The sequence below is a fragment of the Cygnus olor genome, chromosome 16 (genome assembly GCF_009769625.2).
Source record: "Cygnus olor isolate bCygOlo1 chromosome 16, bCygOlo1.pri.v2, whole genome shotgun sequence".
Classification (NCBI taxonomy): domain Eukaryota; kingdom Metazoa; phylum Chordata; class Aves; order Anseriformes; family Anatidae; genus Cygnus; species Cygnus olor.
The window spans coordinates 9,506,282-9,634,873 of NC_049184.1; the positions used below are offsets into that span (position 1 = coordinate 9,506,282).

Here is a 128,592-nt window from a genome sequence, read left to right on the forward strand (position 1 = left end):
GCCTCTGGCTGAAGGACCTGGGAGCACGTCTCTTTTCAGCAAAACGTAGTATCTATGAGGGGAAGGTTCCAGGCTGAGAGGTGGTGATTTTCAGCCACTCTGGTTAAAATTTAAATCTTCCATGCCTAAGAACAGACATTTAAAAGTTGCATTTCAAAATTTATCCCCTTAGTAATAAGCCTAAAGCTATACAGAAAATCAGTGGTGAGTTAGGAAATAGCTCAAATCATGAGTCTGCTACTTTGAAATTTCTCATAATGGCTATGCAGCTGTTCAGGATATATTTTGATTTAAATGAAGCTTGACATTTACATCATAGAAATATTTGTTTTGTGCACAGAACGAGAAAAGCTGAAACCTTCCAATCTTTTGTGGACCAACAATTTGGAATTATTTATGAGAAAAAAATGTAATATTTCATTTTCATCCTTTCAATTAAAGCAGATTGAAAACAAAGCTGTCTGACTCAATTCAGTGAAAATAAATATTCTGGTTTGGGTTAAAATAGCCCTGAAATAAAACCTTTCATTTATTCTATTCCTTTTTGTTTGTCATTGGTATTTTTTTTCCTCTAGTAGAAATAGTCAAAAAAAAAAAAAAAAAAAAAAACAATGTTTTCAGTGTTCTTTTTTTTTTTTTTTTTTTTCTACAGAAATCAAATTATTAGTTAAAATATTGTCACTAAAAGTATTTAACATCTCTAGCACAGTCCATCTACGGTTAATGATTCTCCGTAGAGTTCTGGGGTATAAAAAATAGTGTTTTGCAGTTATCTGCTGCCTGGTGACATCAGTGTGGAAGAGAACCAACTCAGAAGACCTGTACCCTGCCACCACCAGGCTTATCAATAGCCTTTTTCCTGCTTTGGCTACACTGGTCTTTTTAATTAAAAAATATATGTGGTATTTGAACAATACATTATTTGCTTGACTTGGGGAATTCTGGACCTGCACTCAAATGTCAGGGAGTTGATATTAGTGTTTGAGTTTCATCTTCTGTTGCATATGTTAAGTCCCATTATGGCTCCCTTTAGACAGAAGCATGCTTTAGATATATTCTTCATGTACTATTTTTACAAAGAAACTATTTTCCATTGTTCCCACAGATAAAAACTCCTGGCATAGTTTCATCTCCTCTAAAATGAGCTGCTAATGCTGGATTTAAATTCTTTCCTGCTGTGAGTTGCCAGGCAACTGCCACACAAATTCACCTGCAAGCAGCTGGTTTTGTCCATTGTCCCCTTCCCAGGCATGGAAGTAAAAACTCCATCCAGACATCTTGGCTTTGCTGGGTGGGTTAGGCCAGCTGAATGCATGCAGAATGGGGCTAGGAAGTATGTCAGCCTGTCCACCTAGTGCCTCAGTTTCCATGCTTGGAGAAGCAGTTAGCTTATTCCAGCGAGAAACAAAGCTGGAGCCAGCTGACACTTGTGCTTCTGTCTCCTGCGTCGGAAACACTAAGCATTTTACCTTTAATGTCTTAAGTGTGAATGCAGTTGGAGAAAAGTGCCATTTAGCCTGTAATTTCTTGCCTTTTTTTTTTTTTTTTTTATAAGAGGAAAGTGAAAGTAGTGTGAATCTTCTGAGAATATTCACCAGTACAGTAGTCTAGCTCAATTTGATGATGTTCTGAGTTTAGTTGTGTGGTTTTTTTTAAGCTCACCAAGGGAGAAGAAGGCCATTGGCATTATTAGCAAATATTTGTGGTAGGCTGGGCTTTTTCCTTCACATGTCTCCAGACATTTGTTCTAGCCTTCTGGTTTTGAAGGCAGTTTTTTTTTTTTTTTTTTTTTTTTTTTTTATGGCATTTTTATTTTATTTTATTTTATTTTAATTATTTCATTTTTTATACAGCAAAGATGTGGAGAAGGTTAAAAGTACACCCACTTTTTATGGTGCCTAATCAGTCACAAGTGCTGGGAGATTGCATGTGGATGAGCCTCGTTACTCCACCAAAGCGGTGCAGGGGTCAGTTTTCCTGCATCTGATGCTTGGCACGTTTGTTGCAGTGTATGGTCAAACTTGTAGTGTTCTGGCAGTCCCTCCTGAGAAGCTGCTGAGTGAGACTGAGCTGTCTGGAGCAGCTCCTGGGGACACTTACCTGTGCGTGTGGTTAAGATCTCCTTTTTGAGATCTCTACCAGAGATGGCTGGTGACTTGGTTTAAGTTTCCCTAATCTGCCCCTGGGTGATCACAGTGTTAATTCAAAGCTGGTTTTTAAAGGTTATTTCTTTAGAAAAAAACGTCTGAGCTGCTGTAGTTCATGATCTGGGTCATACCCTGGTTGTTTAAATCCCTGTTGAATATTGGGTGCACTCACTCCAGTAGAGAGTTCAGCCCAGTTTTTCTGTTGTGAATTCTGCTCTTCCTCAGTGCCAATGTATATTAGTGCAGGACCAAGCTAGGAGAATGCTACTTTTACACGGCGTTGACAGTTTCATCTGCTTGCAGGTCACTTCATTGTCCTCGTGTCCTATACAGTACAGGCATTTGAAAATATTCATTGTGCGTCCAGTTATTTCATTACATATTTGGCTCTGAGGTACAACAAAAAAGTAGAAGAATGGCTCATGGTTAGACTGCCTGGCAGAGGAAGAGGAAATGTTACTGTGCAAAAATGTGATGTCATCCTGGTAAAATATGGATCTGTTAATAGATGTAACCTCCATTTCAGATGATTGGTATTTCCTCTTTCTTCATCTGTATGGGAAACATTAGGAACTCAATAATATTTACAAAACATTGAAATCCATAGCCAGTGCAATAAATTTTACCTCTGCATTGACCTTACAAATACTATGATGCTAACAATCGATCTTGCAGATGCCACACAGTGGGCAGAATCCCCGTACCAGAAACTTTCTCAAAATTATAGTGCTTTCATTAATGATGCAAGGCTGCATGTGAGATCACACTGTCAATAAACACCATTACTTATGATGACAATCACCATATTTCACAAGTCTGGGGACTCTGAGGATGCCTTCTTGCTGCCAACCCAGTGCATCCAAGTCAGAGTGCACCTGCCTTGCCCTATTCTCCCCAGCCTTGTGTCCCGTGAGGGGGGTGTACAGGTGCTGCTGCATCTCCCACTGCTGCCATGGCACAGGAGCTGACAGCAGCCCTGTTGCTAATTGCTGAGAGGCTGTCTACGTGTCAGAAGTCTCTAATGGCTAAAAAGATAATTACTAACTTGGAAAAGAACACACTTGCTTCCATCTACTGCAGGAAGATCTTCAAATACCCTCAGAGAATGTACGACAACGACAATGCCAAAAATGACATCACTTCAATATTTGGAGAAAATAGGATGGTTTGGGCTTTATGAACATTTTGCTTTAAAGAGCAGAGCCTTGTGGAGCCATGACCAAGTCCAAGGCCCACATCGTGCACAACCAGTCCTGTATGAGACACAAAAAAGGCATCAAGAAACTCATAGCTATGAGTCTCTCAACAATGACAGAATGCCAAATATCATAGACTCATACAGTGGTTTGGATTGGTAGAGACCTTAAAGATCATCTAATTCCAACCCCCCTGCCATGGGCTCCTGCCCTGCAGGGCCAGGCCCAGGCCGCCTACAGCTGCTGTGCCAACACACTGGGCCTAGGCCGCAGCCATGCTCAACCTACGTCGCAGTCATACTGAGCTAGGCCCAGAAGTTGAAAGAAAACTAAGCAGAGGGTTAGTTCAAGAAGAGGAAGAACAGCTAAAAAAAACAAACAAACAAACAAAAAAAAACAAATAATAAAACAAGGTAAGAAAGCTGCTTAAAAAAAGGCTAGTGAAAAAAAAATAATAAATAAATCAAAGTGCCAGAACAAACAAAGCCAAGTGTAAATAAGCCTCAGCCTGTCACCTCTAACGGCACTTCCACAGTAAAATGACATCACTTAGTTCAAGTTTTGGAGGAAATACTGTGGTTTAGGCTTTACATTTTGCTTTTACATTTTGTTTTAATGAGAAAAAATAGCTTCTGTTTGTATCGTAAGATGGCGAAACAATGAGATATGATGATTCCAATGATTCCAATGAATACTCAGCCTGAGGACTTTAGTTGCTAAAATAATGTAAATACTGAACATCAATAAATAATATGTTTCATATTCCCACCAGTATATTAATTATATAATTAGTTTAAATGTGCAGATCTGGAATAATACTAAAAGCTATTTAAATGGGACTTCTGGCTTCAAACCTAAATTTTATTTTTATAATTTGTTCTTGTATTTATTCTTAATCATAATATACATGTTGATCAGTTAAGATTCACAGCAGTTCTCTTGGCCAATGGCTATTGTGCTGCAGTTTCACAGTCAGTTTATTATGAAGAAGGAGATATTAAAATGGATGAATTATATTATCCAAGGGCTTCTATTGGCAAACATTTACTGTAAAGCTCCAAACTTTCTGTAGTGCCTGTGTATCAACCTGTTTTCAAGATCTAGCCCTACACTGCATTGATTCTACTCTAAATCAAAATCTCATTCTGTAGTGCATAATCACAGCTAATTATGTGAATTTGTTTAAAGAATCATAAGGCATAAATTTAGTCAGGCATGCTATGCCATTGCTTGCTGTTTAGATTCTTAACAAGTCATGTTTTTAGTTTATTTACTTTTTAAAACTTGTTAGTGTTGAAAAAACTGATGGTATTTTTCTCCACTGAATAAACTTTTTTTTTTTCCCTGACACAAATGAAAAATTCAAACAAATTTTGCAAAAAAAAAATTATTTTAAAGCACGTTTGGTAGCATTTATCATACCACTTTCAGTTCTTTCATTTCCTCATGTCTAAAATACTTTCTTAAGCTTTTGATTGTTTGTATTAAATTCTCTCTTAAAAAGCATAACAATTTATAGGAAATTTTATGTTGTATTTTGCTGGTTTTGGTGTAGCAGTGTAGCATGTCTTTTAACGTGTTTTAATATGTATAGAGCTCCCTTAAAAAAAAAATTTAAAAAAAAATTAAATGCTTGTCTCTAATCCCTATAAATCAGCCCAGATATGCATGCTGATCCTTTTTTTTTTTTTTTTTTAAACTAAGAGCTGATTAAACTAAAGCTGTTCCTAATTCTTAATTATTCTTGTTTTATCTTATTGTTTTGTAACAAAATGGCTATCCTTCTAATGCATAGAAATTCTACAAATGATGAAATTCTGCCCTTTCTCTTTAAGAGTAAAAATCTTCAGGAAAAGAGTTACCAAATCAACTAATGAGTATATTGTTTCATTGCATCATCACTCCAAGAATCATCTTTTTTATTATTATTTCTTAGTAGTATCCATTCTTTGTTACAAAGGCCTGTGTATGTAGTTGTACATGGCTTTATTAAGTAAAGTTTTTGCTAAATTATACTTAGCTTTTTATTACAGGCAGTTTCATATTATTCATGGTTGCCTATGAATTCTTGCTGCTAAAGTATAGAATTTGCTGTACAAAAGGTTATTAAATGCTTATCCTTCCACAAACTGAGCAGGATAAACAAATAAAACAAACAAGAGAAAAAAAGGAAAACAAAAAAAAATACAAATCAGATTTAGTCAGAGAGAGCGTTGCTTCTGCAAAGCACTTAAGTCTGTGCCTACCTTTAAGTATTTGGTGTTGGTGAACTCAACAAGAACCTGATATACAGGTAAGGATGTGAGGATGTGCTTTGCTGAGTCGAGGCCTTAACTTTCCATGGAAGAGAGTCTGCCTCATCTTCAGGAGAGTCAGATCTAAAAGAATTAATTTAAAAAACTATATTTTTTTCAAAGCTAATGTTCACTTTTGCTTTCAAACAGAACCAAGAAATAATTTATAAAAAAAATGTTTCCCCGACAGATCAGGAGATTTGACCGTTATGTACTCTACATGATATGGAGTAACATTAAAACTAAAGGATAAAACTTTTAAAAGTTTTTCATAGATGAGTATCTTAACTTTTGTCTGCTCTAAATTACCCTTCTTAAGCTTTAAAATTCCTCACCCCTTGAAAAGGAAGTTCAGTAGGAGCTGAATAGCATTGCAACTTGAGCATTGAAAACACCAAGGTACTGTTTTCTGTGTACTCTGTTTATAAAAAAAAAAAAAAAAAAAAAGAGGAAGGTTTAGGAGATAGAACCTTTTCTTATGAAGTGTATTCATTTTTTTCAGCACAAACTATCTACGACAGAAAAGATTTTAAAGAACTTGGAGTTAAATATATGAAAAACATAACAGGAATTCCATGAAGAAGCCTAGGCAGGGACTTGTAATTACACCAAAAAAGGTCACTGGCAACAATGGTGTGCCTCATTCCAATTAGGTTTTGTTTGTGCTTCTGCTGAATGAATAATTAACACTCTGAACTTGTACATCTACTTAGCATTAAGTCTATGACACACACTTACAAAAGGACTGAAAATCCATGCTAATAAAATGGTTATTACACCCTTGACTTCCGTGTAGTGTAAATAAAAGCTGCAACCTCAGTGGAGTTAATGGTTTAATCCCAGTTAATTTGAGGTTACTGTTTTTTTGGTTTTGGGGGAGGTCTTTTTTTTGGTGCATAACCTTAGAATCACTTCCTATCACTGTTCTCCCAACCATCTTCACCTTTCTTGGTGATGCAATAAAACTAGCTGGCAACTACCTTGCAGCATGAGAAGGGTATTGCAGATGATACCATCACATCAAACAAATTTAAGCCTGTTCCTCTGTTGTTCTTTGAGCTTCGTTGTCACTTTCCGTTCACCAAGTGTACTTTTTTGTTCTTCCTTTGGGGTTTGTTTGGGGAAAAATTCATGAGACACTGTGCAACCTCTCTTATCCTTTTGCTAACTGTACAACTTATTCTAGTTTGTTTAAAACAATGTTTTTTTTTTTTTTTTTTTTTTTTTTTTTTGTTAGCTTTCAATATGAAAAAGAAGTTTTCCTTTTTTCCCATCAAGGATACAAAAAATAATTTCAAGAATCTTCATAAACGTCTCTGTCAGTGAATTGGCAGAGTGGAAATGTTTGGTAGAAAAAAGTTCAATTTTTGGAAAGACTGCAACATGCAAAGAAAGAAACTACTTTATATCCCCATTTCATTTCTAGAGAAGATTCAGACAGACATGAGGTGTTTGTCTCAATTTTTAGCTATGAACTTTAGTAAGTGAAGTAAGTCTAATAATCTAACAATTACTGAATCTAAAGGTGCTTATGTGTAAGTAAGCCACTCTGATGGCCACTGAAGATCTTTGATGAGAAGAAGGTCACTGCAGAGCATTACTGTAAATGTTCCACTCCTGTGCAAAGAAAAAAAAAAAAAAAGGAGATACAAAACCTTTCTTCTTCTTCTTATATGCCCTACTGGAACTGAGCACTGAACTGCAGCATTAGATTTTAATCAGCCAAGGGAAGGAGGAGACTTTCAGACATAGCACCAGAGACATCTTATAAAAATGATCCACAAGGGGAATTGAATGAATATAACTTGCTTTTATATGAGAAAGCATCTCTGTTGTTTGGGGGGAAGGTGGGGGAAGAACAACAACAAACAAAAAAACCCACAACCCACACCTGCATAAACAAATCTTCTCAATAAGATATTTATTCTTCTAGCAATGTGCTGAGATGCTCACACAGAAAAATCAAGTGCTCAATATTTGCAAGATCAAATATATGTCTGTTTACACAAACAGACATATATTGTATATATAAACAGACATATTTTTATATATAAAATAAAATATCTGGGAGAGAAAAGCATACTTTAGTAGTAGTTGATCTGCCTGGTTTGTCAGTGAAGTAAAAAAAAAGGACAGTTAAAATAATTGATTAGTAATTTATTACAGATATATATATATATATTGTATAATTACCTGCAAAATATGTACAAAAGCATTATGTGTTTATATTTCCATGTAAAGGGGGTGATAGTTTGCTTTTGCAACAATGAGAAACACCATTTTCCAATGCCAATTTGTAGCCAGGGCTTCCCAGGTAGGACACAGGAGTGCTTGCGTTCCCAGCACAAAGGCCTGATTGCAATTACCTGACAAATACTGATGTATTTTGTAAATGGATGCAAACACGGGTAGTGCCAGATGGCATCTGTGGCTTCTGTGCTGGAGGGCCTCCTGGACATCTACTGCAGGGGCTGAACACAAAATCGTTCAGGCTGGACGGCACCTCTGGTGGTCTCTAGTCCAGCTTCATGCTCCAAAGGAAACACTGACTTCAAGGCAGGGCTACAGGGCCTTTTACAGTTGGGTTATAAAGGGTCTTCTGATGTTAAAATTGGAATTAGTATCATGGATTTGCACGTGTCTGTGTGCGTAAATGGGGGCTTTTAGAAGGGAGGGTGAAGTACGGCCAGAGGTGTTCAGTTGTTTAAATATCTGTCTAAATATCTGTTCACATCAGGGTTTACTTCAGCATACTTCAAGACATATATGAGTTCCTTGTAACCCATAGCTATCCACTTGCCCTTCCCATCCATTCTCCTTATAAAAAATGCAAAGGTAAAGGTTCTTTAGTCATCTCCAGAAAAAGTGTATTTTTTTTTTCCCCACTCCCAGTACAAAATTAATCTTAAATGAGTTTACCATTGTTGAAACATAATATCCAAGGAAAAGATAAGCATGTTATACTTCTACCATTATAACTCTGAAATGAAAAAAGGGGTACAAGCAGAAAAAGATGGAAGAAGTCTGTTTAATTCTTCACCATCTTTTCACCAGGACATTCTGCAGTGCAACAGGTGTAATAGAAATGTTTTGCTTTTCCAGATATCCACCCAGTCCTGATAACATTGATCATAAACTTACAAACAGCCAAGAAGCAGAAAATAATATACTTTGTCGTTAGCAGATATTTGTCTGTGTTCTGTGTTCAAGAGAAAGAAAAAGGATTTGCTCCTGATGTTTTTTTCACCTCCATTAGAAAATGCTGTGGGCACAAGTAAGGGGTGAGAGGCAAGAGCAATGGGTAAGCTCTGCAAAGGCAAAATGGGGAGGGGGTGCCATAGGCAAACGTGTTTAAATGCACAATTCATCTTTCAGAAGGCTACACATTTAGTGAGTTCATTTTGTCATTCACAAAGGTGCAGCAGGGAGGCACAAAGGTTAGAGACTTTCTCTACCAAAGAGGTATTTATAAGCTTTTAAGTAAAAAGAGAGAAAAATATTTTATTAGAGGGAGGCTGCCAGGAGGGAAATTGATTCACTGGCTCTGTGTGAGAAAGTAAATATGTCCCTTTCACCTTAAATCGGTGCATCAGGCTCTGGAAAGTCCAATTATCTTGACAAAAATGATTTAACAAATAACTGAACAATAGGAGTGGAAGGGAGAAGGCGGAGGGGAGAGGCTCTGGAGGTGGGCAAAGTTACTGCAGGAATTGGGCCTTAGGCAGCAAGTGATGAAAAACTTGGAGGTGGAGCAGAAGATGGTCCTGGAGGACTTTGTACTACTGGAGATTTATTTGGCAGCAGAATCCCTGTGTTTCACATTTAATAATAAGATGTATTGTTACAGTTTCTGGCTTAGAAATGAATTCTAAACCATTTCTGAAGTATAGCTGAAGGCATATCTATACATTTTAAAAAAGAAGCAGCTATTTTTTCTTAAGCTTTATTGAAGTTATAGTCTTGCCAAATTGTTCTTAAACTCCCCAACCTGAGACGGTGATTAATGGGCTGAGAACAAAAGAGGCTGCAAGTATTGTCAATGCTAAGTGTTTCTTTGCTTTTATTTACATTCTCTGGCTTGAAAGCTAGGCATGCTGTTGTCTTAATCAGAGCGGTAATTAAAGTGATATCTAATGATGTCTGCTTAACAAAGTCACCTGAAAGTATTCTGGATGGGCTGAGAACCATAATAGGGCTAGCTTGGGATGATTGGGTTGTGGGGAGGGACTGTGCTGCCCCAGGTGTGGCTGGGAGCAGTGGCTGGTTTGGCTATAACCCTGATGGGGTCTGCGGCCTTTGTTTTGCTGCCTTCATGGCTACATCTCATGAAGGATGTAGTGCTCTGCTGCTGCCACTAGAAAAAGTGAGTGTGAGGGAGGAAGAGGGCACTAATAGTGTTTTCCTTTTTTCTTTCTTTCTTTCTTCATTCCTTCTAGTGGAAGAGGGGTGAGGAAGGTTTTCTAATAGAATTGGTTTAGAAAGTAATAAAAAGAAGTAATAATTATGTTCCTAAACTGGCTGGAACCAAAATATGCAGTAAGCCCTGCAGGCGCTTTCCATCTAGCTCTGTAAAGTTTGTCTTTTCTCTTGATAATGTTCCAAAACAAAATTCCAGCTGTGTGTGTTAAACTCCAAGACTTTCCAGTTCATGGTGGGAATATGTTGCTTGAGCTGTTAAAATTCAGGTGGTTGTTTGCATGGAGTTTCAGTTTGGTTCCCCTTTTCAGATATTCCCAACAACAAAGCTGCCATTTCAGAAATGCAGGTGGCTTCTGGGCTGGTGTGTGCACCCGTAGTTGCCTTGTTTCTTTTTGTATTCTGTTGTGTGGTCTGCTAGGAGAAATTAGTAAAATAGGTGTAATAAACTTTAGGAGAACCCGACTCAGAGATGGGGAAAAATAACTTGGACAAGTTTTACCAAAAGCCACCTCCTTGATAGCAAGTTATTTCCCTGCCTGTATAGGAAGATACATAAAGTAATCCTGATCATAAAAGTACTGTGATCAATCTTAAAAACTCAGTTTGGTTTCCTATCCCTGCTCATTCTGTGAGGAAACTGCTCCTGAATTTGCTACTCTGATGATTAGAAATCTATTTATTCATTGGCCATTTGTAAGCAGTGTAATAAGATATAGAGATGCTGCAATGACCAAAAGTATGTTTTCCTGAGGCCATGGAATTGTAAAAGACAACCTGAAGTACAATTCTCTTTATTTCTAGTGTTTCACTTTTCTATATGGCTACAAAGAAGTAAACTCTCTCCTTATCAAAAGATGGTCTTTTTGACTTTCTATTGAAGCTCTTTAGAAAACTTGACTCTTATCATGCAATATAACATATATTCTAAAACCTGAAAGTTATTGCTAGAAAGAAGGTCTTGCCTTCTTAATTAATTTTTTATGTTAATATAGTTTTCTGGACTTCTACCCAACCTCCATGGACTTCATTATACAATCTAGTTGCAAGCCCATTTTATTGCTCCCCAGCCTCCTGTGCAATTCAAATAACTTAGTCATATTTTACCATATATTAGAATAGCAGAGAATTCCTGCTGTGCTTTTTTTGTAGTTTTGTGATTGTCAACATATAAGTGCCTGAAAATTAACATTTTGCATTTAGCAACATGGACAATCTGCCTATAGAATAAATGCATATTATACACTACGTGTTTATTCCTCAATATCAGCAGGGCACAAATATTAAAATTTCTAGGCTTAGATCATTTTCATGCCAGTTTACCCTTCGCTTGCATTTTAAATAAATCTACTTTTTATGCTTTTGCCTTAAATTTTCATTTTAGTGAGCTATAAACCTCTGCCAAAATCTCCCTGAAGGGTAAGCAGTATGTATACCAATTCAGTCAAACTGAAGAGTTGATGAAAGTCACCAGCAAATCTGGTACACCTCAACTTCTGGAAAAAGTGAAACACTATAAATTTGTAATATGGTCAATCAAATCTAGTTCTGCTATTTTTTATTTAAAAAAAAAAAATGAAACCAAAAACTTCGAGTTATGTCTAGAGGGATTTGCTTTTGATATAAAGGTACAGAATCCCTGAGAACGACATGCCGTTCCTAATAACCAAGTAAGAAATGGGGAGCTTTTTGCCATTAATTTGTTTCTTAGTTTGCACATGCTTAGGCTTACTGATTCTGCTAGATCCAGTCTTTGTTGACTATTTTATGACTGGGAAACCACGGGTACTATCCACAGTGTGCCACTGCACTGGAGGAGAACTCAGAGGACGTGGGTTGAGTTATGGTGCCCACACCATCCTCTGGATGTGTACATCAGAGAGGTAGTGCCCAAAGTAAGAGGCGTTTGGGTGACGTCAATGCCTTACCTTTGTAAAGATGAAATCCTGTCTCTTTTCAGTGTGAATACTCTATTTATAAAATGTACTTCTATGTTATAAGCCTACAGAGGGAATTGTGAGTTAACAGAGCATTTGTCTTGCCCGTATATTTGAACTTATTGTCTACTGTCTTGTATACTTGGCTTTCTGTTCCTGTTCAACTTGAATGAATACATGGAAATTTAACACTTTGTACGTGAAAGTTGCTCTTTGGAGAAGAGACCTTGTAGTGCCTCTGGAAGGTTGCTTTTTTAGGATTCTTCTCCATTTACAGTATCTCTATAAACCGTTAATGGAAACTAATGGTAAACCTCAAAATTTTGGAATAAAAGAAACCTGGAGGACTCTGATGCTCAGCATAATTTACTGGAAAAACTGTCAGAAATATGGGCTGTAAACATGGAAAGCTAATTTTGTTGTTCTTGCGGTGACAGATACAGAATCAAATATTCTTATGTTTTCTTTATATTTTGTTGCCTGTCTGACATGAAACTTGCTTACAAGGGGGAAAAATTCTGGAGGTATACTTATATTGGCATAGTCAGAAATACAGGTACACTGTTCTAGTCCATGTGTTTTTTCATATTTTTTTTTGAAAGCCTGACTGCAGATGTTACTTTTCATGTTTCAAAGTACAGTCTATATGCCTTTCAGCATTTCTGTGCCTTCCTTTAAACTATTCCTTAAACCGACAATTAGTTTTGATTTTTTTTTTCATCCTCTTTCCTAATAGTTTCTTGTGTCTCCCACCAAATTCAATAGATATTTTGTACATTTTTTTTCCCTAAAAACGAAGTTGGAAACCCTGCAGTAGCTGTGTTGCAGGTCACGTCTGGACTGCCTGATGTATGAGTAATCCCAGGTTTGATGGGGGGAAAAGTCCTGCCCAGTGACAAGTGATAGGATTTACTTATTTGACTAATCACATAAGATTCATGAAAGAAATAAAGGGAAAAATGCAATCAAATGTGTTTTATGTTCCCTCAGGTTTATCAAAACATATCTTTGTTTTGAAAGCCTGACTCTTCTTTGCTATTGAAATACTCTCCAGATTTTCTCTTTGCGAATATCTATGCCTATATTTATAAAAGTAAAGAGGGGTGGTATGAGCGTTGTTTTTTTGAATCTGAGAACAAGACAGACTTTTCTCCAGCATGGATTTTGCAGTGCAGTAGGCTTTTACAGAAAGATGACTGGCACTTAATGTGTTAGCTGTGTGCAATCTCTTCCTGTGATATACTTGTGGAGGCGTGCCTTGGAAGTGTATATTTAAATGTTGTGGTTTTTATTTTTTGTATAAATGCCTTACAAAAATCCTTGTCTTGCACTTTTGCTGGGTGTTTATTTCTAAGCAATGTGGTACTGCGCTGCCACGTCAAAGAGGCTTTACCATGTGAAAGCATAACTGTGCCACTGAACTTGTGCTAGCAAAATAAATGTCTCTTCGCTTTATTTTTAGGTATGAGCTTGTGCTTAGAGAGAATGGGGAATAACATTTCTTAGAATGGAAGATACCTTTGTTCTGATTTCTAGGGGATGTTTTGCCAACATTTCTGGCCGTTGACCAAAGAGAATCCTTAGTCTCACAGTCAGCCTGCGCCATAGCAGAGAGAGAAGGACAGAGATTAAAAACATAGCCAGGAAAGAGCTTGAAGAGAGAAAGTAATTTGCTTTGACCTAAGCAATAAATCTACAGGGCAGTAATGACCATCTCTTGACACTCGTTGTGACATTGATCAAGTGCACTGTCCCAAGCTTTTTCCCCTCTGAACCTTGAAGGGCTTCCTGGTTGTCTATGCCACTGTTCAAGGTATGTTGTTAAAGATCAGCTGTAAACAGATGACTAAGAGGCATCTTCTAACTTAATGTGATTGCTTACCATGGTAATTAGGAATGTCATTCTTATTTCTGTGGAGAACACAAAGTTATGTGATTCTTAAAACAAACACACAGAAAACTGAAGGCTCAGCTAACCTCTAAGATCTGATCTGAGCAAATAAACAGGAAGGGACACAGAGGGATTCAATTAATGAAACTCCATCCTTAACTCACCTGTTCAGGACTGGGTTTTACAGCAAATATTGATTGCTGTTTGGAGAACTTAAAGCAAGAGAAGAAAAGCCAGAGAGAGCTGACACTTGACCTACAGAAGTCTTCTGAACTTTTCTTCTCTCTGCCTAGTGGAATGAAGTGATGGTTTCCTCTTGTGAGGAAACTGGGTGGGTTTGTTTTTAAATTCTCAAAGACATTTTAAGGTAAGAGATTATGTGAGAGGGGAAAAAAAAATTATTCAACATGCTGAAACATCAGGTTGCTAATTCTCACTCCCTCAATGTGTGAGCAAGGTAGTTTTCAAGCTTCCAGGGCACAGTTATTTGTTAACGGGTGAAGTATTCAAAAGCATCAGTCAATTGAATTTCTGAATATTTAAAACAAACAAATAAAATTAGCTTTGTAGTTTCAACTTTTACATAATGCCCTCTGGAGCCCTTATTTCTAGAAATGGCCTTTGAGAGTGGAGGGAAATATGGAAGAGCTGGTTTCTGCCTCTTGACGTTACTGCATAGCTCCAGGTCCATCTCCATTCCCTCTCTGGGGGGTGGTGGATTTTTTTTAGCTTCCTCCAGGTTTAGAATATATTTTCTCCTCTTTGTAGGGACTCAGTAATCAGTGTTCAGGCTTACAGTTAGTCTTGATGGGAAGTCAACACCCTGTGCCTAAACTGAGTCCTTTCTCCTGGACTTTTTTTCTTCCTTTTTTAATGTGCTTGAATGAGTTTCTTCTGCAAACTGAGCTTTTTTGCTGGACACCCAGTTTAAACATATAGCAAGGCATGGGAACATTTAACTGTATAAACTCTGTGTAGATTTAGAAGAATTGTTTCTCAGTGGTGCTTTTGGTATTCTAGTCCATCTTTAAAAGATGTTCAGATAAATAGGGTTACTTTTTTTTTTATGTTGGTTGAATGATTTTTCTCCCAGCTCTGACTTGTCCTCTTTCACATCAGTGCTTTGCCAGACCATGTTGTAACCCTGTGCAGATAATGTTTTATCATGAAATGCTGACAGACCCTTCATCCTGGCTGTGCTTGTATCTGCTGCTGCACTCTGAAATGCTGCTGTTATTAAACCTGCAGCAGGAATGCATAATTAGCCTCCAAAACAATCCTGCCCCTGGAATGATATTACCTTCCTGGAAAACATGAAATAGAAAGAACTTGTTCTTCTTTGTAGATTGTCTTTCAGAAAAAAATGGAATCCTAAATTGTTTTACATACACAGGAGCCATAAGCTTTTGACGTTAGCTCTTCTAATGAAATGCTTGAAAGTAGCACTTTATTGGCATTCTGGTGGAAATCAAATTGAGTCTGAATCAAAGAACATGAGTCTAATGCAATTCTTCCTTTCAGGCTTGTCAGACTGAGGCATCAGGAAGCAAAATTAAAGCTTGTCTGCTGGCCCTCAGTGTGCATGGGTATGCAGACAGGATCTCTCCTCAGATGTGTAAAGAGCAACTTGCTTGTGAGGGAGCTAGCAAGTGAAAATCCTTGTTGTGAGGACCAGAGAAGTCAGTTTGCTCTCCTGCTCTGTGCTTCAGAGCCATTCTTTCACGGTCCCTGTAAAGAACCAGCACCATCGGACAGGTTCACAAAGTGCAGGGTGGCTGTACTTCCTAGCAGTAATAAGGGGAAAATGGTCAAAAGTTATATGCATTTGTTATTTAAATGTATTATTTAATGCTATTTTTTGCTTCATGTAACGAGTTGGCATGATGAAAAAAAATGTCCTGAAAGGCTGCGTAGTTTGATTCATAACTAACATCGCCATGATGTAGGGATGTGTGCAGAGGGGGAAGACAATGCAATATGTCTTTGTTTTGTGCTGAAATTAAAATAATGCTGCTGTGAAATGCTTAAAAACTTTCTGAACCTGCTCAAGAGTGGATTTCAAGGAGCTATAATGGGTATATCCTGATAGCCTTCGTAATCATCAATGTAAGACAAATCTGTCCTGAAAAAAGGCTTTGAAATAAAATAACAACAAACTATCCTTCAGAAGCATGTTAATAGCCAGACAGTGCTCTGTAGGCTTGATTACAAGATGCTTTAAGATGCTCATAAAGTTCAAGCAGTAGCTTGTCAAAGTGAATTTTCCTCCATGGGTATTACAGGTAAAAGCTTATTGTTTCTTTATGGAAATGTTATTTTCTTCATCTTCACTAATGTTTTTTGGGGGAGGAAACTTGGTAAACAAACTCTTTACAGAAGAGGAGCTACAGCATGTGGGCTAGGCAGAATGATAATGAATAATTCAGTATGATGGATGAATGAAATGATGGATGGGGAGAGCTAAAATTGTTAGTGATGTTTTACCTGCCATTGCCACATACTTAGATGTCCCCAGTGCTAAGTGGGATAGCAAATGTTGGCAAGCTATGTTTCCTTGATCAGGACTCTACAGGTCTAGAATAAAAGCTACATCGGGTTTTTATTTTTATTTTTCCCTTCACCGTGATGTCTAATCTCTTCCCATTCCCTTGCATTTGACACAAACAAGGACATCTTTCGATTACGGGACATTGGTCTGTGTGTTTGAGCTCTGGCCACTTTTTCAGTACATAACCTCAAACAAAAATGGGTGTACAGCAGTCACAGAAACATCAAATACTTTTTTTTTTTAAGGTGGTAGAAGAGTTGCATCCTGTGAAGGCATTTTCTGGAAACAAGGGATGTCCACCGTCCTCCAAATGTCCCACTGGCTTTCTACTAGGCTGGTAGAACAGGTATGTGTGGAGCATGATTTGCTTATCTGCCTTTTTTTTTTTTTGAGTCATCTGGGTTTTCAAACACATCTGATCTAGTGCACTGGACACTGGAAGATGTCAGAAGTGGTGATCACTATCACCACCTCCATCACTGTCAGCACATCCCCCTTTCTGCTCTAGATTCTTCTTGTATTTTGGGATGGTATCATATGGTGGCTATTCTGCAATATCTAAAGAACTTTCAGAAATGTAAATGAAGTGTCTAACATGCTTAAGTACCAAGAGCATGGTTCAAATTCTGCTAGGGACATATTTTTGTGTTATTAACAGTTGCTGTCACAATAAGGTCACCCTAAAACAGCATCTTTAAACTCACTTAAACTGAGAGCAAGAGAAAAAAGTTATTGATTTTTCACTAACATGGTTTAATGTATTTTGAAAGATACTGGAGGACTTTAGCTAAGATTTCTTCATATTTGCTAGATTTTTACTGAAATATACTTTTTTTTGGTGTATAATTCAGGGAGAGTATTACAATTAGTTAAGAGCTTCCCTATACATCAAACTCAACATTTTCTTAGAACTTTTTATCGTGCAATCTTTTGTACTCTTAGAAGTTTAGCTCTAATCTTCCATGCGTGGAAAAAATACCTATTTAAATCAGTTGATCTCTCAAAGTGATCAGATGTGACTGTAACTTGACTACCTGAGAAACAGTCCTCAGTAGATGGTGGACCTCAATTCTCTGTCTATCAGAAACCTGGGGTTTAACTCAGCTGGCATGGCAGGCTTTGGCTCAAATTTGTGCTTTCCTGTAGTGATAAAATCCCTCCATGAGTCCATGATACCACATTATCATGATGTTCAAAGATGTCTGGTAAACTAAAAAGCATTGTTTTTTTTTTTTCTTTCAATCCTATATACTTGTCCTATTCTCCACCTGTAGGGTAATACTTTGTCTAAAAGAGGTGACTTACAGACCATGGGGAGACATTTTGTTATTTAACATATCTGTGTGGTACTGACTCAGTATATGAATTCCCTTGTTTACTTCTGATATCGCTCAATTGTCTGATCAGTGTTTCCTGTTTGGTCTTCATCAATATGAATTATAGATTTGAGATTTGTTTTTCTTCAGATAGCCTCGAAGCCATTTTATTTTTCTGCCATGTGTCTGTCATGATTGTTCATTTTCACTGTATACACTTCAACAATGTAATTAATAAGGAAACAATATATTTTTATTGTTTGAAGTATAAGGAACTTCAAAACATTTCCAATTTGATGTTAATTCAGATGAAGGGTAGAGAAGGAGAATATGACTAGTTAAAAAGAAAGCATTTGAATATTTGCAGCCTGTTCTTCAAAAAGTAGCATCAATAACACTTTCAGGTTTTGCTCCACAATAAATCATTTTGAAAGGAGCATTATTGAGGAAATTGTGATTAGACATAACAGGAAAAAGCAGAGATTCTCTGTGTAAATATCTGTCTTGTGTTATTTATTTCTCTAGCCCTATTTTTCTGTGATTCATGGCTGCTGTTAATAGGATTTCTGAACATTTAATAGAAGATATTTTTATAGTTCTGCTATCCTTCTGCAATGAGTGGTGTCTAATCTGTGTGTGCTCCCAGTGAGACCATAGAATAAAGCTGTATTCACCATAGCACAGCAAAACAGGCCTTTCTTTGTGAACTTACTGGTACCTTGGCTAGGGGAATTGTTTTATGATAGCTTTTACTTAAGAATACAGAATAAAGTACCTCTTTTTAATTAAATCAATACAAGATTTAACAACAGAATGTAATCTTGGCAGCGTAATTATTGCCAGTGAGAGTGCTAGCTATTAAACAACTAAATATTTTACTTAGTGCAAGCAGTGTGGCTAAGTAAGGTCTGCGTTTCCAGGAAATGCTGGAGCTCACCCCAGGTGCAGCTGCAGTGCTGAAGGTCAAGTGACTTGACATGCTTGGGCAAAGCAGTGATTCCTAAAAACCATTCCCAAAGCTCCTTCATATGGTTTTGGAGAGAAGCTTTCGTGAAGAGAATTCCGGGTTCAGGCCATTTGAGCATTTGACCTGTAGTCAATAAAAGGCTTCCTGAACTTCTTCAGGATAAAGTCAGGCTATCTCCAAGCCTGGAATTGCCATATTATGCTACTATCTTTGAGTTATGGGGAAAAAGAACAGTTTGCATGATGCCCTTGTTGCATTCAGATTACCAAAAATCAGTACTTTGGATATCATTCTGAAGTCATAAAGATTGCAATTAAAAGTGAACAAAATCGTGGATCTTAAGACATTCATAGAGGTCTTAAGAAGCAGAGCAAGCTTACCAATATTGCTTCTGCCTGTTAATAGTATCAGTTGAATGAGTTTAATCTGAAATGTATGCTGGTCAGAAAACACAATACATCTGAGATAGATCTGAAATTAACATGCAAAACTATTTTAAAAAACTCATTCAAACTGGCCTTGTCTGAGTTTTTTTTGCTACGTCTAATTAAAATAGCTGGCCATGTTTGTGTGTTCATTTTTTGTATCCTGAGAAACAAACAAAAATTATAAAAACTGCTGAAAAATCACTCAGCTCAGCAAAAGCATGGGTAGATGAAGGAACCTGTCATAATGTTGTTGTCATTGTCTTAGCCCAAGATATGTTGATGACTGCTTTGTTCTGCTGTCAAACACTTTCTGCAAATACTGCACAGCAAAACGTTGAGAGAAAACAAGCTATGTTCAGATACTCTAATGAAATGTGAATGGAAGATGCAAGCTCCTTGCAGTCTGTTCTGACAGTTAAAATAATAGAAAAGTTTATATCTGCTTTGAAAAACAGTGCATGCTGTGCATTAGATGACTTAAAATTTCTAAGCAGGATGTTGCAGAGGGAACATTGGTGCTTATGATTATCTGAGGCAGGGAAGTACATGCTAACCTCAGTGACATGCCACTCAATTCAAACTGAAGAAACATGTACTAGTTGTAACTCCTTAGTGCTTTTCCCACTGCTCCACCCAGCTCTTGCCCCTATTTCTTTCTGGTAACTACAAGAAATTGCTTGGCAGCACAATTGTGTAATTCTGACGTACTGCTGCTGATCAAAACCACTTGTGTTTTACTAATCAAAGCCACACAACCCATCAAGTAGATTACATTTTACCCATCTGAAATCTTTGGAGGAGTTATGGTGGCAGATATTAAACCTGCTGAGGATTAATTCTACAGCTAATAAAAACAAACAAGAAGAAAACCATCAGCCTGGGGCTCCCATACATCCACATTAATAGACAATGCGAGCTCTTCACGTCTGTGGGAAGATCTCTGTTAATATTAGATGTATGTATAAATGGCTACAGGCCACACTACTAAACTTCCTCTGAAGGGGCTGCATTTCTCTTCTAAAGCACTGGCATCCAGCTGAGCACAGCGTGAAGTAAGAGGAAGGATGGTACTGTGCCAGGCAGGAGAATTAACATTCCTTAACGTATTGCCTGCAGATGATGTGCTAACTTGGCTCTGAGGTTTCATGGTGTGGGATTTTTCCTTTCTTCCCCCCCCCCACTCCTTGTTAACACTGGGAGCTGAGTGCACTAACTTCCTGAGGTACTTTTCTAGAACGAGGTGGGAAAGGACAGAAGTTAGCAAGAAGAGCAGAGAGGGAAGAAGGGATAGATAGGGGGACCATAACCTCAGATCAGGGAGAGGGAGGCTTCTGGAGGTGAAAGCAGGGATGAAAGCAGTTTCCATCATACTCTACTACAACAACAACAACAACAAAAAAAAACATGAGCAATTCATCTGTTTTCTGAGGTCATTTGGGAAAAAGTAACAGACTCAAATGTGTAATGGTGAAACTTTTATTTGCCCAACTTGCATAGACAGAACTCACTGGTTTATAAGTCTTTTGACAGCCACTCAAAGACTGTTAAGAGAAGTAATTTCAGAGTAAATGGTCAGTTATGAGGAGACAGTGTTTAGAGTCCTGCACAATGCAGATAAAACTTTACTGCTGGATAGGAACTATCCTGTTTGCCTGAATGAAGAGCACTGAATGGTTGGTCAGTAGCTCATCAGAAATGCAGTGTTGGCCTCAGGCACTGAGGTAAAACTTGTACCTGCAACTGTCCTGTCAGAAAATGTCTGGATTTTGGAAAGAAACTCCTAGAAAACTGGAAAGGGAAAAAGGAATTAGGGGCTTGTATGTGGTTTCTTTTATTTTAAAAATCTTTTGGCTCATCCAGTTAGGTAAGCAACCTGATGTGGTAATTCCTTGTTACACTGGGAGAGGTGAAAGGAACGAGTGAGCCGTGTCCCAGGGTCGAGGTGGGTGCTCTGCCTGGACAAACATGGTTAGAACAGTGAACAAGCCATGAGCAATGGTCTACCAAGTCCTTCCTGCTGAGCATGAGATGTTGCCCAGGTATACTCCTACCCTTTTGGCTCCATCAGTTCTGTAACTTTGAGGTCTGTTGTTGCCAGGCTGACCTGGTGCTCAGGCATACAGCTTCCTCCAAAGGTTAAAAATGTCATGCTTCATGATCACAGAAAGTTGAGGGGGCTGGAGCAAGCTGTTTTGCTAACCTGCTAACTTGTTTAGATTGCTCAGTGAGCATTTTATGGTAACTTTTGTCAGGTAGTGAGACTGGTAGACTATTCATTCCAAATAGTGCAGCATGACTAACAGCGAAGTTATAGTTTATCTAGATGTATTACAGCCTACAACTGGCTTAATGAAATCTCTCCACAGTAAAGACACATCAAGGCAGCAGGAGTAACATTTCAGGTCATGGATTGTCCAAATAAATGGTGTTCCTTTCAAAACTGTTGAAGTCTAGGGTTGAACGCAGCTTCAGCACTGAAAAAACAATGTGTCCTCAACCAGCATGTGGAACCCCTGTAGTTTGTGATGCTGGACGTGATGCCACCACCATGGGACACATGGCAGGCAGAGCTGACTCACCTCTATGAGAGTTACTATGCTGTGGGCAACGAGAGAGCAAATACTTGAAATTTCTTTTCAGTTTGAGTTGACAGTACAGGCATGAAATTGAAGTGTTATGAGGTTTGCAAATAAGCTACAAGTCATTTCAAGGGGTTACAGATCAGCCAGTAGATTTTACAGAGCTATGAATATTATTCTCTTTAGAGCTGTTTAAAAAGGAAAAAAATCTGTATATTTCATTTGTAAAAATACTTGCAGTAAAGATTTGTGTACTTAAATAATTCTGTTTCATGAGGACATAAACCCTGCGTTCTGTAGAAACCCAAATAAATTTTTATGAACTGCCATGCTCTCATGACCCTTCAGTGGGCAGAGCCATAGGATGTGGGGGAAATGAAACCAACAAACTTCACCAGCAATTAAAGGGGTTTTGTAGAATCATTCTTAAGCCCTTTAAAAATCATAGAGATTTAAATGACTATTATTAGAATTGTGTGAGGATTTTAAAATTTCATTTAGAAGATTTGTTAATATTCCATAGGATTCTCTTCATTCGGTTTGCAGTATATGCTCAGAGCCAAACCAGAGACTTTCCAGAGTTATTTCATGCTGCTTACATTCTGGAAGAGGTTAAATTTTTGAATGTTCTGTAGTTTAGGGGGAAAAAAATAGCCAGTATAAGTACTGTCCTAAAAGCAATAGCATTTGATTTGCAATAAAGTACATTGTATAAAAGTTTTTGTATTACTGGTTTCAAACTCTTAGGTTAGTGAGTATTCAGCTCATCTTTACTGCTCTATAGGGAAAGATAAATTACAATTGAAGTATTTTGATTTCTGGTGTTTGTACAGTCTGAGCATGTATGCTTCGAGTATAGCATTTGTGCTGCATGTTATTAATGTTCTCACAAAAAAAATCAGAGATGAATAAAATTTCCTTTGTTTTTATATTTGCATATTTTTGTCAAATCTTTTTTCTATAGAAGTTCATGATTCAGTGGTCTGGCAGAACTTTTTTTGTCTTTTTAATCTATCCACGAAATAAATTTAACATTCTGATTTGAAGAAAAAAGTTCATACATCTCAGTAACACTTCCACCTTGTGAACAAGGTCTTAGGTTTAAATCTGTCCACAGTTTTAAATGCTATCACATTTTGTTTTAAGGACAGAAAACACATTATCTGAGTTTCCTGTATTCCAGGAAGCTGGGAGTTGTCTACCCACAAACAGATCCTGCAGTAATGGGAGGCAGACTTCATACAGCTGTGAGCTGTGGTGCCTTCCTTTAACTGGTTGTTAGTTCCCCTGTATATGAAGAGAGACAGACATCTCCAGAATACAATTACTCCCATCCAAAAGAACCAGCACAAATCACCCTCTCAATTTGTTTCTCCCTCCATTGACTATAGAGTGTCTTTCTTTTTCAATATATGCTTCCCTCTTAAGTGCTCATAGTAAAATGAATGAATTAATCTTTGTACACCTAAAGTAGATTGTGCAGATAATCATACATCACTGCAAATCTTATTAGAATTATTTACTGTAGTTGCTGCTTTGTGCTTGCTGTGCAAACCACTAAGTTAGCGTCAATAAGTTGCACCAAGGTAGCAAAGTTGCCTTTCTTATTTTAAATCTCCATGTTTAGTCTTTTGGATGTTGGTCCTCTTCTTGTGCTGTTTCTCCACAACATGAATTTCAACCAAATTTCCAAGGATTATTAGACCCTCTTAATGTAATGTTGAGAATCCCAGTTTGCCAACGCTACACCCCATCTCCATGTTTCATTGTTTTAATATGCTCACTTGCTCTCTGACTGTACTTAAGCTGCCTGATTTTGAAGCTTGACATGAGTGTGTATGTTCAGAAAATGACACCACATACAGCAGTGTGAATAGCTGCTGACTTTTCTCAGCTGAATGTTTGCTTTGGTTCCTCAGATTAATTTTCCAAACTCTTTCTGAACTACATATTTTAAGAAAGGCCTAAATGTACTCTAAATCTTCTATGGTATTACTCTATCTACCTTTGTTTGTTCTTGTTACTCATCCCCAGTTAGTAAATTGTCCTCAAATAACATCGATCTTCGCTCAGCCTTAATGCTGCTGTTAGTCAAGGAAAGCTAAAAAGAGTATTTATGAACATGTTCTCTGCAAACACTGTTTTCTGAAACTGCAAGTGACACAAAGAAGTTGTGATCCACTCTGGGGAGATGAACACAGGACTTTGATGAAATACAGAGACTTGCACTTTAATGGATTCCTCAGGAAAGAACACTTCACAATCAGGGTTCTTTTATCCTGCTATGGTGACAGAGGAAATGGGATCATGGGATTTTCAGTATAATACGATACAGCAACTGTTTTATTTCCAAACCTTTAGACTATGCACAAAAGATTCTGAAGGCATTTCACATGCGTTTTGAATATTTTATGAAATCAGGGTGCCACAAACTTTTTGTGAGATACAGTAATTGGCAGGTTACAGTATGAAATGTTTATTGGCCCTGTCTTGAACATGCGTATGTGAAAATTCTGGAGAGAAATGCTCAGAAAGAAAGGAAAAGGTCTCCATGAGATTATTTTTTTTCCCCGTCTCCAGCAAGATTTCATTGAAATCGATCAGGCTTGAAGAAGTCAGGGTTGTGCTCTGCGATCAATAGTGCCCTTATGTGTCATAAATGGTGCCGTGTGTTTATGATGTCTTAACGTGAGATCATGTGTTTGCTTTCCCAAGTTCTCTTTCATGAAATGAAAGCAGCGTCCATACTGAGAAAACAGGCAGACAGGGAAGGTATGTGCTAGCCTGTGTCCACAAGGCATACATGCCTGACCTTTGCTCTAGGATGGGCAGATATACCGGCTGGTCAGAGAAAAAAAAAAAAAAAATTATTATAATATAAAACATAGACTTGCTGCTACTTGTGTTTGTCATCAGCTTGTGCCTTATGCTAAATTAAGAATTAAAACCTTCCCCTCTGCTGGATTGACTACTTTCTATGTTTTCTTTGGACTGACGTATGATTAAAGCTTGTGTCTACATTTTTTTCTCAACATTAGACTTTTAAATATGCATAAATTTTCTTTAAAGGTAGTGAAAAGAATAATATTAAAAGAATAAAAGTCTGCAGTGTTTACAGTATATGTCTCAATCATTCATGAAATGGTTTATACTTCTTTTGTTATTCAGTTAAATTATACTTCCAAAATGAAGCATCCACTGAACAAGCTAAAAAAAAATGGTTGAGATAATGTATAAATTTTTAACTTACATTTTTCCTTTTGTATCAAAGCTGATGTTACATATCTGCAACCTGAATTGTGAGACTTGTTGGATAGTAGATTCCAGGATGCTGTTCCTAAGGAAATTGTTTCACCTAAAGACTTGCTGATATAATCACCTGTCTTTTTTAACTTAGTATATTAACACTGATAACTGCATCTTGCAAAATCAGCTTTTAAAGAATCATCGTTTAAAAAAAAAAAAAGTACCATCTGATTCAGAGGCAGTGCAGAAAGCTTGTTTCTTACAAAACCCTGTGGTGTGTTACTGTGTATGGATGGATGCAATTTCCGATAAATTCTCTTCAATCACTTTTCTTTCAGAAATCATTGTGAAGGCTTCATAAAGATACATTTTTGAAGTAGAGGAGTTGAAAACAGTGCAGCCAAATAATTGAAATCCTCCCTGATCCATTTAAAATCTATTTAAATTGGGAATATTTGAAGGTCATCTAAATCATCAAAGAGCATTGTAGACTTCCAACTGCTTCTTTTCAGTTGACACATATTCTGAATATACCATTAACAAGTAAGAAGTCTAATCCTTGATTTAAACAAATGAAATCTGGAAAAGCAGATCTTTTCCCCCTATGTCCATTATAGTACTTGTTTTTGATTTCTTAAAATCACTTGAGTACTAAAAATTCTTCTGTTTGGATTTTGAAATGAGTAACTGCATATCTAAAATACATCTAAGTTATTCCTGGTTTTGTACTTTATTGTAATAAAAGCCTACTTGCAAAGACTTCATACTTCCAAGACTAGTTGGGTATAAGTTTGGGCTTTCCGTAGGTGAGTGTTCATGATTGCACATTATGCCCATTTTCCACAGACGGGGAAGTGATGGTTGTTATTCTCTTTTTAGAAAATACTTTTTCTATTATTTTATTTTCCCTATGGATTTTTGTATAAATTCTTTGGTATGTTCTCAAATAATGCTGTAGTTCTAAAATGAAGGATGGAGGGGGATGAGGATAATCCCCCTCTGTGGTTAAAAATAGAGCTAAGTTTGTGGTTTGCCATAGAAAGCCTTATCATGGGAGCTTTTCTTTTATTTTTCTTACAATTTTTCCTTAAAGATTCTTGACAGGGTTTCCCAAATATTTTAAATGTTCAGTTGTTAAAGTGATACCAAGGTTAAGTGGAAAAATAAAGGAGCAGTTTGTGTAGCAGGTAGATTACAAAAATAGCTACATAAACGGCTCCTTTAGGATCAATGTGGGACTGATTCAGTTCTTCTGCAGTGGCTGAGCATTTCTTCATTGCCTTGAATCATGAATATATTTTTGTCCGACAAAAAAAAAGTACCCCATCTAAACTTGCGATATTAAAATATTTAGCCATTGAGAATGGCTTTTGTATTTAACCTTTGAAGCATATATATGAAGTATGTTTTTAAAATAAATTGAATGTCTCTTAATTATTTGTGTTCCAGTAACACCAAGTGGGAACAGTCCCTTTCATTTTACATAGCTGGACACAGAAAATGAAAGCGTGGTCTCTTTCAAAACTTTAAAATGTCTTCCATAGTAAAGCAAAAGGACTGAATAAAAGCAGATCCTTTGCACAAATTTGGAGTTTGCTGCTGACTCTCCTGTGCCGGTTTCTTCAGGGAGAGCAGAACAGATAGGCTTTAATCCATTTCCTGAGGATTAGTGCACTAAAGCTAGTTATGAACCTGGAGTAAATTCACTTTCTAGTGGAGATGTTGGCTGCTGAGCTCCTTTCCCTACCATAACTCTGATCTTTTGCTAGTGAGGTGCTGACCTGGCAATTCACCGAGCAGCAGCTCAGCGATGCGCTTTAGTCTTCACACCCTCCCTGGGCTTTCAGGTGCTGCCTTTTGGCAATGTCCGCCAACTACTCCATGTTTGCTCCCCAAATTCTTGCCACAGGCAACCTCACTGAAGTCTAAGAAATATTTTGTTGGTTCTGATGGTTTGAGGGTTAGGTTTCAGTTCTTCAGAATTTTAGAAAAAAATCTAACAGAACAGGTCTTAAATGTGAGATTGTAACTTTTTAAACTCACAGCTCTCGTGAGAGGACAACAACTCTAGGGGGAGCTGGGACATCTGAGAAGAATAAACAAGAAGGTGCAAGTTAATGAGTCTTCAAGGTTAGTGGAGCTGTTTTCTAGTATTAGCAATCTCTATTGTGGTTGCTGAAGGTTTCTGTCCCACAGGGAGGAATTAAGCTGGAGGAAGCTCCTGGAATGTAAATTTTGGGATCCGGAGTTTTGCATGTAAATGTTTCATTACTGTTTGCCCCACCAGGTCATCAGCAGACACTGCTGGGTCAGAATGTATGTCTTTTCCTTCCCTCCTCTTTCTTCATATTTACTCTTATTTCATCCACCCAGACTTACGTTATCAATGTGGCTTGACAAGATAGCTTTCCTCAGCAATCTAAAATGCTAACAGCTTTTCTACTGTGTTATGTCTAAATGAAAATTCATATGAAAACATGATTAAAAAAGGGAGCGCTAAAGAAGTCACAGTTAATTTATACTCTGCAGGCATGGCCGTAACACCTGATGAGATGTTGCTAACTACATTCAAATGACACTGCTGTAGTTTGAAAAGAAATTCATGCACTTTAGCAGCTCTTGACAATGGCTGTTTAACAACCCGACTAATCAGAAGTGGATTACAGCAACAAAACTAATGAACCACTAAAAGTCTTTAATGAATAATGGAGGATTTTTCATTCTCTTATGTTCTTATGTTTATTCATTTAAAAACAGTTTGTGTAAGAATTGAACACATCTGTAAATTTGATACTGGATTTATTTAAATGCTGTATTGGTATGGACATTTAATTTTTAGGTTCTTTAGTCTCAGTTTTCCCATAAACAAGACTAGACCCCAGGTGCAAGTCTCTTCAGTCTGCATTCTGTTTATATGACATATATTTTCTACTTTTGTATATAAAAGAGGTATTTGAAGCTGCGTGTGCATTAGGCTTCAGATTTAGAATACATATAATTGCACCTAAAGCAACAAATTTGAATAAGTAATCAAGCAGGTGTATTTTTTCCATAGGATTTCTGTGCTGTGATTTCTGGGCTTGGGTCTCTAGGGGAAGTTACAATGAACTAAAAAGTTTTTAGTCCTGGTTTCCAAACCACTCTAAATTTAGTGTTAGATACAGGAATATAGTGACGTAAAATGCAAATGCTGGCTGCTTTCTCAATTTCTGACTTCTGTCTTTAACCGCAGTTTGGCAGATGTGACAGCTATATAATTTTTTTCTGCCTTGTGAATCTCCCAGCTAGGAGATCTGTTTGTCCTCATTGGCTGTATGAATTTTCAACTGGGAAAAACATCCTGGATGACACCTCTGCCAACTGTTCTGGCTGTAGCACTGGTATCGGCTCCCTGCCAAGTTGAGCTCCCTCTTTCCCTTTCCCTATGCTCCATTACAAAGCTTTATTATCCTTTTGATTTCCCTGCCTTCATTTCCTTAGGATAGGTAATTTCATAAGTTGGCCTCTGCAATATGAATGAGTACAAATCTAAAAATTACTGAACTCAACCAGGAGTGATTGGAGAAAGTATTCTGGACTTCTTGCTGATGTATGTGTAGTAATAGTATTTCTGGATATTTTCTTTTTGCTCTTCTGGATTTTCTCACTGAACATCTAAAAATGGGTGGAAGTTTAAATCTTAAGGGAAAGAACAGAATGCTACAGACAACCAACCCAAAAGCTGAAATAAGTTTCAATGAACACATGTTATTAATAGATATATAATTAATTTTGCCATCTTCAGGTAGCCAAACTTTTTTTCCAGATTATTTACAAAGGAAATGGATTCCAACAGTAAGGCCAAGCAGTTGGGTTACGAGACTCATGTCTTCAATCAAAGCAATCTTTGTCTGTTATACATACAAAGCAATAATCCAGAGCAGCAATTAGTAAGTAAAACATGTAAAACATTCACACAAATACTGAAACTGCAAGTGGTACAGAGAGGATTAATACAAATAGTTACATTTACATAACTGAGTATTTTAGGTCAGTTTTTTTTCCTTTTGGTGCTAATATCAGTTTGGAAGCTGCTGGGATACAAATTTTAGAAATAACCAATGCAAGTGCATATACGTTTTCAGAATTGACGTGTCAGTGTTAGACTCCAGAGATTTCAGTGTACATTGTGTCAAAAATTTCTATTCAGCAGCAAAGACACAGTCATTTTTAAACATTGAGGATAGAGATTTGAAACACCGTATCAAATAAAAACAAACTCTTTTTGGAGTCAGATTCAATTAGCAAATGACTTTTTGTTCAAGAGACAGTTGCATCAAATTGTCATTGTGTGTGTATTCTTTGCTCTACCTTAGCTCCACAACTGTGCTTGCTGCTATCGATGTTTTGCTGTATACTTTTACATATGATTACTGAGGTAGACTGATTAGTTTTTTCCCTGTTTTTTCCTTTTTTTTTTCCTTGAGCGGGGGCAATCAGATGACTGTACTATTTTGTACATCTTCATTTAAATGTGATCTGTACAGATTTGATCCGTGGAGTCTCTAATTATGATTAAAATAATTAATGTGTTTATTATTTGCTTTTCTATTGCAAAGGGAGCTATTTTTACCTGTACATGTCTGGAATTACATTATAAAAAAGGATCACAGAGAGAAAAAAATCTTAATTACTGCTGGTGAAGCTATGCCAAGTTATACTAGCACAAGTACTTTTGATCATATTTTTCTTACTTTAGAATAAAGCAGCATGCAGTTATGTGTTGTATTTGTTCACGTGTACACAGAGTATTGTCTGAACTGTCTTAAATACTGCAATCTAATCCCAGAAAGAAGCCAGAATCTGACTTAAATATCTGATTCCAGGCAAATATCCATCTGATACGCAGAGCTACCATAAAGATGATAACCACTTAAACCTTCGCAATGAGACTTACATGGAAGTTAATGGTTCGTAGCATTGAAATGCTTTTTTGCACGTGGTTGAATCACCCTGAACAGCTGAAATGCTGATCACATTCCCCGTCTGATGGAAGGACTGTTGCTGACTGTGAAGTTGACTAATAAGCTAGCAGATGTTGATACTGAAAGAATTATTTGATCTAAAGAGCAACACCAATTGGTTTCCCCAGTCTTTTTATTTCTTATGTCATGCTGAGATAAATATGGAGATGATGCCTAAATAATATCTTTCTAATGGAGAACAGATGACTGCATACCTCAAAACAGAAACACGTTATGTAATCCTGCTGGACACTGTTTCTCTGTTTTGTTTAATGTCTTGGTGCCTGAGGCACTCTGCTGGAGTCAAACTTATTCTGCAAAAACCCCAAACAAAACCCATACCTACAAGTTCTTGCACCTCTACTGCAACTCTTCAGTGGATTGTATTATAAGTAGTATAATTTTTCTCTTCACACTCAACTCAGAAACTCTCTCAGACTATCCCCCAAGCTCTGCAGGTTTATGTAACTTTTTCCTGATGGCTGTGAGTGGGCAAGTGTGCTGTTAGAGTTCTGGTTAAACTACATGTATGCCAGGGAAAAATGCCTTATGTAAAGCCCTGTCCCACGAAGCACGTGGACATCCAGTATTTGGAGGAGGCTGTGATCCCTGTGCAGGAATGCTGAAGCATTTCAGAGCTGTGTGGGCACACAAGCACTGATGAGGTTTGCTTCTAGCCTCTGAGGTTTAATGTTGAGCACAACTTCTCAGATCTTCTCCTGGCCTAGATCTAGAGAGGCATCTTTCTTGGGGTATGTGTGTCTCAGTCCCAATTAATCATGACTTCTGATGTCGCATGACAGTTTTGTTCAGGATTTTGTACTGCTTAATGCATTTACCATTTCCAGTGCACCATATTTTTCTGGTCACCTTCTTTCTTGTTCATCTCACTCTTTGAAAGAGAGCTTCTTGGCGTGCCAGACCTCCCCCTTCCTTTGAGCCTTCCCCACTGCTGTCTAATACCTTTTGTTCAGGTTTGCGTTAGTTTGTCTAAGAAGCCAAATATTTTATTTATTCTGAATTTTTCCCCTGGGATTTTTTTTTCTTTTGAACCAAGCGTAACACATTATTTCAAAGGAACTCTAAAAAGATCAGCGGCTGAATAGTGCTGCATATTTTATATGAATTTTAAACAGTGTCCCTGGTCTGCACAGGGAGAATGATTCAATCATTTGTATAACTTAGCTGAAGTATGTCATATCCACATCTAATGGGGACATAACTTGCACGCAACAAAGAGTAAAAGCTGGTTGTATGTCTGGTAGTCTTCTCACATTTATGTTACTGGCAATTCCTACTTTACACTAATGGGCAAGTGTCAAGAGCAGAGTAAATACAGATTCATCTTTGCTTGCTTGGAACTCATTGAAAAATCTGGACAAGCATTTACAATAAGCCACTCCAGGCTTTTCTTCTCAGCGTTACTGAGAACAATTGGCTATGAATAAATGCCCTATTACTAGATAGTGTACTGAGCTGAAATATTAAGTCCTATCAAATCCTTGCCATCTTTTCTAAAATACCTATCAAAATTTTATTTAAATTAGCAAGCTCAGATCAGAGAGGAAAAGAAACTGGTAGTGAAGTAATCATACATGAGAGTGAGAGCCTGGCAATCCACTTCAATGTCCTGTGATGCTTTGGAAAAAGTCAGGGTTCTTTTTATTGGGAATGCTCCATTAGCCATGTATTTGGCGATTAAGTGGACGTGTCTGGTATTTATTCTTTATAAACACACCAAATTGGGTTTAATTTAATGTCTTATTATTTTCTATAAAAGACAAAATATTATAAGAAGTGTCAGCTTTCCATTTCTCCTGCAAAACCTGTACAGTTATGGGAACGTATGTCTTAACTGCTTTGATTTCTCTTTTCCTAATGTCATCAGTGGACTTTGACTTTCTGCAACTGACTTATCTTCAGAGGTGTTATTTCTGTTTTTGTTCTCTATTGTCAATTCATACATAACAGTACCAGATAGCTCTTTTAGTATCCTTCAGTTAGAAGAAAGGAAATATTTATATTTAAAATTTAAAAACCCTTACCTTTTTTTTAAAGGAAATATTTAATTATTTTTTCTTCTGTTATGTGATTGCTGGATACCAGGAGAGGGAAATAGGGAAGGAGAAAGTCAGCTCATGGCACTGATCTGCTATGTAGATCTTTTCTAATCTCAATTTATCTGAACTCTCTAGGTGTAAGTCCAGTGCACTGCTATCTTAAAATATCCAGGACAGCTCTAAATAAGCTAGTTAAAATTTTAGAGAATGTGATCGTTCCAAGATTGCATTTTGTCCAGATTAGATGCAACTTGTCTGGCAGAGCAGACTAATTGCTCAGGTAACAGCTAGCTTATTTCTGGTGCTTTAGCTGAGTTTTGTCCCAGCACGGTGCTGTTGGGACCATGTATTCCTCTTCATCTGTGAAGCAGGGGTAAGAGTTCTTCCCCGTTAGGACCTGTAAGAATAAATGCAGTGAATGCTGTAAGATGCTCTGTTAATATAATAATAGGAAAGATGCTCTGAATAGATTTTAATATGCTTATTGTAATATATAGCCACTTGTTATAAGAGCAATGGTGATAAAATAGCTAATAAAATCCAAACAGCTTCAAATAACTTTTGGACATATTTCCCAGTACACTTAGTTGGTAAGATCTGTGTGCAGATATGCCTGAAACGCTGACTGTGGTGTATATCCACAGCAGCTTGATTGAAATCAATAAATGTGATTTACATTATTATTGTAATTGTTATTGCAGGTTTTCACATCTCACACAAATAATTTAATTAATTGATGACTACAATCTAATCCATTAGTTTTAGCAATGATATTGTTTATTGCCAATTGAAAGCAGAATGGTTATTTTAAAAACAATCCAATATCAGAATCATAAAAAGACGAAAGGATTCATTCTGGCTTATATTTGATCTTTCTTCTTTATTCAATAGAATGCTATATAAATGTTAATGTTGAACAGGTGGAAGTCAAAGCACAAGGACATATGGATGCTGTGTACTGAGCTCTGTTCCTGGAGCTCGAGAGCTGCATCGCAGCCGTGACAGCAAATCTGGCTGCTTGTTAGAGGTGTTGAGACTCTCCGATGACACTTAGTCTTCAGAGAAATAGGTGCCATCTTCTAAGAAGTTGGGCAGAGTCGTCTGCTGATGTCTTGCCTTCCTGATTCTGTTCCACGGGCTTGTGTCTATCTGCCTGTGTCTGTGATTTGCTAGATAAGAGCCCAGCGGGTGACAGAGGACTTGCTTCTGTCACTGGCACCTGGTGCAGTTGTCGATCAGTCTCGGAGAAATGCGTGCACAGTGGCAATAGTAGAGAGTAGCTGTAAGCACATCTCTGTGTGTGCGAGAAGGCTCCTGCATAGATAAGGGGCCTTTTAGAAGAGCATCAGGGTGCGCCGAAAGCCAAAGGTGTAGTCTGTCCTCCAGCCTCCAGGACCCTACTGTCTGCTCCTGGAGGCTCTCTGGTTGTCCCAAGCTCTTTGCCACCTCCAGCTTCTGTTTTCTTAATCTCTGTGAAATCAGACTGATTGCTGATCAAACAAATTAATTTCATAATGGTTCCACCACAGCTTCTTGCATGCAAAATTGGGTGTCACTATATTAATAGGGAACACATTGTGATAACGGTGTAAAAGCATCTGAGAAATAAGAGAATAACTGTAATTTCAATTACTTTGAAATGGCCGTACTTTTTCTAATTAGCTAATTGCAGCCTGAATATAATTAGGAGAAATGATAAAGCTTGAAATGCTTATTGGAAGATCCCCGTTATGGACAGAAATATTCCTGAATAAATTGTATTAGACAGTTGGTCAGAAAGGTGGACCTGACAATGCGATGTTATCTACCCTTCCCATACCAACTGAGATAATTGCAGTAATTGCGCAGTTCATTTTCATACAAAGAGTAGAAACTACTTGAAATCAGTTTAATCTGGAAGAAACAATATGTTCCTCATATAGCAACAAAGCATTTTAGGCAAGCAACATCTATTTCATCAAAAACTTGTAAAGAAAGTGTTTTGATTTAGCTGCCAGATGGATGCAATGAAGAACCCATCATTTGCTAGCCTATAAAGACAGCAGATATTTAAGGGAAAACTAAATCTACATGGGGGTGTGCTGTAAAAATACTATTTCCACATAAGATAATGTTTACAGATCAGCTTAGTTCCAGAGAGAACAAATCCCGATTTTTTTGAATGGAATCAGAGAACATGGAAGGCAGTGACAGGAAGAAACCATGCCGGTATTTAAGCAAGAACCAAAGGATTTTTATTTTTTTTTTGGTACCCCAATGTAATAATCTATACATCAAAAAGTGTTTCACTAGAAAGAAAACAATTTCTGGTGCAAATGAAGAAGAATTACTGTTACAGTGAGAGAGAGAAGCAAAATGAGAACTCCTCCTTCTGTCTGTACCTACCTCTTCCTTCTGCATCTACAGTTTGGCCTTCATCCATATTAACTCTGCCATGCTAGCATTAGTCAACTGCTTTGAAGGAGAGCAGCATGAGGAAACCACTTGGATATAAATATAAGCATACGGCATGTAGTCTTCAAAATTGTTCTAAAAAACAGTGATAATTGTGACAAGTTATTTTACAAGTGAGTGAGAAGACACCGAATTAGTTCAATTCATTGGTTTGAGAAGTATGTCATAGTTTATTTGTAACTGCACCGTATATAAGCTAGTAATTATCCTATGGTATTTCTTACTCTCCCATATGCCTAAGAGCAAGTAGTTTAACATATAATTACATGCAGACAGATCACTGAAAGAATAGAGATTTCTCTTTTTAATGTTTTAAATTGGCACTGTTTATTCTGTATTTCCCATTTTAGATTTTCCTCTGAGAAGTTTTAACTGAAAATACTGCTTAATATTTATGAGGCATTGCTTCTTCCTCTGACAGACGGCTCAGGAGAGTGCGCCACTTTATTGGTTTTGAGAGATGAAATATGGAATAAGCGCTGGTTAATCCTTGAGCTTCCAATCTGACCTCTGCTCAATTGCTAGATGTCAGCAAGTTATAATATATAATATGGCCACATTAGACAAATTCATCAAACAAGCCAAGTTGACTAATAAAAGGACAAGTTCTTTACACAAATCAAATTCTGAACCCATGGAAAGCGTTGAAGACCTTGAGAAGGATTGCACAGTGAAAAAACAGCTTATTTTGATTTCTGCTCGGGGGACAAGTGTAACAGCCTCGTGACTTCAGCAGGAGCTACTTGTAGGAGTTGCTGATGTATGGTGTGTGTATACATCAGTAATATGTCTGTATAATGATGTATTACTGATGTCTGGGAGGGGAAAAGTAGAGCAAGATAACTAGATTTTAGCTATTAATTTTGAAGAACATCTGTCCAGGTATCTACACTGGGAATAATGTGCATTACATCTGTTTGGTGGATCTTCAGAGAACAAAGTGGGGTGACAGTCTTAAAACTGTTGGAGTTTGGACAACATTCAGTTCTGGCACACATGGTTAGAGTTGTTAATTGTTGGTACAAAAGTCTTTTGGAGACTGAAGATCTCCTTGAAACATTAGCTTCAATGGAAAGATAACAGCTTTACCACAATTATTTTGGGAGGAATTCTGTGATTTCTCAGATCGCCAGGTCAGTGCCAGTGACAGCTGGGAGGGTGGCTGGAGGGCTGATGCTGTCGTAAGAGCAAGGGAGTGAACGTGGCCTCTGGAAAACTCTGAAGGGAAACTTTTACTTTTTTCTGGTAAACAGAGTTAGAACCAAGTTTGGAGAGTCAGTTTCTCTGAACTGAAGAAAAAAGGTAATTGGGTAATTCAACTGGTTTCAGGTTTTCTTACTGGCTCAGGTCTTAAACCTTTTAAGTGAAACTGGAACAGCTTGATGGTTTTGCAGGAAACCTAAATGAAACATGTTGATCCAGTCTGACTTAAGCGTGAAATTGTGTCTCTTGAGCATTGTAAATAAAATCTCAGACCCATAGAAAAAGAAGAGAATTCTCATAAGTTAGCACAAAGCAAAAGCAAATTTTGCCTGTTTTAAGATTTGGATAAATGATATTCTAGCTACTTATCCATTTCAAAAAAACAGCCTTCCAGTAATTTGATTTCAAGAAAAGTGCTAAAATTGTATAGGTCTGACAAATTAAGATTGCATTACATGGGTAGTGATGTCTTTGCATTCTGGTTTGTTCAGGTCTCTGCAATCTTTTATATGCACAAAACTCAATCCACAGTCAGTCTCCATTTAGAGAAATTCTGGTATTCCATTTCCTAGCTGCGTTAGCATGAATGGCTGGTGCTCGTACAGACCGTACAAGAACTCACTGTCCTTGGCAATATTAAATGTTTCCTTTTTTTCATATAGATGAACATTTTTTTTCCCAGTGTATTAAATGAAAATAGCCTTATCTTCAAAATTAGGCTTTTCTCTGAAATTTTAAAGTTTTTCTTGAGACTTCTGTGGTTGTCAGCTACCATTTTAAGAAACTTCAGGGGCAGATGACCTAGAGGATTTGCATATTAGTTTGCTACCCTGTTCAAAGTTACTAAAGAGGGACGTAAAATAGGGTAGCTTTGAGGATTATTGAATTGATGGGAGTATCAATTTTCACTTGTTGCACTTCTTACTTCTCTAAGAGCACATTAATATATGTATGGACCTGACATGTTAGAATACTCTTTCTATTATTATTATTATTATTTGAAAGTGATATGAAAATTCTCCAAAAGCTGTGCTTCTTTTACTTCAGAAAATTTTCAGAAGATTTGACTTAGATTTGATATTTAGCCTCTGGATAAAATCTAACTGTAATAATATAAGGGGTATACTTTTAAACACATTGAAATTAGGCTTTCACAAAGAGCTCCTCTACCACTACAAAAGACTTTCTCACTCACATGACAAAAGGAAATAAGATGATGATACCGGACAGGGAAAGGGTTATCAGTACAATGGCTGTTCATCTTTAACTGCATACTCTGTTAGCACACTTAATTAACAAGCAACCAATCTGATCTTTCTGGCTTGAGCAGAGCAAAAGGAAAAAACAATTCCCAATATTTTCTGAAAACTTAAGAGTATTTTCAACTTTTCTCAGTCTCACTGTCCCAGCTAGTGTTTTCATGCTGAAAAAAAAAAACACGTCTTAGACCGAACTGCAGTTAGCATTTCCTTCCTGCAAGGAGGATGGATGCTGACCTCCTTTTCTAACCTCAATTGCAGGAGCTGAGCTGCAGCCAGGTTTTACCTGAAATATTGCTGAACCCCATGGAAGGGGAGGCAGGCAGGACAGGTGGGAGCCCTATGCTGGAAGTGTGGATTTGGGGGAGAAAGAGGTGGGAAACAGAAGAGGGGAGCACAAGCTCCTCCCTTGGGCACTGAGGGGCTGCTGGGGAGGATTTGCAACCTGTGCAACCACAGCCTGCCAGCAGCTGCTTTCACCTTCAGTGTTCTTTCTTATTTCCCAGCTGTGAGAAAAGGGCAGTAGTCCTTTGTTGATAAGGAAGAGACTCGTGGGACTTCTGGAGTCATTTCTCTTATTTTTAACCCATGTTTCCCAATCCTGCTTGGAGAGAAGTTGTTAGACTCCATCAGAAGCTTTTCAGGTGAGGAACACACGCCTGAATTTTGTCATACATGAAGTAAAATATATGACTTCTGAAGGCTTCCTTCCCTAATCTTGAGTTTTGTTTTGAGAAGCTCAGAGTATTCTGTTTTATAACAGTATCTATTTTAGGTTCTTCTGAATTTTTCTTTTGTTATTGATGCCTTCTTTGTCTTCTCCTGCACTGATAGTAACTGTGAGGCAGACCCAGGCCTGTATTGGTTCTGTTAACTTCAGCTCAAGTCTTTACTCTCCGGCCTGACGTGCTTGCTGTTATTTTAATGAGAAAATTTTTGGTGGAACAAATTTGGTTCCAATGGAACCATTCAAAAATGGTTCCATTTTGGTGGAACATCTGTCTGTATTGATTTTTGCAGCCACTTATTTCCTGAGGTTTTATCCATTCTTGTGTGTGAGTTGCACACTGTGCAGGAGCAGTCCTTAATCCTCAGATCTCCCTCCAACTCCAGTAGAGTTGCCAGAAGAACTAACCACCAGCCATAGGAATTTCATAAAACAGCCCTGAAGCGGCAGGCGGTGATTGTGTGCTAAGCTCTGTCATTCACCTGGACTTCGTTAGGGAGCACAGACCTTTTCATTGTCTTTTCTTGGCAACAAAACGGCTTCAAGCATGCAAATGTTGCACTAAAAGTTGTGGGTGCTGTAAGATTGCTCAGTAACTTTAATAGTAACTACCATAGGGGGAAAAAAGAAAAGAGGTGATTGTTTTCTTCTCTTGTATGAGCCCATTTCTATCCTGAGCAAATCAAAAGCAGTCTTAATGACATTAATTCCCTGCCTTCAGTATTTAAAACAGAGGTTGAAGGAGCCAGAAAACTGATAATCCAAAATTCTCAAATAGATGCTGAACATTAACCCCAAATCTAATAATCTAGTACTAACAGCAGGCATTTAAAATAATAATAATAATAAATCCCTTCTGGAACTCTGCAGTCTGCAGAACTCATTGAGTTGCTACAACTGCAAAAATGGGGAGTGGTTTAGTTTTTTGTTATGTAGGTTTGGTGTTTTCCATCAAGTATTACACAGCTAAAATCTGTAAATCCTTATAGTCTCTCCATTTTTATTTTATTTTTTTATTTGTAATTGTCTGGCACTTAATGCCTTGTCTTCTAACTTTAAAACCAGGAGCAGAGCAGTATCAGTGAGAAAGCTATATTAAAATCATGGCGTATTCATATCCTACAGTAATATAACTACATGAAAGAACTCCATTAGGTGAACGTTCTCAGATGTTTGCTGTTACCAGGCATCTCAGCTTGGCTAAGCCAGAAAATAGCAAAGACCAAACCAGAAAATCTATCACGAAGAGCAGAGGGGTTTCCTGGCAGAGCGCGAGCACATGTGAGCCAGAATCCCTAAAAACAAAGTGAAGATTTATAACGTCTTCACCGGCAGTTCTCTCCGTGCAGCAGAGTGAAGGCTCCCCCACATCACTAGAGGCATGATTAATACCTAGTTAAGAAAGAAATGTTGTGTGCCCAGCAATTGTAGGGGGAGCACTGCACAGGATTAAGGGCTTCGCGCACTTGTGGTAGGGTCCATATTTCACCGTGCTCTGCTCTTGCCCCTCCTGCACTTGGGGACTGCAGTGAGGTGGTAACAGAGGAACCTGTATTGATGGGTTTGTTTTGTTTGCCCAGTTTTTAGTTCACAACCAAATTTCAAGTTAAATGCTGTACTGACGTGCATTGTCTAAGCAAATTTTTCATCTGTGTGAAACTTTCTGATTTGATTTGTAAGCAGGTGTAGTCTGTCATTTTTCTCATGCGATTACAGGAGCAAATTCCACCTAGTTCACTGATAAATATTTTTGATAAGAAAAATATGCCAGATTTGAGTCTCTCCAAAGAAGGTAGCAGTCTGAATAGCCACCTGTCGATTTCTGCTATAAGGAAATTCCTCCTATGGAATGAAAGCATTTGTATAGCAAGAATCAGGGAGAGGGATGGGTCTTGGTGCCTTGCCTAACTCCCGTTGGGAGATGGCCCTGTAGAAGAAACTTGACAATCTGCATCACTCTGATCTCCAGCTTTCAGGAGCAGTTGGTTTGTGTTGGTGGAGCACTCCTGCTGCCTCTCTGCAGGGCAGGGGAAGAATCCCTTGTTCATGTCTTGCAGCTGTATGAAGCAGGAAAGTGGATTTTTCTTGTTGTTGGGTGTCGTAAATATTTTGTCATAAATAGCAGTGGATAGTGGATTCTTAGGGCCCTTAAACTTATCTGTAAAATGTCTGACAGTGCTGTCTAGCCTGGAAAAGCTTTCCCAGGTTTGGGGTACTGTTAACTGCAGGTTAACATGTTCTCTATGTATTCTTCAACCTCACTGCCCATTTTCTGCAGACAAACGGTGTCGTAGTGTCCTAGAAGCAGAAGGTAATTTAGCAGGATTTCATGAGTAATTTTTTTCAATAGTTCAGAGCAAACGAACTGAAGTCAGCAGTCACAAATCACAGCAGCAGTGTTTGCTAGCTGGTGAGGTAGCCTTATTTTGCAGGCTGCTGGTAAATCTCTCGGAAGTTTCCTCTGCAACCAGCTGCTAGATGGAAGGCATAATTGGTGCTCATGATGGGCAGATCCCATAAAAGGCCAGAGGTTCACAAAATTGCTGTAAAATCACTGGGTTGTAGAGAATGCTATGAGCAGTAAATCTCTGTTTGCTTATATGGTGGAGGCTGAATTCTGCAAGATCCTTTTCAAACCTTGAATGAATAAAGTCATAAGAGATTTTGAAGGACTAAGTTGTGAACCCAAATCATACAAATAAAAGAGCTTAAAGCAAAGCTTGGAGTAGGAAAGAACAAACCCAAATGATCATTTATAATGCAAATGGCCCTGGACTTTCGAGGGTTACCATGACTGTGGTCTTCCAGCAGTGGTTTCAGTAGTTAGCAGCTGGGTCACTAGCCTGTTAGGACTCAAGCCTGGGAAGCTTTGAATAGCTAGTGCAAAAATACTGGGTCTCCTTGGCCTCCTAAAGCAAACATAGGCTGGCAGCTTGAAAGCCTGCAGCTCAGGGAAGAGAAATGCAGCACGAAACAAAGTATTAAACTTTTACGATTGGTGAAAGTGAAATGTTGGTGTGAGAGGAGAGTGGGACCATTAGTTTGTGTATATGTGCCATCATCACCAAAAGTTAATGTTTCCCTCAAGGACCTGGTTTCTGGAAGATATTTCCCATTTGGTTTTGTTTGCCCACCAAGCACCCTGTAGCATTGCATATCAATAGATGATACTTTACGGCACCTTCTCATTTACTATTTCTGGTGCATGTTCATGGTGCTCTTCTGCAGAGCAGCCTCCGTAATGTGATGTGGACCACCATGGGCTGGGTGCCTGATTCCCATTTTCCAGATGACCAAACTAAAAACCCCAAGCTTCTCACTGCTCTGGCCAATATGAAGCGGTAAGGATTCATTAAATAAGCTGAATTATACCTTCCCCCACCCCAGGCTGGGGATCTTGCCATTTGTTTGCACCAACTACAAGGCAAAGGGGAGGAAAAGCTGCTGTGTTTTGTTTCTGTGATAAGTCAGGAAGGAGACTCAAACTGTACAGTACCTGCAGTCCTCCCAGGAGGCTTAGATGTTATGCACAGCTTGAAATGTTTGTAGCCAATGTAGCATTTAAATCTTCAAGTCAATTAAGTGTAATTATTGAATGAAAGGTAATACTTTTCTTCAACAATATGACGGTTAAATTTAAATTGGTTTTTAAATTAGAAGGTGACACCTACTAACTGTCAGTCAATTAGGTGTTTATCTGAAGACTACTGGCACGAAATTCTTTTTCTTTTTAAAATATATATTTATATAATCCATGCATCTTACTGAGGGCTGGAAGAGTTTTCAGTGCTTTCTGCAGAGATGGTAAATACACAGAGCACACATGAATAAATGAAAAATGAAGCAACGGATTTGCTTCCCAGAAAATTTCCGGTTCTATTAGTAGTTATTGATAAAATCTTCCTATTTAGTCTACTCTATTAACTATCAAAATTAAACTTTTAGACTAGTATTTCCAAAAAGTCTTTAATGAAACAAATTGTCCATTTCCCATCTATTTATGGGCCTGGGTTATTTCATCTAAAACTGAAATTCTCAGCTTCCTTGCAGCATTTCTATTAGATGATGCCCTCTAAACCTTTGAGAGCTTTGGGCCAATTTTTCGAGCTCAAGGGCACATCACTTGGTTGAAGGTGCAGTTTGACTCCCGGCGTGTGTCTTGCTCTACAGCATCTCACATATTTAGTCGGAGGGATGCTGAGAAGTCTATTCATGCAAAACAAAACAGCAACTTGTTTCCATTTATCAAAAAGCTACAATTTTCCATGGGAAGCTATTCTTCCTCCAGCATCTGTAATACACAGATTGCTTAAAACACAATTGCTGGATCATAAAACACAGAAGTTTCATTTGATTAAAAAGCAATTTGAGGTTATAATTTTCATACTCCAAGCTACATTATTAGATCTTCTCAGTGATTGGAATTACAGGCTGTTATTACTTTTAAAAATTAAGTATTTTTTCTCATTTCTTCTTGAGAGGAAACTTGTTTGAGGTCTTTCTGTTTGTGACAGATAAAGCAGCATAAATTAATAGTTACTGAATGGTTCTTTTTGTAAGCAATTGCCGATAACTTTTATTTTGGCATTTATGGTAGGAAAGGGAAAAACATGATGATGTGCAAAGACATGTCAACACTGGTAATAAACATCTATTCTGAAAGCAATTGACATAACAGTATTAAGATTTCATTTACACAATGAAAGACATCAGGTGACATGGCTGTGTGGGCTTTAAAAGATGTTTTTTCCTCAACCTAAAAGCACTGTCAATCTCCTCAGACTCTGCGACTCATTCAGCGATAGGAAGCTGTGGCAAGGAGCAACAGGGTGCTCTCTTGTTTTATAACCATGGGGAATTATTAAGGCTTAGTTGCAACCAGAGACTGAGAGAACAGCTGTTCTTTCCCCCAGAACAGCTTTGCCAACGTATTTGATGGTGGTGCTGGGTATGAGAGATGGAGCTGTGTCCATCCAGGTGAGCAAGTAGCTCCCATCATCCCAGGCAGCTCCGGCCCTTGTTTGTCACAGCTTATGCTGGGGGGTGCCAGCTTTGCATCACATTGCATGGAGACCTGCAGCCCTTCCTGGCTGTTGGAAATGTGCTGCCCCACCATCAGAACACTTAGAAACTATCAGGCAAAAGGATCGGAATTGGAAGTCTGTGCTTAGCCAAATGTTTCTCTATATTAACAAAATTGAGCAGAACTTGTGTTCTAAGTGTTAAAATGGAAAGCCAATGCACAGCACACAAAGCATCTGTAATGTTAATATTTTGTATGTGAAATTGGTTGCTTGTACATGCAATGCCTGCTGGAAATTTGCAAACTTGAAATGACTATTTTGCATGTAATTGCACAAAAACACAGCAGTAACTGCATGAAAATGCAGACAATTTTGTTCTTTTTTGTTTTCCAGCCTCTGTCAGAACTGGTATATAAAAGACCTTTTTCCCTTTTCCTTTCCTTTTCCCAACCTTTAATTAGTAACTGTTTCAAAGAAATAAAAATAAAAATAACACACACACAAAAAACACAAAGAAAACATGTTGATAGTTGCTATTTTTGCTAGTTTTTTTTTTTTTTTTTTTTTTTCCCCTCTCTGACCTTCCAAGGAAATTAGTGCGGTACTTCATCACACAAAGGAGAACACTTAAAACAATTATCTCAGAAACATTTCTATTTACTTTCCCTTTTAAAATGTTCAGCCTTTCAGTGTTGTAATTATGTAGACAAATGTTTCTGTTGCTACAGAAGATGAAAAGGAATAGCAAGAGGAGGGGAAGCCCCAAGACCACACAACCACTTAAATACTTCGGGCATTATGTACACTCTATTCTCGATTCATTGGACTGAGTCCTGCTTTCAGGCACACATCACTAGCTCTGACAAAGACTTTGACTTTGCTCAGATGTTAAGGGCAAAAAATTGCTACCCTGAGCAAATTGGTTTGGTATGCAACAGGCACAGTCACCTGGGAGGATAAGTGGTATAATTGTAACCCTGACCCATACAGCAGCGTTACGTTATTCAGCCATTTAGCTGAATTGGAGAATATCCTGGAGACTGGTTATGCACCAGGAGAGCCAGGTGCTGTGCAAACCAAACACCTTGCTTCATCTAAAAGTGGTCAGGCTCTTCGTGTAGCTACGCCAGAGTGAAAAGTTTGGTTTTGTATTTGATAACTTTTTTCTTTTGTTGTTTGTAGTTTTGTTTTGCTTCTGTCTTTATTTCCCTGTGGAAGGGCCCGACAAGCTGTTGTAACCTATTTGCTGGATGGCAAACAAGCATGTGCACAGTGTTTTTCACTGAGAGCAAAAGCAAATATGCAGTGTAGGGAGGGAAATTTCTGACCATCTCCAGCATCCATCGCTCAGCCTGTGCAGACAAACACAGGTCCAGTCCCCTTCCCAGCTACACACTGTGACCACGTTTGGGGTTGGGTAGGATGAAAGCTGTGGAGTGTGCAAGGGAAGAAAGGTGGAGCTGAAATGCCCCTGGTACTTGACAGTGTGGAGAAAAGGAGTGGATGGACTACCCATGAGCTGCCAGCCTCTGTGCTAGAAGCTGCTGAAATAGGGATAGAAGCATAAAAAAGGAGTGGGTTTTTTTGTTTGTTTTCCCCCACTCTCTGGGCGATCTAACACTGGAACAAGCTGCCCAGGGAGGCTGCAGAATCTCCATCCTTGGAGGTACTCCAAACTTGACCTGAAGTTGGCCTCACTTTGAACAGTGGGATGAGATGACCTTCAGAGATCTGTTCCAAATTAGATTGTTTTGTGATTCCATGAATGGTGTGAAACAACTTCAAACTAAATGAGGTTGCCATGGTAATGGTATTTTCTATTGTTTCCTTACGTACCTGAAAAAGAGCATGTGGCATCCAGATTTGATTCATCTCATCCATAACAGATCACACATGAGGAAGTTTTAGTTGAGGGTTAGAATAAGCCCTCAATCAGAAAAGAGTATTAAAACTCCATTTGCTTTTTGGTTTAGCTGAGTATTCAGCCCCTGTTTCATGGTGTTTTAAATGCTATTATTTGGCTACTTTTTTTTTTTTTTTTTGTCTGTGCAGTTGTGCTTAAATAATTTGTAGAGTTTCACTTTCTGGGAGAATTTTGAATTCTACACAGAGGGCATATCTGGAGGAGGTAGTAACTTGTTGATAAAATACTTTATTGCAGTATTTCTACATCATAAAATGTCATTGACTTAGATAGTGAGCAACTATGCCCTAGTTTTGACTGACAGACAGTATTGCTATTGATTTTGTAATCAGAGCAAAATTACAAAATCTCTGAAGCTTTCTGAACCTAATTAACATGTGTATCTATAGACCAGAATTAGTACAAAAGGTTAATCTTCAGAGCTGTGAACGACTGAAACTACCTTGATTCCCTGCGATAGATCATGGGAAGTACCAGTGCTGCTTTAAAATTCCATTTAACAATTCATAAAGATATTCTGTTGTTGCCTGTGAAGTACAATAATAATCATTTAATTACATTTCTAGTATATTAAATTTGAAATTACTTCTCAGTCTCTTTTTGAATGTGTCCTGTAATAACTGGCAATAGTAATACAAACACTTTACTGTGTTCTGTTACAAGCTGTTGTCAGAGATCTTTTGGTGTTCCTTCCAGAGGTAGGGAATTAAACTATCAAAGCACAAAAGGTACGCTTGAGTTATTGCTTCAATAGCTGAGTTAATTTTATAGATATTAAACTGCTGATTTTTTTACTGCTAAAAGTGAAGTGGAAATAAAGATGTAAAACAATATGATTTTACAGTGGGATATTCTGACTGATGGTCAGAAGTTTTTGCACAAGAAGAATTAGATTGAGAGTGACTGTATTAAAAACAAAACAAAACCAGTAATGGTTACAAACAGGGCTTTCTCAATGGGGATAAAACAAGAGTTATCAGTGCAAAATAATAAAATAAATTAAGAGGTTTGGCTCAAGCTTAGTAGGAGTCTGAAGTATTGCTATTTGTGTTTTGAATTCTTCGCTCAAGGATGTGTCAGAGATCTGTCTATGACATTCTGTAGCTGTTTTATCTGACAAAGGGTGAAAATGGCATTAACTGAAGTAAAAATGGGTTTGAAAGTTCCCAGTTGCTGTACATTAGCATTTGGCTTTGAAGTTGGCCTTGCTTTGTGTGGGGGTTTGACCAGATGCCCTCCAGAGATCCCTTCCAATCTAAGTTACTCTAATTCTGCATTTTCCATGGGGGAGGAATCTTGGAAGTGACATTTCTAAGGAATATATTTCTTACTCTGGATTGTTAGAGGCTGTCCTATGAAGATTAGATTGATTTAGAGATTGAAAACTCTTGGAAATGTGCAGACAACTTCTGTATTTGGATTAAGCATACTGCTGCTATTATATCTGATTATTCGGTGATTATTTGCCTTTGATAGATCTGTTGTCTTTTCTGCTGTCCTTTACATGTGGAAAAGGCCTCCCAATCAGTCTTTTTCATGTCATTTTTGTTGTTCTTGTTGTTGAAGTCCCATAATAATTTGGATAATTTGGACTAAAACACAGCAAAAGCACAGACCAAGGAATTCAGTACTCTTGAATCAAATACTATTAAACTGTTGTGGGAAGGATTTCCAGGCAGAATTACAGAGCTTGTTCCCCTGCTTGTCTTGCTATCTTCAGTGACTGTCATAAGACATGTAAATTTAATGCTCTAGTCTTTATCACTGATAAGACTTTTGGACTGTGTATATCTCCTCTATAAGGCAACACTTTTTTTCTGTTTGTTTGTATACTTAGGCACATGTTGTGTGATATGCAAGGTCATCCAATGTAGCATTTTTTGAAAATTCGTTTTGAGTATTAAAGATCTGTCCTCTACTGACAAGCTGCATGAAAAGAAAGGAATTTGTACATGCTAATAAAGTAACAATGAGATTTAGACATGTCCGTAAATTGGACTGCTGATGTTAGGTTTTGCCTTACCATGACCATGAGCTGGTCTGTCTCCGGTGAGGTAAATTGTACCAATCAGATTTATATCGTCTGACAATATGGCACAGTTATGACTTATGATACTTTATTCTTTGGTATTTGATTCCCAACAGATAATGTACCTTTAATATAAATATTTGCAATGTGTATCTATCTTTTACTTATTTTTTTGTCAGCTCTATTTTAAAAATTCATAGGACTTTTAGAGTTGGATAACATTTTAAAGAAATAATAAATCTTAGGTGTCAAGAAATAAACAATATTTGTCAGTTAAGCAGAAATCAGGGAAATAGGAAGGAAACTGACAATCTTGAAAAAAGTTTTAGTGGTTGTAGATCATTGGATGGTGGCCAATGTATTAATACAAGTTCATTCTTAAAAGTTGGTTGGTCCTCTCTTAAAACCAAAATACGTGGGTAACATACAGTGAACCACCAGCAAGTGATGAATGCTTTTATAGTCATTGCTGAAATGTGAGGAGAATGATTTCTCAGAGCTCATAAAGAAGGGATATAAAAAGCAAACAACAATATGTTAGCAGATCTAAGGTATCTAATTCTGGAGATGAAAACAAACAAATGGACAGTCCTGCCACTCTCCCATCCTCTGTACAAAATGGTACTGCCTCCTTGAAATCCTACCTTTCCTATTTGTTTAAGCTACTCGATATGTTTCTCATCTCCCTCATTTCAAACTAAGCTGAAAATAGCTCCACTGAGTTACTGAATTTGAAAACAATTTCAGCAGACCATAGTTTCCGGATAAAAATTATTGAAAGGAAGGGTTTGGATCATTTAAAAGAGGTCAAGTAGTGAGTTCTGTGAGTGTAAATAGGGATGAACTGTTCTGTTGTTTCTCCCACTAGATGGTTCTGGAGGTTCCCAGTGTTTGTTCTGGTCCTGCAGTCACATCTAGCACAAATTTCCTCCTCCAACAAATTCTGGAATTGTTTTTTGGTTTTGAGGGTGTGTTCTGGCATGGCCTATAGAGCAGCCTCAGGAGACACCACTTGATTTCTTTGTGGGTCCATTTCTAGAGCTACCTCAGGGCTGCCTCTTGAACAGTTTCTCAAACAATTTCTGGGCCTAATTCCAGAGCCATGTCTATGGCCACTATTCCCATATAATATAGAACAGTTTTTAGAACCACCTTTAGACTAATATCTATAGCAATTCTTCAGACTTTGTTAAAATATTTTTTATCTAAACTTCCTGTTTCAGGAATAAAGCTCTTCTGCAGAAGCATACAATGTACAAATTACTTGCATTATGTTACGAATTTGAATTTTTGATATTTCTTATGGTGAATTTCTTTTATTTCATGTGGGATTACACCCATGCATAAAAGGCCAAGAAATCAATCATATAAAGAAAGGAATTGGTAGCAAGCTGCTAAAGTAGGTGGTAAACTAGAGTCCTCAAATTTAAGAACACCTAGGTAAATTTTACTTATTTATATTCTAAGTGAAATGTCTAGATAATTAGAATGAAATCCTTTGTAGAAATTTTGGATAGAAATTGTTCTGTAATTGAATGATTTTCTATATTTATATAAAGATTAGTTCTAATTTAAAGCCTAAAGCCTCAGTGCTGTTTGCACATTGGATATAGCATTCCACACTTTGTGTTCTGCTGAGGTGGCTGCCAGTGACTATACCTTACATTGCAAATTCCATCCATTTTACAAGACTCCTATTGTCAAAACAATTCAAACTCTCCTTTGGTAATCAGATAAATGAGACTATAGTAAACTGGCAGCAATTGCTAAATTAATTTGTGAAGCAGTTTTAAGTAACAAATAGGTGGGAGAAAATCACAATCTGATTATAGCTATTGCAGAAGTAAGAAACCAGATTAAATTCATTGGATAAATTATTCATCGTGAATCACTTTCTCTGTACTACAACTAACACCCCAGGGAAAATATGCTGTAAAGCTTTGTAGAGAAGCTAGAGCACCTTCTCTTGATTTCTAATAAAAAGTTTTAGATGACTGCAGGTGCATTGGAAGCTTTCTTGAAACTATTCCAATTTCAGTTCAGCATGTCAAAGGCAGCAGAATTGAAGGTTATGGTACAATATTGAAAGATTCACCTGGGAATCAGATCTCTTGATTCTTCTGGCCTTCTACCACTAACTTTGCTTGTGATGTTGGGCAAGTCTACAAATCTTGTTGCTTTTTTTTTTCTTTCCTAAAAATCAGGAAGACTACAGTACAAAACATATAGGAAATGTTACTGAAGTTCTTAGGAAAGATGAGTTGTGGGTTTCTCAGGAGATGTGAAAATCAAGAAAATGTACTACGGGTTCCTCCTCCATGTATAATCACTAAAGTCAACCCTGGAGAAGAGGCAGAAGAGAAGGTAAAATGTTCTATGCTTCTCAACATTGCGTGAAAGCTTTTGCCTCAGTTCCACAAGCATTGAGCATGCGGGTCATTCTATTTCAGTTCACATTTTCAGAATTAGCTGTGTGTGGTTTTTGGTTGTTTTTACATAATTCTGAAGGTCAATTAAGCATTTAAGGGCAGAAGAAGCTTCTAGGACTGAAACCTTGATCTACCCTCTGTAACTGCAAAATTCAAACATACTTTTTCAAATGAATATGTGGGAAAATATGGGTCATTTTATAAGCTTCCAAATTCTAGTTATGAACTCAGGTAAAAGGTTTCTTTGAAATTTGTTCCATTTGTTCATTGCAGAAGCTGCCCTTGATACTTATTTCCTTCTGTCTGATTTTGGTTTTATCTAAACAAAATAAAAAGTAGTGTGAGGCCAAAGCATGCTGATTAATAAAAGCACACATTTTAAAATTAGTCACATTTGTCAAGAAATCTGATGAATGCAACCATTTCCCTAACAAGAAAATTAAATCCTATTTTTTTTCTGATCCAAAATACAAATTCACTTTATAATTTATCCCAGGATTTTACCTTTGCATGATAGAGACAGCCATAGAGTAGTTCTTGCGGATAGCTGGCTGATAAGAACTGCATGTTAAAAGAAATGGTGAATAAGATGAAAATTAACATTGAGCTTTACCTTATTTTAGTATCTTAGAGCATTGGATCAAGGATGATACTGAGATGTGGGAATTAAGCTGTCAAAGGAGCTTTTTCTTTCTTTTGTTGCTTTCATCTACAGCTAGTAGAGTAATTATCATCAAATAATGGATTAGCTGGACTTTTGTGGTGTTTTTAAATAGGTAGCTGAGCAAGTATTTTAAAGTTATTCATTTTGTTAGAGAGATGAATTGATAATTTAACAAATATGCATCTGAATAATCTATTTATTATAGCAATGTGTATTTTTCTGAGACTACTGGAATGATTCATCTGAATAACTCATACAGCCATGCTACCATGTTATATAGGACAGAACGGTAAACATTTTAGTAAAATAGCTGCTTGCATAGTTTGTGCAAAGAACACTGTAATTACACATGACAATTTAGGAATGATATCTGCAGAAGTCTAAATCTCCTCTCGTTTCTATTGAAGAATCAGCTGCAAAATGTAAGCTCTAATCTAATACTGTGAAAAAGTGAGGTAGTCTTTTCCAGTATTGTGTTCTGGCTGCATGTATAACTGCTAACAGAGGACTAGATCTTCCTCAGTGCATTAGACTGAGTGCCATATCCACAGCTCTCCTGCGAGCATGGCCTGGGCAGGGCCGCATTCTTGGCCCTGATGCCCATGTCACCGTCTCCTGTGAGCCTTACCTGTGGCTTACAGAGTGTTTTCCTTCTATATTTTTAGATCTCAAGCTTGCTTAAGCTGTGATTTGACTGTATCTACTCCTAATTGCATGAACTGTACCTTCTAATTTGTAATCAGGTTACTGTGGAATTTCAAAGTTTAATTTCCCATCTATTTTAAACCACCTGCCTGGAAGCTTCTGATAAAGGCCTTTTTTCTTCTCCTCCATGCATGCAGTTTGTTTCACACGAATTACTGTATGTAAGTGCTATATGTAAGTATGTAATTTATGAAATTGGTAATGGAATGAATCGTATGTGACCTGCTACCTCTGTTTTCCTCTGAAGATTGCACAGGGTTGTTTACTGCTCTTCAGGGATTCACTGGTTGTAGGTATGGATGCTGGCCTCATATCAGACCAGACTGGACTATCAGCTTTCAGCTGGCCTTTAGGCACTTTCTGGAGTTTTCAAGTTTTGATTTTAGAAAGCAGGCCCTCTCTTTCCTTCTTTCTGTGCCTCTCTGCACACCTGCACAGTGTAAATAGCTGTCGTGCGCAGCGTCTGCCTAAACTGCAGTAGCATCGTGGAGCTCCCTGGGGGTGACCCCAGTGTCCACACGGCTGGATATGCTCCCTACTTACTCCTACGTGTCTTCCTGATGCTAGCAGTCGCTTAAGACTTTTAGGAAGAAAACTGCATCGGTAGAGTCAACTATCCGATTGACCATGAGGCTTTTTAAATCCCATTTTATCACTCTGGTCCCTTGTAATGCAGCTGGAATGTAGATGGAAATTTTACAGAGCACTTTTACTGTAATACTGCCACATACTTTGTCAATTAGATTTCTATTTATTCTTTAGGCATGTATAATGATTTTTTTAGATGTTTAAGTAGCATTTATCTTTGAAAACAAATGAAAGTTCAGTACAACTGTGATTGATACAAGGCAGGTATTCTCACTTCTGGGATTTAAGGAGCAATTCTCAAAGCTTGTCAGAGACTCTCTGGAAGACTACTCTCAGTTGAAGGATCATGTGAAAACAAATTGCTCATGTCTGCTGTCCTGGACCCAAGGTTAATTACTGTAATGTAGAACAGACTGAGGAAAATGTTGTGTACAGATCTCCTCAATTAACCCCTTGTCTAGAAAGGAAACATTCTGCAATAAGCAATAGACCATCTAGTCATTTAAATAGCAGGTGTCCCATAGCAGTGGAGTGTCAGGAGGGAGTGTGAAATAACCTTCCAAGGAACACAAGAAGAGAAAGTGGCGAAATTGAGGGTTAACCAAAATTCTGCGGTATAAGACAAATGGGTAATGGAAAATAGCATAGGCCAGATATTTATAGGACAACCTTTGATTTTCTGTGTACAGTTTTGCATACTCAAACACTATTCCTTGCATGTGATTGATTATCTGGGAGTGTATAAAGTCACCTGCCAGCAATAGTTGTCTAAAATGCATCTAAGAGCACCTTAGAGGAATACTCTGTCGCAGAGAGTAATTAAACTCTGGAACTAACTGGCAGAGAAATTCATTGAAGGCAAAACTTGGGGCAAATAAATGGATAACAGGCCTGTCAGGAGTTATAACTGATGGTGAAGAAAACCTTCAGAATGAATATTAAGCATTAGAGTTCAGGAATTAGGCCTTCCTCTTCACACTTGGAGATGGGGCAGATGGGGCAGACTGTCAGAGTGATCAAAGGCTTGTGAGGTACTATCCAGTATAGCTCCTGTGCGTAACCAGAGGCAGATCACATCCACTTGGGAAACAGAATATTTATTAAGGGCTGTGTACAATGTTTTTTTCCCTATCATACTAGATGTCCCTTTCTGTACTTTCACATCTGTAGAGTGTAAAATTCTCATTTTGCAGCATTGTAGAAACCCAGACTGAAAATAAGAATAACATTCTTAGTCGCCTGCAGCAGAGGATATAAGGGAAGAAGGAGTTATTATATCTGTTATTGTCAGAGTGACTCGATTGGCAACAATATTGCTTCCGAATTGGTAGTTTTTTGGGTTATCATACCATATCACAGATGATGCTGAACTGCAGAACTGAGGGTTGTTTCTGGGGAGAAAGGAAAAAGAGAGAAAGAAGTTCACTGATGAAAAATGCTTATGATTCCCTTTGCAGGTAACACATCTCCCTTAATAAGGCCAGCATTGGTATTCCAAGAGTGTATTCTTCATTTGTCTGTTTAGTCTTTTACATCGAAACTTCCCTCATTTTTTAAACACACACACACCATGTGATTCCCTCCTCCATTCAGCTCAACGCTGAAGTTCAGGGAAAAGTGCAGATCTTAAAGCATAGGCTTTAAGCTTGGCCTTCAGATCTTCACAAGCTGAAACAACTAGGCAAATTTTCAAATGCACTTTAGAAGTTTGCTGGTAATTGTATCAGATGAGTGCTTTGAAATTCTGAAAAACAGACAGTGTATTTAGAAGCCTTAATATTGACCTAAGAGTCAGATTTTGGCAGTCATCTGAGGATTTTTTTCAACAACTTGTCTTTAGGATATTAATTTGTTTTGGCAGATATGGAGAAAGAAAAATCAACCCTATGAAATTCATAAAGTGTCAATATGCCAATCTACTTTTAATGCTTGTCATTGCCAAAACTCTGTATATAAAGCAGAGAAATTCTTTCAGAATTTCACACTTTCTGTATAAATATTTTGGCAGCATCAAACATTCATATATTGGGATGTTATGAATAGTGAACAGTAGCCCCAAGTGTGCCAGCTTCAGGACCTGGAAAACCAGGATTTTTTCTGGTGCCTGTTACGAGATGAATTGTGCATGCCTTATACATGTGTAGCAACTGGTTTCAGTCACACAAAGTTTTGTCTGGAAGAGACACCTGCATCGATGTGAGCAGCAGAGGTAAAGTCTGTACCATCAGAACCTCAGTGTGTATATAACCCACAAGCAAAAATAAGGAGATGACTTACTAAACCCATTTAAGACTTAAGCTTTTACCTTCAGCCTTGGAATGTTGTTTTTTCAGACTGACAGCCAAATAAATGCTTGCTGAGATGGGTCAGAACTGTCCCTATGGAGCTGTCCAGCACAGTGGTAGGGACAAGCTAGGCAGCTAGCACGTGTCTCTGCTCCATTAGAGAAAACAAATTTGGCTGTTGAACCTCAGGTCTCTTCACAAGTGACATGTGTGACATTTTCCCCACATTCCTACCAGGCACCACATTCTTTTCTCTCTTCTGTCTTCACAGAATTCCTCTTGTGCTGGTGGTACTCACAGACCTAGTCCTGGAGGAGGAGGAAAATATTTTTCCACAATAGAAAAGAGACAGTCTAACACCATTTCCTTTATGTATTTGTGATCAAGAGAGGGATGTTTTAGATTGGTCCTATATGGAAAAGCAAGTGAAGGTTCTTGCGACAGCACTTTGGGATGTCCATCATGTAAAGGTGTAGGATCTCGCCCCAAAGTATATAGCATGATCTCTGCTGCCTGGTGCCTTAACAGGAACTGTTCTTAAGCTTTCCCTTGGTTTTGTTTTTTGAGTAAATATGCACAATATGTTGTGGCAAGTGATTTTGTCCATTAGTTTGAAACTTCAGCTGGTTGGTCATGCTGGCTGGAGTGGTTTGATTCTAACCAAAATCTATGATAGTAACCAGTGAAAGCATCATGCTTCTAAACTTCCTGAGCTCAAGAAAAATGTTATTAGGTAAGGATATCGCACAGCTTTTAAGCAAAACTTTTTTTTTTTTTGTCTTAGCAGGCATAACTTCTTTAATCAAAAACTGTCCAGATTAAAGAAGATCATCAGGTACGAGTACAGTAGCAGCTATAATGCCTTTCCAGTAATTGTTGGGTACTCAGAGTGACTTCCATGTGAATGATAACAGCAGTTTAACAGTAGATATCTTTGGTCTTCCTCTCAGAAAAGCTTCTGTGGCAGTGCTCAGGAACAGATTTCATGTTTTCTCTAAAAAATTTATGTACAGTGCAAGGCAGCTAGTGTAGAAAGTGAGCCTGATATTTCCACTGAAGAAATCAAAATTAATTTAGGTGATGTTTATTTTTGCCTTTTCAAAAATCTTGAAAATCTAGAGCAGGCAGTTTTTTCATATATACAAAATTTGTTATGAGAAAAATCACAATATTTTCAGAGGAAACTCATTATTTTCCTAGGCAAAAATCATTCTGTTGAAAAGCAATTATCTATCGGGGAGAGAAAAACAGTTTGATGGGAAATTGACCACCTATCAAAAATTGATCGGCTTTGCTAGCCTGGCTGAGAGAAAGAATTAGTTCAAGCAAAATAGGAAGCAGGAAAAGAAGGAGCATAGAGGCAAAGGAGAGATGCTTATCAAGACATTTCATTCCTTATCAGAATCCCTGCTCTGCAACCACTTTACCTAAATAGGTATCAATTTAGTTACAGTGCCTTTCCTCCTCTTTGGGTGACTAAATTTGTGCTGTGACCTGGCTGCAGCACCTGTGTGCTGCTGTGGGCTGTTGTGCATTTTCTCCATGGTGTTGGAGCCATAGGAAAACACTGAAGTGAGTCAGGATTTTTTTTTTTAACCTCACCTGTCTTAAAATAATAAAACATGGGGTAGGAAATGTTAGATTTGATTGAGTTTCTCAGAAAATTCTGCCGAGCTCAGTCACTTCTTTCAAGCCACTAAATATTGCTGTCATTTATACTTGCCAATGAACAAGGCTCTAGCTGCCAATCCCCAACTAATTTATTGTACCAAAATTTCCTGTTTCAAGAAAGGTACACATTTCCTTGAAAGAAATGATTTGTATTTCACACTCTTCTGATTTCTGTCCTTGTTGCTTATATTTGCCTGGTGTGTTTTTCATTTGTTTGTTTTTAATTCAGTGAAGCACAATAACAACGGACTTGGTGGGAAAAGGTTTGTGGAATCCCAAGAAGTGATATAGAGAAAATGTATATATAAACAAAAAAGTTTTATTGCTCAGGGCTTTGACAAACCGGCCTGTTTGCTGATGGGACCAAGCCCTGGCAACTCAGGGTAGCGGCACCCCTCAGAGAGACACAAGTGGCAATCCTTTCCCTCCTGCAAAAAGCCAGAAGGAACCTAATGTTTAACTTCTGGGAACAAATAGATGGGCAAAAATAGCAAACAGGAAACATGTCAGGTTCTTGTTCCTCGCTTTAGGGATATAGGGGCTTTGTAGGGTGTCATGCTTCAGGGCAGAGCCTGCTCCTTCTGCCTGGAGCTCAACCCCTGCCCTTCTTCAGCAGCGCCCTCCTGTCAGTGCTACTTAAACATGTCTGCAAATCTGCAAAGAACCCAAGAGCTCCCATTTGGGCAGGGGGATTTCTAACTTTGCCAAGTACACAAGGCAGAGGCAAAACTACTTAATGTCAGCATGCTGTGGAGTCTTCCCTAATGAATCCCCCTCCTCTTCAAATTAACCTTAAATGAAACAACTAACATATTTTGCAGATGGATTGTTAGTGGTGTTATCTGGCACACAGGAGTCTGATATTGTATTTCCTCACCATTTCAATTGGAATTACCCAAAGCTGTAGCACAGAAAGAAAAATTAAGCCATTGGCACCAACAGCATCTACATATCACAGCCAGCAATTGAACCAGAGCCGTTGCTGTTGTTTTGCTTCAGTCGTGTCCCTGAAACATCCCCTGCTCACTTCCTATCTGCTTACTTGAGAAAAGCAGCAGTTCTTGCATAGCGAAGGAGTGGCAGAAGGAATTAAACAGGTGTTAGCATTAACTTCACCTTTTCTTGTGTTCTGACTGGATAGCACAAACAGTTGCAGCACGTGGAGGCGATGTTTGAGCCAGCCTGGATGGAGCTAGTTTGAATGCCAAGAAGCACGAAGACAGCAGCAGGGGACTGCTGCCCAAAGAAATACCCTGTGCTCCTCCTGCATTTAAATATTAAGAAACTAATTTTGTTGCTGGCAGGCATAGTTCCCTGGGACAAGCTGTGGCAGGGACCAGTTGACAGTTTGAGTGTTGTGGAGAGGTGACGAGCTGCTCAGAGCTGGCAAGAGGTTTCCAAAAAAGCTCAGCTGTTATTTAGAGACTCAGACACCTGGCAGGTGGGCACGTGGCACGCAGTGGGAATTGTTTGGAACAGTCCACCTTGGTAATGAAAGCCTTTTTTTTTTTTTTCTTAAGTTGCTTTTCAGCCTTTATGTTTGCCAGTAGAAAACAAGGTGCAGCACAAGTGAGGAGGACTTCATGCTCGCTGTGCTGCCTCTGTCTGCATTCTGTTTGTGCTCCTTGCAACAGCTAAAGTTACATGTTAAGAACAACAGAAAATTAAAACTGCACCAAGTGAAAGCTGAAACCACTCCCAAAAGTTTCATTAGTGCCAGGAAAAATGAAGCACTTCTATCAATCTATTAAAAAAGATAAAAGGATATTTTTGGAAAAAAAAGAAAAAAAATGACTCCTTTGTCCATTAATGAAGAAGTGAACATTGCCAATAAGAATGTGTGTGTTGTTCAGAAAAGGAATATGGGATGATGTTGCTTCTCTGGAAACAAAAATCAGTGTCTGAAGGCAGGAACAGGGGAAAAAGCCTTTGAACCGAGAGGGGGAGGACAAACTGGTATGTCATGAAATGAAATCAAAGGTATACTTGCAGGAAGGAAGAGGAGTGCACCAAGGAGAAAAGAAACCCACACAATTGAAAGGAAAATAGCATGGTACAGAAAGTCAGGGAGAGACATTGACACTTGCAGATGCATTTCTGCCCAGGAGCTGCACTCGTCTCTTTAAAATGTCAAAAGCAGGTGTTTCCTTTTGAAATGTGAGCTAATGTGGGCATTCAGCACAATCTCTCCCAGGTGCTAGAACAGTATGGGGCTCATTTTTTCTGAAGTAATTATTGCTGAATATATTGTGAAGCCACTGCACCTGCCAGGTTAGAAGGTCCATGCTTAAAAGAGAAAGGATGGATATGTTGGTAGCACCAGGAGAAAATTTTCTGCTTTAGCAGGAACTTTTAAAAAATTGTAAGTCCTTTCTTATTTATATGTTTAAAATCGGGACTACAGACACACACAAAAAATGTAGTCACCAAATATGCCTGTTTCCAAATGTGTCTATGAATACAATAAACAAAGTAAGAGAGATACAAACCCACGCTTTTAAAAAGAGATTAAAATGAACCCTTGAAGAACATTGCCATCATAACTCAGCAAGGAATCGCATTTTCCTCTAGGTGCAAGAGAGTTCAAGTCCTTTATTGGAAGAGAGGGTGAGGGTTGGTTTTGGTTATGTATTGTGCAGGGATTAGCATTCTGCTTTACGTCCAGGCATCAGAACTTGGGTAACTTTAAGATATGTATGTCTTTCAAAGTAAAAAGGAAATAGATCCTTAACATTCTTGTGGGGTCTTCTTTATCCCCACTCATGCTGTATGATGTCTGATACCGTCTGGTGAAAATATGCTACTAGCTCAGAACAGTACATAGCCATTTGTTTGTGTGCATGTGTAAGTTGGTACTTATTGAACTTGCATTCCTCCAGTGAAAATGACTCACCACAGAGCAGGAAAATGAATAATTACCTTATAGGTATTGTTCATTAGAGATGCCCTAATAAAATGAATTTTTTGAGAAGTAATTAGGTTAGGCCCATTTGGAAAGGGAATTCTAAAGGTCTCCCAGAACAAGGAATGGTGAGAGTTTGGGGTGATTTTTTTTTTTTTTTTTTTGTCACTTCTAACTGCAGTCTATATTACTGGGACCTTATTAGTTTTGATGTTTGGAGTCCATACAGATTTGATTTGGCCTTCTAGTTAGGTGAAAAATGAGGAAAAATGAGTTCCAGATACACCAGTTTTGTAGAATTTAGAATCTACTTGTTGCTCTACCCTGTGCACTGAGATTAAAATTGGGAGTAGCAATTATGTGACTGTATTTGGAATAAATTATATTCCACAATATATTTCCTGTATATGGAAAATATACATTAAAACAGATTTGGCCCCGAAGAAGATCATATACCAATGAGAATCCTTCCCTGTTCAAATCAAAGCTCTCTAAATAGGAGGACAGGGTATCTAAGCAGAGTGGTAACACGACTGCCCTGTGAGTACTTGTGCAGACAGGGTTATTCAGTAAGATTCCCAACTTTGACGCATTTCTGTTTGATCTATGCTGTGGTACAAGTAGAGAACTACATGATATTTTTGGAGCTACTTTTCAAAGTAGATTTGGTTGAGAATCTTTGTAACTCATTTCCCCATTTGACTCTGTGTGGTTTCATGGATCATCTAGTACCCTAATTCCCCATCTGATTTGGGTCCGTGGTTCTCTGCTTGCACCCAGCAGCAGGGACCTTACGCTAGAGGACGGGTATCTGCTGTACGTCGCTGTGCTACACGAGAGGTATCATAGCAACACGTTGCAGGCACTGTGATTTCCAGATTACAGATGGTGCAGGCATGCAACAGGTAGTTTTAATTAGCAGTGTAGCTGCGGCAGTACAGAGCTCGGGATCTGGGCAACTTCAGAGTAGTCCCCCATAAGCTGGTTTCTGCGGTGGTCATCACCCCATGAGCTGGTGTTCATTTAAAGTTATCTCAGGTACATCCGTCTAGGCTGCAGTCATAGCAGCTGGTGCAGTGAAGACATTTAGCTCAAAGCTATAGGGAGTTTTTCTTTGAAAATAATTACCAATAAAAATAATAAAAAAAAAAATCTTCACACGGCAATGATCTAGCAGCATATGTTGTTCCTCAACAGCCCTGAAAAGCCACGGTGCTGCTGCATGACCCAAAGCAACGATAATGTCCTTGCGCCGTCTCACAAACAGAGCGAGGTCTGGAAGCCAGGATGCCTCTGGGCTTCTTCACCCTGTTAATGCTTTGTTTGACCTTGGACAATTCACTGCAGGTTGCTGCCTCTAACTAATAATACATACACAGTAATATTCTGATACAGATTTCAACACCGGATTAAATGTTTTAAAGCTGTACAAAAATCTTGCAAAAATAGTAATACAGCTCTTATTGTTACATCTCTGATTGGGATTAACACTTGATTATTATTACTCCCGTTCAACCTTATTTAGAGTTTTCATCTGTTCTGCTCACTATTTTGGATATTTTTTTAATGCTAGATATTTTATATGATTTTTAATAGCTTTAGTAAGCTGACTCCTACCCTGTTTGTATATTCATGCCATTTGTATAACTAGCTTTCAGCACAAGTTAAACTCTTCTCCCACCCACGAAAGAATGGACCAAATCATCCACACGATTCAGATTTAATAATCACAAACCGTTTAGTTTATGAATGTTTCATACTGCCTCGCTTTCACAAGAATGCAGATATGCTGCATGTCTATATTATTGGATTATGCAGCTAACAATGGAAAACATATGTTCTATGTAGTTTTTCTTAACAACTTGCTGAAGTGAGAACACCTGCTATGGTAAGAAATCAGACGCAAAGGAATTGTTTCCTTTTATTATTTGCACTCTTGAAATTTTAAGTTACACCCAAACTATACTCATGTTTTTAACATTAACATTTAACAATACATTTTAAAATGCTTTAAAGATTTATTTTTTAATGCAAATATATTTGTTTCTATTTGTGGTAAAAATACACTGCATGTCTCAAAGAGCTATGTGGGCAGCATTCAGAAATGAAAGCTGTATATGGCAGTTGCAATATTTTGCTATCTTCCAACTTTTTAGTTGCTGTTCATCTTGTTTAAACCAGGGGTGAGTTATTGGCAGCACCTTGAAAGCAATATTCCATTAATTGATAGATAGGAAACTCTGCTTATGGCTATTGTGTTAACAGAGGGCTGTGCATCAATGTAAACATGACATGGGTTCATTGTTTGCATGGAAGTGGAAGTGGATCCATTTAGAAGTGAGCCTACTTCTAAATTGCAGTAACAATCTGAACTTTCAGCTATAAACTAAACTTTTTTTTTTAATCTCAAAAAGCTAACCTAGGTTCTAAGAAAAGGATTACTGTCTGTGCCATACAGTTAGCAAGTTATGAGGTGTTTTCAGAATAGTCATGGTCAAAATAAATTTATGTGCATTTTTTGTAGCTCTTTCAACCTTGCTGAAACAATGTGTTTGAATTTCTGTTCATGCTCCGTAATCACAAAAGGCATTGTTGCAGCAAATTATGTATGCATATACTTAAATCCCAGAGATACTGGTAAGATACAGCATGCACATGAAAATTGTGAGGATGATTGGTGAACCGGGAACAAAATGATTAATTTGCTAAAGTAAAATAAAACCAAGTATTCAGAGCAGGTTTTAGGTGGGGAGTTTAGGTGGTTAATTGTCAGGCCCATCTTGCTTTGTGAGAAACAGTTTACAAAAGTACTGTCAAGTACAATAGTTAGTAAGAAACCCATTATCAGGTATAATATCTCAAATGGGGAGGACCTTTGATGGTATCATGCTGCTGGCATCTGGAGTGCTTATGCTACAAGCAGAAATGCTGTTATCACAGGGGGAATTTGTGTCTGTGTGTTACCAAAAAACGGCAGAATGCAAACATGTCATGTACTTTGGGTTAATACTTGAGTGCTCTGAAGAAACAGGGAAAGAACTAGGAAAAAAACTTCCTAACCTTTAATTGTAGGGGGGAAAATGTTTTCAGATGATGATATCTTCTTAGAACTTCCGTGGATTAATTTTGAATATAATGCCTTGATGTATTTCTTCTAAGGATGGGATGCTTTGCACAATGTTTTTTGGTCCAATGAATTGCATCAACGGTTGATTGAGAAGATGGTGAAGCAGAAAAGGGACTTGATAAACCAGATCATGTAAAATTGAATGGCCATGCTGGATACCTAACCCAGCTTGATGTAGCCCAGCACAAAAATCTTCTCCTGATTCCCATCAGACCTTCAACTTTCTCTTTAGGCCTGTTGCCTTCTCTCTCAATGAAGCTTAAGGAAGTGACGTTGCAGAAAAGATTGGGAGCTCTATGAGGAGGCATCCTATCAATTTGGCACTGGTCCTGCCCCTTTCCTGCAGACCCTGCCAGCCTCAGCAGCACCCATGCCTGGGCAGACCAGTCATCGAGTCAGCACCTGGGCAGATTGACCTGTGCTGCTAAAGCTGATTTGCATCTGCTTGCTTGCTGCTCTAGTTTCAGAGGTTCTTTGATGAGCTTGTTCTGTCCAGGAAACCTTTAGCTGGCAGTGACAAACTCAGAGAAGGCAGGGAGAGAGTATTCTACCAAAAATGATGGGAACAGGTTATTTTATATCAATTATAAAACCAGTATCATTACTATGGCTAGTGATGACACATACTGAGATACAATTAAATATAATAACATATCGCTCATGCTTTGCATGAGCCAATATGACTCTTGGCATCACTTAAACAGTATTTCTGGCAATAAGCAGTGCCGGGAGGTTATGCATGGTTAAATACCTTTCACGAACAGAGCAATCTTCTAGGACAATGACAATAATGAACTGATTTCAATGTAGAGAAAATTCAATAAAACTGATTAAATACAGATTGCCAGACTGTTTTCTGGTTTACAACTGGGCAATGCGTTAACAGTGCCAAATGTGTTTTGTTTTTCCCTGTTACAAAATGACATGAAATCTGCTACTAATTTTGTTAGGATGAAAAGCGCTCCAAATAAAAAAAGTGCTGTTCTCCTCGAGCCACTTCTGCCCTATGCCTCAGGAAAGTATTTTCATGTAGTAAAAAATATTGGTAGTTCATGCCTAAAAACTTTTTTTTTTCTGTTTTTCTGTTTGTCTTGGGGAGCAAAAACAGTGCAAGCTACAATCAGTAATTGTTTTTTACAAGCAAACTTTGATACGTAGATTTGGGACATGCTTAGACCGGTCAGCAGTTAGTGGGATTGTTCCTCTACAAAAGAGAGGCACAAAGTCCATAAAGATGGGTTGTTCTATTTCTCCCATACATAATTACAACTGTTAATCCAAACTACTCGGCCAAATTCTCCATATTCGTGTATGTGTATGTTCAGTGCCCTTCGATTCTGGATTTAGTCTGGATCCAAGATTTTTTTTAATTGTTTTTTTTTTTTTTTTCTGCCAAAATTTTTAGCTTTCTCTTGGGTTTCCCTTTGCTTTAGATGTCCTTTTCATCAGTGTGAATCTGAGGTGGTACATATGTCTAATCAGAAGTATGTTGTTCTCATGTTTTTATCAATGTGATATCATGCAGTAACGGATGTTCAGAAGATTCAGAAATTATGCTATCAACAAACAGAATCAAAATCTACAGGAACTCATTGGGTGGGGGGAAGCCCTTATTTTCTCCAAAGGCAAAACACCAACTTCCTGCTTCCGCCCATGCCTTTATTTCCCCATTTTCTTGCTACTTTCTACAAAAACAGGCAGCAGGACCTTAGGTGTTTAAGTCTCAGCTTGTATGTAAGCTTTAAGTTGGTGATTGGAATGTAAAATTCAATCTCTATTTTAATGCCACTGGCACCAGTGAAATTTAATTAAATTTTTCTTCACTGGATTTTTATTAAGGACAGTTATTGCTCCTGAGTTTTACTGAAAAAGCAGACAACATCAGAAAGGCTTCAAAGACCGTGATGAACAGACAGGCACACAAAGAAAAACAAGTTCTGAAGAGTTCCCTAAAATGATCAGATAGAGAAGAACAGGCAGGGAATCAATTAATAGTAATTATGACATTATTTAATTATCAATTTTTATCATTAAATGTCATCATCCACCTCATATATTTAATTAAAACTTAACTTTGCTTTTCTCTTTTACACTTTTACATACATACAATTAATCAGTCTAAGAAAATAATAGGGATTTGCTTTATCTCTTAAGGATGTTGCAATTTTTTGTGTTTTAGTATTTAAGCAGTGTATATTAAAGAATCGGAACTTATGAAATATGTATTTACTCTTTTACCACTCAGCGTGATATAGTTGCTCTTTAAAACAAACCTGCAGAAGGGTTGTATAAGCCAAAAGGAACATTAAAAGTTAGCTGAGTACACGTCCAGTATCTTACACAAGTAAAGTAAAAATCTTCTTCATCTGCTTATTCTGTGCTGCAGGTGATTTGTAGCTTCCTCAACCTTTTCTTGAGGCTTTGGTACAGAAAAGGAGGGAGCTCTGTTAAAATGAAAATACTTCTGAAATGAAACTATGGATTTATTTTTTTTGTTCTGTGTGGGTGAAGTAGTGAGATTCGAATAAGGCTTTGCTCTTTCATTGTTCCAGAAGTCTTGGTGGTGTTTATCTTCTTAGAAAAGAGAGAAATTTCAGGAGACTAGTGATTCCCTTGCCTAAATGACACTTCATTGTTGAAAGGAGCAGCAGAAAAGCTTGCTCTGGGAAGATCTTACATTCTGTTTAATATAATGGAGGGTATTATTTTCTTTTGCTACTGAAGTATGCAACAAGAAACATTTTCAGAGTAATAATGTCACAAAAATTCTTATGAGATTATAGGGTACTTTTTTCTCTTTTTTTCCTTTTTTTCTTTAAACAATGACTCTGCCTCTTGAGAAAAATCTTACTAAAAGAGTTAAGAAAAAACTTCATAAGCTCTTTCTTTTTTCCCTCTGTGGAATGTTTTTTGTTTTTGTATTTTTTCATGAATCTGTGGAGTTAGAGTGACCAGAGCTGTAAGATCATATAGCAGTCCCTGTTTAATTATTCATACCTGCTTATTATTTAATTTAATTTTGTAGAATCTGAATCCACATGAATTCTGGCAAAGATAGATCTTGGCCCCATGTATTCACCACCAAGGGCTTTTGTGTTCAAGAGGTGGTGGCACAGAGGTGTGGTGGGGAGGGAGGCAAAAAAAGTTCATTTTTGTCCTGGTGCAGCTTCTGGGTTCAGAAGACAGAAGAGATGTGAGGCTGAGCCCAACCTGCCGTCCTGTCTGCCTGCAGGGGTCTGGGCAGGTAGATCTTAATGTGGATGCAAGTGAGAAAGGCTGGAATAAACACCAAGATAAAAAAAACTTCCCTTCTTTGTCCAGAGATTGCTGTAAGTACTGTACAGGGCACTGAGTACCCAATTGAAGCTGAGGTCTTTGTGCCAGCACTCGCAGATCTAAGCAGTCCAAGGCAATAACACGATTTCCTCGAGTGTGTGGAGGTGTTTGCACTCAATGGAAGAAAACCAAGGCAATCCTCTGCTAGTGCTAAATTAGCCTGGGGAAGAGAGGAAAAATCATGCTGTTCTGAAAATACTGCTTGCTCTATATATATCTGCTCTGAACTTAGTCAGAGTTTAAGGCTTATTTAAGAGTTTACTTTGCATCCTTGTGTCCAAGGGATGTTCCCTTCTGGTGTTTCCATCTGTACAATTAAAGCCACTGGAGCTAGTTGTGTACCTAAAATTGTGTAGGTATTTAAAGGATAGAGTTTTAAGGTATAGATTAATGATGACCATCTACACAAATATGCTTTTTCTTTATTACTAGTATAAAAGAACATTTCATCACCGAATATGTTTTCTGCTGCTGACAAAAGGCAGCAATGTGTAAAGATAAGCTGTTGTTTAAGAGAGGTTAAATAACTAAGAGCAAAATATTAACCAAATAGTAGCTTCGCTCTTGCAGTTAAGAGCAAGTCATTCTTCACTACCTTCCTTTTAAAAGTTGCTACTTGATGATTCAGCAGTGAAAGCAATGTTAGCTTTCAGGCTTTGTTGTTTAGCTTTGTTTTGCTGGTGTTTTGGGTTTTATTATATTATTGTTATCATTATTATTATTAATGTTTTGGGAGACTCTGATTTATGTCCTTGCCTGAAACACACACAAATTCTTTATGTTTTTGGGGGTGTTCAGATGAGTGTCCAAGGGCAAATTCAGTGCATGTGCAAGCTGGACAAGACCATGAGAATGTAAAGTTATTGCGGCATTGCAGAGGTCAAAATCCCCTTGTTTGCTGTAGGGCTGAAAAGAAAAATTGAAAGAAGTAAGCTTCTAGTCAGAAAGTGTCAGAAGGAAAGTGAGCGAAGATTTTTATTATTATTATCATTATTATTATTATTTTAAGAGTAAACTGCTTACCTGGATAGGATTGTGACCTCTGAAAAATGTATCAACCCCAGCTAGGAAAGCAGATTTTAATGTTCTGAGTATCTTGGGGTCTGGCAACATCTGTCAAATTGAGCTCTATTGAAATAAGTTTATTCTTTCAGTTCTCTGTGAGCGAACAGTGAGATCAATAATAAAGTTTTGTTTTAGAAACAGTGTATGAGCTTTCCTTGAATCACACACCAGGTTTAGCTAGTGGGCTATGGGTATATGTATACGTGTATGTATGTATTTATACATGTGTGTATATTTATATATACACCTCCACATATAACTCAAGAACTGGTTGTCAGCAGAAGAGGGGTCTGATCCACTTTTGCACTGCTGCCTGCTGGTGCAGGGAAGCAGTGAGGCTGCGAGGAAGGCTGTCGGTTTGTTTGCAGCTCGGGGACATTATGGGCACAACATTGCCTTGGCATCCTGTTCAGCAATCTGCCAGAGAAACCAGAGCTGATGCAGCTGCAGTGATGGCTGCGGTAACCATGGTGCCCAGCGTGACAGAGAGAAAAGGATGAGACTGAAAAATGACAAAGCAGGACTGTGAAACCCCCTGAGATGCTGCCCCCAGACACATGTGCGTGTAGGAAAAGAAACCCCAGAGCAGGTGAGCTGTGGGAGCTCCTAGCCCAGGCCATCACCTAAATGGAACAAAGAGGGCAGATAACACAGTGCAGATCTGTTAGATGCTTAATTATTTTCCCCTTGCACACATGGGGGCTGTGCAGATCAGTCCAGTAGCTTTTGCAGGCCCCTGGAGGAGCAGCAGCCGATAGGGTTCGCTCCTACGGTCTGAGGTACTGCTCCAGAGGCACTGCGCTGCCAGGAACCCAGTGCAGGGAGCCGTCTGGGCAACAGCTTGCAGCTGCATTTGTGCTTGGGTGTCGAAACAGGCTCAACTCATGGTGTTTTGGGAAGTAAAAGTGATGGGCGCCTGTGCCTTATCAAATGATCCCAATTTAGTTATTTCTCTAATGAAAGATCATACAGAGCCATAAAATCTAGGCTCTGAACTGTAATGGCATAGCTGGATTACAAATCACTTCTGAGGAATAATAGTTCAGAATTAAAGACAAACAAGAAAGCCTCAAAGTGAAGCAAAAGCTCTCCAGAGGCTCTCACGCTGCGCTCAGTAGCGAAGGTGCCCAGGCAATGCCACTGCCTCAGCACTTGCACGGGGCATGTTTAGGCTCGGCATTTCGGCTGTTAGAAGAACAGACGCTTACTGAAAAGGAAGGAGCATATGTTCACAGAGATAAAGATAAAGCAACTCCGCTTCTGTGATGTGTTTGCTTCTTAATTGAAATTTTGGGGTTCTTCTGTTTTCAAAGTAGGGGTTCAGCTGCATAATCAGACGTTCGAGCATGGTTTCTCTGAACTGTGCAAGTCTATACAAATCGGCTGGTGTAAACTTTTCAGAAACTGTGTTTTCAAAGGCTTTCTGGCACACTTGACCAGGAGAAGTCCTCCCAACTGCGCTATATCAATTCCAAGTGTTTTGCCTTTCAAAGCATGAAAAGGTGTGGGCAGCTTGAAACTATCAATGAAAGCAAAGATTTTTTGTACCTTTTCTTTTCCTCCCCAGAAGAGCAGTGTTTCATTTTGGATTTGAATTCATTCCCCAACAAGCAATATTCACATTACTGCAGGTTGAGTCAAAAGTATTTTATATTTTGCATGATCATATTCTAAGGATTTAAGCCCAATTCGGGAAGCTTTTATACTTTCTTTCCCCTGATGAATAGGCCATTTGAAATCACTTTTATTCAGGCTGGAACTCAGACTTTGTACATAAATGGCAACTGCTGAGGAAAACATAAGGATTTTGAAATCTGTTTATCATCCTCAGTGTGATCTGATATCACCTTCAGGTCTGAAGCCCCAGTCTTGGTGAAGTCATTGGCAAAACACTCATTGAACTCACTGAAATCAGGATTTTACAGGCTTCCTTGGCAGAATTGCCCTGGGACTGTGTATATAAAAGAAAGATTTCACCTTACAATATCTTGGGGAGAAATCTGAGCCCCTGCACATGCTGAGAAAGATGGTACGGTTGCTGCTGCAACAGCTCATGCCTGAAACTACTTAAAATAACCACTAAAAATTCTCTTTTGGGGGCAGCTTAGCATAAAACAAAAAGGAAAACCAAAATCACCTTGTAAAGACTGTCTGGTTTTCTACTGACATGGCACTGTATTCATGTTTCTTGGAGGGATAGAAATAATTCAGACAAACGATGTTTTACTGCTTTTATTGACTGCTTGCTGTATATAAGCATCTTTAATGAAGATGAAAGGAAACAAACCAGTTCCTTCAAGAGCTGCAGGATCCATCCTAGTGCCTGTGCTGGCAAAGCAGCCAGAAAACTGGCAGATGGAGCTCCGTGAGGACTTTATATAAATTCTGGCAATCCCTGGCTGCTGAGCTCCCCCCTCGTGGAGGTGCTATTTAAAGCAGCCAGGGAGCAGAGGGCTCCTTCCAGCCCCACGTCCTCTGCCAGGCACAGCACAGCTGAATCAGTTCTGGCACACTGCTCAAGTAACTGGGAGAAAATTAGCTGGGGTGTTTTAAGGGGAAGTTTTATCCCTTTTACCTGAGAAGGGAAACTCAGCATCCCACAGCAGTGAGGGACCGAGGTGTGGAGTTTGGGGAGTTTCCCCTTTCCTGCTTGCTTTCTGTGTGCATCCCATTTAATCCAGCAAATATGGGCTTCAGTACTGTTCTGTAAATTCTTTATTAACTTCTAAACAAAACTAGGAAGGGAGGTCAAGAACAAGTTAGGTAGTTATTGTTGAATTATTGTAAGCACTACAGGCTTCCTCAGAAGTGTTAAATATGCACAAAAATATATTATTTTAACTTGATCTGTAATAGCGTGGCATGTACTTTAATTGCTATCCTTTTAGTGTAATAGTATCAGCAGACTGAGGTAATATTTGAAATATTTATAGTGAGAGGTTGCCGGAATATGTTGCATTTATGTAATAAGTGTCTCTGTTTGACAAGGATTAATGACCGAGTAAATATTGTATATTAGACATTTTTGTAAATATTTCCTTGCTCATTCTACACGCTGTTTTATGCAATTTTTAATGGAACCATCAAAAATGTTTACAAATCTGCTTCGGAAATGGCAACTTTTGATGTCTTAATTTTCCCATGAAGTATGGTTGGCCTTCATTAGAATTCAGGATTTTAAAACTCTTGGATATAATCCCTCTATAATTTACATGGAGTTTAAAGCTAATAAACAAAATCTGTACTATATGGTCTCTCTGCAAATACTGGGTTTGGTTTTGTTTTGTTTTTGTTTTTTAAATCCAAATATTTCTGCTCAGCACAGGGGATGTGCTGCAGTAGAAATGCATAATCAAAAGTCAATTTGATTATGTACTGCAGATGTGCAGAACAGTTTGAAAGAAATTGTAGGAGAAACAATAAAGATTTCATAGACTGGTAGGGCCTGGAGCTAAAGTTTTACTTCTTATTTTCATGGAGGTGATTTGTTTTCAGAATAGTGATCACTGCAAGGTTACAAAATAAAAGTTAGGTAGACTTCCACCTCTGGCTCAGCAGCTGAAGTGAGCCTATACTTATGGGGGCTAGTGATTGCTGCCTAAAGAGCCACAGTTCAATGTATAAGGGTTAGTTTCTCTTGGACAAGGCTTTCACAAAAACAAACAAAATCTAGGCAAATACTATTGACTGGCACTTTTGTCACCTTTATTGTATTGTAGGGATGAACAGAAATCTTTGGTCCTTGAGCTGTGAACTTGCCACTTTCACCAGGATTCAGTCTGGTGAATGTGGTTTTAAAAAAATAATAATAACCTTGTGTGGTTTTCTCAGGTAAATAATATTTTGGTTAGCAAAGTGTTAATTGTGTCAGTTATACAATGGCTTGGTCCTAAAAATTGTTAATTTTTGTGGAGTACTGATTACCTCAGGTTATAACTACTTCATTAGTAGTTTGGAGTACCTGGCACTGCAGAAGATTAAAGGCAAGCTGGGTTATCTCCTAATTTTAAGCAAGAAGCATGAAAGATAGAGGCATGAAAAATACCTCACTTAACCTCCCGCTATACCCAACCTTTCAAGCTGATAAATGAGGTTTTACTTGGATAACTTTCATTAATACTGGATCAGGAGATTTTGTTATAATCAGTGTCTTCCTGCAGAACTACAGGTCTAACAAGCACAGTAGGAATCATGCAGAACGTTTGGTATTCCCCAAAGACTCCACAGATAAGCTGACCCAGAAATTCAAAGGCCAGAGAGGACTAGCAAGTCATGCATCTTTAACTTACCTCTAGTACCATTAAAAAAAAAAATGTTTTAGAAAGATTATTGTAACATCACATTCTTGGGTATGTGGTGTGCCAGAGAATGTGGTAGAGTGGGGAAGGGTTGAGCAGTTTTCAAGCAAACCTGTTTTTTTTTTGTTGTTGTAGTTGTTTTTTCCCCTGTACTTCTGGCAAAAACATAGAAAAGCTTTGTTCCAGGGCAACTGCAAAAGTTGGTTCAATGTGAAATGTTTGTTGTTACTCTTTGAAAAATAAAAATTGAATTCAAAGAAAAGCACCTACAATTTTGAAACGAAAAGTCAAAACACTTCTGTAAGATGTCAGAATGAAACATCCCACTGAAAATTCATTTTCCTGTCAAAATGATTTTTGCCCTATTCAAACAAGTGAGTGATTTTGATTGCTCTAAGCTTTTGTTTTCTAAATATTTATTGTTACTATTTATATCATTTTTAATGATTAATCAGCCCATCTCCTCCAACAAAATGCTTCAGTGCAGAATTGCCTTCAAGGATATCTTCAAAAATGCATTCCTGATTTCTAGATTAATTTTTTCTCCAGTCCTCATCCAGCTACTTGCATCTTTGTTGACAAAGTTAAAAAACTTCATTCTCAAATTTCTCTTCATATATTAATACATATCAATGTCCGTGCCACATCTAGTTTTCTCCTTCTGCTACGTTCAGCTTCTCATAATATAAATGATGCAACATGTTTGTTTAATTTCTTGTTCAGTTCTGTGGTCTTCATTGGTCTTGTTCTAGCACAGTTATGCTCTCTTCAGTAGAGGATATTTGCAGTTAGTCTTTTCATTCTTTTTTGCTGGAATCCAAGGTTAGGTCCAGTAATACATCCAATGATTTACTGTGCTATAAGCAGATGGTTTTATCAAGGAAAGCCCAAGAATTTATGGTCAGTTTTCCAATTTTTAATAAAAATTAAAAATAGTTGTTGAGAAAGCTTAAGTGCCTCATTTAAGACTTCCGACTATCTATTTATTTAAACAAAAATGCTTTATTTTTGCAGCTGTTGTTCTGTCATGTTATTTTAGTATCAAAGTTTCTACTTCAACCTCAACATCAAAATGTAAATGATCTTCATTTCAAGCCTTGTTCCGTAGTAAAGAATAGATGCTTATTAATGCATTGTTTTCTATTCCTCCATGCTTAATTAAAAAAAATAAAAATCAAAAAGAAGCACAAAAAAAACCTACAGCATATAAATAAAGAAAAAAAAAGTGAAGACACCTAAGTTGATATTTCCTATTATTTTCTCTAGGGTTTTTTCATTATGATTTTGTCAGTTGGTCATTTGCACAGAGAAGGAAGTTTTAAAGGCAAGGTGATAACTTGTCACTGAGGGGGAAAAAAAAACACCTTTTAGACTCAATATTTAGAGATCTCAAAAACAAATTTGGATGTAACTTGGGATATATCAACATGAAATCAGGAAAGCTGTGGCTGAAGTCTGCAATTGCTCTGTGATCCCAATTTGTGATTCTGAAATTTCTGTAGGTTTAAAAAAAGGGGGGGGGGGGCAGTTATAAGTAACTGCATTTTTGATCTTGAAATTATGTACCCATCTTTTTTTTTTTTTTTTTTTTTTTAAACATTACACAAAACTCTCAGTGCTGTGGAGACAGTTTTATTATAAACAAGCCATGGAAGACATTTTCATTTTTTTGTTGTTGTTTTAAAAGGGCTTGCATGCTTGTATAGCAGTGAAATTTTGAGGTGTTCAATTGGTTTGGTTTCCTGTTTTTTAGGTTGACAGTCTGCCCTTAGTAGGAGACCAAATCTTTGGTCTGAAGAAAGCTTCAGAAGGTTAGAAGGCTTTTTGCTACTGTTTTGCTGCTAACTTGACAAAGCCTACTGGTGGCTTAATGAGTGGGGCTAACGGGATTTTCTGACAACAGGTTCTGGCGCTTCCCCCAGAGCTCTGCTGTACTACTGGGGGTGCTTCTACAGCAGGCATGGGGAGGGTGACTGGGTGAGGACCCTGGTGTTGCCAGGGCTGGGTCTGCCGCTTGGTCACAAGGTAGCTTCCCCCACTAAAGAGAAAATAGCCAGGCAGTCCCAAACTGGCCCAATAAGAAATGACTAGCCATGGGCAGTATTCTGATCAGTTTTTTCATACCGATGAGTTCAAGAAAAAGTAGCTGTTTGGGTTTTCACGGGTCTGTGTGAGGAATCAAGTATTTCTCCAGAAGAGCAGGAGTCTCACAGTCTGCTCCCCGAACTGTTTAGCTGCCTGCAGTTCACCTTTCAGGCTTGTTGCGTCTTGATGCTGGTCACAGACCTTACTCATTCCACATTTCTCCAATTGTTTTCCTGTATGTGGCTTAACATGAGTAGATACAGTCAAACCTCCCAATAGGACTTTAATTATAACTAGTGGGGTTTCTCTCTTTATTGCTGCTTCTGTTCCCTTAATAGGTTGCATTATTAAATTAGATTTGATTCCATTTTTGTAAATTATAAATAAGTGTTCCTAAGAAACAGGTTAACTAACAAATGAGAACATTAATATTTGCTGTGATCACGCATGAAAGCAACCTTTTTCACAAATGGGATTTTGAAAACATCCATGTAATAACTGGCTTTTTTCATTAATATGAGCTTGAACTAGTTCATTCCTTCTATTAAGATGAAAGAAAATGAGTTATACAGTAGCTTTCTCTCTGAAATGTTTAGGTATGGGAGTTGATAGAGTTGTGTAGATGACTTGACTTTGTTGTTTTTTTTAAAGCCAAAGAAGGTCATGCATTTCAAACGTGCACATAAAAAAAATCAATTATTTAAAAACTGGAAAAGAAATATAATTCAATTCTCTTCCCTCTACTAGCAGTTTTTTTAAAGTAAGTTTAAACACTGGTTATTTAATTTTTGTATTTTTAACAGTGTATTATATAGACACAATGAACAAATGAAGAGAAGATATTTCAGCTGGAAAAATAACATTTATAAATGAATTTGTATACATTGAAATATAAGAAGTTATTTGTATCTCACCAGAATAGTTTGGGTGAGGGGAAATTGAGGATGGACATTATTGCGCAAATTCCAAAAACCCCATAGAAAATGCCAATGCTCACGGACATAAGGCATGCAGGCTGTCAAATAAAGGAAGTGTTCTTCATCTCCCTTCTCTGATGGCTAATTGGTGATTCACAAACACACAACCAAATGTCATGTTCATCACACTGTTTGTATGACATGATGATTTCAGAGGTTTATCTGACTTCTGCACTTGAAGGGAGTTTGGATCATTTTCTCCACTCAGAGGGGAGACTGTGCTCTCCTTACTGGCCTGAGAAACAAATGGCAAGGAGCTTATCAGTGCAGGGTCACTTCAGAGCATGCTTGAGCAATGTTTGCTGTTCTTGTCACTTGTTACTGATGACAGATACGAGATCGTATCAGACAAGCAAGTTACATGGATGCAGATGTGACAAAATCTTGTAGATCAGCTGGCATTTTTAGCCACTCCAAGAGAAGGGGGGAGAATTTTGTAGGGAAGGCATTAGGGAGACTTCCCTGTGTGATGGAGAGGGTTTTGTCCTATGGGCCTGTCATGTTTCTCCCAGCTCAGCCAGGGGCTGTTGCCTGTAGCACTGCAATCCTGATGATGTTGTACTCTGCGCCTAGTCCTGGGGAATGCACTGGTTTGTCCCAAAAAACATTTTAGTCAGAGGTGACTTGGATCAAAGGTAAAAGAAAGGAGGAACAGGCAGACTTATGTGAACCTCCTGAGAGGCAGGAAAACCAGGGAGCTGCTCCTCGCAACCAGCTGAGGACCCCCTACCTCAGGCTCTCACCTGGCACTGTTTGAAGTCCTCCCAGCCATGATGCCACGTCCATTTCTTGAAATGAGAAAGCCAATACCTAAGGGACAGATTCTTGGTTCTGAATAGGGGCAGGCGCTGCTTCTTTAGCAGAGCTAATTAATTCCTCTTCTCCTTCCTTGGCCCGTAACATTTGGTATAATGGCAGCATTGGCAAAAACAAATTATGCAGTAGATCCGTAGTATGTATATATATATGCATTTGAATTATATGTATACTTCAGCCTTCTCAAGGGAATCATTCTTTCATGCAGTTTCCATCTTTTTGTGAGCTGCATCATCCCAAAATGCATTGCTCCCTGCCCAGACCCAGGGAACCAGGACATGACTAATTACCAAATGCAGCCAGAGTCCTGAGGCGCCAACCGCCCTCCATTCCCATGCAGATAAACAGAAGATGCAGAATTCAGCATCTCCCCAAATCAACCTCCTTGACCCTGCAATGAATAATTGATGCAAGCTCCGATAAGACTAATATTTCACCAACCTGCTAAATGTTGCCAGCCTGCAATATGCTGCCTGCATTCTTTGAGGGGGTAGGTATGGCAAGAGGTTAATCGCATCATATTTCATTGTCAGAAAATATTTTAGCAAGGCCCTTTCGTAAGTAGAGTGTCAGTTAAAAGCAGATTACCAGACCATGAATTTTAAACAGTGAGACAGAAGAATAGTGTAAGGGTCAGGCTGTGAGTTTTTTTTCCACTTTCCAAACCATGAAATTAAGAGCCTTCTTCCAATTAGTTTAGAAAATGGCTGTCTCTGAACAAAAGAAATGTAGAGTAACAGTGAAACTTGTCATCTCTGTGTGTGTGTGTGTATTCTGACTGCAACTTTAGGAATTTTGTCAAATGTTTTCCCCTACAATACCATGCATTTTTTTTCCCTTAAGTGCATGAACAGCAAATACACGTCACATCATAGCATAGCATAGTTAGCTACCAAAGGCTTTTACTCTTTTATATACTTGATTCCACATTAAATTATGCACCAAGATGTGGGGGGAGAATGAGGAAGAAAAGGACTATTTTTTCATGGTGAATTGTAAATATGACATTGTGTAATTTATCTTTCTTTTTCTAATAAACTAAACATAATTCAAGATATAAAAGCTTTACTGGTGGCTCTTGGTAAAAGCTGAAAATTATTGCAATTCATCATTACTCATTTTCCTTGAGATGAATTTTCTGTTACGTTAATAGTAGCTTAAAAGGTTTTGCTGAAAATAGGAGAAAACAAAACCAACCAAAAAAAACCCCACTAATTTAGCTTGCCCTACTCTGGCAGAATGGATGCTCAAGTTGCATAATACAAAACTTAATTTAATAGCAGAAACAACAAAAGAATGCAAAATGTTAAGATTTTATGATAGGCTTAATGCTGGAGTAATATGACTTGTACACTAATGCTGTCCTATTCAAGCTGGACCTATTATTTCTATAGTTTGTTCTAGAATAATAAAACATAAGACCAAATTTTTGTACTTCTCTTTTCTCTTTACCTTTTTTTAGCAAATTGTACAAGTACAAAAGTACTAATCAATACTAGAGAAGAGCTTGCTACTGAAACTTATCCTAACACATCATGTTAGGTGGGTCTCTTAAAAATATGAAAATCATGCTAACATAATATCTTACATTCATCTTCCTCTTGAAAGACTGAATTTACTACAATTATTTTCCTTTTTAATGAGTCCATATATTTATTTTTTTTTTTTAGTTCAGGTTGCCTGCTTTTTTTAACTGAAAACAGAACTGTAGTGCCAACGAACAATGTAGAAATGTGAAAACCTGAAGTTTGAAGTTTCCTATTTTTGCAGAGAAGTAAAACTCCTCATGTGGAGAATCTACAAAAAAAAAAAAAAAAAGATTAAAAAAATCAGACTGTGAACTGCTAGAAATTGAATGGAAAAATCAATTATTTTCTTTTTATGGGGGTTGTTTTGGACATTATTGTTATTATTTTTGGAAGATTGAGTCTAGCAGCATTGCAACCTGCAAACAGGAAGATTTAATGGAAAATAGACTTGAATAAGATAACTGTCTGTATTTTATCCCAACATTAGTGCATTATTTCTTTTATTAAGTGTCACGTAGGCTATTTCATTGTATATTGATCAGTGGCAATTTTATTATCCCCCATATATCCTTAATCAAAATTCTTCTCTACACATCTGAATGCTGTCAATAGCCTTCTGCGCATACCAGGAGAGCAGACTATCTGTGTCAAGATCATCTGTGTAGTTTTAAGAAGAACATCTTGCCCTCAGGCTCTTAACAGCACATTGATTATATAAAAGCTGCTTTCCTTGGAAACCCTTTACACGTGCTTTGTTTCATGCTGTAATTAGGAAGTGCTTGCCTTTTACCAACGGGGTAGAAAAAAATGTAGATTTTACCTCTCCCCACCTGCCTCAAGCCCCAAAGGAAAGACGGAGCAGTTTGAGCACTGGAGTTGGAGTCATTTGATTTCCTATGGGCTTGGGCTTGACAATTCAAATCTCTGGGGTTGTGCTAAGACCTGAGCTCTGATGGAAACCTCCTTACTGTGGTGGTACAGAGAGGGGAATCTCTCGTTCACCAACCTGTCCATTGTAATCTACAGGACTAAAATACCTTTGAGGCTGCTCAGAGATATTTGGTTGTAACTAATTAGTTGTACAGATTGATGCAGGCAAATATGGTTGTAGTTAGCCAAGAGTTTATAAAGGGAAGGGGGTAGAAAGAAGACATAAATGTGTGGTAGTTGAGTCTTACTAGTTGTGTTTAGGAAACTGAGCTAAAAATAGAAGCCATCGATGTGAATTTCTCCCTGCCTGTGTTGGCTTTGCACACTGCGGTGTGGGGTTTGTTAACTCTCTGTAGGTTCAGCAAAAGCCATCTCCAGGCAAGAAAGGAGCTTAAGCACACGCTTAGAGTTAAGTGCCTGCCTAAAGTGATTTTCTGAGTCAAGGGCTTATGCTGATGAATGAGGAATCACTGGAAAATTGTACGGGAGTTGCTCTTTTTTTTTTTTTTTTTCCTGTGTTTTACAGTAATGTTGTGATTGAAATCCATTTCTTGAATTTTTTTTTTTACTAATTTTGAGGACCCATACTTCCATTTTGAATAAAGCTGTCATTCTATAAATGCACTCCATTAGCACAATAATTATATATATGTTAGGAAAAATATATTCTACTATAATTAATTTTTCATTCATGTTAAAGCTCTAAAAGTGTCATCATGGAATTTACAGATCAGGTGTATTTCATTCTTTATTGACCAATTTCAGGAGAAATTCCTTAATATTATTCAGAAAGAAATCATAGACGTGCTTTATAGCTCATTTATATTGACATCAAATGAATTCCATGACAAGTTAAACACGGTAGCCTTTAATCATAGGAAACTGCAAGACACTTCAGCTGCATAAATTAGGGACAATTAGCTAAAAACAAAGTGAGTTACACACATGCAGCTCATTATTTTTAATTTGAAATATTATTTATGCTGGTGCCAGTTGCTATCTGATACGCCAGATGCCAGGTTAAAAAACGGAAGGAATAAAATATTGGCTCTGAGGTCAGGGTAGTATTCTGCAAAAAAGCAGGACTGGAACAAGTATATATTTTGATACAAACATCAAAGATGAGAAATGCCAGGTTTTCTTAGGTGATTTGTTCCCAGTGTCTCTTGATGAATGCACAAGCATGCAGCTGCAGGCCAGCATGTGATGCTTTTGGTGCATGTCATAAAATCACTTTGTCTTCCCCACCTCCCCTCGCTTTGTGATCATCTGTTCCGATGGCTCCTCCTTACCCTAGAGTACTTCTGGCCACAAGCTCTCTGTAGTCTGCTGATGAATTTAGATTTTTTAAAAAATTTTATTTTATTTTTGAGTGGGACTGGCCTTTGGGACTCGAGGCTGCACAATGCGCCTGCAAACACCAGCACATGTAAATGCAGAGTTACAATGACAGCATCACTGCACAGCTGACAGTTTATTTCTGCATCATGTCAAGAATCAGGTGTCTGTAGGGAATACAGAGCTAGGTGCCTCATTTGAACACAGGTATTAAAATCTGGTCCCATCAGTTACCTCCAATCTCTTTTTCCCATCCATGCCCATGCTCCTGTGAGTGAGCCAAGCGGATGGCACCCATGCTGCTGCAGGGCAGAGCAGATGACAGCACTGGCAGCTGTCACTTGCAGGGCCACATCTCAGGCATTCCTGCTTGTGTTCCTGGAGAGAGAGGCTCAGTGCAGCCACTGGCCCAGCTCATCAACCTGCTGATGGCACCAGCCTGAAGAGAAAATCTGTACCTTCTTTTGCAGACACACAGAAAGCTTCCCACACCTGCATGTCCTCTCTCTTTCTGCCCAGCCTGAGAGCTGCCTGTAAGAGCAAATGCCCAGAGTCAGTCTTGGTCTGAAACAGCCAAGGTGGTGGAGACCCAGCTCTCTGGAGGGGGACACATTGTACCTCCTGGTGGACATCGCAACAGGATTTACAGAACTGAATTTTTGGGGGGAAATCTCCAAGGGCAGTTATATATTTAGATGCTGCTTTGTGTTTAGCAAGATGTTAAATCTACAGACCATTCTTCTCTGAAAAGCAGAGAATATGAAAACAGCATTTTATTACTTGGTAAAGCTAGGTCTGCTTTCTTTAGAAACTGGCATCTCAGCAGCGTACACCCAAGGTTATATACTGAAGTACTAAAACACAGGCTTCAGCACTAAGATGCAGCAAATATAGATTGAAAGTAAATAGGTAAAGAGCTCGATCCAAATTCTTCCTATTGCCTTCCCTTGAGTAGGCTTGTGCTGTCAGCAGGAGCAGCAGTGGATGTAAGGCTCTGTACTGCTGACCTTCCAACCTTCTGTTGCTGCGTGTGACCACCACCATGTTGCCATCTCCTCCGTGTGTCCCCCACCACGGTCTGGTCTGTGTTTGGTGGGTGCTGTGTCACAGGTATGCAATGAATTACAGCGATGCGTGCATGAGGCTGCTCCGTTAGTAGGCAAGCACCAAATAACATTTTGGTGATGCCCGTGCTTGCTGGTACAGTCTTGTTCATTCATTAGTTAATTAGTTCATTCTGGATTTTCCTCAAAAATAGTTTGGGAGTGTGACCAGGGGATCATTCAAGGCAGTTCTAGAGAAAACAACTGAGGAAATGAGAGAGAGCTCTTGGGGAAGTGGCTCAGCTCAGTCTGTCCTGCGACGTCCTTCTCCTGGCAGTGGTCAGGGTTGTGTGGGCAAAGTGAGAGATGAGAGCAGTATCAGAGTCATTGCGTCTGAGAGCTTGGTCTGCAAGAGGTTTTGCGGGAGGGAAAAAAAAAAAAGGTAGGGCCAGGCTGCATAAAACTGTTCTGCTGGGTCTTAGCAAGCTCACGATGCCATAACCAGTTCTTTCTTGCTTTCATTTCCTTGTTTTTTTGTTGTTTTGTTTTGTTTTGTTTTGTTTTTTTTCCCTTCAGACTACTGAAGGGGTGCCCTATGTAAAAGGCCTCCAAGTCTGCTCTGTGAGTACCTTCCATTGCTGTAACACGCTTATCAGGGACTGGTGTGGCTTAGCCCCGGCAGACAGCTCAGCACCACCCAGCCACTCGCTCGCTCTCCCCAGGTGGGGTGGAGGAGAGAATCAGAAAGATGGAAGTATGGGGACTCTTGGCCTGAGACAAAGGCAGATTGCTAGGTAAAGCAAAAACTGCGTGTGCAAGCCAAACCTTGCACTCCCTTCCCTTGCAATGCCTTCCCATTGGCAGCAGATGTTCAGCCACTTCCAGGAAAGCAGAGCTCATCACGCGCAAAATGCAGCATCATACAAACCTCTGTGATAAAAATTAACTCTGTCCCAGCCAAAGCCATCACAGGGATGACAGCTTTCTCTAAAAGATTTATCAGTAGAACATGGTGCCTGATAGGCAAATTAAGAGTAACTTAGAGGTGGTTAGATTGTTTATTTAGAAGTGATATTATTTTTATATGTATATATATATATTAAAAAAAAAAAAAACAGTGATATAACAGTCTCCTTTCAGCTCTCATTGAAACTATTTATTAAAGCAACCATGCACTTTTCTTTCTATAGGGTTTCTCTAGGACAACACTTTGCAAGAACCAGCAGTTCCCATGTGCTAACATCACTCATCGTGATTTTATCAGTTTCTGAGAATTTCTGGGAGTGTCCCGGTATGTTAGTGTTTTCACTGCAGAGAATTGTTTTGCCATTACATGAGAATTTTTTGAGATCTCAGAAGGGGGGAAAAAAAAAAAAGAAACATCATTCAGGATTGATATGAACATTAAATAAATATAACTAAATATCTTTGAGAAGTTAACGCTAAAGATTTCAACACAGTTTAGTTTTTTTACCTTGCTTTTTAAAAATGTTGTCAAGTCCTTTTGACTAGTATCACGTTTCAGTTTGACAATATTGAAACATGGAGGATTTGTCAAAACTGTCACAGTTTTATGACTCATTTCAATTTTCATATACTAGCACACATTATCTAAAAATAGTTAATTGAAAAATTGTCAGCTGTCTGTAGTTATGATTTTTTTCATCTGTCCTAAAACTGGATAGGAAAATCACAGCCCAGACAGCCTGTCCCAGTCCCTGGCAAAGTGCAAGGTTACATACCCCAAACTTTCAGCCTAGAGACTTTCAACTGAACAATAAATAAGTTTGCTGGGATTTTAATATATTAAAGTGTTCATTACAGATCCTCTGTTAGCTGAACACTTTTCAGGGAGTGTTTCTGAACTTCATATCTTAGCATGAATTCAGAGGGTACACATAAAGGGGAGAACAAAAGGGGTAAGGTCTGTTATTTTCCCAAAATGTCTTTGTATTCCATAACCTGAAAATCCAGGAGTCTTCCCATACCCTATATGTTGTAGGGTATAAATAATATCACACAACTGAAAGAGAACTGCCACGAATTATTCAGAGCAGCAGAAGCAACAGCTGCTATTTGTATTTGTCTCTAATTTTGGAAGTTGGAGAATTGGAGGCCTTCACTGACATTAGAGGGGAAGAGAAGAAGACAGTTGGAATGAATTGCTGCCCAATTTCTCAGAAGCTTCAGAATCTGCAAGGTTGTGTTTAATTTGGTGACTTAGACTGTGGTCCCTTCTGGTAGCAACAAGGGCAACAAATTGGTGGTTGTGAAAGTTTGCTTATTCCGACAGGTAGAGAAATAGCCCATTTTAAGTGACAGAACAAATTCTGGATTCAAAATGATCAAAGCGAGCCAGAAAAATATCTTTATATCCATGAAACAGCTGTAGGGAGAAAGATAGAATTTAGAGATGCATGCACAGTACAACCGTTATATTATGACAAAATAGATATTTTCTATTTTCTTTTCTTTTTTTTCTGAAATGAAAATGTTTTGGGGAAGGATGATTGGGCTATTCCATTTCATTTTTATGTATATGCTGTTTATAATGTGTCTGGGTTCCGCAGATCTGCCTTTCTTCCCTGCGATGCTGCAAACTCGGTAACTCAATTAAAATCAATATGGAAGTGGCATGTTAAAGAGGAGAGGGGAGTCTCCATGATTTTTATTTACTATTAGAAAGATGAAGTTCTGCAGACTAAATGTGAGTGGAGAGAGGAAATAAAAATTAAAAAAAAGATGATTGCAGTATATGAGTATATATATAATGCAATACCTTGTAAGCCTAATCCTATAGAGTGTTATTGTGTTGCTAGAACACCACAATACAAATACTATGCAAAACTTTTCTTATCTTGCAGGGCAAACTGTAGTCAGTAAAAACTGTGCATTTCTGGTAGTGCATTATTTAAGCAATGATTCACTCTCTAATGTAGATCCGAAAAAATTCTTTGGGTACAAAGAAATCAATATCAGCAAACAAAATGTTAAAGAGTTCAGCACTTACTCTGAAGCTTAAGCGCTATTTACTCTCTTGGGATAAACCCTAAGGTTCTTTACTCAGGCAAACTCTCTTTGATACCAGTGGTGTTTGCTTGAATGAAGACAGAATTAAGAAGCTCAGGATCTGGGTCATGAGATTTAGCTCACCAACCTGTAAAGACATTTAGCAAGGATTACACAAGCACAGAACTCACACAAAGACCCCATTTCACTAAAATCAATTTTAGATAGGAAAAGCCTTTTGATAGGAAATTCAATTTATTTTTTTTTCCTTGGGAGCAAGAAAGAAAATGGCAAAAAATACAAAGTTAAGATAAATTAACTTACATAACTTCCAGACTATAAACTGATGTGCAGCTCTGCAAACAGAAATAGAAGAGGGATAGAGCTTTATATGAGAAAAAAAGCCATCTTTGCAGATACCATTTGTTTGCACAGTAATACTGAGCCTAAACATTATGTGCATGTAGATAACAATAGAAGTATTGGCACTACTTTCTAGAAGGGATTGTGGGACCAAATCCAAATTCAGGCAAGAGTCTCTAATGTATGTAATTTATACTTATGAAAAAAGGGAGAATTATTGGAAAAAAAAAAAAAAAGTCTATGGATATTGTCCTCTTTGGAAAGTGGAAATAAGCCCAGTTCGGAAGGTTTAACTGAACCTGAAGCTCCGAAAGGAGCTGGGCATGATTGAACTGGAAGTGTTGGTTGTTGGGTTTTTATTTTTTTTTCCTTTGTTGTTATTTATTTATTTTCATGGGGTTGAGTACATGGGACAGGAGTGAGCACCCTTCTCATTGTAAGCTTTGTGAGGAAGTTTCTTGGACACTGGTTTTCATCCCCAGGAGGTACTCTGCCATCTGCATGGGACCATGAAGAAAAATTGCGGTCTCTCACTGCAGACTGACTGCCATTAAATATAGTCTGGAGAGCTTCCATAAAGCTTTACATATTAAGCTGTACTTAATAGGAACAGTAGCAGAGGGTACTTTAATAAACCAGTAAGGGATGAAATAACAGTGGAGAGTGCAGCTCTGATTGGGAGGTACATGGGGACATGGAGGAGGCTGCTTTTCGTGGACCTAAACATGTTATGTCCCCATCAGGATAATAAATAAAAATAAATAATAATAAAAAAAGCTCTTTCCTATTTCCCTGCCAATCCCCAGAGCAGGCAACTCACCATTGGGCTCATAATTAGTTAATCCAGGCCTTGCAGCTAACCCTATTAATCCAGTTTCCATTAGAAGGAGCCCATTTGCAGCTCCTCAGCCCTTCCCTGTGAGCTGTCCATCACTGCTGCCAGTGCTGCAGAAGCTTTCAGCTCCCAGAATCACAGCTGAGGCTGTGAATGGCCTGGGATGTTTCTGAGGCATCTCAGCACAAGGGTTTCAACCAATTTATGGCCTCTCTGTAATGAATTTCAACCATTCAGGCAGAGAAAAAAGACTCCGGCCAATGTTCCTGCCAATGTGCTGCTTGAGCTGCTTAGCTGCAGCACTCCAGCAAATAGATTTTAAAATAAATTGCCAGCAGTTAGATTATTCTTCTGGGAAGGGAAAGCACAAGGGTGCCTTTCCTAAGGGGAAATCTTGTGATGGGCAACCTACTGCAGGGAAGGTACTGCTATGCCTGCCCCCAACTCCAGTTGCTGAGCACAGGTTTCTCTATTTCTGATGCACTCGAGCAACATGGAGGGAAGAGTAGGTATAGATCCCCTCCTTTATAGCACGCTTTAATATCCTGCAATTAAAAAAATAAATAAATTAAAAAAAAAAAAAAAAAAAAAACAACAATGGGTAGCAAGCAGGAGCCCTGCAGAGAAGGTCTGGGTCTTGTCTTCAGGGTAGAGGATCCCAGATATTATACTGAAAACCTCCTGATGTGCAAATGCCAGTAGGAGGAGAGCCATTTGCAGGAGAACAAGGGGAAAAGCTTGGGGCTCTCAGTACTCTAGCAGACTTCCATTTTCTTTCTTCATCCCCCCCCTGCTCAAGACAGTGGATGAGGCTCGCATCTGGGCAGGAATGGAGAGGGCAACATGGATAAAATCCACGTTAACAGAGAAGTGGAGCCAGATGGCTATGGGAACACAAGCCACCTCGCTTGCGTTTACAATGATGGCACGTAATAAAAGGAAGAATTGTGCCATAAATTTTCTTATCATAATATTCTAAAAATGATAATAGCAACTCTTTTTTTCTTTGAGTGTGAGCTTACAAGCATTGATGTGCTGAGTTTTTGCTAACTGGGATCGTCTTTCTGACAAGAATGAAAAGAAATCACTGCATGTTTTTCCAGATTGGTGATTAGCAAATTTTTAAGCAAAGGTATGAAATATCCTTTACCCTACACAAGCACAAACTAGGAAAGCAGAAAGAAACGGATAGAAGTAGCAAGAAAAATGAAAAACAAAGGTGTTGTTTTTTGTTGTTGTTGTTGTTTTCACGTGGAAAACATTGACCAGTTTATCCTGGACCACTCGGTATGTTCTGCTTCCTTTAGGCACATGAATAATCTGAATACACTTACTTGCACTCACAAGTTAGCTCAATCTTTGCACTTCCCAAGAAAAAGCATGTTTAATATCAGACCTTAAGTTGGAGTATATAAAAATGTTTTGTTTAAAGCAGTGTCAGTGGCAAAAAATGGCCTTTGCAAAAAAAAAGAGTACATTATGTTCTTTTTTCTTTTTTTTTTCCTGTCCCACTTCTCTGACTTTTAAACCACTTTCACTTTGCACTGCCAAACTGGAGAATCTTTGCATAACTATTTCAATGATCTTGTCTTCATTTTTTTCCCAAAAGTTTTCTTCGAAAACTTTTTTGATCCATATCGTAGCATGAAGTCCTAGTGCATCTCTAAGTAATTGCATACTTTATCATCCAGGTCACAAAGCTGCAAAGAAAACAGAGGAGACCTTTACTTGCAGGATGAAGGAGGGATGAGATGGCTGAAGTGGAAGCAGAGTCAGTGAGCATAAATACAGGAGTTTGCCCTGTCAAAATCCAATACCAATGAAAGCAAGCAAAAGAAATGGAAATAAGCTGTGAAGCCAAATGCTAAAAAGCTTCCCTGCTTAATTTAAGCAGCTCATTTTCCAGTTGTCCTTACAGCCTTGGTTACACTTGTTCTGTGTCCCTCAGTCAATATTCTATTTATCATTCAACAACCAGAATGGTTACAATCCTCCATCCTTGATAAACTAGTAGAGATTATTGATTTAATTGGGAGCAGGGATGAGAACTCTGTTGTATACTGTAAGTTACTGAAGGAATTCTGTTTGCAGTCTTGCTTGTATCCATTTAGTTCTGTTTTCAATGCTGTTTGAAATTGCTTTCTGCTGAAAGACACAGAGCATCATCAAGGAACTCTCAGATTAGATCCCCTTCAGCTGAAATCAGTCTATGCAATTCTGATCATGGCTGTTTTTCAGAACAGATTTGTGTACGTGTCTGGGTATTTGGAGAAGTACGTTGTTGATTACTAAAGCAATCAAGTCCAGACAGTGATTTTGTGATTCACTTCAGTGACGTGATATAAATACAGTATATGAGCTTTTCAGTTTCATTTATAGCACCGCCACCTCCTCAGCTGCTTCGCTGAGATTTGTTCTGTTGCCTCCAATTCTATGTTTGTCAGCTCTTTAAGTTGAAACTAAAAAACCCACACACAAAGTAGGTATTTTTGGAAGGAGAGACTGATGGCTCTCTTTGTACAGAAACGTCTTACTTTCTCCTCGGTTGATTTTATAAATTACTGCCCGCACTGAACCGGACGGTTTATCACTCTCATCCTCAGTGGCACTTTCTCAACCCGTCAGTAGCTCTACTTTGCCTTTCCAATTTGTTTAGGCCAAGATTTAAGATAGACAGAGACTGCTGCTCTTATAAATCCTGATTTCATTAGTGATGAAGTGTCTGGCAAAAAGTCCCTGCAATAGATGTTCTGCCCTCCATCTCCTGTACAGCCTAACTAGGTCTCCAATGGCAAAACGAGCATGGGATGGCTGGGGCCCACTGAAGCGTGCTAATAAGATGTATGGAGAAAGTGGTCCCTGCGAGGCCTCATTACAGGTGTTTCTGGGGCTAAGTTACTGCTTCCGAGGGTGGAAAAGGCTTCCCTGAAACAAAATGCATCATTTCTATCTGGATCTGCCTTTCATTTCCCTCATAATAGTATCAGAGTAAGACTTGCTAATTGGTGTGTAACACAGTTTGTCATACATTTTTGTTATGCTGTCATTATTTTTATCATCAATATGAACCCAGCTTAACACTGAGGCATAACTGTCTCCAATTAACTGATGAAAAATGACATCGGTGTAAATGTGCAGAGTAAAATTGTCCTCATCTATCTGAATGCAGTATTTTTCATTGGTAGCTTTCTTTCATAGCCAAACTAAAACTGAGAGATGGAATGAGTTTTTTAAAAAATAAATGAAACAGCAATACTGTTGTTTGCACTAAGCAGATAGATGTGTTTGTGTAGCTTGTATTTCAGTAGGAGTGGGGAAGATGGATGCTATCTACCCTATTATCTGAAAAGTAATATAACTACTTTGCAGAAAAAAGCTCCAACAGGATAAAAACATCTAAAAGTAAAATGAAATGTGCTTGTGGTGTTTTCTTAAACTTTTTTTCAGAAGCAAGGACAGTTTTAAAAGTGACATCTGACAGTTTTAGTTTATCTACATTTATAGATAGAGGTGTGTATATATTTATATTTACACAAAATATATTTATAATATGTGTGTTTATAATATGTAAGATCAAGTGGGTAACTGCTTATTGTCAGTGGCTCTGGTTTACCTTGTTTGCATAAAATCTGAATGGAACCACTTGAATTCAGTGGCCAAATATTTTTAATAGATTTCAATCAAAATACAAAATCAAACTCCTAAGAGAAAATGTGGCCACCTTGCAAGGGCCGTGAGAGCTTTCATGTCAAAACCAGGAGGTCTGAAAGTGGAGTGAATGCATCTCCAGCCATATGTACCAGTGTGGTGGGGCTGTTCAAGACTGAAATATGGGACTGGTTGTGACCCTCTGGTACAATACCAGATACCAATAAGCATTTAAATATTAGCTTTTCTTAAGCGTGTTTCACCCAGTCTAAATACGGTAAAGATGACCTGAACCCTCGGGAAGAATTTCCTTCTGCTTTCTTTTATATTTACAAATAAAATGTCCTAAAGAGAAGCTACATTTATTTGCAACTAAACTACCATCTGCTTATGTGTGAAAAAAATTGCATAGTCAAATAATTCTGGGGTTAAAATGATAAACTTAATTATCAGAAAGTAAAAGAGCAATTCGCATAGAGAAACAACAAATTTCGGCAGTACTCAATATTTAACTTTAAGGTACTTCCTGAAAGGTCAATAGATGCTGTAGTTTTCTTCAAATTCAACACATCATTTGGAGCAAAACTGTTGAGATGCTGCATTTATGAAGCATAACAAAATGTAGTTTATCACATGCCCCACTGTGGCTGCTAATACACATTGAGTAGTTTCCTGTAATTTCATCGTTCATGCTTTTGTGTCCTTTATCAGTGGCTGCCTACATTGCCAAATAACTTAGTTTAGATTACTCAAACTCATTTTGTTAAATCAAATTCTGTGTGTGATTTTTTTCCTTTTATTCCATTAAGAAGGCATGCTACATATGGTCCAATATTATACTTGGTCTGAATTGATTAGAATTCTTTTTCTAGTTATTCTATTACATGAAAAATATCACTTATATTTTTTCACATCATGGTTTCTTATAGAGAGACATAATACTAGAATGACAAATAATTTATCTATGAAAAGATTTTTTTTAAAGTTGCTTTTACACTTAACAGATGTTCTTCTCTGTTCTGATTAGTATCCACATCACTTTGAATTTGAACACTTCCTTTTATTTCTCTGTATGAAAGTTTCTTTATAGTTTTAACGTATTTTCAGATGTTGTTTCTTCAGGTTCCTCAGACTTTATTCTCAGACATCCTGGACTGGTACCACCAGGCCCTGATGAAGCGCTTCATGTTACATAATGTAATGCACTTCTGTAACTCTTTTGTTCCCTCAGTGTACGGTCAAGCTATTCAGCAATGCATATCTTTCCCTTTCTACATGCTGAGATATGCTCTAGTTTAAGAGTATTTTTCTAACTAAGGAAAAAGTAAGCTTTTGTCAAGTTGCAGTATTTTTAGACACTTTCTCTTCCAGTGGTATCTGCTGAAGTCTTCTAAGATTTCTCAATCACTTCAGTCTGTGCCAACTCAGATGAAGAATTAATACTATTTCAAAGGCACTGAAAAGGGCTGTTTTGTTTTTCTCTGAAGAAGATGGCTTACCATGCAGGTCAGCCACTCTAGAGTTCCATCAGGGAGCAAAATGGTAGATTCAAAATCCTCTCTATCAAGGTTTTTCTTCCGAATTCATTCTTTGAATTTACTGTTGAGGGAAAATGATTCCAATGTAAATTGATGCAACTAAAGGCACAGGCAGAACCATGGAGCCACAGTCTCATGATTAACATTCCTTTGCCCCATCTAGAGCATCTGTATATGATGTTAAAGGGATTTAAAATGCCAACAGGTGACAACCCAGATTCCAAAAATTTTGTTATTACTTGGATGCTGCTTTCCATTAATTTTTAGATTCTGGATATAACTAAAGGAGGGTGGATTTAGATTAGACATAAGGAAGAAATTCTTCACTATGAAGGTGGGTCACTGGAACAGGTTCTCCAGAGAGGTTGTGGATGCCCCATCCCTGGAATTGTTCCAGGTCAGTTTGGATGGGGCTTTGAGCAATGCCATCTAGCAAAAGATGTCCCTGACCATGGTGAGGGGGGTGGGGTCAAGGGGTGAATTAGATGGTGTTTAAAGGGAATTCCAACCCAAACTATTCTATGATTCCATATAGATTCATGCAAACATACATCTATACGACATAAGTCAGTGCTGCTGAAACTGCTTAAATTCCTTGTATTGTCCCTTGGGCTTGTACTGCACATTGTTGTGTTCACTAATGGCCAGAGTTTCTAACGTACCCAAGTTTCAACATCTTTTTTTGATTTCATTTTTTTCATTCAAGACTAAAATTTTGGGTTCCACATTCGATTTTTTTCAGTCTTTAAGTTCTAAGACAATATTCTACGTCATCTTAAGAATCCTCCCTCTAGTGGCTTTAAAAAGTATTTCCAATCCTGTGCCTGCTGCTCCCCTGTGGTGGGTACGCTCTACTCCTGTATTTGACATAAGTCTCTTGCTCTGTTAATAACACGATTTGGAAATAAATGCAGTTTGGCCTCTCTCATATACATGGCTTGACTTGCCTTCATCCACAACACTAGCTCACACAATCATTTTCTGGGACAGGACAGGCTTTGCTTTTGATTTTTTGTTGTTTCATTTTTCAGTTGAGTTGATGAATGTTCTTGATTTTTACTAAATGATGAAAGTTTGTCCAGATTGCTCAGATGTTTAAATTCAATGCATAAATTGCAACTCATGCATTTGTAACTGAAAAAGTAATTTCTATATTGGGGAGAAAGAGAAAGGAAGGGTAGCAATGAACATTTTTTTGGAATACCAAAAAGACTTTATTTTTTATATGAGCTTTTCTGTGTTTTACCTTTTTATGTCCCTTATATTTCATTTTCAAGTATTATCCCTCAAATTTCTGTAATACAGTTCATGGTTAGTCTCCTTTGTCCAACTTAAAAGAAAGCTATTTAAAAACATCAAGTATTTGAGAATAAGCTATTGTTGGGGAAAAGAAAAAAAAGAAAACCCTCTGACTATCTTTCTTTTTACTGGCACTACTCCTGGCTGATTCAAAAAGTGACATTATTTAAGCCTTCCTTAGCTGCCCTCCAAATTTCTGGAGAATTTCAGTTCTTGCAGTTTTTTGTTTGTTTGTTTTCTGTGTATTCTCATATTTCTATATAGGTCTGGTATTTACTTTGCTAATTACAGTCTCTGACACATCCTTTGCTCAGTGCTTCAGCTTTAACTGATCAGTATAACCAAGTACTTCCAACTGTTTCTTGGGCTCCTTTGTAAATAAGATGCATTGTTTCCTTTCAGGGTTTTCCTTCTAGGATGATATACTTTATTACTTAATTGACCTTAAGGAAAACAAACAAAAAACCATTGTTTTCCTTTTGCGTGTGTGTGTGCGTGTGTGAATTTAATAATATAAAACCCCTTTAAGTATGAAGAACGTTCAGCTTTTGGCCTTATGAGTAGTCTTTGATGTTCCCATGAGATCTACCAATGAGATTTTACTGCAGGTAAAATAGACAAGAGGTTTCCTTTGAGTTGTAAGTGCCCAAGCCACCATGCATCCTGGCTGCTTATTAAACTAGATGAACCAGTGGAAACTCAACCTGATTTCTTAGCCTACTAGTAAGGTGTTTCTAATAGGAAAAATGGTCCTATGTATTGGGCCAGTTATTCAAATAAAATGCGTCCAGTGAATGTAATTAGGCATACAGTGAATCAGAAGATACCATGCCTGTTGGCATGGAAGTTGTCCTGATAATCTTACCTGCAGCTCAGATGTCTTTCAGATGATGGGAACAGGCACTATCTCTTTAGCACTATCACCTGTATCAATCTATGTACGCTGAGAATAAACGTTCTCAGATGCACACGGTCTGTAATGGTTAGGCTGAGAAGAGTTAAAATAAACAGGTATGTTAAAATTGATTTTGCCATTTGAGGGTTTTCATTGTTTAGTAAAAGGGTTGAAAAAAGGTGCATTTTTTTATTGTTGCTTTTTTCTTTTTGTGCTGCTAAGATACTTGGACATCTATATCAAGTCTAAATTTGGTCTAAATATCATCAAAATTATCCGTTTCCCCTGCTGAATGGACTGTTCAATCTTCAGGAGAAATTTAGTAATAAAAGTGCCTCATATTAAACAGGGCTAAAAAGCTCTGCAGGTTAAAGCTGTATCTTTCAAAAACTAAATTTTACATTAAATTTGCAGCGGAGACTTATTTCATTTGGGGTCAGTCCTGTATTTTGCTGGGTTTGCACAAGAATAAAATCATGCAAATAATACACTGAAGAGCCCTAAAGAAACTCCCTAGCTAACTCCTTTTCCTATCACCTTCCCCAGCTTTCCAATGTCTCTATAAACTTGCACTTCTATTTTGCACAGAATTGAATGATTTCAGAACTCCCTTTCACTGTATATTTGGGCAAAATTTCCCATCACAGTTGCAGCATCAATGATCAAGCTATAATTGGTTGTGATCTTATGCTCCTAGTAATTGTGTCTCCTCTAGCTTGAATGCGGATAAAACTTCTATTAGACTCTGAAGGACTCAGACTTCAACCCAGTCGTTCTAACTGAAAAATATGAAAAAGTAGAAGCAGCAGAATATGCTCAGCAGGAGCAATATTGCCTTTGAACAGATATGCTTAATGCTTTCAGTTTACAGTAGGGCCTCAGTCTTTGTTGCCAGTGTATGGCATAGACATTATCTTTAGATGTGGAAGAAGGAATTTTTTCACTGATGGCAGAATATGATTAGATATTTTCTGTGATCTTTTGTGCTACACCCATCCTTTCGAAGGAGGATACATGCAGCAGAGAGAAATTCTTGTTCTGTTCTCAGCCCTTCCTAAACCCCTGTCCCAGTGACTGAAATTTGCGGGGCAATGTGCCCTCTTAGAAGTGTGCTCCTTTAAAAACACCTCTACAACAACTTCACCTTAACTTCACCCTGCAATTCTTTATTGTCTAAGATCCTATACCACTCCGAAAAAGAACGAATCTTTGCTCTTCACTTCATAGCATTTCTTTTACCTCTGTTGTAGGTTTGACATTTTGCAGAGTTAGTCTTTTTTGCTTTAGAGAATGTGAGGGTACAAGCAGGTACTAAAATGTATATAGATTTTCCAAGGAAATGCAAACAAATGAACATTAAAATAATCTTGTAAAATGGAATGAGACCATATAGTCTGATCTTCAGCAAAGGAAAGGATAGAAAGTTTCCCTTAGTAATTTCTGCATCAAGCCCACTGCTTGCCTGCTGTGAGCAAACATCTATATCAATATCATCTGTCTGCATACCAAAAGAATCTAGTATAATTAATTTACTGTTGCTTACCTAATATCACACATTTCCTGACTTAGATGTTCCACAGTAGGGCTGAGCTCCTGTCTCAATTTGCAAGAACATTCTGCAAGAAGAGCTGAACACGGTTTACCAGACTCATTAACTGTTTATTACAACTGCCAGTGTTATGATCAATACATAAATTTTGAGCTTTTCCAGTAATCATAAATGCTTTGTTTCTTTGACAAATATTGCAGAACACACACACAGAGGCATTTGCAGGATTGAGTCTATGGATAGTATCTTTCATTCTAGCTGCCTTTCAACCCAGTATTGCATTCAGAAAGCTCTGGTGGACGTTATACATATACATCAGCCTCCTTATCCTTGTATTTTTGGACTGGCCAGCTGATGTAACTCCTACTGTCCAACACATTTCTTTCAAAACATATACCAAGCTTTGTGTGTGTGTTTTTTTGTTTGCTTTGTTTGTTTGTTTTTTCCTACTTGCTTTCAGTGCTGAAAACTGCATAGAATAACTTCAGTCCAAGGCTGCCTGATTTCATTCTCTTCTCTATTTCCATTAATGCTGTCAGCTTCTCTGTCCCTTGCTAGTAATACAGACTAAGTTAACATTTTCTACTAAGCAGGGCTACCAATTCTTGTTGGGAATGGTGTTGTGAAGCTTCCTGTTTAATTAAATTAAGGTATTTTTTACTTTGGTGAGAACAGAATTTGGTTAGCTTAGGACCTGAATAACTTACTAATGTCAAATGCTGCTTTTTCAATTCTTGTGTCCAAGACAAAAGAAAATTACATATATGAAGACATTTTAAAATACAGAAGAATAAAGAAGTAGAAAATTAAGAGACAGCTCATTAGTCCTTTTGCTGTTGTTACTGAAATGTCATGATTATGTTACCACATTGAGACTGAAATTAAATGTAAGGAGTAAAATCTATTTTAATATTTGCCCTTATATGTAGTTTTTAGATAGGAAGTATCTTGCATATTAAAGCAGAAGAGAAAAAAAAATACCTAATTCAAAGAAGCCTGAGTGTAATAGTGTTGACAACACCACAATGCCAAAAAAGCCCTTGCTCTCTTCCTTCTAAAGCTCAGTATCATTGCTTAGAAGAAAAAGAGGAAGGGTAGAGCAGAATTGCCATGAAACTGGTAGCTTCCCATACCAGCTGAGTTTCTGTGCTCATCTGTTCAGAGAATCTGTGCAAAGTAATCATAGATGTAATGTAAAACAAAATAAAATTGCATTTATAATAATCTTAATGGGATTTGGAAGGTATTTCTTAATTCATATGCCCATTAAAAATAAATTCAAAGAACATTGCATTAAACAACATATCTACAAGCAGTTATTTCCAACTTTTCCATTAACTGAAAGTATATCAGTGCTTTCTTTTTTCATGGTCAGAGTTGAGTTTCTTTGGCCCCACTGTTTCTGAAGTGTTCAGATCAAGCTAAATGGCTTCACATTGTTCAACATCTTTCCAATTTTCTCCTGCAGAAAAACAGATAGAATATATGCCTTGCCAAGTGCTAAAATGGTAGGATCAAGTGTTGAGTTTCAATCTCAAGTTTCAATCTGTTTCACATCTTGTCGTCTGATTTACAGTATCATTGTATCTGTTGAAATAGGTGGTTAAGCAGCCTTTATTATAAGGCTTTATGCTCACAATAATGCTAACAGTCCAAAATAGTATAATTCTCTGAAAAAGAAGCTTGAAGCAATCTCTGAAATCAGACACAACAGAGACTCCTTGTTCTGGCACTCAATGAAGTAAGGAGGTAGCAAGGAAATATATGCATTAAATGGTGCTTTTACGGTGCAAAAACAGCATATCTTTGTGTATTTTGATTATTTTGCATGGTATTAGGAGAGTACAATAAAGGAGAAAGTTTGGTTCCTCTTCTTTATATAAAAAACAGTGAGACATTAAAATATTTCATAAAGGATAGCTCTGTGAAATGTAATGCTTGGATTTATAGAGAGACCCTTCCTTCCTTCTTTTCTGTCAATTCATTCTTTAATAAGGAAAGGTTGTTGTGAGGGTCCTGGTGTCAAAAGCTCACTTCATCCTGGGTAGCAAAAATAATAAAACTAAAAATTCTTCTTTAAGTACAAGTTTATTAGTCTATGATAATTTTCACTATAGCAACAGAGCAAGTATTGGTTTTACCTTCATGAAGACAAAGCTCTTTTGAGTTACCATAATGACGACTTTGTTGTCTCCTTTTGTTGAATAGGAATAATCTGCAGGAAAGAACAGGGAAATTAATCAAAAGGAAAACTGGGATGCTGTTAAAAGATCTTTTTGCTTGTTTTACAAAATAAATCAAAACTATGGAATGGAAAATCTAGATCACAGTAACACATAAAAAGGTGGGATCTAATTCAGGGAGAAGATGAGACAAGATAGGAGTGAATTTTAATAATAATAATATATATTTAAAAAAGCAGTTGCTATAGAAAGGACATTTAGCTCATCTCAAGAAACTATTTAAAGTTTTTAAATAAGTTCAATAGGAAGAAAAGTATCAAAGTTCTTGGAGTACTGTGTAGATATTAATAAGTAACGACAGTTATTGCAAAGACTGTGAACCATCTTCTTTTATGTAAGTTACCAGAACTTTTAGTAATGGCTTCAAGTTTTAGTAATGGTTTTAACAGGGAGGTGAAAGTACTGGTTCTTTTATCTTCAAGGAGAAAGACAAGCAGATTAGCTAGCTGGTTACTCTGTGTGAAGTGGTAAGATCTTCCCTCTAGGCATCTTGAACTACAGTTTTTCATACTTTATTAAAATGTAAGTATTTGCATTTTTCCTTTAAAGATTTTGAAAACCGAAAATCCCAGTGGAAGAGCTGCCAACCCAGACACACAGGTCCATATATTTCTGAGTTCAAAAACATAGCAATTCTGTGTTCAGGCAGTTTTAAAAATACCATTAGTATGTGAATATGTACAATGTATTCAAATACAGATGGAAATTCATGGCTTTACATGACTTGTCCCCATTTGGTCTTGAAGGAATTTGCTGTCTATCATACTAACAAGATATTGCTAACAAGTTCAGGTCACTCCATGAGAAAGACAATACACTTCAAGAAATTTGTACTGGTGCATATTCAGTATGCAGGCTAAAAGTTTGTTTGTGGCTTCCTCGTGTCACTGTTGTGCTCAAAGTTTGTGCTTTGTAATTATTCATCTTTTACTGTACAATTAAAATTAAAAGCAGTAGAGTATCTCTTTTTTTTTTCTCTATAGTATTATTTTATTCATGGTAAATAACATTTGATCTTGATCTTCGTATTTCTATAATTAAGCCATATTACAGTGAGTAAACAATGCTCATCCAGGCATACCTCTCTTCAGAGCAAAATCACTTCAGAAACTTCACAGTTCTGAAATATTCCTGGAAAGGGAAACTGTATACTTTTATTGCCAATTCATATGGGTGAAAATAGATCCCATCAATCTTTTATTTTCTTTAATAATTCACAAAATTTCATGAATCAGCAGGTAATTGGTTCTTACAGACAAGCCTCTGAGCATTTTTTCTAGTATTCAAGAGTTCTATGGATTTATGCCTCTGCGTATAACAGTTAGTGCCTTTAAACAGGGACATTAAAAATTTTCCACTTACATACAAATGACCTTTTAAACAGCACCTATGATTGATTTGCAGTAGGTAAAATAACATCCCCTTACTCCCTGGTATTTAATTTACCTGACAGAACTGTCTCTCCCAGGTTTTCTCAGGGGATTTTGAGCAAACTATTCTTGGGATTATTGTGTATCAAATTACCATCATTTCTAATGAAGTAGTAAATTAGAGGTGCTGAGTAGATAACTGTTAATTTGGATATTCCTAGCTGACTTGAACACTTGTCAGTCATTCTCATACATGCATTTGGGTCTGAAGGGGGGGAGAGGTTGAGCAGGCAGAAATATATATATATATTTTTTTTATGTTGTAGTGGTTTAGAAACCCATAATGGTTTCATATGTTTCTGAGAACTAAAAATATGTGCATGGGGTTATATATCTTCCTGGATGTCCAGGGAAAATTAAGCTCCTAATCTTCTTTTGAAAATGGTATCTAGTTAAATCATTTGATAGCTTTTCCCTTATGTTTCCTTATTTTCCTCTGCTCAGAGCTTGCACTGGAAATCTGCAGGCTAACTCCAGGGTGGGTGGGCTATGCAGAGCACTCTTCGTGAAGGGCTGCTTCTCTCTGGTTCCTTCCCTTGCAGTTTTGAAGCATTCTTATCTTCAGATGAGTGATGGCTCCCTGCATCTTAATCCTCTTGTTGGTTAGACTGATTAAGGTGGAATTATTCATTCATCCACTGGACTCCACGCTCTAGTGACAGCCCTATGCCAGTCCTGGAGGGACAAGAGAATGAGCTCCAGCACTGGTGGAGCCTGGTTTCCTGTGGATGCTCCTCGAGGCCATTCTCCTGGGTAGGTTTGCTGGTGTGTCTTAAGCATAACATCTTGTGGTTGTCTCTGTTAACTCAATCATTCTTCTCTACCTACTTTGATGAAATTTCAATGAATTTACTAGCATCTGTCAAATGGAACAGGGTATAAATTTGGTGCAACATGTTTTTGGAAGTTACAAAGAGAGCATGTATATACACCTACATTACGATGATTAAAAGAAATGATTTCTTTACAAAAACAAGCTTAAAAAAAAGGGGCGGGGGGTATTCATTTTGGTCACAAAGTTGCACAGAATAAGGTTGAGTTAGAATAACTATAGTTAATAAGCCAAAGCAATTTAATTGAACAAAATCAAATTGTTAGGTTTGCCAGATGTCTACTACTAAACCAAATAAAAATCAGATTCCCTGGCTTCATTGCTGTTTTAACCTGAATGAAGAATGTTTTATTTTTTCAGTATAGCTTTAGTCTGCCTTGTTCTTCTCAGTCGCTATTGAGCAAAAATGATGGTAGCAAATATCAAAAAACAAACAAAAGAAATTGGGAGGAAAAAAAGAAACAACCACCCTTGCATTAAAAAGACCAAGAGGCATAAAATACTCTGGAGAAAACTTGAAATAAATGTAATTAAAATGACCTTTTCCATGTTAAAAATTATTTTCCAGTGAAACACAATCTATTGAAGTAGTTCTATTACAGAAGATTCTTCATCATAAATCCTGTATTACAGGATCAGTGATTTAATCAAAAAGACTATCGTAATGAAAATGCTAATTCTTCATTTGGGTAAAAAAAAAAGGCACAGAGGCCTTGAATAAAACCCCCAAGCTGGCACTGTGACACCTGTGTCCTGCATCAGACCTCACTCACATAGCCAAGATCTCTATGCCACAAAAATATATGTTCTGTTCCTCTTTTGTGCATTGATTTGTTAACAGTGATGTAGCTGGTCTAAGAACTCAGGATGGAGGATCACTTCGTGAGAAGTAATCTTTGCACAAAGGCTGGGGTTGGAAAGAGTTACCTGTATTTCATATCTAATATTCTTCACAGGCTTGGTTCTAGAATTTATGTATTCACAACGGTGTCAAATACTATTGCTAATAAAACCTGAGGCATGCTGTTAGAAAGGTACATATCACAGAGGGCATGACAGTGTAACTGAGGATACGTTTTCAGTTCTTTGTATTGCAGAATGGGAGTTCTCTTCCAGGAGAACAACTTGCAGTCACAAAACATATCACCAGAAAATGAACTAGAGGCACAAATCAAAGCACCTGCACCAGTAGCTACACACACAGTATATTCGATGAGAGCGCTTTTCCTCTCGGAAATTTGACCCCAGCTGTAGTTCCTAATCATCATCAGTCTCAACAACTATGTTTAGGGCACATGCCTGCTTTTCTTGATGAGACACCAGAAGCAGATTTATTCATTTGCAAATGAACTATTAGATTATACCTTCCTGTATATTTGTTTATTTTATAAGACCTTAAAAGTACATGTAAATGCATTCACCATTGGGTAGACCTTTGTGGCATTAATTAATCTGCTTGCATCTCATGATGAAGGGATGACCCATTTGCAGGATCATAGAGAAGTCACATCTGTGAGAACTGATCGTTTTGAATGAACATTCACTTATGGGAGAAGCACTTCCACTTGTACCAATCAGTAAAGCTATAAGGAGCACATTAATGATTAATTCATAATCACTTTTGATTTGTAATGTAGACTCAAGCCAGTTACAGTCTTATCAATTTCTTATCACTGCCTCCAGACCTGAACTGGGAACAATAAATGGTTGCAATCTGATTCTGAAAAATTCAATATAAAATGAGATTCTGACATAAACTGTCCTGGATATGATGAAAGGATGTGTATGATTTTTCTTCAGGAGAACTAAGCTATTTTTGAGCTTAGGAGGCTGTCTTCAGGACCCTGATAGGGAATTTGTTTTTATAGGACTAGGGTGTTTTACCCAGATTGGTATACTGCATCTAATATCCAATTCTGCAAACACGGATACATGACTTTGACATCAGTAGATGAACTCACACAAGTAAAATTGCTCTCTGATTGTACTGTTAGTAGGTTCCTAATTAATGAATGTGGTCCTGGTGTTTAGTAAATTAAGATAGAACAGAAGATTGCTGTTGATACAATTATGTCAGGGAGTTTTGCAATTACTGTTCAAAATTTCATCTTAGTACTTCATTCAACTCCTCCTTCCCATGCTAATGATTAAGGTCCCTAGTCACAAAACATCCATTAAATTGTGTGTGTTGTTTGAAGCATCGATATACAGTCCCATCAGCTACTGTATAAGCTCTTATTTCACCTTCATTTACCAATATAGTCTTCAATATTAAATACTGATGCAAGCAAAGTAGAAAAAGTGTCCTCATCAACATTTCACATGTTGTGTAAACAAGACTGATGAAAACTGACTCATCTGTGCCCCCTTAGAAGATTAGTGTTGTACAACCTTTCTTAATTACTTTTTAATCTTACCTTTGAATTCCTTCGTAACCTGACTGTAGGCACTGCCTCCCATCCTGTAATGCAAACTCTTCCCTTTCCGCTGAGCAACCAGCACTTACTTCATCGGCACTGAACTTGTCAGTTGAAGTGAGGTGACACATCTCTGCGTTGCTATATGCAGTGGACATCAAAGAGCCTTTCATGACACACAGCTGCTATGCAGCCCCTGTAAAGTTTATGCTTCTCACAGCCCCACATTCTTTATTCCATTGCCAGCATGGACTAGTTGTGTTGCCTTCGCTAATCACAACTTGGTGATAAGACCTGAAGATATTTGCCAGACTCTGTTACTTCATAGGTTTGGGACTATCCTACTAATATGTAACTAGTCCCCATGCTTGTCTCACATGTACCTTCTCTTGCTTGCTTCTTCCACACCTTCACACTGCCACAAGCATGAAATTCCCTTTATCTCAGTGTAACAAATTATCTTAGATCCAGGACTGATTTTTTTTGCCAAAACCAGTGTGAAAATGCAGAGGAAAAATATTCTGTGTTTGGTGGCCAGACATTCACCACTATTTGTGACTGATAAAATGAGATGAAAATTGAACTTTCATTTCCAGGCTCTTTAGATGAGCATGCTAACACAAGACTGTCCTGTGCTGGGCTCTCTCTTCTTTTTGTATTCACAGAGAAGCTTAGAAGGGACTTGGTTTTATTCAAAGATGAAAGAAGACATTTTTTTCTTCCTTTACAAAAAGAAAAAGTTTTTCATTTGGAGGCTGAATATATACATGATGTGAAGAAGGATCTCAGTGTGATAAGAGCAGCATCTTTCCATCGTGTGGCTGGGATATATATATGAGCCACAAAGAGCAGTACTAATGGGATGGGGAAGTCCTACTCTTCGTGATTCTGGCCTATTCAGTTCTAATTGTGCACTGCCAAACATCATGACATTGCCAGATTATAACAATGTCAAGGTAAAAATTCACAGTAGAAAGTACAAAAATGTCCAAACCCATTAACAGACCTTTCAAAGCATAAAGGATTTCAGCAAGTGAGAGGGAGCTAATGTGATGGAAATAATTATAGGCCTATAGTATCATGCTTGCATTTAACTGAAGTATAACAGAATTGCAAAGGACACTATTTGAAATATACTTAGCAATGTAGAGCATAGATACTATTAATAGCATTAAAGGAATACAAATGTATTCAGCCAAATGTCACAAATCTTACTAAGTGTGTATAGAATATGCTGGTTTTGCACAGGGATTGAAATTAATAGGCATGACCTTTTTCTGACTTGCCTTTCATCCTCATAAATTCAACATGTTTGCAAAACAGGCTCAGTGGGATTTGTTTGTGATTTTTTTTTTTTTTTTTTACATCAAACACAACAAAAGTTACATTTTTTTTAAGTCCTAGTAGTCTTTTAAATAACAAATATTGTAACAAGCTGTATCCTCCCTGAGTCATGGTAGTATTAGAAGGTTAGCATCTAGATTTATTTAGAAGCAAGCATCCATCCTTGGATTAGCTTTTCCATTAGACAATCTGGAGGGTATTCATAGACAATAGACAAAAGTGAGAAAGCCTAACCTGAAACATAGACGGTATTAATTACACTGCATTCAGAATGCATGCAGTAAGGGTTCCCTTTTAAGTGGATGATTTTCAGCTTCCAGTATCCCCTGGTCAAACATATGCACAGGTATGAAGATGATAAATCCTGTATCCCACCAGGCACTCATTTAATTCAAGATTTTCTGTTCAATAGAGGCCAATGATAATATTTCAGAGAGAGAAGCAAGAACTCTGCTGAAAAAAAAAAAAAAAAAATTTGTTCCTTCAGAGAATATTTTCCTACCTCCTGGCAACCAGCAACTAATGTTCTTAATCTCATTGATTTGCATGTTTTGTGTTCTTTTTGTATTTTAAGTTCACATTATCTATTTGTACAATTAATCCTTTCAGGAACAGTGGTAATCTCTGTACTTGCATGTTGTGAGTATTGCAGTTTGAACAATATGCATTGGAGATCATATATTTCATTTTGCATATTTTTAAGGTAAGTCTTTCCCTAGTGGTAACCACTGTATGTCCTATAGTATGTAAAGGGGTAAATAGACTGAGCTTCCATGAATTTCTGAATATTTTGTATAGGTATTCAAGTGCCCAAGAAGTTTCCTGAGCATTTGGTGTCCTTAGCAATGTTTCTTCTTCCAACCATGTCAGCAAAAATACCTCTGAAATATCATGGGTTCTCTTTCTCTAGACATTGATTTTCTGGCAAGAGACTATGGGGGTCCAGAATAAAATGTAGCTTCTTCATACAAATGATATTAAAGTACAAAACATCAGACTTCTTCACAGCTTGAGATGTGGTAGACTGAGCAAAGCCATCAGGAAAATACTTTTGAGAGGATACTCAGAGCTTGGAGTCGTGTGGTGCTCTGCTCTACTGTATCCTCTCTGGGTAGCACCCAGAATGAAATTGGGCATAGAAGAAGACCTGAATGAGGGTGGCATCATTGATCCTTGAGGGAATAGTAGAGGGAGAATCCAATTTTAAAAGCCACCAAAAGATTCTTGTTTCAGGCTTAACCTAATTTTCTGATAAAAAGTTGTGAATTTTTCAAATATTCTGAATTGCAGTTTGGGTCTCACAGGCCTCTTCTTTTGGTAATTGCATAAACAACTCTCTAAGGACGCTGTTGTATCACAGCATTAATGGATTTCAGAGGTGTTCCTGAGAGACCCGTGAAATACTTGAGGGGAACAAAATTCCTTAAAAACAATTTATTTTTGTACAAAACCAAAGCTTCCGAATTTAAGAATGCCCAAGTCATGAAGTTTTATTAAAGGATAGGTTTCATGTTTAAAGCATAGCTTTGGCAGATTGTAGCTGAAACATAAAGCATATAGCATGGGGGGGACAGGACATGGCACGACAAATACATTGCATTAATAGTCAGACATAAATTAATGTTGGAGCTCTATGTACAGAAATAGATGCAAAAAGCCTCCACTGACTGCAGCAGTTAAGGGATCAAAACTTTGTCAAGGCATCAGTGGCCAGAGGACCGTAGTCCTAACTTGTTATCCATAATAAGTCTATGAAAGACTAAAAGAAACGTTGACTTACATTTATTGTCTGTTCAAGCATGAGCTTTTAACTTGGTAAACATTTCCCAAATGGACTTTTATTAATTGCCTGTTTTTCAAGTCAGAGTGCTGTACCATTTCTTCTGTTAATTGTTTTGAACAACAGCCTTTAGTTGCCTAACTACTGTATTTTGAATATTTCTTGCAACTGCTTTTTCCCATGAGACCTCTGTAAGGAGGCAGAGAGGCCACGAAAATAGGTTAATAAGAGGTCAGATAAACCTTTCAGCACTTTATGAAAGCCTGACAAAGCTTTTGGCCCATGGAAATCTTGCTATTGAGATAGTGTTGCTAAATTGTAGGAAAATACAACAAAAATACGAGTTTTTGTTTATTTGTTAACAGATTCAAAAGGTGTCATGCTCCTACGTGCTAAAATTTTTATTTCCGCATAGATTACTTATTTTTTAAACCTGTAACATTACTAAGGAACTGCATATTATGTTAGAATAACTTTATGAAGGGTGACAAAAATAATTTTGCTACAGTTACACTACAATCTCTATTTGGTCTTTCTCCCTTTTGCAGAAAAATGCCACATTTAATTACATGCCTATGTGCTGCTTTTTTTCACTGGATATCTGCCTTTTTCAATATCTGGATTGAAATGATGTTTGAGCCTATATAGTCTGTGCAGACAAGACAGCAGTTTTCCATTGGAGATGTTGTTACACTTTTACTTGAAATTTACAAGTGCAACGTGGAGCAAGGAGGAGATGGTAGAAGGAAAAGGAGTTTCAGATTAACCTGTTTCAGTTGCATTGCTCTGTCTGGGTGCCTCTGTGTTTCTGATGCAGCTCATCACTAATGGTGTTCTTCAGTTTCCAGATTCCCCACTTGGAAAGCAAAGGTAATTGCTGTAGTAAGAGCAATCCCGTGCCTCATGGGCATGAGCAGGATTATTTGTACAAACAAATTTACCCCACTGGGTTTTGCTGTTTGGATACTGTTCTGCCAACAGAGCAGTTGTATAACATACAACTGTATATATGTGTATAACAAAACTGTATGTATGTATAACATACTCTGAATGCTGATACACTACTGTTAAATTTTTTTTTCAAGGTTTTCTTAAGGGGAAAAAAAAATTAAAGACAACAACAACAAAACATGATAAACTTGATCATTTTCAGCTCCTTTTTTTCCCATACTAGCTTTGTTTGGCCAAAGCTATATTTTCACTTGCAAAAGAGCTGAAGTGTGTTAAGAATTCACTATCCCCCAGTTTGTTACAGACCTACCTGCTGAAGAGCAGCCACAGAGCTGGTAAGCATCCCTAAATTGTTACAACGTAGAAGAATATGAATTTGCTCAAACTCCCTTCTGCAAATGTCTGGCTTAAACTCTGGAAGCCTTTTTCACCTTAAAGTTTTAACCCAGGTGGAAAAATTACCATAATTTGTGCAAAGCTGTTCCCTGAGCTGCTCTCTGGCCCAGCCCAGCAGGTAAAGCATGCTGCGTGGGTGGTTGTGTGCCCAAACGGCTGCTCCAGGAGCTCTAAGTGAGCCTAGGTCTCCACAAATTTGAACCTGGGACAAATCAAGGATCAATAGGAGATTTTTCTTCAATCTATCCTGAAGGAAGATTCTATCCTCTAATTCCAAACTTGTCTTGTAAAATTTCAGGTCCATGGATTGAATGTATATTTTTCTTATTCAGCTGCTTTTTGCAGCCAGACCTCCTGCACTAGCTACAAGTAAATCACAGCACTCTAAGAGGAAAAAAAAAAAAAAAAAAAAGAGAGAGAGGGAGAGTTAGGCAGTTTTTTTAAATTGTTCTTGGGAATGTGCTGCCACAATGAACAGCAATTGTTTTATCACGGAAAATATCAAATTCCAATAGTTCAGAATGTTCTGATTTCTACTTGATTTGTTTTCCTTTGAAGAGAGGAGAGGTTTTAGAATGAACACTTCTATCAGTGAGAGGAAACTCTGATCATAAACCTATTCAGCAGAAATGAAGAACAAAGACTGCAAGAACAATTTATTCTAACGAGATCATGCGTAAGGATTCAGTGCGTTTCTGGTTCCTTTCCTGTTAACAGTAGCAGTCACACATTACAGCAACAACTGTCGTGAACCGATCTAGTTAGAGTGCTATATAGGTGTGAGACAGAACAAAAAATGCAAGGCATTTAAATAAGTGCAAATATCCATGCACGTGCTGATCGATACATGACATTTGATGAGTATCTGCTACTTCAATAAAGAGTAAATCAAGTACTGGGTATTAGATAATGGGGCTACACTGCTTCTCAGTTATTTCATCTAAAATGGATACAGCAGCTGCAAGATAGTTCTCACTGTGGAAACTGCAGCACAATGCATGTATTTTTACATGATGCAGCTCACATAAGCTGCACAGGCACAGGAAAGAAAGTTTCTACAGTACTGCATCTCCTCCTTTCTTCTCCTTTTCTGTTCTTGGCTGCAAGCAGTGCCAGCTACCTTTTCCATATTTAAGCGTTACTTCTGAATTGTGTCTACCAAACTAGGTAAATTTGAACAAGTTTTCCAGTATGTTATCAGAACAATTTTCCAGCATTGCCTAGAGGATGTATTAAGAACAAAAATTCAAACTCAATTCCAATTTAGTTTTAAAGCAGATGAACTTTCCACATGTGTGAGTTTTATTGGTTTGTAGTTGTAAAACAATGGAGTTTTCTGGGAATCAGTTTCGCTTTCTTATCTATATAACTTAAGCAAAATTAATGTTTTTTGTTTGTTTGTTTTCCTGGAGAGAGAAATATCTGATTAATTTTGTTGTGTTTTAAAGGTTTTATTTCTTCTCTTACTCTAGGTGTAATATTGGACAACATACTGTTTAATAATTCTTTTAGATATTTCATACTGGTGATGAAATAGTTTGTCAGCAATTCTAGGTGTTTTGCTGTATGAATTCATATCAGTCTAATGCAGTAAAATGGGGATGAAGAGGAGAAATGTTACAGTGTGTACTGGAGTTCTTCAAAAAGGAAATTCACTGCATTGTTGCTAGAAATGCCATGCAGCAGTATGGTACTTTATGCACTGGTTTGGTATTATATTTAAAGTAGAACTTTCTTTTCTAACATTGCAATAAATTATTTCCAACCATCCTGATAAGAGTAGGAAATAGATTAGCCTGTCTTCTAGGTCTAAATCTCATTTTCCTGTACTACACAGTTTATTAATTGGGATCACAGGCAATTGTTAAAAATGATGGTACAGAACTGACATTTTTGATAATTTACAACAATTCTGATCACCTGAATCAATCTGAATTTTAGAAGCAGAATGGGAAATAATGTCAAGTAGGTTAGATCAGAAAGCAATTATGAGATTTGCTCTGTTGCATTTATTGAGGAAGCCAAGTGAGAGCAGCAGTAGCACTTCAGCTCAGTTAGGTGGTACAAAAATTAGAGGTGAATATATTTACCATCAGCTGTGCATGATGATGGAGCTGAGTGATAAAAGCCAGGTTTGAGTGATAGGTATTTTTTGCAAACAAGCTTCCTGGTTGTTCCTGAGGTGTGTCTTTCTCCTCTGTAGTTCACTCCATCCTGGTCCACATATCAGAGTAGTGAAATGAAAGGTGCTGGATTTTATCCCAGTGTCTAGCTGAGTATCCCCCCTACTTTTCTCTAAGCTCAGTGGTAATTTCTCTCCTTTGGAGGGGGCTTTTCAATTCTTGAGGCGTTTCCTCCCACACTCCAGATACTTATTAAACATTTCTAATGAAATGTCACAGTGGCCCATTGTTTCACTCCTCCTCATTGTGGGCCTGATCCAGTACAGACTCTGCCTACTCGTGTAGCCTGAAACCAGTGAGTATCCCTATCAAGTTTAATGGAACCACTCAAATTCTTGAGGCTCACCAGATCCACCTCCAGTTAAGATTTATTTTATTTTATTTTATTTTATTTTATTTTATTTTAATTTTGTTTTGTTTTATTTTAATTTTTTCTGGGGCCTTCTGTTTAACTGGAGGAGAGTAGGAAAGAAGTTCCATAGCTGTGGTGAGCACGAGCTGACAGGAGGAGTTATAGAGAGCTTGCCAGGGATGTCAGCAGTATGGTGCAGGTCAGCTGGAGGAGACTTCAAACTCCCACTTCACAAACCAACTTCAGATAGCAGCATAACAGGGCTTCCAATTTGTAGTTGATGTGTTGCAAACTGTTTTACAGACAGTGGTGTTAAACACAGGCTGAACTCTGCAAACAGGCAACCACTGCCCTCTGTCTCTTTAGGACAAAAAAAAAAAGGGGGGGTGGGGGAGAGAATTTTAATTAATTGCCAACAACACATCGTCACATTCTACAAAATTACAGTTCTAGAATATTGTGCTCAGTGGGACCTGCCATTTCAAAATTAAAAGCTAAACCATTTACTAAAAAGCTGTCATCATGCTTGTTTAGTTGCCTAATTGCTTCATCTTTAACATGTACTCCTACCGTTACAAGCCACTTTTGCCAAACTAAATTAGAAAACATATATTACAAAGAGCAGGTGACTTTAAGAGCATCATTCTAATTACTCTCTCATTTTTCCAGTAACAAACATTGTAATTGTTATGGGCTTAGGTTTCCTGCAGAGCAGCCTAGAGGCAAACCTTGTGCACTAATACTTGAGCATAACCTTCTCTCTGCCCAGTCTCATTATTATGCAAAAAGGTGCTGAGAATAACAAAACTTGTATTTGTTTCCTTGAAACATCATCTATCAGGTTGTGTCCTTGGAGACCCAGGAAAAATGCAAACACACTAAAAATAAAAGGAACAGTTGTGTCACATTCAGCCTTTATCATCTTAATATTGAAAGCTTTGAGAGTTCAAAGTGTTCAAGAACCTATACATGTTGAGGGAGTAGAGTTTATTGGCTGCTGTCACAGAGATAACTGAATTTAATTTTATTTTCATTCTTGGAACTAATTGCAGGCATATCTAGACCTTTGGATAAGTGCCCTTCTTGTTATGAAATAAATACAAATAAATAAATAATAGTGTATAACGGACCTAAAGACAGCACTTTAGTTCCACCTCAGGCCACAGAACTACATGATGGTCTAGCTTAAATGCTAACTAATTGTTAGCTGAGATTTTCCTTGTCTGTTATAGGAATCTTAGACTATTCTTGAATTTGCAGGAAAAATGTTTTTGACCAGTGACAATATAGTTTAATGTAATTTATTAAATGCACATGAACTTTCTGTCACCTAATTTTATCATCTAATTTCATGAAGTCCTTCACTTAGTCACATTCAGTCTTCTTTAGACTTTATGAATAACATACAATTAAGAGGCACTGATCACAACCATTTCCTGTACTGTTCAAAGAGTAACTAAATCAAGTTTTTTCATATTTCTGATGCACAATTAATTTCAGATGTTTGTGTAACAATGAACCAAAATCCAGCATAACAGTTTTCCAGATTTGTTATAGATTTATATAGATTACTGGATTTGAGGGTTTTGCTTGACACAACAAATAATATACAAAAAAATAAAGTAGGGTGTAAGCATTTGTGCTGGATAACTCTCTGTGTTCTGCCATTTGAGTTCAAGGGAAACCATTGAAGCAGTTACCACCAAAGTTGTCCTCTGCTAGAAAACAAGAGTGAATGGAGATAAGGAAGGGGAAATATAAATTGCCTGAGTGGAGAATCTCTTCATTTTGCCTGGCTAAATGCATCTCATAGAGCACTTGCCATATTTTTAATAAGTATCAGCACGCTTAGCATTGTCATCTTCCTGCCCATGCATGACAAATTTGTGTATCTTATAAACTCTTTTTTATCATAAACTCTTTTATCTAAAACAACGCTCTCCTTCCAGTTTGCTACATCTCTCATCTCCTCACAGTAGTAGTTGCATGTGCCTTTGTCATCTGTGTAGCATGATATGCAGAGACCTCTCTAAATAAAACTGAGATCATCACAGTTCTTGCTTAAAACACTGTACATCTGGAGTATTTTATTCTACGTCTAGAGTATTTTAAAAACATTCTTATAGATCTTCTCTTCCTCTTCATATTACTCAAGCTTTCATTGAGTTCTGTGATCTTTAAATTATGACTTTTTAACTCCTATGTGACATAATTTTAAGATCTTCAATTTATAAAAGCTTTGATTTATTTTTTTTAAATGGAAAAAGAGACATAATTGGGTGCTTTATAAAAATGACAGCTTCATCTTGATCGAGTAGGCTGACCAAACTTTAAGCTTCCTCGCCAAGTAAACAATGCATCTTTCTTTCCACATTCATGGATGCTTTTCTGTATTTATTGTTATCTTTGCAACACTTTAATAGTTTTGTGCACAGAAAGCAAATAGTGAGGAAATAAGTTCTTTTTAAGTGTTGATAAAAAAACGTATAATTATTTTGGAAGAAAATTATTCTGATGGAAAACTGATTCTAAAATCATTTTCCTGTAATTGGTTTTAAAGTAATAGGTTCCTTAATTCATTTTATTCTCTGCTTCGCCTCTCAGCCTTTCCTTTTGAAGATATTTAGAGGACTTTGAGGGGTTAGAGGACAGCTGGTTCTCTTCCTTTTTCTTCCCCTTTGTTTTCTTTCTGTTGTTTTGTAGCTGAAAGTAAAAGGGAAGCTCAGACAAGTTTGGAAAAAGAAAACTCTTTAAGGTGGTGTGATTTCTTTTTCTAAAAAATACAGAAAACAGACAAAGATGACATATTTTGAAGACGTGACTATTGTTTGAAACTCTGTATATATATATTTGCATATATTTTTATATCTATATACTTTTAATCACTAGGTATATTCGGTGTTTTCTTGAGATTTTTTCTGCAGCAGCAGACAGTTCAGCTAATTATGATAGATCAACATGTCACATTACGTGCAGATTGTAATTCAGAGAGGTGTTAAAATTCTGAAGATTATGTCAGACGAGGAATCCAAATACATCTGTGCGTGAATTTATCTTGCCAATAATTCAATGAGTTAAAAGGGAGGAGTTACCCATCTCTGTATCAGTCTTGTGTTCAGTGAAGTTAAGGAACAGATTTTGAGGGGGTAGACTGTAAGGAAAAAGGACATAGCTCTACCACTTTTGTCTCGGTAAATACTGCAGCTCTCGTATTAAATTATGTGTAATCGTGTAAAACAGCTAGGCTCACTTAGGGAGCTTCTTGGTGATACCTAATTATTACTGGCATGTACTTCTGTGTGTGCACACAGACAGCAAGGGTTTATCATGACCCTTTTACTCAAAACTGATGGTAGTGATGCAGATCAATACAAATGTGTTTCAGCCATTCCATTATCCCAGCATCACAAAGGCCAGGCATTCTGTATAGTACAGAAATATTTGAGATGTGGTTTGGAGGTTAATTATAATTAAATGCTTTGTAAAACAAGTAGTTAATTATAATTGTTATCTTTCCTGTAAAACTTAGCACCTTTGTTAGTGTTTCTAACTCTACAAGTTATATAAATGAATAAATAAATAACACTGAAGAACCTGAAAAAATAAAAGAACTAATTTATGCTGAAGAGCATGTAGCTGTTCAAATCCAGCTGCTCAGGACCACATGCATGCAAAGGTGTTGGTATCTACTGGGTCTTGTGTTATCTTCCTTTAATGGGTACAAAATTTACAACAGTTTTAATTATAACCAAAATCTGGGTGTACTTTGGTCTCAACACTGTATAGGATGCTTCTTGCCCAGCTGGTACTGAGGGGTTTCTAGAGAAAGCCAGGTATAACAGCTTTGTGGGGGACTAGAAATTGAGACAGAACTAGAGATGTTGAGGCACCTGGTGGCTGATTCTACAGAATACACCAGGAAGAACTGGGATCACTGCACTGGCAAATTGTAGGGATATGTGGGGTAAATCCTAGGTATCAGGCCAAGTCCATTCTGCTACTCGTGAACCAACTTGTTTTCTGCAGTTTGGCTGCAGAGACGTTTGGACTATGAATGTGAGCCTTATGATGATGGATTCCCAGTCAAAGTAAAGATGAAGTTATCAAAGGTGCTTGATAAATTGATGCGTTCATTTATCATACAGTTCTCCAATTTATCACATGGGTAAACAACAAGCTGTGAGTGATGACAAAGATTTTATTAAGAATTATCTCTGGTAAATAAACTTTTTAGGAAGCCACATTATTTGAAAACATTTCCATCAAATGTGAATAAGCAAAGCTTCCATTTCTGGTACACAAATTCTCCTTCCCTGGGCAATCTCTGCTCCGTGATGCACACCAAGATCTCAGAGATAGATCTGATTTCCTTTTGCCACTGAATATGAAGGACAAGACAAGGCAAAAGTTTATTCAGCTACAGTAGCATTCAACACAAACACAGCTTGAAGTGTAATGGCAGAGTAGTAGATGGGTAGATGTGCACTAATATCGACCTTCTTTCTTTACCACAGGATTATTCTGGTACTGCGTGGGCCAAATATGCACTTCATGCAGGTAAAAGAATCACTTGAGACTACTTCAGACTATATTTTGATAGTCCCAGGGAGAGGCTTTGTTATTGAACCTTATGGTATTGAGTGGTACCTCACCTTATCTGTACACTAGACTTGGCTTATGTCTCTGTGACTCATGATGGGAATTGCCAGCACAACCTGGGGAAAAATAAAAAAAAAAAAAAAAAAAAAAAGGAAAAGGTGATTGTGATTTTAAAGTTGCTTTGTATTGTTGGAGCAGTATAAAATGGCTTGTCTGAAGGCTGAGATCTAGTCCCCTGTATCATGATAATTTAAGATCTATAATTCTTAACACTGTTTATGTCAAGGAGAATTTTCAGTCCTTCCTTCCAAAGTTCATTATTTTTGTTGTTTTGGTTTTAATGGCAAGATAGGATTAACTATGCATGTCAATTTTTTTAACATCAGTAGAGCAGATCTAATTTTACCTAAGCAGTTGAGGGTCTGACAGATCTGGTGACCTTTTATTACAACGTCATTTACAAGTATGATTAAATTATTCACCATGGCTGAACTGATACCCAGATTAGATATATTTTTCTCATGAGGCAGTACAAAATATACTACTTTACCCTTCGCTGCTCACTCTCTGCCCAGCGTTTTTGAAAGAAGATTTCACATTTCATTGTTCACTTCAGCTAAGGTGACCCTGGTCTGGGTAATTTATTCCAAGTCAGTTTAGAAAACTAATTTCTGTGGGAAATGCATATGTTTGTGCTCCATTCTTGGGATTTAGGGTGTGATCCTACAATCCCTTTGCTCTTGACTTCCTGCAGAGTTTGTTTAGCTGTATGAAGAAAATGTGTGATGTTGCTAATATAAGAATCCAGACAGTGCAAGCGGGCAGAGGAGATGGGCTGCAGCTTTGTGAGAAGCAGACAGAATAGCATTTAGGAGTTGTTATCACTTATGGACTCACACAACTGTGTTTGAAATATAGCTACAATGTCACTCTGATTGTGAAACTGTTTTAGCTTTTCCACAGTCTTGGATAGAAAGGAGTCAAAACTTTGGGGAAAACTCTTAGCACCCTCCTGCTGTCTTACATTAGAGTAACAGTGCCAAGCTCTTCTGGGTTTGCTGACTTCCCCGAGCTGATGAACGTGCACTTGTCATATGATGTGTCAGGGGCTGCAGATGACACACTTCTTCCATTTGGTGCAGCTCAGATGTCAACTGTACCTCTATCAGTGAACAGAGTAAAAGATATTATTGCAATTTGGGTCAGTTCCCCCAGATTTTGCTAGAATATACACAGATAAATTTGGGGGTTCACTTGAACCTCATAGTTAAGATCCAAAAGTGATCCCTGTGCAATTTGATTGCACTCTGTTTTGTATAGTACTGCCAAGAGATGAGACCATTAATTGTCCTCAGTGTTCCGATAGATAACCCCTTTATCCCTAATTTACACTGTGAGCCTTTATTTAAGGTGTGTGGTTTTGTCCATGTATACTCTCAAAAGACATTTCTCTCTCACACAGGTACCTTTCTGCACACACTGTATTTCTAAATGCCTTTATGAAAACCAGAGTTGCAACTTGCTGCTACTGCAGAGGTGTCAGTCCTAAAGATTTTTTTTTTTCCTGGTGTGTTATTTTCCCCCATTCTCTTATTTGAGCAAACTGCTCTGTGCTCCATTTACATCCATTAATGTGAGAAATAGAAATGATGAAGAATAGTACAGACCCTTTCTTCTGTGCTGATTATTGTTTCTAGATGCCTTCAAATTTTTCAAGGCTCTGAGTAAAATTGCCTCAAATTTGGGCTTTTCATTGGTATTTAAAACCTTCTAGTTCTTATTTTATAACAAAAAGAAAACTACAAATTATTTCCATTAATATTATATGTAGAATCATATTTAAAATATCATAGAATATTTTGTCTGGAGAAGAGGAGGCTCAAGGGAGACCTTATTGCTCTTTACAGCTACCTGAAAGGAAGGTGTGGGGAGCTGGAGGTCAGCCTCTTCTCACAGGTAACTAGTTATAGGACTAGAGGGAACGGCCTCAAGTTGTGCCAGGAGAGATTTAGGCTGGAAATTAGGAGACATTTCTTTTCAGAAAGAGCAGTCAGGCATTGGAACAGGTTGCCCAGGGAGGTGGTGGAGTCACCATCCCTTGGGGGTGTTTAAGGAAAGTTTGGACGTGGTGCTTAGGGACATGATTTAGTGGGTGATTATGGTGGTAGTGGGATGGTTGGACCAGATGATCTTAGAGGTCTTTTCCAACCTTAATGATTCTATGATTCTATATTAAAAGACATATTCAAATTATATTTTAATCATATTAAAATCATATATAATTTTATTCTGACTTCTAATGACATTTTGTATGTCAAAATATATGCAAAGATTTTGCTCATATAAATTCAATTTTTTAATTATTATTTCTTTAATCTTTCTCAAAGGTAAATGTTATTTTGTCATTATTTTTAGTATTGTTTATCCTGGGCCCTGTTTCTTCCCAAAACAATTTTTAGAGCACATATATTAGACAAGCTGTGAAAACATGGAAAATCAAGGATATGGCTTATAGTAAAATCCTTCGTGTTTTGATTGTTATTGTTGTCATGAACGTGTAGATCAAAGATGGAAGCTTTATTGCCAGAAAGCATTTCTTTAGGTTGCCACCTAACAGTATGCAGTGACCTAGCAGAGCTTGTAGGGAAAAAATCACTTTCAAACACATCACTCAGTGTGATGAAAAACATTACGACTTATTCTGTGCTAAGAGTTCCAGGTTTACAAAAATAGGTAATTCCTAAAGAACTGAGGAAACTGAGTGTTATTAAAATCTACAAGATACCTTAGAAAGTCTGGCTTCCAACATCTGTGCTAATGTTACAGTTAAGAATGTCTGCTGTGTTTCTATTCATTACCTATATTTTAAGTATTTAAAACTACCAATTACTATAGAAAAAAATTATATAAGTGGTTTTGTTTGTTTGTTTGTTTTTCTGTGTTTTTTTTTTGTTTGGTTTTGTTGTTTTTGCTTTGTATTTTGTTTTGTTTTATTAGCTTTAGAGTTTCAACAAAGACTCTTTCTTACAATAATTTTTCTGCCTCTTTCATCTTCTAATTAAAGAGGCACCATCAGGAAATTTGGACTAATCTAGTCTAAAATATTATTGCTGTACATTAAAATATAGTGTGCTTGGTACAGACCCAATAATCTGAAGAGAATTCTGACACTGTAAAACAAGCATAAAAAGGACGAGAAAATCAGAATGCAGTCTGAGACACATTCCGGAAAGAAAAGAAATGGTTGAACAAAGACATCTGAAATCTCTGCAGAGAATTCAAAGCAACAGCTAGTTTGGAGATTAACGTCAGTTCTATGTACAGGCCAGCAAGATCAGTCTTGTCTTCTTTAGTAAAAAATGTCTGGCTGAGCAACCTACAGAGCTCTACTCCAAATAGTTTCTGAGGCTGGCCTTTTCTTAGCAAGAGTCATCTGAAATAAAGGGAGGTAGAAATTTTAAAAGAGAACAGGGGATTTATCCTCGTTTGCTAGGCAATTGTGCCAAAATCCAACTTGGTGGTCTTATGAATTGTTCTTCATTTATATAATGCCCTTTCTAGAGTAAGGTGTTTATTGGTTTGGTCTCTAATTAGAGGAGTTTGACCTAACTCCTGCAAGACCAGGTCAGTTTTTCAGCTCAATAAGAATTTTTCTTTGCCTGATCCATATCCAAACTGTAAGCTGAGGTTTTCCTTTTTTTAAGAGTTCAGCAGTCTTTAATTTCTCTCCCTATTCACCATTTCTAGAACCTGGGTTACTGGGTGCCCAGATATGGGAATATGCAGTTGATTAACTACATTTGACTGGTGTTAAAAGATTCAAAGTATTAGGATTTTTCATACCTATACTTTTTAATTTAGTTGTGCCAATTAATTTTTATTACATTTGCCTCCTGGAGAAGACTCTCCTTTTCACCCTACAGGAATAACTACTTTCTGAATAACAAGGGTTTGTTTCTGCTCTGACTGAAATCAATTGGTGTAATGTGCTGACCTTCCAAAGTCTAAAAAGCAGTGTAATAAATCTGAAATCAAGACTCCCTATAGGAAGAGGTCCTTTCTGATTTATTTTCCAGGTTGTACTGGTACATCTGGAATGCTTAGGTGACAATATATTTCACATGCCCAATTCTGTTCAGACACATAACAGCAGATGAAATTGGCTTGGTTTCACGTAACAGAAAGTGATGGTATGAAAAGATAAGACCATTTATTGGATAAATTGGAATTGGAGCAGAGGAGACGTAGGAATCTGTGACTCACCTACTAGGAACACACATTCACATCTCATATCCAAAAAAAATATCTTGATAGAGTTCCCTGAGTACTGAAGCAACAATTTTTAGTCTTATGCCAGATCAATTTTTTTAGTAGTGTCTCTTTATGGCTCAAATGATTAAAAGCATACAAGGACCAGAGATATGGTGTTCCCTAATTTACCAGTTTTCCTTCGTTCACAGAAAGGAGTTGGCACTTTGAGAATGGCAGCACTAGGTCTCTCATTTCCTCTACATTTCATGTCACTGACCCTATCCTGCTGGAAATTGTCCACACCACATAGTTTTATTCTCAGTCTAACTCCATGGGCTGCTTTAACACTAATAAGAGTTCTAAGAAGGGAAAGTAATTAACTTCAGGATAACATGCTCCATGTGTAGCAGTCACATCCACTTGTAACAATGCAGATATTCAATGCTGTGTAGTCAGCGGCAAAATTCACTAAAATATAGTATTGAATTACCTTTACAATAACCACAACTTAAAAAAAAAAAAAAAAAAAAGAGAGAGAGATGTTTTTCATGAAGGTGGTTTGAATCTTGTAAGAAAGCTTTTTCCCAGATTTCTTGCCTCTAAGAAGGCCATACTGATAGCATTTCTTGGGCCTGGCCAAAGACTTTCAAACTTTGAGTTGTGAGCAGCCTCCTCCCAGCTGTATCCTGTGGTAATTAGTCTTCCATCACAGCACCGGAGCTATCTTTACATTGTTTTATAAGCCCTGTTTCTTTTGACACTATCTAAGTTTGTGTCAATGCGTTTTTTTATTGCCTAGTGTAATCTACTTTCCTTGGGATCTCATGTAATTTGTGATTTCAACCTCTTTTCTTTCCTTATGAGACTCACCAGCCTTTTATTCATTTATCTGGATAAGTTGCAGAGAATCTCATGCATCTCAGTGTGCTACTGCTTCTCCCTTCTGAGCGAAGGACCAAGAGACACCCCAATGAGTGCCTGCAGGTCCTGAGGAAGTTAGTGGATATTAGAGCACACATCTTTGGAGATTTAGCTCATTGAAATGCATACAGGTGGCCAACTGCATATTATTAGTACATCAGCCCCCAGCCAGCTAAAACAAAAGTTACTGGTAGCTGGTTTTAGGGAGCAAACTGTGTTGGAAAGGGACCAGAGAGTTTTGAGTGAGAGCACAGAGTACAGGTGGGTAATCACATGTGGATGAATGTGTGGACAGAGAGAGGAAAATACAGGAAGTCCCTTGCAAACAACAACACCAAAAAACACACACACACGCATACAAAAAAAAAAAAAGAAAAAAGAAAAAAAAAAGAAACGCTCCATGACTCTTTCTGCACATTTCAAGACTAATTATTATAACGAGGTCATGAGCAAAATGTGAAGGTTAAGGTCATTCGTGATTATTCATTTCTAGGCTTAGCCATGTTTCTCATACTGACTTAACAATTTTGCCTTTAGGCCCTGGAGAGCTAACCCATAGGTCCACCTTTACTAGCATGAACAGACAGTGGGTACTAGCACTAATTTGGCTTCTGAATATGCTTGCAGATCCTTTATAACATTATATCAGAGGTGAATAACAATGCTACTTCCACTCTGAGTTGAGAAAACAGCCTGAGGGCTCAAGAGCACCAACCACAAGTTAAGACTAATGTAAATCTTATCATAAAAAATGTAATACAAGATAAATCTGGTCTGGCCTTGGCTTATTTATGACTGCATTGCTTAAAATTTGTAAATGATATTCAGTGAAGTGGGAGCTGAATTTCCTCTCAAACCAGCTTCTTTCCATATTGTGTTACCTAGTGGGGACTTCTTAAGCATCACTTTTATCAATGTATAAATTAAATATAATCTTTTTCTTTCAACTTGTGCGTTCTTAGTCCTGAGAAGGATTTCTGAACTTTTAAAATCTTTTAGTTACTTTGAAAATCAAATACGATTTACAGGCAAAGAAAAGATCAACTGTAGTGAGTTCAGATTCTCATGTAAGAAGAGCAGAAACCAACTAATTTGTTGCTTGTATTGCCAGATACGAGCTGGTAGCTGGTGATGCCTATTCCCTCCCTCCCTTTATTCTAGCATTTGGTGTGGCAGTGAATCACTAGGTAGATCGATCAATCCAAGCTACTACATTTTAAGAAGTGTCTATACCATTCTTCACTCCATTTGTCATTAGCATTTCATCTGCTCTCATTGCTCTCATTTTGACTTCTTTCCAAGTAGAAAGAGACGTATTTTTCCCCACTACTATTCCTGCCTTAGCTCGTTCAGGCCCTTTACCAAGCTGCATTATCCATTCCTTGTTCTCACGTGCTCTTGAAAGCGTGGTGACCATTTGATAGTTGCTGGATACGGCTTTCTGGGGGCGGTCTGCCCAGCACAGAGTGCAGTGCTGCTACCTACTCTCATTTATATTCCTCAAACAGCTCACTGTATCTGAGAATCTTGTTTGCTTTCCTCCACTGAGCCTCTACAATGAGCAGACAGCTTTAGGGATTTTTCTGTAATCACTTATAAATCTCTTCCCTGGTCAGTATTCTACTGCACCTCCCCATTGAACAGATACTTCCAGTTTCTATTACTCCTTTATTGTTGGATTTGAACTCAGTATTTTATAGCAATGATCTGCAACAGATCTTTTGGCATTTCAGTTACTGAAAGGTAAAGGATTCATTGTATCCCATTTTTTTTCCCAGTGCAACTCTTCAAGTCCATTGGTAATGAATAAGATGGAGGAAACCTGTCAGAAAAGAAAATTTATCACAAAAAAAATGATATTGTTTTTGAGAGGAGGGCAATATTTCTTCTTATGTCAAAAGCTCATTTAATCTTTTTTAAGATTAAATTCCTGATTATTCATTTCAGGAATGACCTTCTAATTCATGTCAGCAATTTTATTCAAGGGTCTTCCAAAGGTATTTGTGTGTCTGGCTTCCTTGGCTCCTTTATAGAAAATTGGCAGGAATTTATTCCAGAGGCTGGTATCCCTCTTGAGAGATGTCTCACTCTAAAACTGAAGTGCTATACCTCTGGCACCTCCTGTGCGTGATGGCAACCATAAAAAATGGGTCCCAAAAGGTTTACCTTATGCAAAGGAGCTAAAACTCAAACCTATTATTCACAAATACTTTCTTTTTAAAATTCATTTAGTATAAGCAAATGAACACACTCTGACTGCCATACGTTTTCTGTATTCTGACCTGACTGGAGTGCCATCTGAAAAGCTCTTAAATCAATGTAGTTCTGATGCATTTATCTTATATGAAGAGATTAAAATAAAATAAAACACCTATGTGTGAAAAAGTAAACTGCCTGGGTCAAGAACACCTGTAGTAGCAAACCAGCAGTGACAGACATCTTTGTTGTGATTTTTTAGAAAGTACGGTACATCAATCACTCTCTTCAGCTGACAGTTGACAGAGAGAATTATGAATTCTTTGCTGATACCTTCCCACATAAAAGAAGGCCTTTAAAACTGAAAAGGGGAATTGCCAAAGGGATACTGAGGGTAATGAACCATGGGGACCAGATTGGAATGAGAACTGGGGAAGAAAATTCTGTTTGCTCTTCACAAGCAGCTGTGGCATGCACTCTTCCTTGAGGGCAGAAGAAAGCACCAGCTAAGAAGAGCAGCCCAGGATTCCCCCCCATCAAAACAAACATCTGACGATAATGAATGTCCCCATGTCCTGATCAAACATCACCCCTGCAAACTGCTCAGTCATGGAAGAAATGAGTTTGTTAATCCCAATTGAGAACATTTCTATCTAATGGACTTCCAAGCACGGATTCTTTAAGCATGGTAGCATATTTTTAGCTTTCTCAACTTTTTTTTGTGAGAAATCTGTTTGCAAAACTTTTTCATGCCATTTCAAAAGACATTTTATTGTTTTATGAGTCCAAGAACTGACATTTTCCAGTGGTGAGATTTTCAGTATGCTTTTCGGTCAGTTCCATGTACAATTCATTTACAGCTCACTCCAGTGAAAGATGACCACTTAACAGAGTGACCCATCCAGCTCAGAAAAAACATATTCTTTTCTCTCAACTGTAATAAAAATGATGCTTCATTTGCTTTTAACTTCTACACAGTAAGAGCAAGTCCAACTTGTTTTTGTGTCTATATCTTTCAAGAATGGAGAGCATTTCATTTCTTCCTCCAGTGTAAGAGTGTTTATGACTCTATGGTGAGCTCTATTGAGTTCAAGATCCTGTTAGAACACCATTTTCTGGGTGATTTAGATGTGTAAGCTTCTCTTTAAACCTTTCTTCTAGCACTATTGACAAGAAAAGGAGTCTGTGGTGTAGCTCATAATGCTGGTTTCTCATTCTCATGGATCCTTCCTGAGTTTTGCTTGTTTCTGGATAAGGGTTTTTGTTTTCACTTTCTGCTGGCCTATTCATTGTGTTTTGTTAATTGTGTAAAATGAATTATGGGTAGTAAGAGTTTTGACTATGGCATGGTCTTGGGTTATTTGTTTGATACTAAATTAAATTGAAATTACCAATTAAATTGAAAGTCTATAAATAACAGAAACTTACTGGAAATGAAACAATTGTAAAGGTAAGACAGTAGGAGTTATCCACGTCCAAAGTAACCAAGGGACCAGCAGCCACTACTGCAGGATGATACTACTTTCAGGCACACACAAAGTCAGCAGGATTTGTGCTAAGGCTGAGATCAAAAAACCCCAGCACTCCTGCCCAGGTGGCTGCGCTCCTGTTGGGGTTTCAAGGCTGCACTTGGCAACGTGAAGCACCATTTCAAGTCTTCTCCTGGCAAGCTATGGAGCTAAACAATCCCACTCACAATTCCACAATCCTAGCCTGTCCCTACTATTTGCAACAGCCAGTGTGAAGCTGCTCACACAGCATCACAGCTGCACATCCCCAGCCATGTCATGGTTGTGTCTCCTAGGGTTTTCATGTAAATCAGGTCTGCTGCCTATAAGAGGGAAGTTATAAGAGCAAGAACATTTTTAATTGTCTTATATTATCTTCTTGATGGACTCCTCTTAATTATAAGTAATCTTATTAAATGTAGTAATAATGAGGTTGCAAGTAAGCAACCTGTAACCTAAGGAAGCTGATATTTGCAAGATGAGAATTCATCACCGAAAAATAAAAAAAATAATAAATAAATAAGAATAAGAATAAGAGAATCAGCTATGTGTTTGCCAAATCACATCTTACTGTTCCTAAGGTGAAAATTCAACGTTAAGGGTTTAAATTTGTATTTTCTTCTTTTTCTATGTCAGCATAGGAGGAAAGGAAAAATTATGCAGAAGAATGCCAAGCAAAGGGCATAACAAGCTGCTGCATTTCTCATGTCACAGACAAGAAAAAAAGCCCTTTAGATTCTTTCTTTGAGTCTTTCTTTTTTCTTCTTATGCCACTTTCTCTTTGTTTTGCATGATGATGCACTTACGAATTCCCTTTATTTCTGTAGGTAAGTAAAAGATTAAATTCAATTAAAAAATATAAGTCACCGTCTGTCACTACTATGGGAAGACAGAATCACAACATATCCGGAGAAAATTGATTTGAAGTTGCAACAGCAGCTCAAAATACTGGTTTGTTTGTGTTAGTTTTCTTCCAGGATTTTCTGAGGTGACAGACAGACACGGCAGAGCACTCCAAAACTGCTAAGTAGTGACAAAACTAATATTTCTTATTTTAAAACATCACCGTTAGTTTGATTAGACTGTCTGTTTTTAAGATGAGTCATTTAGTTTTTGACTGGCTTCAAATGATGCTCTGTGCATTCTTATGGAGGCCATAAAAATGTTTGGGTTGGCAACAAGTGCCAGGTAGTCCCAGACAGCCCTGCAGCACTGCTGTGTGCCGGTCAGCAGTGCCATCTCCCCAGCTCCTGTGCTGAGAACGGGGACTCCTCAGTGCATGGAGCAGGGATGTACAGGTACTTTCATAGACGTTCTTCATATGCATTGTAAATCTGCTCTGCAGCTGGTAGAGGGAGAAAACTGCCTGCCTGCAGTTTTCTGAGAGAACATAATTTTGGCCACAAATGTTTGCATTCAGATCTCAGGCTGAATGTGCTGGCAAAACTAGGTTTTAATGGGGTGCTTGAAACAAATTGCAGAAAGACTCGTTGCAACGTTTGGATCTTTGCTTTTTGCATCCATAAGAGGATGTCTCAGCTTAGCTCTTCCCCTTTGTTATTAGTTGACATAAGAGAAAGAAAACAGTTTACCTAAAAATCCTTCTTGTTGCTGCAAAATGTAATTTTAAACACAACATTTTGTCTTTTGGCCTGTTCTGAGTGCTAAGGGAGGGACTGGTTCTGGCCCAGTCTTGTCTTTAGGTCATCATTGTGTGTGTGTGTATGAACGTGTCTGTTTTCAGACCAAATAACTGCTCTGGTTGCTCAGTAATACTAGGAGAAATAGAAGGCAAAGGAGAAATCTTCCAAAGCTTGTGAACATGTAGAGGGAACAAATCTTTTCTGTAACTCCTCAGGTCCAGGACAGTCAAGCAGCCCAACAGATGGTAATAGATCAACCGATGTTTGTCACTCCAGTGTATTTCCCAACAAATATTTTAAAATGAGACTGTAAGCTCCAGAGTTATGGTTTATGGTGGGATCTCAGCTTCATAAGTAATATCACCCAAAATTTCTTGTGACGAGTGACTTAAATAATGGAAGCAACTGTACTTTGGCAGCAGGATGGTTTAAGGCTCAACACCTCTCTATGCATAAGGGAAAGGTAAGTGCAGCTCAGGTCACTAGAAGAGCTAATTTGCAGGTAGTCAAGTAGACACTAATGAAAGAGAAGACAAGACTGAACATTTTTACCAATTTTAAAATATTTATGCACCCAGCATTTTCAGATATCAACTGCGTGGAAAAACTAGTGCAAAGTAACCATGACAGCACACACACTGAGCAGAAATGAGTATAAATAAACAGTAAGACTTACTTGCAAATACAGTTAGCTGTGTTGAACATACACAGTGGGAATTAAAGGTGAAAATGGGGCACAGAATTGCCAATCATCTTAGGTGTGTTATTGTGTGCCTCAAGTTTCTAAAGAGCTTCTCCTATTTTCTGCTAAGTTCATTTTGGAGACTTTTTTGATTTTTATGAGGCTCCTCTGTTAAGCAAATTGGCTTTGAAGCAATTTGCCAGTGAATACTCACTGCAAATTCTGCTTTTAGGAACTTGAGCAGATCTGTCTAAACAGATACGCTTCACCGTGGATAACAAAATGAAGTTGGTTAACTTACACATCAGGGTAAATTCACTGTATCTGTGAAAACAAAAAGTGGAGCATTCTTACTATTATTTACGCCTGCAGAGACCACAGAAACTATAATAACAAGAACAAAATTCTAAGACCATTTCTTTTTCTTCTGAAGTTGCTTAATATAGTTGCAGATCTTTACTTCTGAACAAAGCCGGTGTTTTATTTTGATTTCCAATTTGTCAGGTTTTAACAACATAATTGAATTAGCAAGAAGCATGAAATAGTGTTGAAATAGTATCTTTTATCTGCTTTCATATTCTTATTCCTATTTTTATTTTTCTATTAAGTATGATCCAGTAGGTTTCTAACATAAGTTTACACAGAAGGTTTTTTCAAACCATGAACTGTTCACTTTGAAAGAGCCTAAGAGACATCTCAAAAACAAATTATGTCATTTTACTGTAGATTGTCCTTTTTCTTGGCACTGCAGTTCATCAGGTAACCTCTCAAGACTCCAACATATCCATGATACAATGCAGTGTCAGCCACTCTAAGCTTCCTTTTCTAATGCTTTTTCAGTGGGTCCAGAGACAATCAAGAAAGCTGAAATTACTTCACTCTGACAGTTGTAAAAGGTCACCTAGTTAAATTAATTCATGTTATTTCCAGTACATCATAATATATGGGAACAAAATTAGCAGACGTTCCAAACTCAACAAGAACAAACCACTCCAAACCATGAGATTTGTGAAGAAAACGACTACGGGGAGGTCAGCGTTGTCACTGCTGCTCAGAAGAACAGGAGGCTGAACATTAGCTGGCCAGGGAATATGTTATTTATTGTGACAAACCTTCAGGGTCTTCAGAGCCCTGTGAAATTAGCTTACATCAGATCCATTACAAACTGAGCTTTTTCTGACAAAAGCTTCTTTAACTGAGAGCTTAACTCTTTCCACAGTTCTGCGGGGAAAGGAGGAAAACATCTTCAGGTATCTCTGATCAGTGAAGGCTTAGACACATTGGGCACATGTGGGTCATCGTCTACTTGTGCACCATTTTTATAATGGTGGTTGGTACAATCAGATCCACTGGTGTGGATGTGAAACTTGCAAACCTCTTAAAATGAGATGTTTGTGTTATGGTGAGATTTTATAGGTTTAGAAGCCAGAAGCATTTTATAAAGAGCTAACTAAATTTCTAAACCAGATTCAGATTGTTTGTCCTGATCATTAGCATGTCTATACCAATTATCAGTTTGTTTTAAAATTGATGTTAAGGGAAAGGAATGCCAGAAAAAAAATAAGTTTTCTACTATTGATCAAAAGACTGGACAGAATCTAGACTTTGAAGCATTTGTCATTTTTCTCATAAATTAAAGGAGTGAGATGTCATCACACAAATATTAAAATAACCATGGAAAAGGAGGGTTAGTCATCTCCCCATGCAGGGCTGTATTTGGCTGGCTACTTTGTATGGCAGACTGATAGGATGGTGTTTCCATAATAGCAATGTATCCTACAGATGCTGTTCTGAGTATAAACTGTTTCACCTGCCATGCCAAATCCGTATGCCCAATCTGACATGCAGTATTCAATGTGTGAAGTCTCTTCGGACTGGAAAACTGGGGAAATGATCTGTCCTCAATGTTTACTACGGTGAGGCATGCCTCCTCTTGTAGGTACAATCAGTTGTACATTAGAAGTTTAGCACAGGACAGTGTAAAATCTTATGACAGGACACTTTCCTGCCCACACTGTTTACCTAACCCTGCCTGCATGTAACGTGGCCAGAAGGGCATGAAGCTCCCAGCTTACACCCCAGCACATACAAAGCTCCATGCTGGCTCATTACCACAAGTCCCAATGGTCTGATGAGCATTGAACATGGTGTTTGTCAGTCTGTGTGCCCAAATTAAGAAATATCTCTGATAAATGGCACTGAGATGATCCACTGTGCAAAGCAGCAGTGCTGCGCAGCTGATAAAACATCCTGTTGTGGTGAAGGGGAACAAGACAGCAGAGGTGCTTGCTGGTTCCCCCTGAGACTTCTTGCTTCTGCCAGGAAAAGTACAATACCACCTGAGCTCAGCCTTAAAAGACACTGCTACAGGAGTGCTAAACGGATCTTTTATACCTTGGTATTTCCCTATTAGAGTTTTATGCGAGTCTGTAGGGAGCAAGTGAGATTGCATTCAAATTTCATTGGCACTCCTTACTGATTTCTGCCCTAAAGGGATTCATAGCACAGGGATTAAGGACTTCCTAAATCACCTAATCCAAGCAGTTGGTATGATAGAAATGGACTCATAAACCTCAAAGTATTAACTATAAAGCTTGTGGATTTCTGCTTTGTTTTGTATCTGACATGTTCCTAGTGTTCAACCAGGGATCGCTCTCCTGATAGCATTGAAGGTTCCTAACTGCCCACTGAGATTTAATCCTAGTCAATGTGTATGCTTTCAGCTTTTACTTTATTTGTTGGATGAAGCCTCATTTTCCTCTGGCTTAAAAGCACTTCTCTCTCCCTTATATTTACTCCATGAAAAAATTTCAGAGAACGATTTCGTACCCTCTCAACCTGCCTGTAGCTTGGCTGAACTTACCAAGGTCTTCCTCCTGTGAGACACTCTTCATCTGCTGTCACAGCCCAGTTCTGCATCTACCCTCATCTGAAGTCACCTTGCCAGGGACCAGCCCTGTACCTGTCCAGACAAGGTTTCATCAGTGTGTGCTACCAGACTTGCTGCTTCCTGTATTGCTCCCTGCAGATGCCTGGGCTGGAGATTAATGGGTTTTCTCACCTGGAGTGCAAGAAATACTTAGGGTTTTGCTGCCACCTCGAATGCGGTAATGAATTGCAATACATTCATCCCCATCATCCATTCTGCTGTTGTTCCTACACTGAAATGTGTCAGCACTATTTTGGGGGCAATATCTAGATTACCTTTGTTCTTGACCCCATCCTTACTGCATAGCAGGCCATTTTTATTCTTGTTCTCCTTTTATTTATATTGTTAAAAAGTCTTTTACCCCTTAATATCCTTTGGCAAATTCTAACTCAGCTTGACTTTTGAGCAGTTTTTCACGTACTTGCAGTATGCTTTTTCAACCCGTTAGGTTGGAATTTTTCCCTTCGTTTCCCCGCTGGTTGGGCTACAGATTCCAGGATGATTTTGCACCTTTGAATTAAAGCAGTTAGCCCTGTATTACATTTACATTCCTGAGTTTGTCACTTTAATTTGATCATATTAACTGGTTCCCTCCATTCTCAGATTGAGCTCTTTTAGATCAAAAAGCCTTTGATTTTGATCTGTTTTTCTCTTCCCATTTAATTGACACTGATGTTTTGACTGGTCTTATTTTCTACTACTATCTTTTTAATAGCAGTCAAAAGCCACTGCAAAGTATTATTGTCTTCCATTATTACATATGACACTTGCTGAAGGCTTTCTCTAAACACCCATGCAATTTCTGACCATGCTTTTTTTCTCTCAAAATCATTAATTTTAATATATATATAATATATATAATAAATAATATATAATAAATAATAACTACGATTTTACGCTATGCATATGCAACTTTAACCTAGAAGATCCTCAAGGATCTCTAATCATGTCAAAGCAGGATTTTCACTACCACCTTCCCCCTGATTTCGTGCTGTGGTTTCCCCAGCCTACCTAAAATTATATTTTTTTTGATACTGCTCTCATGAGAAGAGTGAACCTAGGGAATCTTACTGGATTCTGGAGAAGTGGAAGAGATCCAGGAGGGGAGACAGAAGTTTTATTATCTATTCCACAACTTCTACATTCAAACCTACTAGAAATGCAATGGATGGCGAGTTATACCATCTAAATCTACTAGAGTTTGTCCTTCCATCAGAGCAACATGTGGTAAACAAATGGCTCTGATATTCTGTGGTCATTTTTCATTTGGGAAGGTAGAAGGTCATTTCTCCTTTTGAGGCAAAAGAATAAAAATAAAATGTTCCTGAATTCACAGTTCCACTTAAGGGAACCAACTCACACCAGGTCTTTTCACACTTATCATAATTCTGATTTTATCAGATGTGCATTTAATTTCTTTAAGTAAATATCCAAAGGTCACAAAGCATTCTGGCTGGTTCTTATACATGTGTTTATAGATGTTTTCTTTTCAAATTAAGCTGACATCTTGATGGGTACCAGATGTCTGATACCATAATGGTGCATATGGGATCATTCATGTGCCAGACCAAATCATCAGATGTTCTAGGGGATATAGGGAAGAGACAAGGGGGAGGAAATATTCAGTAATATCCTACCTTTGTTAATGCACTAAAGTGCATTATTTCAACAAGAGATTCAGCCAGACTGGCATTTTAAGAGAAAGATCCATTGTTCAAGATCACTAATTTCAGTTAGTGCTTTATTCTGCCCATTTTTTATTTTTTTTTACTTTTTATTTTTGGCAGGCAGTCACAATAACTAAAAAGTCTAAAAAGATTTATAAATGTAAAACACAATAAGAGGTAAACTCCAAGCCGTGCTATGCAGGCAGCCAAAGACATGACCCTTAAATCTGTCATTCATATAGGATGGCAGGGTATTTTTTTGAAAATGCTGGCACACAGAAGTCCTGCCTCGTGCTAGGCACTTTGAAATCCGGGCTGACTTAAGGGATCCTGAAGGGGCTTACGAAAAGATAACACTGGGCCCCAAAGCTCTGCTGAAACAGGAAATGAAAGTGAATTCTTTACCATCAAATGAATTACAATCTGCCTGGAAATCTGGCATTTTGTTTATAATCATCTACCTCTCCTGGTTCAGACAGAAATGCCGCGGAACAGATGAGCAGAAAAATGAATGGGCCAGTATGTGTGAAGGTTAGGCCCAACTGCCCCCGCAGGGTCCAGCCATCACTCATGCTACATCATACGTACCTTACCTCTAGTTACTGCTAGCATGAGAAGAAAATCACTCACTGAAACAGACAGCTAATGAAATGGTGTTTAGAAAGGGCTGGAGGGAATTCCTTGAAGTAGTTCTGTAGCTGTTAGGGATATTTTTATCGCTAGTACAGTTGAAGGTCCTAACGCTATTGAAAACTTAGTTTATATTGCGAGCAGATAAGTAATTTGTTTGCCTATCATAATCAGAAACTGGCTGCATGTGCACTTAAAAAAAATAATAGTAAAATAAATAAATGCTCAGCTTTATTTGAGTGTATAGTATAAATTGCTATCTATGCCTTACATTACATTTTATACCCATCGGTTGGGTTTTACTGCAGTATTATAGATGTTGTGAAAACATAACCAAGCACAAAAAGACACTGATCAGAAGGAAATATCTTCCTCACAATCTTTTATATTTTCTTATGCATGCAGGAAAACAAGATCCATGCTTCACAAAGTCCTGTAGGTTATTACCATGTGTTAAATTGTGATCTGCAAACACAAGCTGTTCTTAAACAAGAACAAAAAAGAAAAAGCAGATGGTTTCTTTTAACGTCATGTGAAACTTTTCTTGAACACAAGCGTATGTTTTCTCCTCTCCAGCTGGCAATTCCCACATGTAAATGATCTGATTTTACCATTTCAGGAGACTCATAAGACCCCCTCTGTTATAAAAAGACACATTATCCTAAAAGACTGAGGAACAAAGAATGCCAAGTGCTTCACGATAAAGCTACAGAAAATATTTTTTCCTCGATTGTCTATTTGAAAATGTGTCTGTGCTAATTAAAAAAAAAAAAAAAAAAAAGTGAGAATGTGAGAAAATAAAAACCAGTGACTTCAGCATCCCCATTGACAGAACTTTTGTGGCTGTGACAATTTCAAATGTCTGTCTGTCTCCCTGCCACAGACAGTGACCACTGCCTGCCTGTATGCACTGGGGCTGCCCAAGGGAGGGTGACTGCAGGTGTAGAGCAGTGATGTGCTGCTTTAGCACAACAGAGCATCACTTTCCTGCACCTTTCCACACCTCACACCTTATTCTATGAGGCGTTGATATAGCAGCCAGCAGAAATGTTTGGTTTCTGCAGGAAAATATGTGTGCCTGTGCTGGAAGGATTCTCATTTGAACTCAGGCTGGGGAAGTAATCATTCCTGATGGATCTCCAGAGAATAGAGATGCTTTTTATTTATTTTATTTTATTTTATTTTATTTTATTTTATTTTACTTACTCAGGTGTTCTTCAGGTCTGAACATTAGGTATAATGTTTTGCTGGATGGAAATAATGTTTATTTCTGAGGAAAAAGAGAAATCCATAATCATCAGGGCAATGGGTTTGAGTATTTAGTGCTAAAGACTGATGCAAGACAGAAGTGGAAAGACTGAGATTTGCCAGTGCATTAGTGAGAACAGATATAGCTGCCATTTTGCATTCTCTATGTCACCTCTTAGTTGGACTACACATGTGAAACTACATAAATGTTCAATCTGTTTAATAGAAAAACTCTTCACTACTTGTATTGCATCTGTGCTCACCCAAAACAGATGCATTTTCATAGCTTGAATGAAAGACTGAATTACCAAAAAACAAGCTTAATAGTAAAAAGAAAGAACTGCAAGACATAAAAATCAAAGGATAATTGTTGCACAGATACAGTGCTAACCCAGGACCCACACAAGGACTATCAATCCTACCACACTGCAATTGTCGGCATGCTCATGTTTAATCCTCACCTTGTTTATTTGTTTATTCCTTTTTTTTTTCCCCTCAGTTGTCATATACTTGGCTCAAATGGAACTTTTCCTGATGTTTCTAGGTGAGTAGAGAGTAGACATGATATTGGCTGTGCAGTATAACATACTTAAAAACCTAATCAAAATAAATAAATAAATAAAGTATCTCTGTATCCCGAATGCCAGTTCCTCACCCTCTTTTTCCCTGCAGCATTTCATTGAATCACGATGAACAGGGAAAAAAAATCTAAACGACCACTTCAGTACAGAAACAAGACGTACAGAAGAGCTGCAAGGTGACCACAGAGGTCTGAGAGCAATGGAAATGCTGTGCTGTGATGGGAGCCTTTGATGACT

The 128,592-nt window shown here is 37.8% G+C and overlaps 2 long non-coding RNA genes across 2 annotated transcripts; both read left to right on the forward strand.

The window, feature by feature from the left end:
- The first annotated feature begins 37,546 nt into the window (after positions 1-37,546).
- On the forward strand, positions 37,547-110,131 carry LOC121079099. Its single transcript, XR_005824875.1, has 3 exons — positions 37,547-37,588; positions 84,335-84,418; positions 110,015-110,131. It is a non-coding gene; the product is annotated as an uncharacterized LOC121079099 (long non-coding RNA).
- LOC121079100 lies at positions 40,972-42,555 on the forward strand. The gene is made up of 3 exons (XR_005824876.1): positions 40,972-41,012; positions 41,205-41,212; positions 42,435-42,555. It is a non-coding gene; the product is annotated as an uncharacterized LOC121079100 (long non-coding RNA).
- Positions 110,132-128,592: the final 18,461 nt, after the last annotated feature.